This window comes from Cavia porcellus, unplaced genomic scaffold (genome assembly GCF_034190915.1).
Source record: "Cavia porcellus strain 051 isolate PalLab524CR breed Dunkin Hartley unplaced genomic scaffold, mCavPor4.1 scaffold_1, whole genome shotgun sequence".
NCBI classification, from domain to species: Eukaryota; Metazoa; Chordata; class Mammalia; order Rodentia; family Caviidae; genus Cavia; species Cavia porcellus.
In genome coordinates, this window is record NW_026947484.1 from 240,826,325 (window position 1) to 240,970,503 (window position 144,179).

General features: G+C 47.0%; 1 protein-coding gene and 1 long non-coding RNA gene across 2 annotated transcripts; both read left to right on the forward strand.

Annotated features, from left to right (window-relative positions):
- The first annotated feature begins 15,149 nt into the window (after window positions 1–15,149).
- Osr1 (odd-skipped related transcription factor 1) lies at window positions 15,150–92,142 on the forward strand. Its single transcript, XM_063232204.1, is given in 5 exon segments — window positions 15,150–15,179; window positions 89,836–90,531; window positions 91,240–91,351; window positions 91,353–91,423; window positions 91,425–92,142. Coding segments are annotated over 4 exon segments (1,056 nt in total). The 5' UTR covers window positions 15,150–15,179; window positions 89,836–89,866; the 3' UTR covers window positions 91,633–92,142.
- A 2,530-nt stretch (window positions 92,143–94,672) lies between these two features.
- On the forward strand, window positions 94,673–108,918 carry LOC134471905 (uncharacterized). Its single transcript, XR_010041618.1, has 2 exons — window positions 94,673–94,772; window positions 101,110–108,918. It is a non-coding gene; the product is annotated as an uncharacterized LOC134471905 (long non-coding RNA).
- The last annotated feature ends 35,261 nt before the right edge of the window (window positions 108,919–144,179 follow it).

The following is a 144,179-nucleotide window of genomic DNA, read 5'->3' on the forward strand; positions in this document are numbered from 1 at the left end:
CCTGATGTTTTCTGCCCCAAACCTACTATATGATGTCCCCACAATTTGTCTGTTTCTTATTCCTCCAACGAGTTTCTACTCTGGATAACAGAAAGGGACAGAGAAGCTGGTGTAAAAGGACAAAAAGAAGACGTGGTGAGGAGACCGTGCTTAAGAGGAGCATAACTTTCCATCTCTTTAAACAGGCAGCCCATGGAGGCAAAGATCCGATTAGAAGGCAGGCGAAGTGGTCAGCTACTGCACGATAAACAGCAGCCGCAGGTCATTACTGTGCTTGTTTCTAGTGCAGGCATTTTTAGAGACCTGAATACATGAACACAGGTCCAACGCCATGCACACTCAGTAGAGATTTATTTTTCTCTTTCTTTTGAAAAAGAAGATGAACGGGACTCATGGAGTAGCTGGAAAGAAGTTTACAATGGCAATGAGGTCTTATTATTATTTTTTTTAGCATAAAAAGTAACCTATTCACCCTGGCAAAGAAAGGGAGCCTTTTTGTTTTTATTTGTTTTTTAAGGAACTATGTTCTCCACTGTCCTGCAAATTCTCTGTCATAGTCAGGACAAAGCACTAGGTAGAGTGTTCCAATAATGCTTCCTCTGTACAAGTGGTGCTCAAGCACCGTCAGCGTCTCCTGGGACCCTCTTAAACGTGGAGATTCTTGGCCCCCTGCGAAGCCCACCGCATCTCTTTCAGGAGCCTTCTGCGTGCTCAGTGAGGCTGACATCGGCCGTGCGCCATCTTTGCTGATGAGGTCTCCCTGGCCTGAGCAGCCCTGTCTCCCGTCTCTACACTCAAGCTCTCCAGTGGACTTCTTGCTCTGCTTCTCTAGGATGTTGGCCTCAACCTCTCTAGGAAGTCTGTACTGTCTTGTTAAAGAGCTGACACGCCCAAGTTAGTTCATATACAATGTTAACCACTAAACCATTTTATGTGCAAGGACAATATGCTTGAGTATTCCAGAAGCTGTTAGCCTCCCTTTACCGCTTTAGTAACTACATGACAGATATATTTGCAGTACTGAATTAAAGTCACATAAAACTCCTTTGTGTGTGCAGAAAAGTGGGGATCCCTTTTCAGGTTGGGGTGGCGGCACCCAAAGACTTGCTTTCTTGTGTTCGTGCCTGGAGGGGGGCTACGTCAGCCCTAACTGAATACATTTTGGAAGCCTCTTCCCCATCGATTAAAAACTCTCTCCATCACTGGCAGGCTTACCAGGGAAACCTGATTTTTTCCTCCCTTTAAAACACTGGTGTGTTCGTGTTTCAGGGGTGCTGCTGGATTTTTGAGAGAACCTCGGAGGGAAGGAGATAAAGTTTAAAAGTCAACAATTTCCTTGCTTCCTTTAACTCCATAAGAAACTCTGCGGTACATTGAATGTTTCCCTTTGATTGTTAATTTTGGTTTTATGATAAGGCTAATTAATTAAGGCAACACCTGTTTGGAGGGATAGAGTTGGTGCTGGATCAACATTTCCATCAGTTTATATTCCAGCTGTGAAAACTCAATTTGAGCTCAAACCTGGGTGTATAGTATCCAAACCCAGGAGGATTCAAAAGAAACACTGGTCAACCAGTGTGCATATTAGGGGGCAAAATAAATAGAAGCAAAGTGGTTTCAGGTGCTGTTTAGTTTGCAGTATGCAAACTCTCTTTATGATCGTGGTTTGTAGGGTTCAGCTCTGCATATAGGTGAGGCAGACTGGAGCACATAAAGAGAATGAAAATAGGCCAATTAGTCTATTACACGAGCTGCTGTACACATGTGGTCAACAGGCTTTTCTTATCAGTGACATCTTAAGACGGAAATGAGCAGTTAAGTTGCATGTTTTTGTAGATAAAAGATGCCCAGAGACAGCCTGATGTAACAAATAACAGTGTGTCTTCAAGACAGGTGCTCATGCTCCTGTCACACTTCTCCTCCTGGGGACCGTGATGCAGGGAGTTATTAGTGCATCATGAAAAGAAACTGGAACCCGAGTTTGGGCTGCAAATATTAGGACAGAGTAGAACCTGTCTTGTAGTGGTTCCCAAACACTTTTTAATGCCTTCGGGGGAGGGTGGCAAAGCTTCTTAGACTGAGTTAGGGCAAGATGCTAGAATCCCCAGGGCTCAGCTCAAAGATCCCCAGCAGCCTCTGAGAGCCTGGCTCTAACCTTCAGGGGGACGTGCTCCTTCAGAGAAGCAGTGTGATTAGAGATGCGGAAGGTGAAATTACCTGCTCAGCACGCTTTGTCTGAAGATACCTTCAGGAAACTCTGAAGTTCCAAAGAAGAAGCTATCGGGAGAGGAGTCAGGCTAGCAGCTCCAGCGGACCTCATACGTGCATGTGGAGGACCTTTACCACCTCGGAGCTCCAGACTCCTTCCGTGGGAAAGTTCTGCCGAGTGTATAGCGTTTCTGTCTTGTTCTGTCTCATCTTGTTTTCTCCCCTCCTGTCCCATCCTCTTTGCCTTTCCTTGCCTTGCCTTTTTTTTCTGGGGAAATCAAATAAAAGTGTGTTTCAAAGTGTGTTGTAGACTGTGGCCCGGGAGAATTAAAGCTATTGAGAGGGTCCAAGGCAAAGCAGTATAAAGCCCAGTGGGGAAGGAGGCGTTTTCCTGGCACCGACAGAGCTTGCGTGGGTGCATGTGGACATCTTATTAGCACTACAGCCACCTTTATGTCCTCGCTTGTCTTTTCCTCCTCCTCTTTCTAACACCCCACACCTTTACGGGACTCTTGTCTCTCCTAGCTTTCTTATCATCATGGAAAAATACCTGCTTGATCTGTGGTTGTCACAGACGCTTCAGGCTGGAAAAGATGTTAGAGGTGTCATCTGTTTTCTGTCAATTCCAATTTTAAACTCAGACCCCGCATTCCCACACCGGGCTCTTCGGACCAGTTGTCCCCACCACAGTAGGCTGAGATGCAGCCACCGTGACACTGACCTCACCCTTCCGTGGGTCTCTTGCTTTCTCTCTGGAATCATGAGGAGCAAGAGGAACCGGCACTCTGAGACTCTACATCTTGCCAGTTCTCAGAGACAGCGAGCAAGGGCACATCCTACCCTCTGGGGATCATCCACCTGGGGTCCAGCGCTCTGCCTAAAAACGTTAGTGACTGAAAAGAACTTTGAGTGTAGACACGCTTGGGGTTTTGTTTAATTATGGATAAAAGTTGATGTCAAAGTTATGAATTTTGGGTGGTTTCATTTCAGGTACCAGCACTTATAACATGGGATGTCAGAGATACTTCTCACAGTTCTCCATCAGAGATGCCGCCCCACAGTCCTCTACGGGAGAAACCTTCCGACATTCCTCTAAACCACTAATCCCTCGAGTCGCATTGGGCTGGCTGCCTCCTCTGCCTAAAATTTGGCCAGGTTTCCTTCCTTCCTTCCTTCCTTCCTTCCTTCCTTCCTTCCTTCCTTCCTTCCTTCCTTCCTTCCTTCCTTCCTTCCTTCCTTCCCTTCCTTCCTTCCTTCCTTCCTTCCTTTTTTCCACCTTAATGTACTTTAGTGCTCTGCAGTAGTACTTCCCTAACCATTAGAGGAAAAGGGAGAGGGAGCTGTCTCAAGAGTCCTGTGCCCAAACTTTCTCAGACAGGCTTATTTCTTTTTTTATTTTAAAAAAAGATTAAGATAAAAGAGGACATAACAACACAGGTCAGAACAGAACAATTTAAGCAACAGTGTTTCACCACAAGACAATCCGACATAACAGTAGCTACCGTAGTGTCTCTTTCCTTGAAATATTTGAGTATACCTTGATATACTATAGTATCAAACATAAAAAGACAGTGTAAAACTATTCAAGAGAATGAAAGTATTACAGGGTATTCAGAACCAACTAACAGAAAACAAACAATGTTTGCTATATTATTTCTTTGTCTATAAAAATTTTTGTTTATACTATCACATATAATAAAACCCAATAAGATACAACATGCTTTCAATTCTGTTTGGTTTCTCCTCAATAAAATGTTAGAAATCATTGAAGTCATATAGAGACAATTACACATTAGTACCAAAACCAGATTTCCTATACTATCTATGCAGTCATAAATACTAAAAAAAGTCTTTATAAGATCGCATGTACTGATGGTTAAGTTTCAGAAAAATGAGGTTTGCTATTCAAGCAGGGAGTGGGAGACACACAGATGGTCACAGCTTACCAGTGTCTTGGAGGTTATGAGGAAGGAGCAAACTCAGGAGAGAAAGTGCGCACATGTGTGTGTGTGTGTGTGTGTGTGTGTGTACCGGGCAACGAATAGGTTTTGCTTGCAGTTTGACAACTTGGTGATGGCTGGAGAACCCTCTGGAGGACCATGGAGCCATCTATCACGCAAACTCAATGGCAAGCTAACCTCACCCGAGGGGATGGACTGGAGGCAACTGAGGGCTGCCAAGGCTCCTGCCCCCCTGGAGGAAGCCCCTTCTTTCCACTGGGATTCCCCACATTTGTGTCACACAACTCACCAAGCTGGAATTCGATCTGTGTAACCCTAAATCTTTTTCCATGTGCCTCTCCTGAGATGCAGCTTTCTTACAGTATTCTCACAGCCGACCACTCTGCTCTATGACTCTAACAGAAGAGACTCAGAATTAAATCAAATCAAATAGTTACAAGTTACCGGAGCAGCTGGTGTGCTGAGCTGCTTTAAGATCAGTCCAACCCTCTCATTTTTCCAGTACTGAACTTGAGCAGAGAATTGGGAATGGCTAGTGCTGGTTCCCAGAGTAAGTTAGCAGCAGAGGTGGGAGAGAAGGCTCTGCTTCTGCGCGGCCTCTCCTGAGATGGGCCCTCCCACCCAGCCTGCAAGCGCAGGCATGGAGAACAGAAAGGATTCTTGTTCAAAGTCGGGTTCATATCCAGAGACTCTGCTGTGAAAAATGCCAGGAAAACAGACCATGTAGCCAGGAAGAGGTGTCCTGAAGAGCAGCGGAGGAGGTCAGGTTCTGGGCCACACTGCATGTCCAGCCTGCGGTTCTGCTCAACAGTCTGACCTCGGGAACAGACACTGTAGGGAAGTCTCCATGCACACGCTCTCCTTCTGTCTGTGCAAATCAGGGCTCAAGGGTCAGGAGGGGTTTGACCTGGAGGAAAAGGTCAAAGGCTTACTGTTCATCTCCTGTGGCTGAATTTAAACAATAACTAGACAAGAAGGAATGAGACAGTAGAGTCCCGAACTGTACACTGAGCTGTTTTGTCTAGAGCTTGAATAACACACATAACAAGTACAGTCTCCTGCGAGAGGCACCCACTGTGTACTAGAGAAATTGAACGTACTTTTAAACTAACTAATGGGATTCCAGGCTGACTCCGGAAATATTTTTCACCTTAAAAATGAAACAAGAAGGGTCAAAAAAAAGCAGTGAAGTGCTGAGTGTCACGTCCTCCAGGACAGAGTGCTCAGAGTCTGGAAAGCAACAGCCCAGAGAGAAGCCAACGGGCGCACAGGGCACATGGGAACTACGAGGGAACTTACAGGTGAAAGTCATAGGCTTCATTGCTGCAGAAGAAACAGTTTACCAGGGCAGATCTGGGACTGTTGTGTCTGGAGAGCGGAGCAGCTGACCTGGAGGGCGGGGAGTCAGCAGAAACAGCTCTGCTCCTCCCTGGGAGACCCAGAACTGAGCTGGACTGGAGCAGCCTCGTGCAGGTGAAGGCAGCCGAGACACCGTTTCCCCCCACGGCTCCCAGGTCGGCGGTTGGTGAGTGGACAGAGCGGCGCCTGGCACACAGCGGAGCGGAGGAGCAGCAGTGAGTGGTGGGATCACTTATTTCAGAGGGCTCGGGGTTGGACTTCAGCTGCGGAGCAGCCCCAGGGGCACTTCACCGCCAGCCTCCCAGGGTGGAATAAGGGAAGGGCCTCCAGTCACTGTAGACAGCTGCAGGGTGCAGCAGACTGGGGACTCTGCTGAGGAGTAGGAGCTGGGGCCACCCAGACTCCGTTCTGGTGGCCACCAAAAGCCAGGCTTGGCCTTAGCTGCAAAGGACTGGAAGCAGCTCCAGACTACAACTAGCAGCACAAGTAGGCAAATGACGTTGGCCCGCGATGGACAAGGACGCTCCCCTACCCTGTGACCAGTGTGTGAAGGAGTCAATGTTCTGGCCAAGATCAGCCCACCCCGAGCAATAATCCCACTGCATATTTGGTGGGGCTGTTCTGTGCAGAGCCCAGCTCCGACTGGGGCTGACAGAACTGGGGCCCCAGAGAAACTTTTGCTTTGCTTTTTTTGGGGGAGGTGTTTAGGTTTTGACGTTCGTTGTTTGGTTCATTTTCTCTGGCCTGTCTCTCTTTCTCAAGGGTCTTCCTTGATTTTCTGAAATTTTCCTGTGGATGGACTTTGTGTGTAGTCTTCCTGGTTTGCCTCGATATTCTCTTGCTTTCTCCTGATTCTTTCTCTCCTGTCCTCTTCTCCAGGTTCCCCAAGTTTAGTTCATCATCTTTGTCCTTCAGCCTTGCTAATACTATATTTATTCTCAGCTATTACTCTGTTATGTTCTCTATCCCTCTCAAATTCCCATTCTCCACTGCATAAATCACTTTACCAAGGGAAAACTTGCTCTATATAAGTCCCTGGTTTATGTTGGATGTTGTTATATAACTCTAGATCTCCTCCTATGGTTAGAGATGCCAAATTGGCATTTACCACAGGTTCCTAGTTTCTAGGCTGTTTGATGATCTTGTTATTGCTAATTATACTACTTTTAGCCAGGATGCCATACTGTTATCACCACTTGCTTATCCTTGTATGACTCTCTGTGATAATCTGGGATCATAACCATCCCCACAGTCCAATACCAAGGGGCTGGGTGCTGAATGAAACAAATAGCAACTCTCCTTGCCCCTAATAAAGTGTAAAGACAGGATTTGGGGACAGACACAAAGACTAACAGCCAGCTACACCTAGAAGATATCTCAGAGGAATACATAATTCATAGGGAAGCCTTGATACCAGTGAAAAAGTTAGTTAACATAAGAAAAACACGAACAATACAGAAAATAAACTAAAACTTTAAAATAGAAAATGACAAGAAGCAGAAGTAAAACTACAACCTTATAGCCCACCCAGGACAGACTTACAGCCCACCCAGGACAAATACAGGGGACAAGGTAGAAGAAGTCAGAAGGCATCCACCTGCATTTTCTTGAACAATAGCAACAGAAATTAAAAAAAAACATATACATGAGACTATAGAAAAAATGAGAACATAAATAATCTCTCAGGTAAAAAACAGATTTGACTTGCTTAGCAAATCTAGAGTAGACATAGATTTAAAAAATAGAGGAGCATAGGAAAATGATGGAATCCATAAATTTCCAACATAAGAAATAGACTCCATAAAAATATACAAACATATATCCAAGAAGTTAAAAATTCCATTGAAAGTTTATAAAATTGAATTAAAAAAGTGAAGACAGAATACAAACCTAGAAGACAGGATCATGTTATCGGTCACAAAAGGAAAGATCTCTTAAAATAGCGAAGGATTATGAAAAGACAGAACAGCAAGACGGTGCAAAGGCGTCTGAATAGAGGCAATAGAAAAGTGAGAGTCTGCAAAAATGACATTAAAAAAAACCCACCTGTTTATAGACATAACAGCAGAAAACTTCCCAAGCATGCAAAAAGAATGTGACATACAAATAAGTGAGGCATATAGGACTCCAATTAGTGATGAATAAAATAAATCTACAGAAAGGTATATAGTAAAGATTCCAGAAATTCAACACAAGAATGGAATATTAAGAGCTGTTAGAGAAAATAAACAAAGGAAAGCCCAGATGAATCACCGCTGATTTCTCAGCACACAGCGTTAAGTCAAGGACAGCTTGGAGCAAAGTATTTCGTGTCCTGAAAGAAAATTACTTTCATCCCTGATTGATGTATCCTGAAAAGTTATCTATTGGAATTAATGGAGAAATGAGCTACTTCCAAGGCAAAGGACAACTGAAGAAATCCAAACCAAATCAGCTCTGCAAAGTGTTCTCAAAAATATTCTAAAAAGAGATAACAAACACTGTAATTCCAAAGCTACCAATAGTAAGAAGTCGCCAGGCAGGGGAATCAATTAAGCAGAGGGAGAAGACAGGACCATCAGCAGGAAAAAATATGACAAGGACAAGTCAGTCCAAGTAGTTATAACCACAAAAACAAGACACTATAAATGATAATGTAAGTGGTCTCAGTGCATCAGTCGGAAGAAATGGCCTGGCAGAATGGATCAAAAAACAAGATCCAAAAAATACTGCCTTCAAGAAACACATCTAACTAGATAAGAAATTCATAGACTGAAAGGCAAAGGATGGAAAACAATCCTCCATGTGACAGGAGCTACCCCCCAAAATCAGGGGTAGGTGTTCTGTTTTCAGACAATGTGAACTTCAAGCTAAGACTGATCAAAAGAGATAAAGAAGACCACTTCAGACTTCAGACTTCTAGATTCAATAACCAGATTAGGTCACAGAGCTGGATACAAAGTCAGCACTCAAAAATCAGTAGCATTCCTGCACACAAATAAACTCACAGAGAAATTGGGGAAACCTGTTATACTAAGATGCTTAAAAATTAAAATAATTGATTAAAAGATAATTAGCAAAAATAGTTACTTAAAAGGATAGTTATTAGCAATATTGTCATTCTGTACTGAGCTTATTACCCTAGTAACCAAGCACCAACCACATAGTTATAAATTAACTGACCACGTTGTTCTGCTGTTCTGTAATGCATCATCTCCCCCACCTTAGTGACCTGTGTGCTAAGTCAACCTTTGTTCCCCTTGTAAGAGACAAATGATGCTGTGTCAACCATCGTTCCCTTTATGAGAGACAATGTTCCTGGAATTGGCAGACCGAGGGCTATGAATTGGCTAACCACCCACTGTGAAATGCCTCTGACCTCAAGCAAAGGGGAACAATGGGCTACCTTGTTTCTGTTTCTCATCACTATGTACTTAATGGCCAATGAGCTAATCATAAATGAACTATAAAAATCAGTCAAAACTCTAACTCAGTTGCAAGCTTTGCAAATTCCATCTGCACTGTGTCGCTGGGCCAGCTAAAATAAAGGCGCTTCTTCCTAAAAACGATGTTGTTCTGCCCCATCTTTTCCATCTCAGGGGTTTTGTCCCATTTTTCATCTTAGGGGCTTTTTGGGGGAAGTACAAAAAACCATGTCTTTCATAATCACACGTAAAAAAATGAAATGATTGGGAATCAATCTAACATAAGAAGATCCTCTGCTTTTGGGGTAGGAAGAACCATTACAATAAAAATGGCCATATTTTCAAAATTTTTATGCATATTTAATGCAATCCCAGTCAAAATGCCATTAGCATCTCTCACAGAACTGGAGACAACATTCCTAAAATTCATTTGGAACCAGAAGAGATGTTGAATAATAAAAACAGTTCTAAATAATAAAGGCAAGTCAGAGAACATCACAGTCCCTGGCTTAAAGTTATGCTATAGACTTACCATGATGAAAACAGCATGGTAATGGCAAAAAAACAAAACAAAACAAAACAAAAACAAAAAAACCCACCTAAAACAAAACAAAATGAAACAAAACAACCTCAAACCTGAGAATCAGTGGAACAGATTAGAAGATGCAGAAACAACTCCAAACACACTCAGCCACCTTGTCTTTGACAAAGGGGTCAAACACATACACTGGAAGAAGGATAGCCTCTTTACTAAATGGTGCTGGAAAAACTGGATTTCCACATCTTTAAGACTAAAACCAGATCTGTGTCTATCACCATGCACTAAACTAAAATCAAAATGGATCAAATACCTAAATATTAAAACAGAAATGCCAAATCTGATGGAAGAGAGAACAGGTAGAACTCTTGAAGACATAGATATAGGCAAAGACTTCATGAATAAAATCCTATGACGTGGGAAATACTAAAAAGAATCAATAACTTGGATCTCAACTTATTAAAAAGTTTTTGCACAGCAAATGAAATCATCAACACAGTGAACAGACAACCTAAAGATTGAGAAAAAATATTAGCCAGTTGTTTATCAGACTAATGCCTAATAACTAGAACATATAAAGAATTGAAAACAATCAAACTCTCAAAATTTAAAGACTCAATCCAAAAATGAGCATCTAAAATGAATATGCACTTTTCAGATGAAGAAATACAAATGGTAAACAAATATACAAAAAAATGTTCAATATCACTGATCATTTGAGAGATACAAATTAAACCACACTGAGATTCCATCTCACTCCAGAGGGGGCTGGGGATTTAGCTCAGTGGCATAAGCGCCTGCCTTGCAAGCAGGCAGTCGTGAGTTCAATCCCCGGTACCAATAAAAAGGAGAAAGACAAAAAAAAAAAAAAAAAAAAAAAAAAGAATCCATCTCACTCCAGAAAGGGTTGCTATTATCAAGTGGCAATCACCCAGTGGCAAATGCTAGAGGGCCTGTGGGGAAGAATGACCCTTCTCCTCTGTTGGTGGGAGCGCAGACTGGTACAACCACTGTGGAAATCAGTGTGGACATTCCTCAAAAAGCTAAAACTACAGGTTCCATTTGACCCAGCGATTCCACTTCTAGGCATATTCCCAGAAGAACTGACAACATCATACCACAGTGATATATGTGCACCCATGTTTACAGCAGCACAATTTGTAACAGCTAAATTTTGGAAACAACCCAAATGCCCATCAACTGATAAGTGGATAAAAAAGATGTAGTTTTTAATATAATGGACTACTAGTTGGTCATAAAGAAGGATAAACTTAAGACATTTCTAGCTAAATGGTTGAACCTAAATCATAAATACACATGTAAATATTGCATTGTCTCTCTGGTGTGAGAATCTGAAAGTGTAAATAAGAACCAAAAGGTACAACAGATATTGTGTAACAGGAAACAAATTGTTTAAAAGGAAAGAGGAAGTGGGTGGGGGCCCAAGGGAAAAGAAAAAGAATGAAAAAAAGATACAACGGAAACAAGCCTCGTAAATAAGGAAGGGAAGAGACTCTGAAGGAAGGGGAGGGGAACAGGGAAAAGAGAAGAATGGACGTACACCACCTACAGTGCAAACTCCGTATGATGAATGTGATATTTGCGTATATCTAAACTGTATCAATAAATTTAATTTTAAAAATCTAAAACATAAAACAAGAGGTGACACTTAATTCTCAGCTGCAGCCCCAGATGCGGTGAGTCACTCTCTACGGTGAATCTGATCGAAGGACCATTCTCTCCCTAGAGCTCCTCCTGCCTTGCTTAAGGATTACGGGCTCTTCCCTCCTGCTTCCTACGCACACGCAGCACAGGTGCCCTTGCTCTGTCCCCCGTGGTCTGAGTTTCCACCCCGTATACATCGATGGCATTAAAACCATCGTTCAGATCTTTTTCTTGAAAACTCCTGTGTCTGGTGCAAACTCTCTTGACTGTCCCCCAATAGTCACTCAAAATATTCCCGGACTAAATCCATCTTCCTCCTTCTCTTTGCCTAGTAAACTCCTTTGCCCCCCGCATGGTGAGTTGATTGTCTGTCATGCTGCTGTCCAAGCTGCAAGAGAACTGGGACGTCTAGAGGAGCCACCTGTTCCCCTGTCCCCGTGACCAGTGGTGAACTCACCATCCGCTTCTCCTGATCTTCTCTACTGCCTTGTTCTGGCTGTCACTCACTGTCGCCTGCCCATTGCTACAGCTCCCTTTATTTCTGCGGCCTTCAGTTCACCCTTCGCATTTCTGATAAGGATGTTTCTATTTAATTAGTGCATATTACTTGTGCAACATAACGGGTTTCACGTTGGCATATTTGTCCATGCACATGTCATACTTGGGTCATTTCCACTAAAATAAAAAGAAACTCATGACTTCCTTTTTTGTACCTTCAGTGACTTCCGGTTCCTTTAAAAGGACACGTTTGGACTTATCTACAAGTACTGGCAGGCTCCCATCACCTGACTCCGGGAACCTCTTCAGCTTCATCCCCACTGCCTTGGCCCCCTTCTTTGGCTGCAGCAGGCCCCTTGTAACTCTCCAGTGCTCACACACGCACTGCTCCTCCTCCCTTCTGTAGATTCACGCACATCTCGAGGTCCCTACATCACTGTGGCCTGGCACCATTCACGATGTCTCTCGAGCCTCCTCACACCTCAGCAGAGAGATCGGCAGTGCGTGCTCGCTTTAACTGATTGACCATTGCCGTTTGTCATTGAGAACTTGGAGTTGGTAAGAGCTTGTGTAAAACCTATCAACAGTTTATGAGAACTGATCTTATGACACACGATGAAATGAACAAATACTTTGAAGGGGAAAAAGACACTACAGTACCCAGTGCTGATCCCGGAGTGTCATGATGTGAAATCCAGCAATACTATTATTCTTTGTTCAGAGTGATTTTAGTCTGCTTGGGTTTGTTTAATCTCAACATAAATGAATATATGGATAACTGCATGTATATTTAAGAGTATAGGATTGATAACCATATTACTAAATTTTTTTAGATAGTTGAACAGAACTATTTGCAGTCTTGCTGTTTGAATTCCCATTTATATGTTCCATTTTTGTATCTTGAACAACTATTTGTAAGAGGACAATATGTAAACATCAACTAGTGATTTATTACTGTTTTTTTTTCTTTGAAAGTATGTATTGTTTCTATCCGTTTTCTGCTTTGTTTTGTCTTTCTTTAAATAAAATTTAACAAAAGAGCTTTGTGTTTTTGGTTTCTTTATTTGGCAGTGACTTCTCCGAGAGCCAAAATGGGGGGGGCACCCATGGTTCGTTGTTATTATAAAACTATATGAAGGAAGAAGGGGAGACTAAGAAAGTGCGGTGGTGCCTCACTTCACAAACTTGATTTGCTCCATGAAAAGATGACCACACTTATGTGTGTGCAGGAAAGTGGCCCGGGCCATTGTGTCACTGGTGCAGAGTTTGTAAGCCGAAACAAAATTTTGCCGAATGCTTTGATTTCAGGACGAAATTGTTTACAAACAAAAGCATTTGTGAACCAAAGTAGCACCACATAGGTAGACTCCTTATGAGCTTGACACAGGGAACGTTAAGAGAAGAAAATACAAAATATGCGCCTAAACAGTGGGCTAATCCCCGGCATTAATGCAGAGTGGTTATCCCCAAAGAAAAGCATCCACTTTGGCAAGTGATTCCCGGTTGGGAATGGCTGATGGATGGTGAGGAGCACCGCGGAGATGAGGGATGCAGCTGTCTGCCGGGAAGAGGAGCAGCGGAGAGTGAGTTATGGAGTCTAATTCCGCCTGGGAGTGCCAGTAAATAACGCGGTGCCAGAGAGAGGCTCCAGATGGTTTGTATCCTGAGTGTGACCAGAACGCCACTGAGGAATTGGAGCCCGGTAATGCAAACCGGGCCTGTCTTTTTATGTTGTAGCCATTCTCGAACCTGCTGGCCTGTGTCTGCTGGATGTGTTTGGTGGCCCTTTCATAGAAGCAGATTTCCTAGGAAACAACCAAAATAGTTGTTGTCTTGGCTAAAACTCATTGCATGCTAGAAGATGACTCCTGATAATTTTAGGAAACCTTCACCGAGGCTGCTCTGTGTGCACGGTTCTATCTATCTATCTATCTATCTATCTATCTATCTATCTATCTATCATCTATTGTAAAGTGAAGGGTCCAGGCCACAGGATGCAAAATGAGGATAAGAAAGCAAGGTGGTGATCCTTCTCACATCTCCCGTCTGATTTCGTGCTTGCACTCTGGAGCTATTTGGATTGCACAATATTGAGGATGAGTTTTCACAGTCAGCGTGACAGGTGTAGAAGCATCCAGATCCTGTGCTATCTGGGGCCAGTGGAGCCATGCAGCTGGAAACGCAAGTGAGCCTTGCCTTGGCCGACATCTCTAAAGCCAGCACCTCCCGGTCTTGGGGACCAGCACTTGGAGATGCAAACAGGATGGGACCCACTCACCTTCCAGGGTCCCGAGGCAGGGTAGGTAACTGGACGGGAAGCACCAATGCCCTGGGCCAAAGGGAGACTCACGGCAGGAGAGTGCTCTAGTGCCCTCAGAGCACAGTGGGCTATAGTGACCAAGTCCCACTTTGCCATCATTGGCTGTCAGGTGTGTGTGTGAGGACAAAGCACAGATGCTCTACTCTGCAGGAAGTGAGCTTTTGATTTCTTCCCTCTGACCAAGCCACTCTTCACAACTAACTGTGTCACATCTGCTGTTAAGGACAGAGGCTCGGTGCATGTTTCCTGAGTGCTTCTGCTCACAAGGTGCCGGTGCAAGGACGCCAAGAGGAAGGTTGTCTTCAGCCAAGAGCTGATGATCTAGTCCGAGATGCAGGTTCTAAAGCGCGTGTTGTGATATCTTAAGAATTCAGCAAATCTGTTGCGGAGGGACATTTGACAGCCAGCATGAGGTGGAGGCAGAGGCAGCACCATCTCGGGCCACCGCATGGGACTTCATGCCACGGCTTCAAGGGTCCATGAAGGATGCACGTTCCTATATCAGTTTTATATGATTTGTCGGGGAGGTGGAGGAATGGTAAAGAGGTAAGGCCAGAAAGTCAGGGGAATACAGAGAACGAGGAGACTGCGTATGGAGGCTCTCTTCTGTTCCAGGTACCCAGTCACCAGCACTCACACAGGAATCACAGCAAATCACATTAACTTCTAACACGTGGCTTAGAAGTGCCACGGCTCTTTCATCAGCAAACTTCCCAGGCTGCCTTCTGCAGGATTGGAGGCCCATCTGCTTCCCTCAGCTCCGAGGGAAGAGAGCAGCCCAGGAAGAGGAGCCTTCTCCACTGTCCTACAGGGAAGATGTGGGCGGAGCTTAGATGGTAGGACAGGGAGCTGGCCAGGTCACTGAGGCCTCTCCGCACTGGGCAGGCGGGCAGGCACTGGCTGCTCCTGTGCTGGCACAGGCTCTTATTTTTCTCAGGCGATTTGCTGGAGAAGTAGTTGAAATGGGAAGGGAAATGCCACATTGCCCGCCCACTGAAGTCTGGGCTCCAGGGAAGGGGATGATTGCCAGAGCAATCGCTGTTCCCAGTCCACTCCTGCACCTTCAGCTGTCTTTCTGGGGGTTGCCAAACAGCTTGGTGGAGACCGGCCTTTGCAGGGCGTGGGCAGGGTGGGGGCGGGAAGGGAGAGCGGTTGGCGCCTGGTCTCCATCCCTGGAGCAGAAGCAGCTCCCTGCCTGCAAGACTGCAGTCCTGTGCGGTGCCGGGGTGAGTCTCTGGCTTGCGTGTGAACCTGCTCTGTGCTCTGCCATCTGACTGTGGCTGTGTCCGTGAGGGGACAGTTGGTCAGGCTCGGAGTTGTGCTCTTGGTTGGGAATTTCTTGGTGCTCTTGGTTGGGAATTTCTTGATAATCCAGTTGCGATGCCTTAAAAAGGATTCTCTTGCTGTGAAACAATGAGAGAATCTGTCTGTGGACTTCTGAGTGGGGTTTTCATGTCGAAGCGTCTGTGACCAGGAGGTGACAACAGAGACATCTGAGGTGACAGAATACAGCAGGCAGGGCAGGGTGCGGGGCTCAGGGGAATGGGTTCAGGTTCAAGCTCTCTTCAGGGTGTTCCTGGCTTCCTCTGTCCTGCCTCCCAGGGTGGGGGATGAGGGAACTGATCCTGGCGCTGACTTGGATCTGAAGAGCTGGACATCTTTTCAGAGCAAGCAGAACTTGGGGCTGCAAGGAACCTGGGTTTGTCCCGGTGGCAGTGACAGCACCTGGTAGCACCAGTGTGCTTTGCTGGGTGGCAGTCATGTGGGCGCTGAGGTGAGACCAGCAGACAGCCACTGGGAACAGCAGCCCCCGCCTGTCTGCTGTGTGGTGACACCAGGGAACCCTGGTCTACACAAGGAGGAGGAGGGGCAGGAGGGACCTTTTTGCCTTTTATAACCTAGTGGAGAGCTGCTTCCTGTGGAGTCCGCATGCTCCTGTAATCCACTGCTGACAGGCCAGCCTGGTCTGGACCTCGGCAGGACAGCAAGCTTTCTAAGCGGACTGACCGACCCAGGGCTGTGTGTGATCTGCTGCCCGCTGACACTCATGCCTGGAGACAGGCTTGGGGAGCTAGGATGGGTGCTGTGGTGTCCTGTCCATGTGCGGCCACGGGGCAGACAGCCAGCTCCTCGGGAACTGGCAGCACTGGACGAGGGGCAGAGCCTGGCATTCTCTCTGTGGGTCCGGGTTCACAGACTGCTTCTGTAGCGGGGAATGAACAGGATGGGCACAGTCAGGGCAAAACTGAAGCGAGAAGACGAAATACTGACTGCTGCTTTATATACAGGAGACAGGGCATCTTCAGGAGTGAATTTCAAAACGTGACGCGCTCACCCCGGGAGCTTTATCTGTTCTAAATTTTTAAGTAACGTATTATGTAGTTTCACAATAACAATAGAAACACACAGCTACTAAAGACCAACCACCGCCCTTCCAAGTGCTTGTGTTTATTAACTGATTCAAACCACACAACGATCCATGTGCAGTGTTATTATTCCAGTCCGGGAGGGAAGTCACGGCATGGAGAGATCACACACCGTCCCCAGCTCATACGGCCACAGGTACTGGAGCTGAAACCCAGATCAGCCAGCTTGGCTCTGGGCCGGGATGTAAGCACACTGTCCTACTGTCTGAAATGCAAAGTCAAAAGACACCGTAAGTCTCTTACTAGCTCGGGGGTAGAATTTCGCCTAGCGTGCAGCGGCTCTGGACTTGAGCAACATGAGACCCGCCACTCCTGTCCACCTGGTCTTTATTCTCCAGAAAAGCTCTCTGCACTTCTTCCTGTGGTTTTCTGGGACACTGATTTCCATTCTGCTAAATGACATGCTCATGGTGGCTTTTCCCTATGTTTAGTTTTGGGCATTGTTTGTGACTTGGTCCCGGGGAAGAAGGAAGATCTCTCTCTGCGGAAGGTACAGCTCTCCCATGTCACCCTTCCTGCCTGCCTTAAACCCATGAATACCCCTCCTCTCCCTGTTCTGCTTTAGGGTTACAGGACCATTGGTAACGAAATCCGTATTCAGCACTTGGAGTTATGTAATCACGTAAACATTATTTAATGAGACACACTGTCCTACTGCCTTTCTGTACAAGCTGGAGTCAGTAGTACCTTCTTTGTTTTATGCCCTTATCCTCTTAGGTACCTCTAATTCTTCCCCAGCTTCTTTCACTGGCTATAAAACACTTTTCAATATGAACAGACACCTCAGATGATCTTGGGGCTCTCCTTTCTATAGGACTTGCTCCCCTCGGAGCCCCTGGCTTGTCTTCCTGTCCAGTCCAGATTGTTTATGCTCCAAGGCAGATGCCTAGTGCACATCCTAGGATTTGTCCTCACCGTCATCTGGAGATTTCCTTCATCTGTCTCCTAACTTAGCCCCTGGTCTGCTGGGTATTGTATATCCCTCTCTTTGGTTTAGAGTTCTTCTAGTAGCTTCTTAAGAAAATATACAAGGAAGAGCAGCCCTCTTCCCACTTGTTATTTTGAGACGGGGTCTTTCTGTGTTGCCCAGGTTGGACGTGAATTTGCAGTCCTCTTGCCTCAGCCTCCCAGAGTGCTGGGATCACAGCTGCGAGCAGCAGGCCTGTCTCTGAAGAGGCCATTTTCAAATACCGAACAAAAGTAATGAGCATGTTTGTGAAGATGTTTAACGGTAAGGACTTCATTTCTTAAAAATGAAGCAAATTAGTTTTTACTATAGAATTTATAGAAATTACCTAATGTACACAGCCTTCTTAGCTGGGGTTTGTGTACTGTCTGTTGGTCTTCCAAGGCCTTACTTGACACGTTCTGATCCCGAGTGGGTCAGAGCTGAGGGCTCTGGGATCAGAGCTCATTTTCCCATGGGGCTGCCCTGAGGGTGGCTGCAGGTCATCCAGGATTGACGTGGGAGCATGAACGCTGATGTCCGCACTGCAAAGGGGAAGGAAGAGGGGCCAGAGCAGGTATGTGGCCAGTGTCTGAAGAGGGCGGAAGCGAACGGTGCAATCCCTTTGGTTAAAGAGACCCGTCCTCGCTGAGCAGGAAGCCATTGCTTGTTACATCTTTGCAGACGAGCTTCCCTGTCGGATTCTTTTTCTGATCATACTGTGTTAGTTTCCTATGAATGTGGTAACAGAGGAACACACACTTGGTTGCTTACAACACGACATCTTCATTCTTGCTTTCTGGAAGTCAGAAGTCCAAAATCAGCCTCGCTGGCTAAGGTCAGGTCTCAACAGAGCTTTCTTCTGGAGGGTCTCAGGAAAATCTGCTGCCTATATTTTTCTAGCTTCCAGAAGTCATCTGCATCCCTCAGCTTGAGGCCTCCTCAATAGGAGAGGCTGCCTTAGATAAGCGTCCAGGGAAAACTTGGTACTGAGAAGGAGCTCGTCCTGCACACAAGGCTGCCCTTTTGGAGTTCAGGGGACCCAAGCCTATGAGTCGGAGTCTTCTGATGCAGAGAAGGTAGAGGAAGCCAGTCCCAGGGGTCCAGGTGCTGTCCTGCTGATTTGCTGTGGGACGCAGACACACACCTCACAGGGCATCCACCCCGCATCCATCACCAGCCCCTGCACATCAAACGTCCCCGAGTCCCCAGGCCACAAGTTCTACTACCTTTCTTGCTTTCCAGTAGAAGAAAGTTGGACTCGGGGAGGGGACATGGCCTACCCCAGGTGACAGTCACCCTGCCAACAGCTAGCAGTGCGGGCTGCCAGCCTACGCGGTGATGTTCTCCGGGCTCAGCGTGGGTGGTGGGTGAAGGCAGCAATTTGAAGGATGCTGCACCTTGGAGGGGTGAAGTTATTGTTTATACTGATGGGCAAAGAAGAGTGAATGAGCCGTTTTTACTGGGTAAAAGAAAGCTAAACAAAAAGCCACCTGCATGTAGCACAGTCACTCTGCGGCCCTGGGACTGTGCCCCCATATCATCCCCGGAAGGCACGTGGGGGGAGGAACTCTGGGAGCAGCCAGGTGCCTCGCATGGTGTGCAGGATGGCTTGCAGGGCACCTACGCTTCCCTCTCCTCTCCTGCAGCAGGTGTCAGCACGGGGTTTGTATAATCAGCCTCGGGGCTACGAATGTTCTAATGCTTCTACAAGCTGCCTTTTCTCTACCAAGCAACTTTAAGAAAAAAAAAATGATTGACAACAGCAAGAAAGTAGCCACTTCACTTACAAAGTTCTATTTGTACAGTAGAATTGTAAGAGAGTTCAGGGTTTGCTAACATATGCAGGGTAAGATTTTAGTGGGAAAATTCCTCACAGTGCTTACCATAGGAACTTGCAACAAAACAAATGCTTTGTGAGCCTGTAATTGGCTAAGCAAAGCTGGTACCAGTTTTGTTAGTGTAAACGGTGGTCAGTCACCTTCTAATTGAAGTGCGTTCCTGGCTTTGGCCAGATTTAGAGACCTCGAAACCTCGCTGCCTATAAACTAGGCCTCTGCAGGACTTCACAATCCTTTCAGACTCCACGATTTTATTCATTTTGTTTTCTCTGCCCCAAAATGTTCTTCCTGCCTTGTTGACGAAAATACTGCAAAACCAAGTTGAAATCCAGTGCCTGCTGTGATGCCAGCTCCAGCCGTCTCTGACAGGGTGGCTGCGGCTGCAGGGCACAGGGGCGGAGTGCGTGTGGCAGTCCCTCACCGTCTGCCTGCCTGCACATCAGACCTGTGTGTCTGGGCCACAGCCCACCACTCCGCGCCCATTCTGTTGCCCCAGGCTTGTGTGTAAAGTGCTCAAGAAATATGGACTCCGTTCAGCCGGGCTGGAATTCAGGAGAACAGAGGACAGACAGGAGCAAGCGAGAAGGGTCCCTTGGACTCCCTCTGGGCGAGGGACAGGTGGCGGGGAGAGCGCTCTAAGGCACACATTATCCCTCACTCTCAGGCCTCTGAGATGCATCACTGCACCTGGAAAAGCTCTGAGTTTGCCGTGGCTTTGAAGTGAACTTTAACTTCTAAAGAAGTCTACGATGACACGAAAGGCAGGTAAGATATACAGCGGAGTGATCCGGCCTCCATGTGGAAGCCGTTTGTGGTGCTCTGCCAGGGACCTGTGAAAGGCAGCTTTGAAAGCGCTAGCAGCAGATGCTCCTGCTCAGACACATGCGGCTGGCAGCCCTTGCTTCTCACACTGGACTCTTAAACTCGACTCTGTGCTGCAGGGCTTTCCTTCGTTCGCCTGCGTGACCGGTGAGTTGTGTACTGGTGTGGGTGCTGACCCCACGCTGAGCACTGGCTCCCGGCTCAGCACTGTGATGCCTCGCAGTCTCCCGGAGGCTGGCCCAGTTACATCACTGTCCCCCGTGGCCAGAGCCTCCGGTCAGTGCTTTGGGAGGACCTCGGATCTTCTCTCCTACATCTCCGAGGGGCACCGATGCTGCTGGCAGGGACCGTGGTTTCAGATCCACTGTTTAGGTGCAAGAGCAAAGCAGAGAAGAAAAGGAAGTTTGAAAAGGAAAAGGTGGTGTGTTTGGGAAGGCCGGGGCCAGAGGAGTGGCATGGCTTTCAGCGGGTGAAGGACTCTCGGGACCAGCCTGTGCCCTCTTCGGCAACAGGGGAGGGGTCACAGTGCACGGGCACAGTCACTCAGAGCTAAGTGTGCCCAACTCTGCTGGCCAGAACTCTCCCCAGTACCCAGCACACAGCCTTCTCCCGAGGCTCTGGAGAGGGGAAGGAAGGGCTGGACAGCGAGACGCAGAATAAGGATGAGAAGCAAAAATTAAAGCAAGAGAAGGAGCCATTACTCAGATTTACAGCTTACGTTTTTATGTCCTGCCCGTATCGAGTGATATCTCTCTTCTGGCCAGGAAAGGCTGCAAGGTTAACAGCTTGTGCTTTCCCAGAAGCCAGCAGAGCTCAGGAGGTCCTGGCATGGGCCCTGGACAGAGGGTAGATCTACCAGCTGGCCCCACACCCCGGCAGTGAAGACGTGGCTGCCGGACCATGATGCGCACCCTAGGAAGAGCAAGCACAGGAAAACAGCAGCGGTGGGGAATCAGATAAAACCAGCAGACTCTGCAGAGGAGCCGGTGAAGCTGACGACAGCCAGAAGACAGGACAAATCTTAGAATCCCGGTAACAGAACAGTGTTAGGCTTTTCAGAGGTAGAGCCATGGCTTTTTAGGTCCTCAGCTTTTCCCTTGTAAGCTCATCCCACAGTCACTGGGCTCCCTTTCCCTGTCCAGGGACAGAGAATATTCTCGAGGAGAGGGCTGTGCGCTTTACCAGCAGGCAGCTGTGGGCCTTGTGAGAACGGTGTCCAAGCCCCAAAAAAAGATGTCTCTGCTGGGAGAAACAAGGGCGGTGCCTGTCGGGAGCCTGGGAGATGCAGGCTCACTCGGAGGAGCTGCCGTCACCACTGCGCCACCTGCACTGTGACCTCCTGGGCCTCTCCCTGCAGGTGGGGAAACTGCCCAGGCCCCTATTTAGGCAAACTGCAGATCTGCTGGCTTCTTAACCTGGCACATGGTGGAAGGTCTTTAAATTGTGTTTTGCATTTTTCAAACAAAACTAGCATTTATTCTTCTGTAGACTTGGGGGAGGTATTTAGATACGCTTTCCATTGGCACCTTACAATCCAAATTCTTGCCTGTTAAATGCAAAAAAAAGAAAAACAAAACAGAATAAAACAAAAAACCTCAAAAATGATTTCTTTTTTAAAAAAGACCCAACTTAAATACATCTGTGGAAACTAAGCACAATTTATTTTAAAATTAGGTTAAAAATATTTGCAGTGTATGCCCAAACTTTTCCAGATGTTAAAATAAGTAAACATCATTAGATCAAATTTAATTTGGGCTGGTGTTTTAATCAACTTTTTACCTTGATTTGCTTTTTTGCTTATAACAAGATTTGCTCGTGTGTTGGAGGTGGTCTTAAAAGTGTTAATTTTAGCTTTACTTTATAACACAAACACATACAGCGAGGCATTTTCTTATTATAAACTGAGTTAGATAAACTTTCAGGGTAGCTCTGCTTCATTAAACCAGGAAGTTTATACACATTAACAAAAAAAATATGTATTTCCATTTCATGTTGGCGTCAATGGTGGTATTGGGTATAATATCGTTAGTACTGGTAGCTGGAATTCTCCATGGGAGACTGATGAAAGACAGATGACAATAAAAAGGGCATCAGAAGCCAAAAATGAAATGCAGGATGTGGACTGAGGAGCAAGGGCACTCTTTATGAAGGCAGAATTTGTTTCTTAGAAGGTGGCCTTTGGAGCTCCAAGAAGATGATGATTCTGTGCAAGACGGCAGGTAGCTATGCGTGAAGGGAAACGGGAGAGGGAGGGAGGGAGGGAGAGAAAGAGGAGGAAAGAGAGAGAGAACGAGAGAGACAGAGGCAGAGACCTGCGTGGAGAAGGGATGTGCATACAGTCTCTGTACGGTACTTTCCAGAAGTAGCTTTCTGAATCATTTTGGAATGCCAAGGAAGTGTGCTTTCAACTCTTGTTTTGGGGACTGGATGGCGTGGGTTATAGTTTAACCAACTTAGATCAAAGGATTAGGCCAAGATGGGAGTGACAATTGACCCTTATACAAGATTCTCTTGAGTGTTCATGTTAACAAGTGCGGGTGAATGTATGTATGAATGTGTGTCGATGTAGAATTAAAAAGTGAGAACAAGGTGTTGTTAGTGGCTTCCACCTTCCATCTGACGCCAAGGGTAAATTTTGGTTTTGCACAGATGTGGATAATGGGTAAGAAGGAGAACTCAAGTCACCCAGCTGGTTTGACTGATTTACACTGGAAAAGACAGGAGCTACCCTAGAGGGGGGCAGGTGTGGGGAGCCGGGCGATGTGGGCAAAGCAGACACAGGCCAGCTCAGGGCCGTCTCCAGCGAGCTCTGGGGCAGAGGGGACAGGCTGGAAGATGTCGTGGTGGGCTCAGGACGACTTCGGGTTTAGACCATAAAGAATAATCCGTGGCGTGCAGTGAACACACTGTGAAAGGGCTCACTCAGTGTTCCTGAAAATCCCAACAGCGAGGCACTGCTTTCATTGTCTTTCGTATGAAACTCTTTTTTTTTTTCTTTTTGGTACTGGGGATCGAACTCACGACCTTGCACTTGCCAGACAATTGTATGAAACTCTTACCTTTGCTTGTTTCTTTGTGGCTTAGACGCCAACCCTCGCTTTTGAAACCCCTTTTTTTGGATGTCCAGAGACTCTCCTGCATTGCCACGTTTATGAAAATCTGCAAGTGTCTCCTCCTACTGTTAGTTAGGACTGCATCTGGCTGGAGGCAGCGCCAATCATCTCAGTGTGTTTAGTTTCCTACCAAGAAGAACTTGAGCTGAGCAGTTCAGGGTCAGTGCAGGTGCTCATGGAAATAGCTTTGTTTTTAGAGCATTTTCCTCAAGGTGGCTGTTTTAACCTCCAGACATCAGTGCTGTGTTGCAGGTGGAAGACTGAAATATATATTTATGGGCATAGGCTCCGGGAGACTGCCTGGCCCAGCCTGAGCTAACTGAGGATGAGACACGACGTATTTTATGGATACACACTGAGCCCCACTGCAAGCAGAATTGAGACTCTAAATGAGGAAGAAGAAGAGTAAAAGTGAGGAGCCACTAGCAGCGCCTGCCCAAGGCAGCTTGCTGCAGAAGCCTGGACGCGGGAGGCTGCGAGACCTCAGACTATGCTCGTTCCTCACCTCTTGCATCCGTAAACTTCTGGTTTATGATCCTCAGTTTTAGATTTTTCATATCTTGCAAATTATCCTAGATGATATTGCTAATTGTAGGATATATACTAGGTCGATTAGATCAAGTTTGAGAGATCTGCTTTCCATGACAGTTGGAAGCCTCTGGGTCCATAAAGGAAAGAAGTGGTTGTTTTTATCAAAATCCTCCCCGATGTACTCGACAATCCCCACGTTTATAGTCTATATCCCAAAGCATCGACCTTCTGGGTAAGACCGAGGGATGCAGTAGAGGGAAAGGTTGGTCTGGTAAGAGGCAGGAATGAAAGATCAGGGTTAGATCGGGAAGGATCTCACCTCCCTGAGAACCTGCTCACACCGAGTACCACCCATCCTTCCGTGGTGCTTCTGGATAGGCTGACATCTTCTAAACCTACTTGCTCATCAATATGAAAAGTTTCACATTTTTCTCACCAAAAGTCAATTTCTAGTCTTTGTGTGTATTTGATTACCTACACTGACTTTCTGTGGTCTCTATAAACACATCCAGTTGGTTTTTGTTGTTTTAAATCCTTAATTTAATGATTTAAAGTTGAGATAATTTTCTCTGTGTATGAGATACAAAGTGGCATTTCAGTGCTCGTGTCTAAAGTATGTATAATGAGTACACAAAAGAAACTGTTGGATCTTTCACCTCAGACGTTTATTTCCTTGTGCTGGGAACATCCAAAATTGTTATCGCCAGAACAGTCTTAATGAGCTATGAAACATTTGAAGTTATTCTTCAAACCATGCTGTTTTTTCAGTAATTGTGTTCTGTTTCCCTTTTTTAGTTCAGTGGTTTGCGCTTTGGTCTGAAGTTCGTTTTACCTTGTCTTTTTTATTTTCAAAATTAAATGGAGTGGTAGACCCATTCTCATTTTCTAATTTCCGAAGATCAGCTAGGGCAAAGACAAACTAGCAAAGCCTTTGGAGGTTTGTGGGGCTAAAATGAATGGAACTGGTGTCCTCAGGGGCTCGTACACACGGACATTTCTTCCCTAGTGTACTGGATGAATTCAACACATGTGGAAGCATTTCTTTAAGTCTTAAGATTCTGGATCTTAGGAGGCAACCGTGTTTCCCAGGGTTGATGCTCAGAGGTGTTAGCTACAAAGCAGCTAGCAAGGGTGGTGAATTAGCTGCTTCCCGCCTGCTCTTCATGGCATTTATAGACATAGCACGGGGCTTGGAGTCCAGGCTTGGTCCACAGCGGAAGGCTGCTCTGTGGAGTAGAAACGAAGCGCATTTTCTGACGATCACCTCTATCTGCAGCGTGGAAACTGGATGACTGGATCCAACAGCCCGGGTTGCTCACCCCTCGGTATGTCTGTAAACCTCTGATATATGTGGTTGGTGAAGGGCACTGAAGGGTTCAGGTGAGAAACTCTGAAAAGCAACACTGATTAACCCTCAGTCTTTCAGCCTAGAGGACATCAACTTTTAGATTAAAAGTCCTAAAGCTTTTGGCCCAGAAACAAACCAGTTACACGTCCCTACCACACACACGCACAAACTCCTTTAACATACTGTAAATTAAACATCTGGAAAAGCAAGAACGTGTTAATGAGCACTGTAGGAGGCTGAGGCAGGAAGATGGCAAATTCCAGCCCCGCCTGGGCATCTGAGTGAATTCGCAAGACCTTGGTCCAAAATCAAGACCACAAAAGCTACCGAGTTGTAGCTCAGTGAAAAAGCTCCTGTTTCAGGCTCCAGACACGGAACAAACAAAAGACAGGCTACTGGCATTAGAAAACAGTGATTAAAATGGCTATAATTAATATGTTAAAGGAAAAAAAAAAAAGAAAACGATTCACAAGATGGAGGAAAACATGAAGAATTTCAATAGAATAATTAAACAATAAAGATATTCTACAATGGAAACAATACAATATCTGATGATAAGAATATAGCAGATGAGCCTCAAAACTTAGGACAGGCTCCCGAGATCTGGCCATGGTGGAACCTGGGCAATTCGCCCTCCTTCTTGGTAAGCACCCCAGTGTGAGCCAGGAGGACCAGTCAGCGGCTCCCATGCGCCTACCTGCGTGCAGGCTGAGAATCAAACATCCCAACCCCCCACTTAGCAACTGGGGCAGAGGCCTGAGCATCTCTTGGGAGGATGACTGTATGCAGAATAGCAAATATGGGGGACTCCTTCTATCTTCTGTTTGAAGGTAAATGTTGTTTTCATTGTTTTGTTTTGTTATGATTAATTGTTTTGCTCTATTCAATATTCTCTCTCAATTGATTTTATAATGTCCTGTTTTTGGTTTGATTTCGCTATACCTGATTGACTGGACAACTGTTGTAAAGATAACGAGATATACTATGGCTCCTATCACTGTTATTCTGGTAACCTGCTGTGAAGTTCTGTACCAATTTCACTGTAGTGTCATGACTGGCTTTTTTCTGTCTTGTTCTTTAAAAAAACCAAACAAACAAACTTTGGACAAAGCAGAAGAGTTCTGTATTAAAGACAGATCAACAGAAAATACCGAGGTTGAAATACAAATATAGAAGCAGCCAAACAAACAAAAAGAAGTAGACAGATAGGGTTTAAGAGACATTTGAGACGTGCTCAAAATTTCTAATATGTGATTAATTCCCAAAACAATCAAGAAGGGACGTATGATAACCCGAGAGGCAGGAAGAACATTCCAGAGGTACTGAAATGCTCCAGGCCACAGACCCACCAGCCACAGTGAACTGAACCCAAACAAACACAGACACAGATGGAGGCACATCGTGGCCAAACTTCAGACAGACAGAAGACAAAGATGAAATCTTTAAAACAGCCAGAGAAAATGACTTCAACCTGACACTGTAGACTCAGTGAAATTTCTTTTCAAAAAGTCAAGGAGAAATGAAGTTTTTTTCTCTAGGTACCCAAAAAGTGAGAGAAATTACCCTAAACAAGTCTGTATCAAAAGAAATATAAAAACAGTGCTCTGAAAATGACAGAACATTATCTCAGAAAGAAACGTGGAACTGAGATTTGAAATGAAGAGCGCTGGAAATGCTAAGCATGTGGGCAAATGGAGCGCAGCAGTGACGGCATCGACTATCACAGACACATGCCGCACAGAGATTTTGAAGCCAGTACTGTAACTGTGAGTTCGTGGCCGGCCTGGGCTACATAGCGAGTTCAAGGCCAGCCGGGCTGCACAGCAAGACCCTGTCTCAAAAAAAAAAAAAAAAAAAAAAAAAAAAATCTACTGTGTGTGAAGAACAGAGACGTTTCATACAGTGTGACCGATGAACACTGAAGTGTTTTAATGCTGCAAATTGTACAAGAAATAATAAAAATAATAATTTTACTAGATTAAAATAGTTTTAAAATACAGGCTATAATTACCTGAGTAAAAGAATAGGAAAAGGATATGTAATTAGTAATAGCAGAGATATGAAATATGATTCAACTCATCTAAGAGCAAGAAAGAACACAGAAAATAAAACATGAGTGAATTATAAATCAGTATTAATGCACACTCACAGGTATAAACCAACTTTAATCAGACAATGTAGAGTAAATCTGTAAACACCCAGCCCTGTAACTTCAAGTATGTGAACCACAAACATTAATAAAACTTAAGCAAGAGATGAACTAAACAAATCACAGTTCTGAGGGGCCTGGAGGTGCCGAGAGCTCCACGTGGTCAGAGGCAGTGGCCTGGGCGGCTCAGAGGGACCTGCCCTTGGCCCGCAGCCCTCGGAGCTGGGTCTGGTGGCAGAGGGGCTGGGGCTGTGGCCTGGGAAGGTTGCACCTCCCGTCCCAGCTCCTGACTTGACTTTCTGCTCCCTGGACATCGTGAGCCAGCAGCTCTTCCTCCTCCAGGCTGTTCTGCCTTGGCGCTGGGCCACCATGGGCTGGAACCTCTACAAACCAGGAGCTGAAATAAGCCGATGCTGAGTTACATCGTGGGTGTCAAGGGCTGGGTCTCGGTGAGAAAGAAAGTGACTAAGATGTCAAATCTACAGCCCTGATAAAAGCTTTCAACATACCTCTCATGATAGCTGCTCACTCACAGAACACGCTTAATTAAGTAAATGCAAAGGGAGTAAAATTATTCCACGCATGCTCTCAGGTCACAGCGCAGTGAAAATGGAAATCCATGGAAAAAGAAACCACGAGAACTTCATAAACACATGGAAATAAATAGGACCATCTAAATAACCAGTGGGCCACAGATGAAATTAAAGAAGAAATTAGACACCTCTTACAGATAAATAATAATGACAATATGACATACTGTAACCTATGGAACACAGAGAAAGCCATTCTGAAAGGGAAATTTATAGCAGTAAATACTCATCTCAGGAACACAGAGCAAGCATATATAAACAACTTAATGGCAAGCCTCAGACTTCTAAAGAGAGAAGAGCAGGCTAAGCCAAAAGCTTGTACGAGGCAGGAAATTATAAATATCAGAGCAGAAATTAATGCACTGGAGACTAAAAACAATACAAAGAACCAACAATTCGAAGAGTTGGTTATTTGAAAGATGAAATAAAATGGACAAACCTTTATTCAACCTTATCAATCTTTGACAACTGAACAAATTATAATGGGCTCTCAGATAAGGATGCACAAAGTATAAAGAACCAGATAAACTTGTCCTAACGGGAACAGGCAGGACGAAGACCCACTGATGCCACACTGCCGGTCCTCTCACTTCACAGGAGCCCAAGGAAAGCCTCAGCACAATGCAAGTGTTGGCACCACCCAGAGCTGAGTCTCTGACATTAATGTTAAATGAGAAATCAATGAGCCGAAGATCAATGAAGAAACTTGACATTGTGTGGAATTTAATAATAGACTTCTAAGTGATCGACAGATCAAAGAAAAAATGAAAATTAAAGTTAGAAAATATTTTGAACCAACTGATACAACGCATGATAATTTTGTTGAAGTTAAAGCAATCTAGAGAAACAGAGCAAGATTGTTAGCATCAAACCACGCTTCGGAAAGCAAGACTGAGGGCTGGGGATTTGGCTCAGTGGTACAAGCACCTGCCTGACAAGCATGAGGTCCTGAGTTTGATCCCTGGTACAAAAAAGAAAAAAAAAAGTAAGACTGAGCTGGAGAAGATTCAAGCTCTACTTTGGAAAAGAGATAAAGAAGCGATTAATATATAGCAAGACTAATCACAGAAAAAGACAAATAGCAGTATTTGGAAGTAAAGTGGAGGTGTCCCTATCACTACAGCTCCTACACACACACACACACACACACACACACACACACACACACACGCAATCACTTTATGCAAATACAGTTGCCAACTTGGCTGAAAAGGACAAATTCTTCGAAAAGTGTAACTGATGGCTGAGAGATGAAGAAATAGAAAACCTGAATAGTCCAATAGCTGTTCAAAAAATTAAATAGATTTTTAAAACACAAAAAAGACAAGATGGTTTCCAAATACATAAAAAATGTAGAGCAGAAATCTTGTATGACTCTTTCAGAAAATAGAAAATGAAGATTTATTTAATGATTCTGTTTATACAACTTGCACACTGAAACCTGACTAGCACAGCAAGGAAAATTATAACCCTGTTCTTCTTGCGAGTGTTAGGTAAATGGCTGTGAGCCCTGTGAAAGAACAAAGCCATCCTAAATTTTGGGTTCTGAGAGAGAGTCCCTGGAAGAACTCACGTTTATTAGCTGGGATTTCACTGACAGGCTTCCGGGGTGAGGTGAGGAGAACCAGGGCTCAGAGAAGCAGGGTTAGCTGGGTGGCAATGACTGTGTGCCTGTAGAACTGTGCGTGTTCTGTCCGGCCAGGTGCACTGCGGTTCCGCAGGGCATGGGTGTGTGGATACACTGTGACCGGTACAAGCAAACTCCTGGGCTCAGCCAGCCAGGGCACCCTGGATGGCTGGGGGACTGATGGGGTCAGACCTGTCATGACTACAAAAGCAAAAATCTTAAACAAATTAGTAGTAAACAAACTAACAATTTACTAAAAAGCTCATGTATCTTGATTGCTACGTTGGCTTAATTCAAGAATGCAAAAAAAAAAAAAAAAACCCAAGAAACATTAATAAAGAGAAAATGGTGTCATTTCAAAGGCATAAAAAATGATTCATAAAATTGAACATTTTTTCCTGATCTAAAGTACAGTCAACTAAAGAATAATCTGATGACAGAAACAGAATTATCTGTTTCTAAAAACCTGGCCAGGTGTGTCAATGCATGCTTCTAATCCCAGCTTTTGGGAAGCTGAGGCAGGAGGACCCAAGTCTGAGTCTAGCCTGGGATACACAGTGACTGAGCAAGACCTTGTTTCAAAATTTAAAAGATTGGCTGGGGCTGTAGCTCGGTGTGCAGGTGCTGGGTTCAGTAACATAAACGAGCCTACAGCAAACACTGTACTACACGCTGAGGTATTTAAGGCGCTCCCCTTGCATTGGCGGAAAGGGAAGAATTCGCCTCATTACCACTGAGCAAACATCTGTTAGTGCTTGGACCCGGGGTGTCCCCTGGAAGCCTCCTGTTTGAGAGGAGTTTGGATCACGGAGGTGCCATAGTGTCCGTGGACTAATCCACGGATGAGTCCCTCACCAAAGGAGCTGTTAGTGCAGGGCATGGGGCCTTGGGGAGCACACGGGTCCCGGTAATGCTGGAAGGGAGGGCTCCTCCACTGCTTCCCTACTATCCTGCCTGCTGGGGCCGCCCTGTGACCGGCTTTCCTGCAGCAGGTCACCCACTGTGCTGCCCACCGTGCTGCTCCTGCCCTGCCCAGCCGCGCACTGGGCCTTCTGGGCCCCGCCAGGGTCCCCTCTATCCCCTTTGAGCTGTGGCTGCAGTGTTCAGCCTCACTGACTGACAGTGACAGACTCATGCTGGGGGACCTAACAAGTCCAGTAAACCCGGGCAAGTAAAGAAGAATCCTAAGGATTGGAAGGGAAAGGTGACACCTGTCATGCGAAGATGACATATTGGTCTACGTTAGTAGTCAGAGCGTTCTCCTGGCAAAGTAATATATTTAGTAAATGAGCCTGAGGGAGCTGCTGGGTGAAAAAGTCTCTGCAGGTACATCCGCTGCACTTCTCATTACGGCCACAAACACAGAGAACAAAATTTTAAGCACGCGCGCCACCCACGACGGTGTCAAAACACTTGAAGGTGAACAAATGAGATTCAAGAATGCTGCAGTGAAAACTAGGCGCCTGCCGAGGGGGGAAGTGATCTAAAAATCTAAATCAGTAGCCAGCTGCCTTACCGTGACTTGCCAGTTCCTCCTGTTAAATTCCTGTTGTTTTCATCCCTTTATTTGCCATTAAGACTAATATAATTTTGCACTAGCAAAAGCATAGGCAAACTCACCAACATAGCAAAATAGAGTCCAGAAACAGGCTGGCATTGGTGGTCACCTCACTTAGGACCATTTATGCTGCTCTGTCCAAGATTCTGAATGTATTTGTTCAATTAAATTTGAAAATCATGTTATTCCTGAAATCTATATACTGTTCCATAAAATAGTTTCTGAAAAAAGTACAGTAAAATTACCTGTTTTGGTAACCATTTCGGTAAGTTTTTTTCTCTATAATGAAATCATACTGAATTTGTGCGTCTGTAGGTGCTGGGTTAGAATTCAGTGGATTTGCACGGAATTCGTGGTGGTTCGCCCTTTATCCCTCTGCGTTCCACACCTGCTGGCTTTGCTCAGCTCTTCCATTCTTCATTCTGTTCATCCTTCAGTGTATCCGATTCATTCGTTTGCTCATTATTTGAGTCCTCATTTTCTAATAGTTTTTACTGTCTACGTCTACTCTTTCATAACATCTAATTCTTCCACAACTCTGGCTCCTCCTCTAGCTATTCTAGAATGCTGAACATCCAGTGTTTATTTTGAATACTCTCGCAAACACCTCAATCATCGCTATACTGTCAGGGGTAAACAGTCCCATCTGCTGGCTCTTCGGGCGCCCTTTCTTGGCCCTGAAATCTTTGTACGCTTTGCTTTATTTCTTTCTCTCTTCTTATTTACCAGTGGAACATTCTTTTTTTTTTTTTTTTTTTTTGTATTCCACTTCATCTCCTGCTCCCCTGGCTTGGAAGTTTTATTTTACATTTTCATGTTTGAAATGCTTATACTCAAATGCTGATTGTAGATGGTTAATTTTAAGATGTCGAGCGGTGCCATCTCCACATTTGGAGCACACTTGCATCCCTTCAGGGCTCCACCGGCACATTTCAGCCCTCGGCCGTGTTGGAACTTTCCCTCACACCATAAACAGCCAGGGACTTTGGGAAGCGAAGGAAATAACTGACTTTTGGATCTTGGGCTACGCACATCTTTGTTCCCCAATGGAAAGAAGAGGAATGAGTCACAGCTACGAGCATCTCGCTGTCTCCCTGGATGAGGGGTCTCCTCCAGAATAAAGAGCTGGCAGGAAGTGTTTTCAGTCCCAGAGCATGAGGAAGGGGGCTGTGCAGAACACAGTGATCTTGCTGAATTGAGAGGTTTGATCTCTGAGAGCTGACGATGCTGGGATTTGATAAGCAACTGCTACAGAGACAGAAACCACGGAGGGAAAGAGTGGCGGACACCTGCCACCCCAGCTCATTTTGGTGCTGTGGCACAGCCATAACCTGACTCCTTCTAAGCAGCGGAAGTTTATTTCTTGCAGCTCTGGAGGCTGGAAAATCGATGATGCAGGAAACAGCAGCTTCGGTGTTTGGCAAGAGCCTGCTCTCTGCTGTCCAGTGGCATTGTCTCGTCGGTCCCAGTACGGCAGAAAGATACCCTGTTCTTCCCTCCCGAGGCGTCATCTCTGCAGACAGCAGTCCTACCCATGAGGCCACAGCTTCATCACCTAAATAACTGACAGCCTGCCTCCTAGTGCAATCACCTGGAGCCAAACTCCCAACAGATGAATGGGGGAGGGAGACAGACACATTCAGACCCAGTCCTGGGAAAGCGGAGCCCTCAGTTTTCCTGAACACCCAGGAAGGGCAGTCAAAGAATGCTACCGAGGAGTTGTGTCTTGGACGACTCCCCAAGCTCACAGAGGAGGGCAGAATTTTGAGTCCTGACTAAGCAGAACAGAGACTTTGTTGAAAACCTAATTGCTCAGTCTTTTTGTTTCATGAATGACTCTTAGTGTAGCCTACACTTAGTTGTAAGAACGCTGCCAACCTCTTCTTTGTTCTTCCGTACTATCAGTGAAATGATAACAGATGAACGGGGAACCTGGGACACATCCTCTCCTGTGACTGGCTCCTGTCTGCACACAGTCCCCCGGCCTTTTACTCCTGCCCACCAGGGGACTCACTGGTGTGCACACGGAACCATCTCATGAGTGCAACCCACTAAACAATGCAAAAATGAGCTAATGTACAGCGCTGCCCTGTAGAATTTATTAATGGTTTCACAGATTTAGGCTTTGTCCCAAAAGTTTTTTGAAGTCAAGCATCTCAGTTTGAGTTCTGGTTATTTCACTTCCTGCAACCTCTTGCACAAATCTTGTTAAATCTCTTTCTACTTATACGCTAAGGATGTCCACTTCTTAGATTTGTTTGAGGACCGAGATTTAAATGAGCTAGTGTGTGTTCAGCAGTCTGAGACCTGAAAGGCTTACAAAACCGTGCAATACCATTGCATGTCTGCAGTCCTCCAGTGTGTCCTCTGTGTCCTCAGAGCCCCGGGCACACAGAGGTGCTCCACCAATGTCTGGACATTGATGAACTGGGGATTGACTCCATGATGAAGTTGGAGGAGCACTAAATCAACAATAAGAGAACGTCCCTCAAAGAAAAGTACGGGGAGAAGTACAGTGTGGTCGGTTAGCCCATGAGATATATATCCAGAGGTAACGACGTTGCTTTGGCTCGGATATGCCTGCATCCCCACACGGTATTCACAATAGCCGAGACAGAATCCATCATCAACTGACGAATGGATGAAGCAAAAGTGAGCTAGAGCTTCGTCCTCCCCAGAGTGTGTAATGAGACACTATTCAGCCATAATGAAGAAGGAAATCCTGCATCTGCGGCTGGAGACCCGTAAGAAGCTCAGCACCCAGAAAGACAGATTCCACTTGTTCTTACTCATTTGGGGACGCTAAACATTGTTGACCTCTCCTGAGTAAAGGTAAGGGACAGCGGTCACTAGAGGCTTTCCCAAGGAGGATTGAGTTCCAGTGTCTTGCTGAGCAGTCGGTGATAAATGTGGCTTGAAGCAGTGTACTGTATATTTTATAAGGAACTGTAAGAGAGTTGAGAGGCTCCCAGTGCATGAAAACTGATAAATGTTTAAGGAGAGGGAAGTGCTGATTACCTTGATGGTACACTGTATGTATTCATGGAATCATCGTACTTGCCCGTAAGTATATTCTGTCATCAATTACAAGCAATAAAAAGGATGCTAAACTCTTAGTACCCGATGTAAACCTAAGAGCATCTCCTTACCTTTGTATATTTATCATTTAACTCAGTTGGAAATAAAATTACACAAGCTAATGACTCCTACTGACTTCTAGGAAGAAAAGAACATAAACACGAGGGCCTGGTGTATTTGATTTATAGGCCCATTTCCTGGGTGACGTGGCCCGGGTTCTCACTCTCACCGCACTCTCCTCTTTGCTTAGGGAAAACCTGAGCGCGCTTCCTACCACGGGAGGCAGTTCTCGCTTTGCAGAATTCAAATGGCAGCCCAGTGACCTCCTCCCCAGCCTCCCTCCACTGCCAGGCAACTCTCTGGCCTTCCGAGTCTCTCAGCCCTGTGAGGTGAGGATCTGGCCTGCACAGTGGACTCTCCACTGGAATCTCCATCACAAAGGGAAAACAAGTGTGGCATTCCTTGTAATCCCGCAGAACCCCTGGCAAGGCTAGTCCTGGCTTTCGGCTCCCTCACGGACCCACCGCTGAGGACGCACAGCCAGTTGGCTTCCTTGTATGCCGGCCACAAGTTTCTGCCTTAGCCAAGTTGCTTTCCTTTTCCTTCTGTCCACAGGGAAGGATGGGGCGCTTCTCTCCCAGGCCTGGGGTGCTGCCCTGTCACCTTTACACACTAAGCCCCAGGCTCGTCTTTGGCTCCATCTAATCTTGGCCGTGTCCACCCACATGGCCGGTCACCAACTTTCTGTATGACTTCTATTTGTACTTACGATGGAAATGAGGGTCTGGTGAGTAAGGCCTCTTCCACGTCTGGGGCTCTTTCCAAAAATAAAGTTGCCTCAGTACCCAAAACACCAGGCAAGGGACAGAGCAGCCACAGTTGTTCTCTGGCCTTTCACCTCCCGGTGGCCATCCGCCAGTGGACTGCGGGCCCTGGAGCCTGGGTGATGAAACATGGTCCCTGCGTCCTCCTGCCAACATTTTTAGACTCCTCATAAAATAAACTGCCCCAGGATGCCACCTTCCCCAGCCCTTCCCAGGACTTCCAGAGGGCACTGGTGGCATGCAGATGGCCCTTGAACTTTCCTCTCCCAGCTGCCGTTTCCTAGCAGCTTATCTTTGGAAATCTTCCCATGGCCTTCAGAAGTATCCTTTCCTTTGCTCTGTTTTTTAAATTTAAAAGCTATGAAAATTTGCAAAACATTTTTGATTTGAGACAAAAAAGTAATTTCCTACCCCGAACTCACTCATCCCCATCTCTATGGTCTCTTCCCCTCTCCTCTCCTCCCCTTCCCTCCCCTCCCCTCCCTTCCCCTCCACTCCCATCCCCTCCCCTCCCCTCTCCTCTCTTCTCCCCCCCTCCCCTCTCCTCTCTTCTCCCCTCCCCTCTTTTTCTCCCCTCCCCTCCCCTCTCCTGTCTTCTCCTCTCCTTCCTCTCCTCCCCCCTCCCCTCCCCTCCCCTCCCCTCCCCTCTCTTCTCCTCTTCTCTCCTCCTCTCCCCTCCCCTCCCCTCCCCTCCCCTCTCTTCTCCTCTTCTCTCCTCCTCTCCCCTCCCCTCCCCTCTCTTCCCCTCCCTTCTCCTCTCCTCTCTCCTCTTCTCTTCTGTCTCTGACTCTCTGTGTCTCTAACCTGTCTTTTACTCCCAAACATTATCTGCAGTCAGGGTGTGGAAAAAATGAAGAGAAAGCTAGAATAAAGTCGATAGGTCATCAGGGAGCCCTGCGTTAACGTCCTGGGTCCCAGATGACAGCCTCCCAGGAGGCCTAAACTCTTAGTGGCTGAGCTGTACGGACCTTGACCTATGTGTGTCTGCACCCAGACCCAGCGGCCAGCAGCAGTGTAAATCCTTCAGCTGATTCATCTACTCCTTCTGAGTAAGAAGAATTCTCTTGGAATCTGGACACAGGTACTTGGGACGAAGCCATTTCCTCTCCTCCTCCTCCTCCTTTTCTTCCTCCTCCTCCTCCTCCTCCCCTTCCTCCTCCTTTTTGCCAGGCAGGCTCTGAGCCTCTGAGCTATATTCCCCCCCACCATAAATTTCTGATACCAGTGTAGGCTGGAGATGCTGTGGGGATAGCAAGGGCGTCACAGTTGTGTAAGACATGACACCTGAAACAGTGGAGTGCACCTGGATGAGCCTTCCGTAGTCGGTAGTATTGAAATCAACATGAAACATTGATTTAATGAACTACACCACCCAAAGGAGAGTGGTCGCAGCCCAGAGGCTTACCCAGTGAATGCTAGAAAATTTAAGAATAGGTTATTTTAGTCTTACTCAGCTATTTGACAGGATACAAAAGCAGTTCATGCTTCCTAATACTTTTTTTTTTTTTTTTTTTAGAATCAGAACATTTTGGAAGCCAGGAAAGCTAATATGGATTTAAAACCAGAAAAGCTCACATATTGCCTGGGGCTCTCTAGAGAAACAGACTAGATGATAGATAGATAGATAGACAGACAGACAGAGAGTTAGGGCTTGTACTGTTAGGACGGGAGTCCAGGGTTCAGAGGTCCTCAGACTGACCCTACCCAGGCTTGTCTCTCTCTGCAGCTTAGAAAGAGGAAGAGGATTCAGGAGACCAGAGCAAAGCAGAAGTGACCTTACAGGAAGCCTGGCAGGGAGAGCAGTCTAAGCCCCTCCAGGGGAGTGCGGTGCCCATGCTGCGCGGACTAACAATCCTGTTCTGTTTTTTAAAAAGATTGATTTTTGTGTTGTTCGTGTGTTTGCGGTTCGGGCAGCTTCAGATCGGCTTGGGAAGTGGTGCCATGTGCGGGCCAGCGTTGGTTGAGCTTCTAACATCCCCTTGCCCTTCCCTCCTCTCCCCTCCCTCCTCCTCCAGTTCCTCAGCCCCATTTTTAATTCGCGTTGACATGATTAACCTCAGCTCACGCCAGGCTCAGTGTTCACAGGACTGAGGCTGTCAGGGTCCTGTACATAGCAGGCCTTTATTCTGCCTGTTCCCCTCCCCTCCTCCCCACCACTCAGGCTCGTCCCTTACTCGGCTCCCCTATCGCAAGAGACCCATCGCTTTGCCCCTGCCATCCAGCCTTCACTGTTCTCTTTGTCCCTCGCCTGACTCAGAGACACCGTGAGGTATTTAAGCCGGTGCATCTGGTTTGTTTCACCAAACTCTGTAGGTTCCCTGTGTACCCACCTTCCCCAGATGTCTCAAATCTCTCATTCTTTGTAGCTGAGTAGTATTCCACCCCATACAGAGACTACATTTTCTTGCTTCAGTTTGTTGATGAGTAGATAGGCTGTTCCCACGACTTAGCTGTTACAAGTTGTGGCTATTGCTGTAGTGTGACGGCTTAAACTGTTTTGGGAACATACGGAGCAGGAGGATTGCTTAGGCTTTGGAATTTGTCATTTCCTCGAGGGATCTCGGTACTGATTTCCAGAATGGTTGTACTAGTTGACATCCCTACCAACAGTGCAGGAGGTTTCTTTTTCAACACCGTCTCATGAGCATTTGCTGTTGTTCGATCTCTTAAGGGCTCCCATGCTTTCTGGAGTGAGATGAAATCACAGCACTGTTTTAATGTACATTTCTCTGATGACCAGAGATGTTCAGCATTTATTTCTATATTTGCTGACCATTTGAATTTCTTCCTCTGTGAAGCGTTGGTTCATTTCTTTTGCTAATTTCTTGGCTGCGTCTCTAATTTGAGGGGGCTTAACATTTTGAGTTCTTTGTGTATTCTGGACACTAGTATTCTGTCTGAGAAGAGTGGGCAAACTTTCTTCCCATTCTGTAGGTTGTCCCTCACTCTACCGACTGATTGCTTTGCTGTACTATTTATTTTTAGTCTGATATAATCCCATTTGTTGATTCTTGCTGCTATTTCTTGTGGGCTTGGGGTTCTGCTTAGAAATCCTCTCCTTAGTGTTTCTGTTTTAATCTCTGTATAATCAATCCATTTTGTTTCCATTTAGTATGTGCTGAGAGACAGGGTTCTGTTCCAATGTTCTGCACACAGATAACCGGCTTTCCCAGGAACCCTTGCTGTGCAGGCTACCTTTCCTCCAGCAGATGCTTTTGGTCCCTTTGTTGCGGGTAAATAGCTGAACGTGTCTGGAAAGGTTTCTGCATCCTCAAGTCTGTTCCACAGTGCTTTGCACATCTGCTTTGTCCTGCACCAGGTTGTTTCTATCATGATTGCTTTGTAATATAGCTTGCAGTCAGGTATTTCCATGGCTCCTGTTAATGCTCTTGTTCCCTGGCATTCAGGCCTGTTTCATTTAATGGTTGTCACCAATGATTTATATCTGTTTTCCACACCAGATGTAAACTCTATCAGGAGGGGACTAATTCTTTTGATCTTTGTATCCTCAACACGTCTACATTTCCTTGTAAAATTTGAGTAATAATAACACATACGGGCCTGTGAGCACTAAATATGGTAAACTCTGTAAGGCTTTAAACATATTACATGATAATGCATGCAGTTTTCAGAACTGCTAGGGGTTGCACATGGACATATCACTGTTTATGTACATGCAGCCGGCAGCTCAATGGAATATCATCTCTCCTCAAAATTGCTGTTCAGCTGTGCTGTGCATGCCAGTGTTCCTGGACAGGACTCACTGTCACATCACGTTTATGTAGCCAGTGTTTCGGAAGGGACAGGAGAAATATGTGTTGGAAAATAACAAAGAGACTGTGGAGTAGAAGACGGCTTGCTGTCATCGGCTTCATTAATTGAATTGTTTATCTGATTGCCAGGAGATTGCTTGTACTCACTGTTTACTGTGAAATGCACTTGACTTATCTTTTGAAGAAAAACAATTTAGTTCCAACTTAGTTTCCCACTGTGTCAAAACCTTTTCCAAATGTGGGTGCACAGGGACAACATTTGAAGAGATGCATGCTTGCTGGCTCCTGGACATCCTCTCCCTGGAGAGAAGAATTGTTGGTCACTGGATCTGTCATTTGGCATCAGGATCCAGAATCCCGAGCACTTGGAACAGTTAGACTCCAACTCTGATCAGCAGTTGGGGTTGCCTCAACTGCGTTTGTAATTGAAATCTTTCAGCTAGCGTGCTGGAGGTATTTCTACTCTGAGATGGCAAGTCCCAAGCTGGAGAGAGTGCCACCTTGGCAATCAGCACCCCTTTCCCTCCTAATGGGGAACACATGGTGGCTGACGAGCTTACAGTGTTACAGAAATGTCATTACAGAATTTCTGGGTGTTAATATGTATCGTCTGTCATATAACTGTTTTGCAGTCCATACCTACAGTGGGCTGAGTGGGGACTATTTATATCAGTTAACGAGTGCCTTTAATTAGCATTTCACGCAACTAGAACGTGTTAAGGAAATTGACACAAACCTGGCTGTACTGGGAGGTCCCATGTGAGTTTCCTCACAGAATTGCAAAGAAATTACAGTTGCACAGGTACCCAGATCTCAGAGTGAACCCCAGTAAATGCTGTGTGCATTCAACGTGTGTGAAGATGACAAGCTGTCACAGCTGGCCTCACTCAGCCTGGTATCGTTCACCTTGTCCACGTGGTCTCCCAAGCCCCACGTGCTTTGGGGCAGCTCACCTGGAAGCCCGCATGGCATGTGCGTAAGCTGGGTGAGCTTTGGGAAGGACACCCAAAGAAAGGAACAGCGGGCCAGGTTTGCGGTGCAAGTGCTTGATGCCCACTGAGGTGCTGGCAGTCAGATAAAGCCTTTCTGTTACCTGGGCAGATGGTTTCATTTTCCGCTCTTTGTTTTAGACATCCTTGAAGATTTGAGGACACTTCATCAGCATCCCAGATGAACTGATGCAAGCTGGCTTTAGGAGCTAACAGAGACGCAGACGTGTGTCTAGACGGGTTAGGAAAGCATCTCCAGTTAGCTGCCCTGAAGAAGACAGCTGTGTTGCCTCCTTTCCCGAGGAACCCTCAATATGACTGCAGTAGAAGCGGGTCATGCACACCGAATGGACTCTGAGGGGCTCCGTGCGCTGCCCGCTCTGCTCCCTGTAGCAAAGTGCAAGGTCCACATAATGTGCGCAAGCTGTCATCTTGGTTTACATCCTCGGACGGTGTGTTCACATGCTCAACTTCAGAAAGATTCTAATTGCTTTGTCAAACTAAAATGCATGTTTAAACAGTGAAGTTTTATAACTTTTTGATGATTTATCACTTGGTCAAAAAATTTCATTTTTTGGAAATGTAGATTTTTTTTATTTTTTACAGTGACAGTATTAGTCACACAGGCTTGACAATGTTCTTTGTGAAATCTTTAAAGAGCTCTCTTGGTGACAGTTTATGTACATTTTCAGGAGAATGCATCTTGCAGTCAGAAGCTGCCTAGGCCCAAAATGCTTTTGCTTGGTAAATATACCCAGACCTTTAAACATCTCCTGACTTTCAAGGAAACCCTGGATCTGATCCCCTGGATAATGGCTAGCTGGGCCTATGCCAGCCCAAATGTGTAGAGTGCACCAGGGTTGCTAGTGACCATGTCACCAGCCTGAAGGTGTCTTCTAGAGGTGTTATTCTCTGTCACTGAGTGTGTATATCCTACAGTCTTGGCCATAAATGACTCTGAAACTAGTTTGCTGTGGGCTTTATCTATTCCCCACAAAGACACAGGCTTCTGTCCTCCTAGGGAGCTCTTTCTCTTGGGGTAACCATATCAACTTTTTCTCCAGTCACCTAAATTTAGCTGAAGAGCTAAATAATCCTTTGTGCCCAAAGGAAAATGTAACAAATATGTCTTAGCTACTTTCCTCACTGCTGAGACAAAATACCCAAAAATCAATGTTAAAAGAGAAAAGATGTATATAACTCACACTTTGTGGAGGTTTCAGTCCATAACTGGCTGGCTCCCAGCAAGGTGAATGCAGACAGGCATCAGAGAGGCAGACAGGTCATGGAGGGCAAAGCAAGCCAGGGGAACAAGACGAGCTCTTTCTGGCCCTGATGCTGCACCCAGGCTACCAGGATTAGGGTGCCATCTAACCAATCCGTGCACTGATTTAGTGATCATCCCTTAGCCCTAGTATTGCACCACGAATGAATACACACTCCAGCCACCCTGAAGAATCCCCATCTATGGCTGCAGCAGGCTCTGGGGGACATTTAGACACAAGTCACCACAAAATGCAATTTTAAAATGTCAGTGATAGCAATGTTAATAGGCCAGTGCCGTACAGCTTAGTTTTTCTTTCTTTCTTCTTTTTTTTGGTGTTAAAACTGGTGAAATAGTTCAATAGAGTAAGTTCTCCAGATTTTTGAAGTGATGAAGAGGGAGACCTCAGAACTCTTCACCAGAATCTCCCCGGCTTGATCATACAGGATTAAGGATGTGCTTTGTGGGTACAGTTAGTCAGTAACACCACCCTGACGTATCTTTCTTCCTGCTCCAAATCCCATTGAGTAATTGGGTCCCTTGGCTGACTAAGAACCACGATGTGAGGAGCATGGGCGTCATCCAGGGTCATGTTCTTCAAGTGACTGACCAATCGATCAACTCGAGGGGCTGCAGCAGCCTTCAAGCCCTCGAAGACCCACCAGACATTACAGGCATTGCACTTGCAGTGCGCTGGTGAAGAATCACTGAGAACTCCACCTTGTCTCCTGCGTGCAGCTCCTGGCCGTAGCTCAGTGCCATAGCTTGGTTTTTCATAGGATGACTTAAAATAGTGACCAAGTGTGCTGACCACAGGGTCAGCTCACTTGGTCAGGTTCTACTGGAAGAACAGTCCAGTATAATTAGAAACCACAATGAAAATTTTTTGCATACTTATGAGCTCCAACCATTTTTACCGAGAGTGATGACATATTGGTTCAGAACCTTTGCATCTGACCACTAACTAGACAAATTAAAAAGCACCAAGCTGCCTGAGCTGACATTAGGAGGAGCTGCAGGAAGCCCAGGCTGGCTGCTGGGCTGGATCCAGCACGAGGCCGGCCGGACACTGGGATGTGAGAGGGGCCTGGGTGCCGTGTCGACAGAGGCTTCCTGCAGGGCACACCCTTGCTCGGCTGCAAAGGTCAGGGACCTGCTTGGACTCCCGAAAGACTGTTTTACTCATACAAAGTCAAAACGCACCCAAATAAGATGGGATATTAATGCAACATCATGAAAACGTAACCATGTTTAGAGTGGAATTGTCAGAAGACCACAGTGAAGAGTTTTGGATCCGCACTATGTGCCAGGCTTTGAGAAATGTCACATTTTCTCTACTCCTTTATTTCTTTCAGCAACCTCAAGAATTAGATATTATTGCTGCCTGCTCAGTTTTATAAGCAAATAAGACTTTAAAATGGAGTTACTTCCATGAGAAGCCCTGCTGTAAGTCACGGTAGCTCCAGAGCATGGACCCCGGCCCCTCAGACTCTGAGTTCCTTCCCACCCTCTGCTGATCATGAGTGGGCACCTGCACCTTCTTAACCGGGAGACTCCAGCACCAGGATGTTGAGGAAAAAAGGAAAATCATAGTAGACAGAATAATGGCTTTCCAAAGATGCCCACGTTCTAATCCTGTAGCAATAAATATGCTGCTGTACATGGCGTAGGGCCCTGGCAGATGTGATGAGTGTAGGGCAGTGGTACGGACAGGAGCTGTGCTGGGTTATCTGGGTGCAGCCAACATCATCACGAGAGTCTTAGTCTCAGGGAAGCAGGAACAGCAGTACCAGGCAAAGGGCAGTGGAGACGGAACGAAAGGGTGCAGGGGTGTCCTGGAGGGCGGAGCCCGGGAGGTCAGCCCCTGCAGAGCCTGGAGAAGGCAAGCAAGCAGGATGCCCTGGAACTTCCGAGGCTGGAAGCCCTGCTTCCCTCAGGCTCAGTCCGGTGAGACCTGGGTTGGACTTCTAACCTCCACAATAGAAGAATAAATTTGTGTGGCTTTCAACCTCTATTTTGTATTATACCAGGAATAGTAAATTTCACTGAAGTTAAAATATAAAAGTTTTTCATGGGAAAAAAAAGCCCAGTCCAGACTACACAAAGCAACACTACTGGCACTTCAGTGGTAGGCATTGAGAAGTACCCTCTTGGGCTCCATATTATTGGAGAAGTAGGTCGCACAGTACACGGTCAGAGAAGTTCTGACTTACCATCACCACAAGTGGTGAGGTGTTAGGGACTCATCCAACCAGAACCAACAAGAGAACAAACAACCAGGCAAATGACAAACCCTGCGCCCATGCCTGCAGCCCTGGCTAGCCAGCTCTTCCCCTCCATGTGGTTCAGAGGCAATGCTCACACGCCCACATTGCAATGGGCAGTTGAATAGGGCAGATGCCAGCACACCACATCCCAAGACAGTTCCCATTTCAGTTGCCATCCTCTTGGAGACTTCAGGTGTGTGAGGTCCATTTTCTCCAGGAGAATGTCAAGACAAAGGAACAAAAGACAATCTCAGACCTCCAGCCCACACAGAACAAGTCTAGGAGACACAGTCATGGAAGGAAACGGAAGCCACACACTTGAAATCTCTGAGAGGATAGCAACTGAGGTAAAGAAACAACTTTATGAGATTGTAAAATCAGACAAATCAGTAGTAATGTCTCAGGCAAAAGAAGAAATCACAAACATACTGAAAGAATTGCTGAGCATATCTGAAGAAGACATAGATTTTAAAAGAAAGAGAAGCATAGAAAAATGATGAAAAATTTAAATGAAAAATATAGAAAGGAATTACAATGCACGAAACAGACTCAAAGAGAGATCCAGGAAGTTAAAAGTCAATTGAAATCTGGAAAACTCACTTAAAAGAGACTGAAGATAGATTTTTAGACCTTGAAGGCAGGATCACACCTAGCAATCATAAAAGGAAATATCTCTTAAAAATAAGGAACCAGAAAATAGCAATTCAACAGCTGCAAGACTACACAAAGAAAAATAATTTAAGAGTGAGAGAGATCAGTGAAGAAGGTATCAACACAAATGAAATTAGAAGACTATTTAATTTCAACACAAATGAAATTAAAAGACTATTTACAGAAGTAATAGGAGAAAACTTCCCAAATGTGGGAAAGGATCTGGCATCCAGATAAGTGAGGCATATAGAACTTCAACTAGCCATAACCAAAGTAAATCCACACTCAAACATATCATAATAAGATCGCAGAAATTCAACACTGAAACAGAACATTAAGAGCTGTTAAAGAAAAGAAGCAGATCACCTATAAAGGAAAACCTATCAGAATCATGGCAGACTTGTCAACACAAACCATCAAGTCAGGAAGAATTTGGAGTAAAGTGTTTCAAATCCTAAAAGAAAAAAAACTTCCAATCCAGACTGATGTGCCCTACAAAACTGTCTTTCAAAATTGATGGAAAAATAAGATAATTCTATGATAAAGAACAACTGAAGGCATTCATGACCACCAAATCAACCCTACAGAGTGCTGAAGGATATTGTAGAGAGAGATAAAGATGATCATGTTTCCAGGAACAACGACAGAGGAAGATCACCAAACAGGACAGGCAATTGAATGAAGGGGGAAAGTGGAGGACCAACACCAGGAGGCTAGCAGGGAGGAGACGAACCAATGTATGCTGTGTGTAACCATTAATATAGATGGTCTCAGGTCAGCAATAAAAAGAAACCCAGGAAGAGTGGACCAAGGAACAAGATCCACTGATGTATTATACACAAGAAAACATTAAGTCAAAAGGAAATTCATAGACTAAAAATCAAAGGGGAAAAAAACAACTGTTCCATATGACAGGAGACCAGAAAAAAGCGAAGGTAATTTCCCATCAACTGTAGAATGGATAGGAAAGATGTGGTATCTTCATACAGTGGAAAGCTACCCAGCTATGGAGTAGGATGATCTCAAGCTCTGTAGCTGGATGGCGGCAACTAGAGATCATGTTCACTGGCGAAATGGTTTGAACTCATAGTGGTGAACCTTAGCATAAAAAACTAAAGTAGTTAGTGGGGCCCAAAAGCACAGTAGATACTATAACAATGATAGGGAAAGAAAGACCTAGGAGAGGAAGGTGGGAACCACTGTTGATTTCTTACTGTCTTGTCTTGAACTCTTATATCATTTTCACAATCTTGTTAGATTTGGTTTGGTTCTGTCTTGTTTTGTTAGATTTTACTGGGTCTGATGGTATGGGCAGCTATTTTATAGATAACAGGATGTATTATGGTAACCATTGTTGGTTTTCTATTGTCTTGTTTTGAAGTCCTATAATGCTTTCATTCTTGTGTTTTGATTGGTTTTATTCCGTTGTGTTTTATCTGATTTTACTATGTGTGATGATATGTATGGCTATTTTGAAGAAAGCAAGATATTATAGTAACCATTGCTCATTTTCTGTTATTTTGTTTTAAAGTCCTATAATGCTTTCATTCTTTTGGTTGATTTTTGCCTGTTTTCTATTATTGGATTCCATGTGTGTGAAGGTATAGATAGCCAATTTGAAGAAAACTAGAGACATTATGGTAGCCACTGTTGATTTCCTATTGTCTTGTTTTGAAGTCCCGTAATGCTTTCATTCTTTTGTTTTGATTGATTTTATACTATTTTGTTTTGTTTGATTTTATTGTATGTGAAGGTATGAACAGCTGTTTTGAAGACAGTAAGGCATTATGGCAGCCACCGTAGATTTCCTGTTGTCTTGTTTTGAAGTCCTGTGTTGCTTGCATTGTTCTGTTCTGATTTACTTTGCTCTGTTTTATTTTGTTTTAGTCTCCTTAAAATAAAAAAATGCATGCAACAATACTATAGATAAGTTATTTTTATTTTTAGGGTTAACTTCAAATGCTACAGCAGACACACGAGCTACTGCCATGAGTTGTTTACATCCACATGGGAATGTGTGTAATGCTGAGACAGTTCATATCTGTGAAAGCTCACAATCTGAATGCTCATCCATTGCGGACTTCTCATACTTGAATGTAGTTTTATGATGTGATCCATAAAAACATTTACTAGATTAATTTATTCCATTTACATGTACTAGTGTAGTGTATATTAACGTATAGAAATGAATGATATACTAGAATATGACATAGATGCATTTTATATCTTATTTTTTACATTGTATTTTAATTTTCATGCTTCCTTGAACTCCATTACCTTAGATGGCTATGGAATGGTGTAATTATTCTGCTTTCTTCATCTACATGTTTAGAACAATGAATTGATGCCCTGTGCAGAGTTGTACAGTTATTCTGTATCTAGGTCTTTTATTTTGCACATGGTGTGACGTTTGATTAAAGGTCTCAATATGAAATATTTAACGTCTCAGGAATCATCTTCTACTAGCATTTTCCACGCAGTTGATGTTCCACCTACTGAATTCTCTTTTCAGAAATTCTAATCATCTTTAGGTTAGCCTTCGAATAGCTGTAATGCCTTGATTACTTAGTCTTCCGTATTCCCTGAGGTTTTCCAGCCTTTTCTAGGTGACAGTAGTTAAGTCTTAAGCTCTGTTAACACTGTTTTGCATTCTGGTTCTGATTCACTGTATTAGCCATGACGTGTTGTTTTGTCCTTAATTTGTTTCCTTACCTCTCAGAGCTTCAAGTTTTGCTCTGCCCTTTGAACAGTTCACCTGTGTGTCAGGCTGACTTCATCTGGAAGGTTTCCCCGTGCGTGTCAGCCGTACAGAATGACGGGTTTCGCCTCGGCACAGGGCCCAGGCATGTGACGCGCCGGTCACCTCCCTCCCGTTGCTCCTCTTCTGTTTCTCTCTCCTTTTCTCTGCCCCTTCCTCATCTCTAATTGCCTTCCTCCTACTTCCCTGTCATCTTACATTTTCAAAGTTGTTCCCTAATTGTTTTTAGATTTCACAGATGGAGAAAATGTGATCTTTGGCTTTCCAAGCCTGGCTGGTTTTGTGAACATAAGCTCCAGTTCCACGCATTTTCTTGCAAACAAATAATTTTGTCCTTTGGCGTGGCTAATACTTCATCCTCTGTATGTGCCCTTCATCTGTGGCTGGACATTTAGGCTTTTCCCCCAATTTAGCTATCGTGACTTGTGTGACAATAAATATGAGTATGCAGTGTCACTGTGGCATGCTGTCTTTCATCCCTTCAGGAGTGTGCTAAGGGGCAGTGCAGCTAAGTGAAGCGGGTCCGTGTTTCTAGTGTTCTGAGCAATTGCACTATTAGTTTCCATTATAGTTGTACTAATTTGCATTCCCGCCAACAAGGCATGGGATTTCTTTTCCCTGCATCCTCACCAGCAATATTTTGCTTTCTTTTTTATTAGTAAATATTAATAAGAGGATGGTGAGGTTTGTCCTGATGTGGTAGTATCTCCACGGAACTTACATTAACCATTCTCAATGCCCTTTCCCCTTACCTCTCCCTTTAATCCTTTTCCCCATGTCTGAAGTGTAAGTTCTAGCTCCCTATCAGTTGCTCTCTATTTTATTTATTTATCTCTTAGATTTCTCACATAACAGAAAACGTGATAATTACCTTTCTGAGTCTAGTTTATTTCACTTATCATGATAGCCTTTAGTTCCATCCATTTTCCTGTATGGGGTGATTTAGTTTGTCTTTATGGCTGACTAATATTCCATGTGTATAACACCATGTTTTCTTTATCCATTCATCTGGATACATGGTCCTAGGCTGACTCGGTGTCCCAGTTATAGTGAATTACACCAAACAAGGGCATGTATGTATCTGTCTCCTGGTTACTTTTCTCTCATTGCTGAGATGAGGTATCCAATGCTCAAATTAAGGAGGAAAGATTTATTTAGCTCACAGTTTGTGGAAGTTTTAGTCCTTAATCAGCTGTTCCAAGGCAGGGTGGATCCTGGCCGAGCAACAACAATTCCTGGCAGCAGAAGACAGTAAAAGCAGAAAGAGTAAAGGGGAGGAGCGCGAGAGAAGTCTCTTTCCCTCCCTGGGGTGCATGTAACACTCACACTCCTGATCCCAGCCCTGGACCATGAATCAATCACAAACCCTAGAAGCGAGCCCTCCTGACTACGCGAGGCTTTAAGGGGGATTTAGAGGGACATCTGGACACAAACTATAACAATCAATATCGTATGCTGACTAATTCTTTCAGTAATATAGCTAGGACTGGCACTTCTGGGTCAAATGATATTCCCACGTTCAGTTTGTTGAAAAGTCTCCACAGTGGTACTAGGTTTCGTTTCTGCCAATGGTGCGGGAGGGTTCCTTGCTGCCAAACCCTGCACCCTTGCCCTGTTAGTTGGCTTTATTTTTTTATTCTGTGTTTTTGCATTCTTGATGACAGCCATCCTGATGGATGAGAGGGACTCTCAAGGTTGTCTTGGTTTTCATTTCCCTAATGCAGCCAGATGTTGGACATTTTTCATGTGCTTCTTGGCCATTTGTATTTATTCTGAGAAGAGCTTTTTCAGCTCATTTACCCACTTATTGATTGGGTTAGTTGTTCTCTGCTTTTCAGAGCGCAGACATTCTCCTATTCTGTAGGCTTTTTATTCTGTTGTTTCCTTTACAGTGCAGAAAATTTTAAATTTGATGTAATCCCATTTATCTACTCTTGTTCTTATTTCCTGTGCTATTGGGAAGACTTTACTTCTGGATGAAATTTTTCTTGTTGTGAAAAAAAAATAACAGGTAGGATGGGAAATATTATTCAGGTCACCTTAGGAAACCACAAACTAGTACAGCATATTTAATTGTCAACCTTTTAGTAGTACAACACAATGTCTTTTTAGCTGAATATACATTAATTATCTGACTCCTTTGTTATTTCTTTTACAAAAATTATGCATGAGATAATGTTTCAAATCCCTTTAAAGCAAGATGAGAACCTAACGGTGCTTTGGAAGTAATCTGAATTTAGAATCCATTTGAGTATTCCCATTTTTCCTAATTTTTTTTGTCTTACACCAAAATTTTTAGCAGCTTTTTTTAGCAGCTGAACTTGACTGAGTCATTAGGAACGATTATTTTTTGATCTGCTCTGTCACTAATTTATGTTATAATTAAATAACAGAAAGACGATAACAATTACAACTTATGTAGTGTGAACAAACAATAGAATTTTGGCAAGCTTGCAGCCTGTTTGGCAGAAATAAAAATGGAGAGGGAGGCCATGTGGGACTCCCTGATGTGCAAAACAGAGCGGGGAGCAGGGGGATTCTCTGAGGAAAGGCTAAAACTGATGCCCTGGTCAGAGGGTGACCCAGTGGAGGAGGAACCCAGTGGTGTCCTCCTTCCCTAACACTGGGAAGGCCCAGATGATGTGGGTCCCACCCACCACTCTGTGAGCCCGGGAGAGCGCCTAGGACCCATGGCTGGGTCTGAAACAGGCAGGAAGATGGAGATTGACACCAAGCTGGGCGTCTGATGGTCTGTACACAACAGCAGGCAAGGAAAGGCTGTAGAGGAAAGACACGAGGTGACCCAGGTGTTTGCCAAGTATTTGAAGCAAGTTTGAGGTCCCTGGCAGAAGCCACGGAGAACTAGAGAGCAGGGAGACAGGCATACTGTCCTGCACTTGGCTCCCCCCAGAGGATCCAAATGAAACTATGACTATGTTAACAGATTCCAACAACCTCACACCGGCTGTCAACCTCTAAGTACACGTCCACCATGTCTGCACACATCCTCCCACCTACACAGACACTCGCTCAAACCTTCTCAACTGTAGCCCTTTACCTCATGGAAAAAGTAATTCCAGATCTTTTTTTCACCTATTAACACCTCTCTTCCCACTGACATAACCCTTCCTTCCCCACTTCATCTGTCCTTCTCCCTGCATTCCACACACTAAATGAACTTCAAATAGCCATACAGGGTAGTCTGTGAAGAGGATTTACAAATGGTGAAATTGTCAAGCACGTGGTAATGTTTATGATTAATGCACAGTTAGAGCTGTTGACACTGCTACGACCATCAGAAAATCTCTCCTTCAACAGTGTCTTGGACAAACTCAAATAAACAATATCTCCTAAAAAATTAATCCAAGAATGCATTATTGGAAAATGGAACCTAAATAAAGAGATCTTTGTACCAAGCACAAGTTCCCTTACTACATTTGACCTCAAACTCAGCATAAAAATCAAACAACAAAACAAAAATGAAGACAACAAAATACCTCCAAATCCCCCAAAACTTCCAAAGCAGACCCAAGGGACACCGTACCAGTGGAGAGGAAATCAGACACCAGCCAGCTAAGCTGCACAAGAAGATTAAAGCAGAAGCAAGAAGCTCGGCAAGCTTAAAAATGACTGCACAGAAGATGGTGGACGTAACAAGCAAACTGATCAGCGTGGTTATGTAAGAAATAAACGAAGGGCTGGGGATTTAGCTCAGTGGCATAAGCGCCTGCCTTGCAAGCAGGCAGTCCTGAGTTTGATCCCCGGTACCAATAAAAACAAACAAACAAAAAACAAAAAGAAATAAATGGAAAGTTAGGAAACCTGACCAGAACTATTCAAAACATGAATGGCAAATTCACTAAACCCAAATTCACTTGGGCTCTGTGACAAGATATCAAGCAAAAATCCTAGAAATAAAGAATTCTATGAAAATAGGAACAGCAGTAATGCCCTGTGTGAAGTCTCAGGACCGAAGGACAGCATAGAATCACGTGATGACACACTTAGAGAAGTCTTTAAAAATTAAGACAGCAAGGAAAATTCATCCAACAGCTACTAGATAATCATCAGCAGACTAACTAATGCAAGACAAAAATTAAAGGAAAATACACATGGAATACAAATGTGTTTATAGAAATTACAGCAAAAACTTTCCACATATGGGGAAAACTCAACATACAGCTAAGCAAAGCTTAGAGAATAACAGAAATAAATACAATGAACAAAGAAATCCTCCAAGATACACCACAGTCAAAATCCTGAAAGTTCAATGTAAGATTGAATCTTAAAAGATATCAACAAAGATAAAAATTTACTTAGGAAGGGAAACTCATTAAGATCACAACAGACTTTTCAACAGAAACTTTTCAGCAGTATGGGTAACTTTCTTCGAAATCTATCAAATTCTAGTCCATGAAGTGTGTTTAAATAAATTCAAAAGAGCTAAAAAAAATCATCTCATGTATACTATCAGATCATAATGCACTAGATGCTAATCACAGAAGAAACCACAGAAATTTTATGAACACCTGGAATAACATCCCACTGAACAATCAATGGGTCAGAGAAAAAGAATAAGGAGAAATAAGAAATACCTTGAACCAAATGGCAATGCCAGTACAATACACAGGAATCTGTGGTACACCGTGAAAGCAGGCTTAAGAGAGAAGTTTCTTGCCCTGAATGCTCATATTAACAAAACAGAATGAGTTCGAGTAAATAACCTAATGCTCCTCCTCAGGATACGAGAAAAATGAGACAATCTACACCCAAACCCAGCACAGTGCAGGAAATAATAGAGGTCAAGTGTAAATCAATGGAACTGTGGGCATAAAATCTAAAGATTCGATGAGCCTGTTGTTCGAAAGAATAAATACAATAAACAAACCATTAGCCAAACTTATCAAGTAGGAAAAAAGAGACCTCTATCAGTATTAGAAATGAAAAAGATGAAATCACTACAGGCACAGCTGAAATGTAGCAGATCATTAAAAATTACTATGAAAGAGTGTACTCCCACAAATGCACAGGAAATGAACAGATTCCTAGACACACGTGAATTATCAAAACTGAACTGAGGACATACAGAAACTCTGAGCCGCCCTATGCACACAATGAAACTGAAACAGCAACAAAAATCTACAAACTAAGAGAAGCCCAATACCTGATTGCTTTGCCACTGAATCCTACCAGGACTTTAGGTAGGAAGTAATACCATACTCCTCAAATTGTTTAATAAGATGGAAAAAGAAGGAGTAAGCCCAAAGCCACTTCTGGAAGTTAGTGTTATCCTGAGTCCAAAACCAAAAACATGACACAACTAAAACAGAAAACAACAGGCCATCCTCTTGCATGAACATGGACACAAAAATCCTCTACAGAATATTGGCAAACAGAAGACATCAAATCACCAAAAAGCTCATACAACATGACCAAATAGGCTTCAACACAAGTGTCTCGGTTGCTTTTCTCTCAGTGCTGAGACAAAATACCTAACACCCAAAATGAAGAGGGAAAGGTTTATTTAGCTCACAGTGTGTGGAAGTTTGAGTCCATAATCAGCTGGCTCCACGGCAGGTGGCAAAGGGTACAGGGCAACACTTCCAGGGGCAGCAGGTGGAGAAGCAGGCAGAACAAGAAGCGGGGAGCAAGCCTCTTACCTCCCTTATACTGTGAGCAGGCTCCCGCCCAGGGCAGGATGACACCCACACCATCTCCCTGCCCTCCTCTTACCCGGGATGAGGGTATTTACAAGGAGAGGACCCCGGGGCCCTTGCTGAGCCACTTAGTCAAACTTCTAAACTTCTTACGTTGAGACAATGTATCAGTCATAACACCAGGGATGTAAGAATGGTTCAACATGTGAAAATCAGTCAATGTAATATGTCAAAAGACAGAATCAAGGGCAAAAATCACATGATAATTTCACCAAATGCAGAAGAAAATGTGTGACAAAATCCAGTATCTACTTATGATAAACTCCTGAAGAAAATACATATAGAAGGTCTTTATCACAATCTGATACAAGTAATTTAAGGCAAAGCTACTGCCAATATCATATTAAGTGAAAGAAAAGCTGAAGGCTTTCCCTCTAAAGTCAGGAGCAAGACAACGATGCCCACTGTGACCACTCCTGATCCACGCGGTGCTTGAAACATTAGCCAGAGCCATTAGGCAAGAGAGAGAAATAGAAGGGAGGTGCACACACAAGGAAGAACTCAGAGGATCATTATCCGCAAATGACGGGTCCTTACTGCGTCCTTCTTATAACCAAAAAATTCCCAAAAAGATGCCCAGAATTAACATCAAATTCAGCAATGTTGGCGGGCACCAAAATCAGTCGTGTTCTTATGCATCACCAGTAAACTCACCAAGAAAGATACTAAGTAACAATACCATTTGCAATAGTATCAAAATGGTTTAATTTTTATTAAATATTCGGGGATTAAGAACCAAAAGCTTAAGATTAGAGGGCAAGGACATGTGAGACCTCTACAGTGAACGCTGCAGTATTCTGCACAAGGAGCTCAGAGGACATCAGAACATGGAAGACATCGCTTGTTCCCAGATGGGCAGAAAAAATATTGTCAGAATGTCCGTATCACCAAAACGGACATACAGTTTTAGTGTAATCCTAATCAACATACCGTTCCTCACAGAGCTAAAGAAAATAACCTTAGAATGCGTATGGAACCAGAAAAGAACAGAATAGCAATAGCAGTACGGGTAACAGGAGCAGAGCAGGAGGCACCACAACCTCAGATTTCAAGTCATATTGTAAAAGCTACAGCGACAAAAACAGCCTGTTACTGGCACAGAAATATGCATGCGGATCAGTGAGACAGAGCTGAGGATGCAGACATAACGCCAGATTCACTCAGCCATTTGCTCTTTGACAGAGGGGCTGAAAACATGCACTAGAGGAAAAATAGTCCTAACTAATAGTGCTGGGGAAACCTCCGGTAAATATGCAGAAGGTGGAGGTGAGATCCACATCTCCCACCATGCACTAAACTAAAATCAAAGTGGACCAAAGACCTACATATTAAAACAGAAACACTTGTCCTACTGGAGCATAAAATAGGTGAAAATCTTGGAGTCCTAAGTGTAGACAATGACTGATCAGAACCCTCACGGCTCAAGAACTAACGTCAAGAATCAACAGACAGGATTGCACAAAGTTAAAAGGCTTCTGAACATCAAAGGAAACAGCCAATAAAGCCAAGAGATGACTGGCACAAGGGGAAAAATTTTGCTAGCTACTTCTCCGAAAGTGTCTGAATATATAAAGAATTTAAAAAACCACTCCTCCAAAATAAAAGACCCATTAAACCAACGTGCAAGTGAAATGAATAGACACTTCTCAGAAGTATCTACCAATAAAAACAGGAGAAAGCACTCAACGTCTCTTGTCACCAGAGAAATAAAAGTTAAAATAGCATTGAGCTTGCATCTTACTCCAGAAAGAATGGCCATCAACAAGAAATCAAATAGTAACAAATGCTGGAGAGGCTTCCAGGTAAAAGAAACCTTCTCCACTGTTGGTAGGAACATCAACTAGTACAACCATTATGGAAATCAGTATGGAGATTCCCAGATATTCCCCTTCTAGTAACTTTCTAAAAGGGTTGGAGATATTATATTATCGTACTAAGATTGATGCATCCATACACCTGTTATAGCAGAGAGTGGCTAATATGTTCCTCAGTAGATTCGTGCATGACAATGGTACAGTATTTACACACAGTGGAGGACCACTCTGCTATGAAGAATTTAGGTCTTTTGTAGGACAGTGGATACATCTTGAGACCATAATGTTAAGAGAAATAAATCAGATGTATAAGCTTAATGTCACATAGTTTATCTTATATTAGAAACCCAAGGTATAAACAAATTAAGGAGCAAAAAATAAGATGGACTATAGGAAACAGGGAGATAGATCTTTTACAAATGGAAGAGGACCATGAGATGGAGAAGGGAAGGAGGGGAGGTGGAAAGCTCATAAAAAATTTAAGGTGTGTATTCACATGTGCCAACTCTTTGTAATTAATGTAATTATACATACTGCAACACATACCAATAAAAATTTTAAAAATCCTTAAAAATAAATTCTAAACAAAAAGAACCAAATGCATTAGATTAGGATGCAAAAGTCAAGGAGTGGCTCTTTCACACGTGTGCGGCTGTGCCTTTCCAGTGCTATGTAGCCCATACCTGCTGCCCATTAGCTCCTGGCTTACTTTGGGGGTGGGGGCCCGGAGCACCTCTGGCTCCCTGTGAATCCCCTCCCGTGTCCTCCGGTCCTAGGTCAGGCTCCGGACGTCTGCATGGAGAGGCGTGCCAGCATCCCCCACGTCACCCGCAGCACCGAGCCATGCAGAGCCAGGAGGGGCTACTGCTTACCACCTGCTTTTCCGTTTCACCTGTTCATTGACTGCACTGATTTTCAGGGGGTTCTAGACATGGAAGGAAGGGTTATACGTACCTGGGATACCAGCTCCCAGGGACGCACGAGGACTCATTTCTGCAGAGAATCCCTGCTGATGTAATCACTCAGAGTTGCTCTGCTTCTCTGAGTAAGCCCTGGTTGACTGATAGTTAGATTTTTACATCATCAGAGACTTACAATTTTTGTTTTACTTGTCAGAACTTAGTTGTATTCTCTTTTTTATTTTAAAGAGAATAAAACAAAACAAAACAACAAATCAGATTGGAACAAAACAATACAATCAACACAGGATTTCAAAACAAGGCAACAGGAAATCAACTGGGGCCCACACAATGTCTCTGGTTTTCTTTGTATCTTATCTCCACACACTGTGAATTCAGGCAAAACAAAATAGTATAAAACCGATCATTGTTGATTTTCTTCTTGTCTGGTTTTGAAGGCTTATAATGCTTTCATCCATTTGTTTTAATTGGGTTAGACTATACATTTTCAGGGAGACTCTAAGTGAGGGAGGTGCTCAGGGAGGGGCAGAGATACACTGATAATTCTGCAATGTTCCTGCTTTTCACATGCATATGATAGCGTCTCACCATTTCATTTCTCAGTACACAGTGCCAAACACTGACTTTCTTATTTGTTTCCAGGGGTAGTCAGGAATCAGAGTGATATTTATAGGGGGCCCAGGAAGCCCATCTTGTAATGCTGGAAGAGGACAAGGATTGTCATGGGCACAAATCATTTCAAAGGAAACTTTCTTCCTGCCTCTGGGTGGCAGATGGGTTAATTCAGCCCTGAAGAAACCCTTCTCCACTGTAGAAACAAAATGCCATTGACTTAATTTCATAGATGGGACCTCTAGGGAGGTACCTGCTGACAGATTGACCTGGGGAGCCCATGATGATCGACCTCAAAACTCCCTTCCCTGTGTGAAGTGCAGAGGTAATTTCTAAAGGTAAGACTTGTCCGCCACACTTGCTTTTTATTTTCTAACTCAGAACAGTTCGAATTGATGTTCACCTGAGAACACAGCGGAGAATTCACTGAAACAGGAAACATGTGAGCACACACTCATATGCAGACCTCTGAGATGCTGAACACATCACAGCGCTGGGGCACTGTTTCCTCCTCTATAAACTCGGGGTTTGGTTAGGGTGGTGTTGAGGGCTCCTTCCACCTGTAACAGCTGCAAATTCCATGAAGCTATGTCTCTGCACGCTCGGCCTTGGGTGCACAGTTGGTGAGCGGACACAAGAGGAACTGAAGTCCCACTGCGCACACGTTGGGTGAAGGGTTGTCCGTGCCTAGGTCTTATTTACTGCTCTGAGCAGCTCTAACAGTCCTTCGCAAGCTAGAAGCTGCTGGAATCTTGAGACCAGCTAGCTCGTGTGTGTGTGTGTGTGTGTGTGTGTGTGTGTGTGTGTGGACTGTGTGAGTGTTGCTGTTATATATCTTAGTTACCATGAAAACTTGGCTCACTGGGGCCTGAAACAAACCCCAAACACCTCTTTACATACTTGCTTTATGACATTTCATTTGAATGCCAATATAACAAGTTTATAGTAAATGGAGGATATGGCAGAAGACTAAAATAACACCACAGTCTTTGAACATTCTAATCTGAGTTTAATCATTTTAAGATTTTTAGATGTTTGTAACCCAACCTACGGACATAATCTAGTACTAATGGTACTTGGGTAAAGATGTTATGCTGCGTGCAGCTCAAAAAGATTGTACTGGATCAAATGACACAGCGGTTCCAAAGGAAACTAAATCTTTTTAAAACCCTCAAACATCAGTTTAAACTGTTAACTTTAATTTTATTTTAAATTCATGCTAAAGTAATTGCATCAAGCTGGGATTAGAAACTGTCCCTAATGCTCCTTCTACAGAGTTAACCATTTCACATGTCGGAAATATAGTTACTTAAAAAGGCAAAGAGAAAACTAAGCCACCATTTCTGCCTCGCGTGGCTTTACCTAAGCGATCGTCCGGTGCTCCTCCCCGAGCTTGAACCTTCCTCCCCAACTCCCCATCTGCCGAAGGACAGAGCGTTATTTGAGCAAACGACCCAGGAAAGACCCACAAACAGTATGCACGTCTTTGGACAGAGGGATATTTCGGCTGGCATTTCACTCATTCATAATGAGCGCTGGAGTTGATGATATTCTTGAGCCAAGAACTATTAGAAGATTCAGGCTGAGGAAATAGAGCACAGTGAGAGTCACCTGGACTGGGATCCCAGTACCTGCTCGGACCGCGGCATCCTAACCCTAGGAAGTTTATCTGTTCTGGTCTTGGTATTCTAATCCATACAATTAAGAGTTAGTGAAATCTCTGGGCTCCCACCAAAGTCTGATCTTCTGGAATCGTTCATTTCACGAATCTCTCTGGAAGTGAGTACAGAGCATGTTAGAGCAGTTCTCTCTGTAACTCACTTTGTTTTTCCTGTGACCCCAGGTGTGGCCCCAGGTGTGGTCAGGAAGTGTCTGAGTACATTGACTTGGGCAGTCTCGAGCTGTGGTGGGTCATTATCTGTGTCATTTGTAAGAAAAATAAGAAAATAAGGGAGGTATGTAATCTTGCCTTTTCTTGACAAAGTAATACTCCAGATCGCCACCTACAAAGGAGACACTGCACCATCAGGAAGGACAAGGACCTTTTTGCAGAAGAGCTACTGTAGGTCAGCTTCAGGAGGAGTCAGTAAGGTCAGCTGATGGGAAGATAGAAAACAGCAATACATAGGTTAAGAGTCCTGAAGGAAGTCAGGGCTGAATGGTTAAGGAATAGCCCAAGTCCGAGTAGAGGGAGATCATGATTTTGGCCGTAAGATCAGACTCACGTCAGTTCTCACCGAGGGCCGAATAGCGTTGTTCACTGTGCAGCTCACTCTGCTGGTCCAGGTGGCATAGCGCTGGGGATGGAGCTGCACCCTGGAAAAGGGGTCAGAACACCAGGATCCGCACTCCACACCGAAAGGGAGCATCGACCCACACTGGAAGAAGCCTGCCCCGTGGGAACCAAGTTCTGCCACCCACTCAGAAGAACACCCACGTGGTTTCCTGTTGTGCCTTAAAATGTAAGTGCCCGATGCCATGTGAGGGTGAGCTTCTCTGAGACTCAAACTTCATGAAGAACATCAAAGGTTTGGTTTTATTTTTCCAGCCCAAACTTAGGGATTTGAGTTGATAACATTTTCAGACTGTGGATTTATTTTCCCATGTAACTTTTCTTGTGCTAAATATGAGAAAATCACCCCTCATCTCCTCACCATCTCTGTGCCCTCCTGTCCCCATGGTCAGGTCTGTGAATGATACAGATTTCATTTGTCTGTGTAGTTAGCTAAAACATTACCTGAGCAAGGAAAACATAAAATTATTAAAACGAGTTTATTTAGATTTGTGTAATGAAGTACAGTAATTCGTTCCGTTAAACTCTTCTTTCTTTGCTGAGATCGTCCGTGCTTGTTCCTCAGGGACGTTCCCGACTTTTCCATGGGTTTACCTGCATTGCTGCTCCTCAGGGAAGGTCTGGGGTTGGAGAACGCATGCCTGTACGAGTCCTCACCACTGGGACTTCACTTAAACAGCACCAACTTTAAGTGATGGGTTCATAGTGTTGTCTAATTTTATTTCTTTTTGTAGTGATTACATGTCTGAAGGGCGTTAAGTATTTTATATTCCTCCTGGGAAAATTCTAGAACGGTGAAGATCCTCCCTGAAAAGGTGAATCTGGAGATGTAGGGAAGTGGCAGAGGGCTTGTCTAGCATGCATGAAACCTTGGATTTAGTCCTAAGCACCGCACCCACCCCCACACACAACTCATGAAGGGTAATGCTGCTATTTGTGTTTCTCCAAGATTCTCGCTGGAACTTCACGCCCTGTGCAGTGGTATGAGGACATGGAGTCATTAGAAGGCCCCCAGGCTTGGAGGGCTCCGCTCAGAAGGAAGTGGAAGAAAGTTTTGCCTTCTGTTTCTTCCACTTTAATCTCCTAAAGGATGCGACAGCACGGCGTTATCTTGCAAGCAGAAGAAACCCTTGGGACGAGCTGATTTTCTTGCACCTTGATATTGCATTTAGTAGAACTCTGAGCAATACACTTACACTGTTTATGAAGTTCCCAACCCGTGACCTTTTGTTAGGACAAATGGACCCAAGCAGGCGGCAGCGCAGAGGTGGACACTCCCAGTTCCTCCAGTTGTCAAACTGGCAGCCCATTGGGCCTTTGGTAGCTTCACCAGCAAACCCCTTCCCTGTAGACAGAGTCTGTCCTGGTGAAAAACCAAGGTTTTTCAGCCTTCAGGATCTCCTCCAGGTTCTGGTCCACTGTGGGTACAGCCTCTTGGAGAGACTCGGGTGTCAGCAGCTGGACTTCCACCAGAAATGTGCAGCCACTGATGGAGAAGTCATGATGTGCAAGAGATACTGCTGTCGGCTGTGCAAGAATTCATTTGGTCCACTGGAGCAGGTGTACATTTAGAAGAGCCTGAAGATTCTATGATTCGGGAGGCTTTTCTTGAAAAAGAACTCAAAGTTTTAAAAAAACGATGCGTGAGAGTGAATGTAAGCATGAGTTTTACAAATTCATATATTTTTAAAATCACACATTTTTAAAAGTCCAAACACCATAATACCATAAAATATTGGAAGTCACTATATTTTTAAGAATTAAATGCCTAATACATTACTGTAGTGGATTTTCCCTGTATTTTTGGGTACATATTCTGATGATTTTTCATACAAGAAAACATAACTTTTACAAACAGAAGGATGATTTAGTCTTTCTGCCAAAAATGTACTTTGCCACTGATAACTTAAGAAATTTATTTCATTTTTACATTTGCTATAAGTAGTACTTGTCATGGTTTATGTCTAGATGTTCTCCTACAGCTGCATGTGATCATGGGTGGTGCTTTTGGAAGGTGACTGGATTATAGATTTGTAGCCCATATACTGTGGGATCTAATTGGAAGAGACAGGTAATGGAACCGAAATAGTTTATCTCTTTTTCCAGCTGTGTCCTTCATCTCTGCTTGCTGTCTGTTTGTGGTGAGCAGCTCTCCTCTGGCGTGTCCTTCTGTCATACGGTCCCAGCTCAGATCCAGACAGCTATGGACTGAAACACCAGTGAAAACAAGCTCTCGTCCTTTAAGTTACAAGCGTTGGGTATTTTGTGCTAATGATGAAGACAAAACCTGGTACTGAGAGAGGGTTGTTTTTACGGTGACACTACCTGACTGTGATAAGTGGTTCATAAGAGGAGTTTGGAAACGTTTGGAGATATAAAAGAAGTATTCCTAGGATGATGTAAGTGAGCTTAATGAGAGATTATGATCTGCACGCACAAGACCTTCTAGAATACTGACAGTTATACAGCTGGTAAAGACCAGGCTCAAGGGTGGTTTTTGTTGGGTGGACCATGTATTTTACACTCTGGTGGGGAATATGTCTATAGTTTTCTCATATCCTGGGACTTAGGTTTGCAGGGGACCGAGATCCAGAATGGTGGATTAATTAACCTGGTGGAGGAAATTACCAAGCAGTCCAGTGCTCAGGCTGTAGCATGGGTACTGTTGTCTATTTTTAGCCAGATTTATAATAAAAGTCAAGAGAAGTAGGAACAGCTGAAACAAAAGTTTGGTCAGAAAGGCAGCTCCAGTAAAATTGAGGCCTACAAAGCTGAAGCAGGGATTAGTATTTAAAAAGGCCCATCACTGGTGTGTGCCTCCCAGCACTCAGGAGGCTGAGGCAGGAGAACTTACAGGAGCTTGAAGCCAGTCTAGGGTACACAAGGGGTTCAAGGCCAACTTGACTTACATGATGAGACCCTGTCTCCAAATTAATTAATTAATTAATTAGCTAATTAATTTAAAAAGGAAGCCAGATACTTTGGATCAGGACAATAGGAAATGTGGCTTGAAGAATCACAGGAAATAGCAAGACCTCACCCTCTGCAGGCTCAAAATTGCAAAAGTAAAAGGCTTTGATGTGAGAAGACAATCCCAGGGTGTGTGTTTAAGGCAAAGTCTCTTGTTGCTGAGACAAAATACCTGATGCTCAAAATTAAGGAAGGAAAGGTTTATTTATTTCATGTATATGGAGGTTTCAGTCCATCATCAGCTGGCTCCAAAGCAGGGTGGCAGGGCAGAGGGGCAGCAGGAGACAGCAAAAGTGACCAGAGCACTGAGAGGGGGCGGAGGCTCTTCTCCTTCCTTATACTGAAGCACGCTCCCCACTCTCAGCCGGGTGTAGCACTCACACTATCTCTGTGCCCTCCTCTCCCACAGGCTCAGGGTGTTTACAAAGTGAGGACCGAGACCCCTGCTGAGTCACTTAGTTAAATTTCTAATCTTCTCAAACTGACACAGTGAACCACCTCCAGGAGTGGTAAAGACCGTCCTCTACATGAGGCTTCTCAGACCCACACGATGTGTCACTTGCAGCTTGCCTCTTAGAAGGGCCCCTTAGGGGACTGACTCTCTGGAATTCATGCACCGTGTTCCGCCATCCAGGCACTCAGAAATCTCTGCAGTCTTGGCCAAAGGGGCTCAGCTACTCCTCAAGCTGGCAGCAGACCTTGGCATCTAGCACGGTGGAAGAGCTGTGAAGCAGAGGGACTTGTACTCAGACTTCTGAAGAAGGCCTGGCACATCAAGTACATGGCCTGGAAAGGCAGTGGGAGAAGCTGTGAGAGGAAAGCTAGAAGTGCCCTGGGGACCCTCGGAAATCAGAGAAGCCAGAAGGGGGACCATCTGAGGAAAGACCAGGAGTCCGCAAAGCCAGTCCAAGGGAAAGCCAGGAGACCTACAAGCACCCGCGGTGCCACAGAGCCAGGGACACCCCCGCCCTTCGGAGCTCACCTCTTACCGAGCCTGGCCCGGGCGCTGCTCAGGGGACTACGGGGTTGGATGTTTGTCCCGCTGGATTTCAGTCTTGCTCTGCTCCCTCTGATTTCTATCCTTCTGGCATTTTAAGTGGGAATATTTAACTTTCTTTTGATTTTTACAAAATTATTATTAACTCCCAGGTAGGAATTTGTTTTGAGTCTCAGAGGACACTTAGGACTTGAACTTTTAAGTAATGCTGAAACTTTTAGGAGTTTGTCAACTTTTCAAGATGAACTAAATATGTTTTGCATAAGGGGATACATGAACCTTTTGGGAGCCAGGAGCAAAATTTTACAATTTAGATCTAGATGTCCCCGGAGAGCTTCATGTGCTCGCAGGTGGGCCTTTTAAAGGTGATTGGATTATGAGGGCTTACATATGACTTGCTATTAATAGGTGTGGGGGTCTGGTTACAAAAGACAGGTCACTGAGGATGTAGCCTGGAGGGGTTTAATGCCCCTCCTGCTCCTCATTTGACTTTTTGTTTTAGTACTGGGGATTGAACTCACAACATCGCACTAGCCAGGTAGGCACTTATGCTGCTGAGCTAAGACCCCGGCCCTCCTCTCCTGATCTTTCCATGTGTCCTGGTCCCATCATGGGCAACATTCCTCCACCCTGCACTCTGCCATGCTGTTCTGACCAGAGCCAGTCAAATACAGATTGAATTTGAGCTAATGTAAACTTTCCTCCTTTAGATTGTGAGTACCAGGTATTGTCTTGTTAATTCTCATGTGCTGGGACAAAATACCTGATACCCACCAGAGCAGAGCTATTTTTGCAGAGGTCTCAGTCTGTATCCAGCTGGCTCCAAGGAAAGTTAGCCTGGCAAAGGGGCATTGCAGAGGAGAAACAGTCCACAGCAGGGGCGGCAGGAAGCAGCAGGAAGGGAACTTTCTTCATCATTTTACCCCATCCAGGGTAAAAGCTCACTGCTTGTGCCACCCATATCCAGTGTAGACCTGCCCGTTATCCACACTAGAACTCTGATAAACCAATCAGTGGGCTAGTTAGTTGTCATACACTCTTAATCCATGTTCACAAACTCGAGATCCAACCACCTCTGAACAGCACCCCCCCCCCCCAGGGCCAGGGATAAAGTTGAATGGCACAGCCCCTGCCTGGCAGGCACGAGGTCATGAGTTAGATGTTGACGAAGCAGTGGGGGAAAATCTAGATGTAAGTGAGTCAGACATATTGTACATTTTCAAGATTTAGAAAATCCTCCATCAGGTGTGTTTCATACGAGAGCTACGAGATTTGGAAGAATTTTCCATAGACCACTTTTCTATTCCATACGTGTCATTTTTCCTCCCATTACTCACTTCTGGTGGTACTTCAGATATATTTGTATCCCAATAACATCTCTGGTCTTTGCCTTCACTTACTGTGTCTGTCTGCTGTGCAGAGTAGACATAGGAATCTTCCCAGAAGTCTTCCCTTCAAGAAGGAATGTGTAACCCAGACAAAGTCATCAAAAAGGAGGCAGAGTTTTAACCAGTCTCAGACACATAACTCCTTCAAACTGTGCTCCGTGTAAGACAGCATGGCACATGGCTGGGGCTCCTGTCAGGGTCTTGAAGAAAACCTGCACGAGTGAGGGACTGAAACTCAAGGCATCTAAGTTTTGTTGTAAATCTCTGGTTAGACTGGGGAGACCACTAATCCCTGCATTTAGGCTTATTATTTGCTCCTTATTTGGAATCTGGAATCCTGAGCTTGATATTACCTTGTCCCAGAAGACCCTTCGTGGGCCCACCCTACTGAGTTAGGTGCTTGCCCTCTGTCCACCAACACCACCTGGGCTTTCACAATCTGTGCCACACTGCACTGCTATGCCTGTCTGCTACCCCAGTCCCCAGGGCCAGGCACTGTGCCTCCTTCACCTCTGTCCATCCTGGGCTGCAGGCAGGGTCTCAGCCAGAGCAGGAAGCCAGACTGTTTTGGAGAATGGAAACCTGAGATCAGTGACCTGGCAAGGTATCTATGGGGGTAAGGCCTTCTTCCTAACCAGCACACATGGCCTAGCCTTGGTGTGTGTGTGTGTGTGTGTGTGTGTAAAGAGAAAGAGATAAGGAGAGAGACAGAGAAAGGACTCTGGCATCTCTTTTTCTAAGGACCCGAATCCCACTGTTTGGGCGCCCACTCACGAACTGATCTAAACCTAATTATCCCCGGCTCTGGTTTAGACCAGTTTTGTCCCTGCTGAAATTCATGTTTCCTGCATCGTGACTGCCCCTGTGATGGGGATAATGTAGGTTGCACTGAGTGGGTGAGGTCTCTCAGGGGTAGGCTCCTTCCCATGAGAATGGCTTGTTAGACATAAGTGAACGAGCCGTGAAGCCTGGCCTCTCCCTCTCTCTTGCTCCTCTTGCTGAGTAACCAATCTCCTTTGCAAATCTCACGTCTACTTCTGCTTCTTCATCATGTGGGGTGCGCCCAGTGGCCCTCCCCCAGATTCCAGCGCTATGCTGTTTGGATTTTCTAGCCACTGGAAGCCTGTCACAGGAGCTTCTTTCCTTTATGTTATTACATGGGATTGGATATTCTGTTACAGCTACACAAAGCGCACTAAGACATTTCCAAAGACCTCATCTCCAAACATCAGAATACTGCACTCACAGCACCACAGGAGTTTTGTTAGAAGACATCGTTTCGTCCGTGGCACACGTTATCTGGTGCCCACTGACCCTTGCTAAGTAGACACCGAGCTAGTGAAAGGAGCAGTTCCTCAGGTTGTTTGCTTGGCCACCATGCTGGTGTTTGGGTTTCAGGCCCTCTTGATGAAGGCTTTGGCAGTGACTGCTCATTCAAGTTAAATTTGAACTCTAGCTCTGGAATCCACTCTTTCCAAGCCTGTTTGGATTTTTGCAGTTGTACCCTGCTCATCCCAGGGCCTGTGAGGTGAGAACGTCCACCACCTCCTTCTGATCACTGCCCTGTGCTCCTGCACACATTATAGTGTGCACAGATTCTCACATACATCTCATTTGATCTTCCCAGTAAAGCTGGGGATGCAGCATAGCAAGGATTACATCATTTCCTGACAGGAAGAAACAGGAGGTGGAGAAGGAGAAGGTGACAAGAGAAGAGAGAAAAACTCACCGAGCTGCTGCATCACCCAGGGACCTGTTAGCAGGATGTGAACCTTGTAAGTTCCAGCCCAAGATTCTTCTCCCTGTACAGCAAGACAATGAACCCTCAGCCCGGGATACCACTCATGTTCAGAGCATCATGAAGAAGGCTGGGAAAGCAGAGGGGTTCATGAACCTTTGCAGAAGAGGTGGGACTTCCTTGTCTTATGCTTTAGAGAGGGTTTGCATGGGGCACACTCCTCCAGTCACGAGGTCAGACAGCACTTGGACAATGTGGGAGTACCCACTGGGTCCCTGCCTCCTGCACCCAGCACCTTGCCTTCTGAGGAGAGGACCTCACAAGCCTATCAGTTCAGTGAACCAGCCAGAGTGCAAACAGATGCTTCAGCTGCCTACAACTTCCCTCTGCCCAAGGCGTAAATCCGCATGGAGTACCCTCCACTCATGTCCTGGGGCTGCCCTGCGTGTGCAGTGTGCATGTTCCTCGGTGGTCAACAGCAGCACCTACCATGCATCTGCAAGGAAGACGGAGAAACACAACCTGCAGTGACAGTCAAGGGTCCCCCAGGAGCACAAACTTGCCTCCAAGGGCACGAGCATGCCGCATTCCCTTGGGCAGTTCCCCTGCAGCTTCAACTTGCTGGTTTCCTGGTAGAAGATCTAATAAATCTGCGTATTCTGCCAGGCCTCATAATGGAATGATTACATGTGTTTTGTGTGTCAGAGACTTGACAGAAAGATTATACAGCCCAGCGAGGCAATCTTTGGGGTTTTGGCAGGGGACGAGGAAGATAAATATGTGTCCAGGGGAGAAAAAATGGCAGCTCATGGAATGGCTGCTTGGCTGTCACTCAGTCATTCAGCAAAAAAGTATTAAGTTTAGGTCAACAAACATTTATCAAGTGCCTGTGAGGCAGGCATTGTGTTACACACCGTGATTATCTAGGCACACAAGACACATCATTTATCCTTTGTGTTTATGGAGAAGTCCACTGGAAGAGACAGGATATAAGACAAGGCTTATGCCTAGGGGGCAATGTTCGGGCTGAGACTGCGGGCGATGCTGGTACACAGAGCACTTGGCTCCGCCGGGAGCATCAGAGAAGCTTCTGAGGGAGGAGGCGAAGGCTTAAGGGTGGAAGGGGAGGAGAGCTCCGGGCTGAGAAAGCAACGTAAACGGAAAATAGAAAAGCACAACATGCTGGTAGATGTGAACTTGGGAAGGTGGAAGGGAGAAAAATGGGCACGGGCAGAAGGAATTAGGTAGAAGATGCTTCGGTTCCCCTGCAGTGACGGCAAAAATTGGTAAGTGCTGGAGAGGGAGTCAGAGAAAAATCACAGGCTGTTTCCAGTGTAAGGTGCCTTTAGCGTACAGTGAAGTAGGACTCCCTTAGGAAAAATGCCAGCCAGCAAGCGGCCAGTGCCGTGGCGCGGTGAGGAATTCCAGCGGCACAGGTTGGCAAGAGCCAGAAGATGTGAGCTGGGGAAAGGTTCAAGGAGGCAGAGCTTTCCAGAGCAGAAGAGAGGACATGTGTGAACAGGCAGAGAAGAAGCAGTTTTGTCCCCAAAGAAGGGAGTATCTCGATCCATGCTTTGGAGTTGTAGTTAAATTCAGGTCCTGCCATTTGGCATAGGTACCGAGACCCACTGTGAACCCAGTTTAACACCCAAGGGAGGCGCTCTCTGCACACCAAAGAAAGTGAGAGGAACCTCCACCCCCAGGACTCTGCCTGGGCAGAGAACATGAAGATGGCACTCAGGGGCAGGATTGCCAGGGAGACAGGATGGGCAGCGCTTGTGTGGCTCCCCCGCTAAACTGCATTCAAGAAGCTCCCTCTTTCTAAACAATCAAGGGTCCCTGTCCCGAAGCGAGGGATATCATTACAGTGTTGAGAAACTACAGAACTCTACAGCAAGCAGCCTAATAGAGGGAGGTGTTTAGAGGCCTTTCCCCAGGGCCTGTGAAAGAGGACAACTAGGCATAACCTGACAATTCACCAAGGAAAGTTTATCTGAGTCAAACAAGGAAAGTTTATCTGTTTGACTCAAATAAAGGCCACATAGACATGAAATGAAGCCGGAAAAATCAGGGCAAAAATCAGGGCAAATCAGGGCGAAGACTGGGGATGGTGGAACTATGTGCCGTGGACGGATTTCCAGGCCTTTCAGGAGGGTTCACTTGCTTACTCGCTCTGGAAGCTGCTGTGCTCAGAACTGAAGTTGGTGGTGTGGAGGCTCAGCTGTCCAGGCCGGGCCTCGCCCAGCAGCACCTTCCCAGCTGTGTTGAACCAACACAGAGGATGCTGGGAGGAGCTGGGGACCAGAGCCTCTGGGAGTGCTGGGCAACCTGACAGACACAGGAGCAGAGGGCGCCTTCTCTCCCCAAGTCTTCTCTGTCACAGAGTCTACTGGACAGCTAAGTGAGACAGGAGAACTGGAGCTCCCAGGGCAGCAGCCCCAGCATCACAGAGAACGCTGTGAAGCCGGCCCTGGTGCAGTTCTAAGCACAGCCCCTGACTCTGCCCTGAAAACAGTCCTGAATGTGATCTGCTGAAGGAGTTTCCCCCAAAGACTGCTCAGCCCAAGAAACATAGAAGCTGTACTAATAAAAACAAAACTTTTAAAACCATAGGAGTACATGTTCGTCCCTGTAAAGGGCAGGGCGTTTATCGTTATTCGATACACCACATATTAATTCTCCTTGCCACTTAGAAACATCATTTCCTCACAGTGATCCAGGGGAACAAGCAAGTGTTTGTCCCATTTCACAGACAAGGAAATGGATGTTTCAAGGGGTGAAACATGACCAAGCAGCTGATAGAAGCAAGGCCAGGGCTGGACGCAGACCTGTGGGACCCGAAGGCCAGCCTTCCCAGCACACCCGGCTCTTTGGAGCGAGGAAGAGGCAGCTTCCTCATAGCAGAGGCTCACAGCTCTGTGCAGGGACAGTGGCCGGACCACTCCTGAAGACTCCCGAAGACCCCCACTCCAAGCGACCTCTGCTGACTTCAGGCCTCCTGAAAGCTCAGCCTTAGCCGAGCATCTCTCTGGCGAGCAGACTCACACCAGCAAATTTCCTCCGCAGGCAGCCTCAGTCCTGGGAAAGAGCCTGGACTCAGTCTGAGTGAGCTCGCCACCTCTTGGAGGAAGCCTCGAGCTGCAGCTGCCCAGACTGACCCGGTGCTGTATGTGTCTGTGTGCCTGGGGTGCCGTTGTGTTGTGTGTCTAATGAATTCAGACTCACTCAACAGGATGACGCTTTTGCATGCAAGGCCACACAGCCAGAACAGCCCAAATCACCAAGCCATGACTTTCTTCCTCGGCCAAATCAAGTCTGCGCTCCCAGCTGAAGGTGGAACCAAACGGTCCTTGTGCTTTGTGGAAATGGGGAGGCTGAGATGCGACTGTACTGGGGAATTTGCCAAGGCCCAAGGGAACTGAGGAGATAAATGCTACCAGGTGACTGCAACTTGAGCAAAATTCAGAAACAATAGAATGTCAACGTGAGATCATAGGAAGCGGTGGCCAGGGTGACAGAGAGCAGGGGCAGCCACTCGGTCCCCAGACATGTGAGCGTGTCGGTAATGGGTGATGGCACTACAAACACAGCTTTAAAAAAAGGCTCAGGGGAAGGAGGCAGAGCTGCCTCTCCTGCCCTGGGTCTCCAGCTCGTCACAGGGAAGAGAGAAATGCAGCCCGTGGTTTGGCAACCTGCCCTCCCCCAGTGCCCCTGTGCCAGCCTCCACAGGGTTTCCTGGTCAGCTCTGGGGGGCAGGCACGGCTTCCTCCTGTCACATCCATGTGCCTACAGAGGCGACTTCTGGGCCCTTTGGGGAAGTGACTAGGCTGGAACCGTGCTTCTGCCAATGTGGCAGCTGTTACCACTTACACCGGGAACATCTGGGCTGAAGATTGCAGTAAAAGTGACACTTGTCTGCAGAAGAAAATGTTAAAGTGTACATTTTGGATGTGAAGAAATAAGTCATGACATTTAATGCTTTCCCAACACTGCTCTACTGAACAGCAACCAGCCGGACTCTGGTCCAGGTCTGGGTGCGTCTGCACCGGCCAGTGTGCTTGCAGGCCTGGGCAGGGCCTCGGGTCCAGACACCACCGAGGCGGGCTTTGTCCTCAAGGGCACCCAAATGCCAAATTGGGGAGCGTGGAGCAGAACACAGAAGGACAGTGAGCTCCGCGTCCCCGTCCCGTTACCAGGTAAGTTGTATTTCCAGGTCAGATTCCTCGCTGGTGAAGTGGAAGTGTGGAGGATGAAAAGCTTAAGGTCCTTCCAATATTTTCTATTAGTTTGAGTCTTAAAATAGAAGCAATCCCGCCATTGCTCTGCCAATCCTGCAGGTTAAATATGATTCTTTCCAGACTCTGAAAACTCACATCCTTCTCCACGTGGTGACACCTCCTCCCCTTCCAGCTCTGAATCAGTGCTGGTCAGCCAGCACAGCCCGGAAGTGCGAGGCTCTGGGGAGGAGACCTGCAGAGGAAGGGGATGCAGTGTCCACCTCGTGTGCTGCCCTTGTGCCCGCACCAGTGTGGAGTGCATTTGCTGTAACTGGTTTACATCTTTGTTGGTAGAGTGTCACCTGCTGATGATAGAATGATCCAAATGGGTTTGGCGTAGATTCGGGTAATCGTAGAAGGGTGCATATTTACAGACTTCACGATTCAAGACCTCAGTCTTCAGCACAGTCGTATTTTTTCTAGGAAAGGATTTTCTTTATTCAGGTAGGTAACTGTAAATAGGAAAGCAGAGGGGGAAGCCCAGGCTAGGACAATCAATGGCCACCCCTGCTGGACCGAACAGGGGGCGCTGGTGACCACTGCACCCCTCTGCTGCTGGAGAGGCAATGACCCACGACAGTCAGAGGCGCACTGCTGGCCAGCCTGGGCTGCCCATCAGGCCAAGGGCAGAGGGCAGCAGATCCAGGGCACGTGGATGCACAGGCCCCTGGGCTTCAGTGTGTAGCTTCCTAAGCTCTAATCCCTCAGCACCAGGTTTGATTTTATGGCTTTTTCTTTCTCTTCTGGAGGCTGAGAATGAAGCAAAGATTTTTGAACACAGCTATTGTTTGGGCCCAGGGATCAGAAGGCTGTGCACTGCAAACATCTGTGTGCCTGGACCGGGTCAGGGGTCTTATCCAAATGCAGATTCTAAGGCAGAAGCTGGAGCCAGGGCCTGGCTTCTTTTCTGCCAAGTTCCCAGGAGATACTGCTCTGACTAGGAGACCAGGCTAACCGCTGAGGTGCTGCCGCTGGAAACTTGGGGCTTTGGAATCAAATATAAGGCGCAATCAAAAACACTGTGAACGTTTGACATTACTTTTAGAAATAGCTTTGACAGTGAGATGCATTGCCGCTAAACGTCCCTCAGATGCTCCCTCTCACCTCAAACCCACTAAGGCGGGTGGCTTGCTGCCTTCTAGAGAAGCAGTTTCCGCGAGTGTGTTTAACCCCTGTCCTGGCTGCCTCGGTGTTCCGAGTTGATTCAAAGTGCCTACCCTCATGGTCATTCTGACGTTGGGGAACAGCCAGATCCAGTGAGTGGGTGGACCAGGGAACGGCACAATGTTCTTACCAGCTGCTTTTTTATGGGGTGGTTCTTGGCCGAAGTTCACTGTGTTATTTTAAGACACACTTCATAACGACACAAAACAGCCTTCCAGAGCTGCTTCAGAAAGACACACAGATGATGGGATCAGTATGCTTAAAGTGAGGGCCGAGTTCCGAGGGAGAGTAACGTTAATGTGTCTTTCATTATAATCACTTTTAAATTTACATTATACTTTAATTATTCATTATACACATGAGTCTAAACCCTGGCTCCAGACTTACCTGGCAACAAGACTTTGGTAGAAGTTGTAAACAACATTTCAAAGCCACAACTCCTTCATCAAATGATAGGATACCATCATTCTGCACTCTTGAGCTTGCTGAGAGAATTTACGTAGCTCCTTGCAGGGCCACAGAGCCGGCCCCACTTTGGAGAGCAGCAGGCTCACTGAAGCTCGTGCCTGGCTTCTGATCCGTGATGCTTGCTCCTTTTCTGGGCTGCATGCAGGAGCCTGGGCCCAGCTAGAGGAGGCCCAGGCCTCACTCCTCTGATAACCCGTCAAGGGTAACAGAATAATACCTCCTGCCGCAGGCACTGCACCAAAGCATCTCAGATGGACCCTTCCGCTGACCCAGGGACCCAGTGGGAACCTGGGGGAATCCTGATTGGGTGCATCATAAATGAGTGCTCACTATTGCTGTACTCGTACTGTGATGGGCGTCTAAATTGGGCGTCTAGAGTGTTCCTATGGAACAATTCGTATTACTTTTAAAATTAATAGATATGCAAGTGAGATGTTGCTAAAACAAAATTGAAAAGTATTGTCAAAAATCAAAGAAAGGGAAGAACATCAAGATAGCAGAACAGAAAGCAGCAGAAAAGGAGCCTTTCTGGGAGTCGCTGTCCAGAGGCTGGAAGGTAAGATAAGAAGATAAGGAAGGAAATGGGTCCCGTGGACCCAGGAGGAATCTAAAGTGTGAACTGAAGCTCACAGAGAGGGTGAAGACAGAAACTTCAACTAAGAAGGAGACATGTGGTGGTGCCTTCTCCCTGAGGCAGGTATCACTGCGCGAGAGGAGCTGTTCACATCTGTGGACACAGCATGATGCCTGTAGGTCCCAGAGGCTCCTTAGAGGCAGCCGTGGAGGGGAGCAGTGGATGTGAAGGATTGCATGACTGGTGGTGAGTGCTGAGGGCTCAGTCCTCCCACAGGAGAGCAATTGGCCAGGAGGCATCTAGCAGAGGGGTCTGCTGAGATCAGAACTCAGCAGCTCTTAGCTGGGCTCAGGCCCGTGGAAAGTGTGCAGACCACTGCAGGCCAAATGAGTCTGATCTCAGCCAGAAGGTGCAGGCTCACTAAAATTATCCACTACCCCACCGCAGAGTACTGCTGGCCTGCTGGGACAGATCAGCATGGATTGGGACGCTGTCTCCTCAGGTTGTGCACCAGTGACAGCAGAGACAAACCTGAAGTGGACATATTTTCCCTCTCATTTGTTTTCTGGTGGTGTTGTGGTTCTGTTTCTGTGTTTTGCTTTTTGTTTTTTTCTGCTGTGCTGTTTGATCTGATTTTCAGGTGAGTGAGGACATGGTGTGTAGCCTCTTTGTGGTTGAGGATCTGCTCTGCACATCTTTTTATCTCTCCCCCCTCTTGCCCTCCAGTCTTCTGCACCAGTTTCCCACACTTGGTGCAGTCCCCCTTCATCCTGCAGCCTTTCTTCCAATCCCTTCCTCCACTTCTCTATTTTCTCCTTAACCTGCTTTAAATTTTAACCCAGAGGGTAGTAACATTGACATGTGAAGGACTTGTATATTGTGTATAGTTTTCTGGTTTGCTTTAGATTTTTTTATATAACACAAATTTAGTTCATATGGTTAAAAGTGGCAAATTTTAGCTCAGTTTGTCTTTTTTAAGGCTGTGTTTGATGCCTTTGGTATCACTGTAGCCAAAAGTCACATAATAGTTCTGAACAGCTGTGGTATTCCAGAACTGGGAAAGACTAAGGGCCACATAAAACACTGTGGCACAGTGCCAGAGAACCATGGGCTGGGTCAAACAAGCAACAACTCATCTCTAACAAATTACAGAGGTAGGTTCTTCCAACAGACTCAAAATCCAAAAACTAGCTACACCTGAAAGATACCTTGGAGTACCTAAAGGTTCTAAATACTAGCAATAAAACAACTCATTATAGGTATTTTACAAGCATTGTCCTAGAAATTCAACTGAAAAGAGAAAAGGAAATGAGAAGACACTCAAACAAGATGCAATCCAGACTCCAGTTCATCAAAGGCAAAGCCAGGGAGTAACCCAGGGGCAATCTGAAAGCCCCCATCTGGCCTCTCTGAAGTGGTAACACCACAGCATTTTAATGAGGCTCTGGAAAAAATCAAATCAGAAATAATTTCTCAGAAAGCTGTAGGGATGGCATCAAAATGAAGACCATGCTTAGTGATTCTAGAGCAGTTACCGATAAAAAAGAGGAGTTTAAGAAAATTATGGAAACCATGAATGCTTAACATATGGAAGAAATGGAATCCATAAGACAGAATCAAGCAGATATCCAGGAGATTAAAAATACATTGAAAGTATTCCTAGCAGATTAAGCCAATGTGAGGACAGGACCTCAGATATAGAAGACAGACTTGCAGTTAGTAACAATGACAAGAAAGATTTCTTAAAAATAGCAAGGGGCCAGGAGAAATCAACCCCGCAGCTGCTAGATGAGACAAAGAAGCATAATTTAAGGTTGATTGGAGTGAATGAAAAATTGGGAGGTAGCAAAAATGACATAAAAATCTATTCACAGATATCATGCTAGAAAATTTTTTTGGTAGATAAAAAGAATTTGACATACAAATATGTGAGTCATATACAACTCAAATTGGCCATGATCAAAAAAGATCTACAGCCAGGCATATCACAGTCAAGATTCCAGAAGTTCAATACAAGAATAGAATCTTAAAAACTGTTAGGGAAAAGAAACAAATCACTTGTAGAGGCAAGCCCATCAGAATCACAGCTGACGCCTCAGCACAGACTCTCAAGTCAAGGAGAGCTTAGAGTGAAGTATTTCAAGTTCTGAAGGAAAACAATCTTCAACCCAGATTGATGTACCCCACAAAACTATCTTTCAAAACTGATCGAGAAATAAAATACTTCCATAACAAAGAGCATCTGAGGAAACCTATGGCCACCAACCCAGAATGCCAAAATATTTTGAAGGGCATTCCAAAAAGACATAACAAGGTCTACAACTCCATGAACTCCAACAGAATTAATCTACCAGGCCAGGCAAACAATTAAAAAGAGGGAGATTTGAAAAAAAAAAAAGAAGGGGAACCAACAACAGGAAAATCACATGACAAGGATAAGTCAATACATATGAGTTATAGCCATCAATGTTAATGGTCTCAATTCACCAACTGAAAGACCCAGATTTGCAAAATGGGTCAAGAAACAAGATCCAACAATGTGCTGCATACAAGAAACATATTTAATTCAAAAAGATATTCATACACTGACAATCAAGGATGGAAAACAATATCCATGTGACGAGAACCCAGCAAAGATCAGAGGTAGCTATTCTGTTTGCAGACAGAGTGAACTTCAAGAGAAGACTAATTAAGAGAGATAAAGCAGGTCACCAAATCTGTGTAAAGGGAACAGTCCAAGAGGAAATGACAACTATCGTAAACATATATGCAACAAATACCAGTGCAGTGCCATGTTCGAACTTACAGCGCTGGGCAACAAAGCAACCAGCTCACCCCTTGGTGGGCAGCCATGAGCCTACCTGTCCATGGGATGGGAATCTAACATCCTATTCCCTCCCCCCCTTAGCAAATGGAAGCCAGAGCCTGAGCATATCTTGGAAGGATGACCATATGCAATATAGCAAGTAGGGGGGATTTCCTTCTACCATCTCTTTGAGGGCAAATACTGTTATCACTGTGTTGCTTTGTTCTGATTAATCGCATTGCTCTACTCAATATTCTGTTTTGATAGGTTTTGTGATGTTCTGTATTTGGTTTGATTTTGCTATGCCTGATTGAAAGGACAGCTATTGTGAAGATGAGATGTACTATGGTACCCATTACTGTTATCCCCGTAACCTGCTGTGACATTCTGTACCAAATTCATTGCACTGTCTCGACTGGACTTACTGTCTTGTTCTGTTGTATTTTACTGCCTTCAAAATAAAAAAAACCCAGTGCATCCAACTATATAAAACAAATATTAATGGGCATGAAAAATCATATAAGCACTAATAAAGTTGTATTGGAGGATTTCAATACCTCACTGTCACAAAAAGACAGATCATCTGGACAAAATATCAACAACGAATTATTAGAGTTGGAACAAACTTCTAAACAAATAAACCTAGTAGAGTCTACAGAATGTTCTACCCCACAACATCAGAATATACCTTCTTCCCAGCTGCACATAGGACGTTCTCCAAAATAGACCACATACTGGTCCACAGAACATGCTTAAGTAATCATAAATAATCGAAATTATCCTATTTATATTATCAGACCACAGTGAAATGAAATTGGATATCAAGGGCAAAAGAAATTACAAGAATTTTGTAGGCATATGAACAACCAATGGGTCTCAGATTAAATTGAAGAAGAAATAACATATTTTTTACAATTGAATGACAGCGACAATATGGCATAGCAGAACTTGTGGGACACCATGAAAGCAGTAAATACCCATAGTGGGGAACAGAGCAAGCATGAATAAATGACTTAGTGTTTAACCCCAAACTTCTAGAAAAAGAAGAGAAGGTTAAACCAAAAGCTCATTCAAGGCCGGAAATTATAAAGATCAGAGCAGAAATCAGCACATTTGTGACTAAAAAACAGACAATCAATGAATAGAAGCATTGGTTCTTTGAAAGATAAGTAAAATCAACAAACCCTTATCCAACCTTATCAAAAAACCTCAAATGCACTCAACTAGGAGTGATAATGTTGGAATCACATTGGGCACTGCAGAAACTCAGTTCACCTATACCTAGCTTGAAAACATGTATTTTAATAAGATGGAATATGCAGAAGAAATGGACAAATTCCTAGATACATACAAATCACCAAAGCTGAATTAATAAGGTACAAAAATCCTAAAAAACAAACCCCAATATCAATCATTGAAATTGAAGAAAGACCTAACTAAAAAGAGAACTACAGGCCAATCTCCCCAGTGAACAGAGATACAAAAATCTTCAATAAGATACTGGCACACAGAAAGCAGCAAATCATCAAGAAGATTATTTACCAGGACCAAGTGGTATTCATCCCAGGGATGCAACGATGGTCCAACATGTGTAAATCAATAAATGTAACACAAAGCCAAATACTAAAATCATATGGTCATTTCAATACATGCAGAAAAAGCTTTCGACAAAGTGTAGCACCTATTCATAATAAAAGCCGTACAGAAAATTGGAACAGATGGTCTTTATTTCAATCTGATAAAAGCCATATATAACAAACCAACAGCCAACATCATACTAAATGCACAAAAACTGAAAGTTTTCTCTTCAAAATCAGGAACAAGACAAGGATGCCCACTGTCTGCACTCCTATGCAACACAGTCCTGGAAACTTTACTCAGAGCAATTAGACAAGAGAAAAAATAAAAGCAATAATGATAAGAAAGGAAACAGTCAAATTGTCATTATCTGTGGATGACATGATACTCTACCCAGAAGGCCCCAAAAGACTCCACCAAAAACTTATAAACTTAATAATCAAATTCAGTAGCACAGCTGGATACAAAGTCAACACTCAAAACTCAATAACTTTCCTGGACACGAATAACAAATTCAAAGAAAGAGAAATTAGGGAAGCAACATCCTTCACAATAGCATCCAAAAAAAAGAAATACGTAGGAATCAACCTAACAAAGGAAGAAAAAGAACTCTACATTGAAAACTACAGTACTCAGAAAAAGGAGATTGAAGAAGATACCGGAAAATAGAAAGGCATCCTTGCTCTTAGGTAGAAAGAACCAATATAGTGAAAATGGCCATATTTCCAAAACTGTTACATAGGTTTAATGCAATCCCATTCAAAATTCCAATACCATATCTTACAGAATTAGAAAAAGTTATTATAAAATTCATTTAGAACGAGAAGAGACGTAGAATATTGAAGGAAAATGTAGGCATCAAAGGCAAGGCAGGGGGCATTGCAATCCCTGACTTGAAATTATACATAAAGCTACTGTAATAAACAGTCAGGGGCTGGCAAAGCAAACAAGTAAACTAAAAACAAAACCAAAAGCAAAACACACACACACACACACACACACACACACACACACACACAAATAACCCAAAGGTCATGGAACAGCTTAGAAGATGCAGAAACAATTCCAGACACACACACTTATCTTTGACAAAGGTGCCACCGACATTCACTGAATGAAAGATAGTAGTTGTAATAAATGGTGCTGGCCAAACTGACTCTGCAAATGCGGAAGAATAAAATTGGACCTGTATCTTTCACCATGCAATGAACTAAATTTGAAATGCATCAAAGATCTGAATATTAAAACAGAAACTTTAAATCTGCTGGAAGTTAGGATAGGTAAAACTCTTGAAGACCCTGATGGAGGCCAAGATTTTATGAACAAAACCCCAACTGTACAGAATCAACAGCTGGGATCTCATCTTACTAAAAAGCTTTTTGCAGCAAGAGAAACCAACAACTGGTGAGGAGACAACTCACAACGTGGGAGAAATTGTTTGGCAGCTGCTCCTCAAGCAAAAAATTACTATTGAAAACATATAAAGAACTAAAAAAAAAAAATCAGTTCTCCCAGAATTAAAGACCCAATCCAAAAATGGACATCTGAGATGAACACACACTTCTCAGATGAAGAACAGCAAATAAATATATGAAAAAGTGTTCAACACCATTGGTCATTTGAGAGATGCCAATTAAAACAATACTGAGATTCCTTCTCACTGCAGAAAGAACAGCTATTAGCAAGATGTCAACTAGTAACAAGTGCTGGAGGGGCTGTGGGGAAAAAGGACCCCTTCTCCACTTCACTGTTGGTGGGAGTGCAGACTGTTGCAGCCACTGTGGAAATCAATGTGGAGATTCCTCAAAAAAAAATATGATTGCTGGTTCCATTTGACTCAGCCATTGTCCTGCCAGTGTCTTTCCAGAAGAATTAAAAACATCGTACTTCAGCGATATATGTGCACCCGTGTGTATAGCAGCACAATTTGTAACAGCTGAATCTTGGAAACAACCCAAATGCCCATCAACCAAGGAATGAATAAAAAAATGTGCTTTCTTGTTCAACAGAGTACTACTTATCCATAAAGCAGGGTAAACTGGAGATTTTTATAGGTAAATGGATTCAACTTGAGACATACTCATAAGTGAAATAAGCCACACACATGGGTGAACCTCGTATTGCCTCCTAACTGTGAGACATTGGAAGAGTGAATAAAATACAAAATGTACAACAGATTGTGTAAAATCTACGAAGTTTCAAAAGGAAAGAGAAACTGGAAATCAAGAAAAGGAGGAAGGAGAAAGCAAATATATATTTAAATATATATAAGCAAATATATATATATATATATTTGCTTTTTCCTTTTCTATCTTAACTATTATATATATATAAAATATATATAATTGTACTACTAATTTCTCTTAGTTCATTGAAAAGAAAGGTTTGTGCTAATATTGTTTGGACTATTAAATGCTGATATCATGTGCTCTGAGTAACTAATTTAAAGGTAACAACACACAACACATTAATAATTGTTAGCCTTTTATTATCTTGTTTTGAAATATTTTTTCCTCTTTAAAATAACAAAAAAATCAAAAAAGTCACTTTAAAACAAATCTGTCAGCTGATACCTGGCGCCCTGACCCAGGTAACAAGGCGAGTGGCCAGACAGCTGTCCTGGAGACTCCTTTGGCTGCCCACGCTGCGTCTGTGTGGACAGCCCTGCCCTCCCCTCCCGGGACAGAGCTGGGGGAGCAGGTGACTGAGGCTCTGCGTTTGCCTGCAGCACCCTCCTCCCACCTGTCACCCTCATAGAAGTTGGAGATGAAGGAAGGGAAAGACCTTAGGAGGTTTCGCAGGTCCCCACTGCCCCACAGGTGTGACCTGTACGGAGCTAGCTCCTGCTGCCAGTTTGAAGCTCTTTCCCGTTCTCTGTCAGGGCTCTGTACTCCGGAATACAGAGGGAGTGCCTGCGGAAGTGGACTTCTCTTTGGACCGAGATGGTATTTTCCTCACACCTGGGGACCTCAGGATCCAGGATCCTCACAGTGGCACCAGGGAGCCTCTTCCAGGAGGCCACGGAGACACATCAGGCCCTGGGCCCTTGAGCAGGTCCTCTCCTCAGGAGCAGGCAGCGCAGGGGGGAAGCTGGGGTTTTTGACAAACATCAGGTGAGGTTCCCTTCTCCTACAGAAGCAGGAAAGGGGTTGCAGGAAGCGCCAGCAACTCACGTGCATGCGAATCTTTAGAAGAGCCCTGTCTTTGAATCTAGAAAACCTTTTCATCCTCAGGCCCCTCCTCAGGATGGCCCAGACCCTGCTTGGAACTGTTCTTCACCAGTGATTCTCTGTACTTTGGTGTTATTATTAGAGACCTTATATCAGATCTATCGGGCTTTCCAGAAGGCAGACTCCAGGGTCACCTGCAGCCCTCCAGAACCCGAAGTGCCTGCGCTGGGGGCTGAGGATGAATGTCCTTACAAACTCAGTGGTTTCTGAGGCACAAGATTGTGACAAAGACCTTCCTAAACCTGTTACCCCTTAACTGCCAGCTAAAGCTCCTCCAGAAGCTCTCTGACAGGGCTGTTCTGGAGCTGAATGGGAGAATTAACCCAGCTTCTCCCTCCTTGGTGGGTGGGTGGCCTTCCTAAGTCCCAGTGTGTTGTGTCACATACCCCGTTTAGATCCCCCAAAGTCCTAGACCCCAGCCTCAGAGAACCAAGCTCTTCTGCTGTCCCCATGGGCCTGCTGGACTTAGGCTGCTCCCCATCTATCTTCTCATAAAGCAGGAATGAACACCCCCTACTCCAAGGGGGGCTTATTCTTCTTAAGCTCAATTTCCTGAAATGTTAGCAGACCACAAGTTATGATTCCAGAAACTCTTTATCTGGAATAGATAGTAACACTTTTAAGTTTTCTTCTCATTTCTTTGTTGTTGACATGTGACATGTCAACTTATACCTAAATATCCCCAAAGAACCCGACTGTTGGTAATTTTAAGTAAAAAATTACACACTGGTATATTAACAATCACCTGATGTATTTTATATTTTGTATTTGCTCAGTTTCAGCAAATGCTCTGCTCTTTAGTGGAAAGGTTCTCACGAAGGAACTGAATTCATCATTGACCAATTGATAGGCTGGAGTCACCCAGGAGACAGATACGTTGGAGTTGTCCTCCTAAGTGCCCTGTGCAGGTATTACAGGTATTTTGGGGTACCCAGGCCCATAATGTGACTCTTCTTCTAGAGCCCCCTTTCACAGGAAACAGAGAAATTTTGAGTTCTTCTGGCAGAGAGCATGCTCCCTCCAGGTCACCAGCCACTGTGGACTTGCCCCTTCTGCTCACCCTCAACTCCAAACCTTTGCCCCATTCACCTCCAGTGTTTCTGCAAAGCTGGTGCTGGGGCTACCTAACCTTGATGGAGCAGGGGCTTGTGTTCGTGCAGCACTCACGAGGATGCTGTCAGTGTTCTGGCCATAGCCGGCAGCATGAAGCCTAGCACATTTTCAACCTAACAGTCTAAACCTGAGAGGCCTCTCTGCCATAAGCACTAAGGAGGCAAAAGTACCCACAGCCACAGTGTAGCCCAGGCTGGCCATGGACTCCACAGTTCTCCTGCCTCAGCCTGCCCGCTGGGATTCCACCCTGCCTGGCCATCCTCCCTGCATCCAGTCCTAATGTTATTCAAGCATCAAGGTGCACCAGAGGGCTTTGCACCACTGGGGCGGGAGGAGGCGCATGTCCCAACCCTTTGAGTCCAGTCTCTTTCCTCTATCCCGCAAAACTGGGGTAAGGAAGTGGACACCCTGACCCCTTGCAGAGCAAAAAGACTGATGGGCGGAAGAGGGGACACAGCCTCCCTTTATCGGCCCGGGAGCATGGCAGAGAAAAATCTGCCCCTCCTCTCTGGCTTGTTTCCTCCAGGGGTGTTCTCAGGCTTTTGCGAGAAGTAAGAGCGGACTTCCTCTGCTTCGAAAAACCCGAAGACAAAAACCACGCTTCTTCCCAAGAATTTGGTCTACGCATCCTGGCTTGAAGTAAGCTCCCTCTGGGTCTGATGGGGTCTGAATCCCAGCATCATGCAGGAGGGGAAGGCGCGTAGCACGGCCTGCGGACCCGAGTGACAGCGCACGAGCCGGAGAACCGCGTGCGCGCCCTTCGGCAGGCAGGCGACCCACGGAAGAGCTCGTGGACAGGGCGGTTTTCAGGGGTGCTCTTCGCTTCCCTAGGGAGGGCTGGAGCTCTGATGTGGAGCTAAAGAAAGGCTCCGACTAAAGTGCTCCGTGTAGAAATTCCAGGGAGCGGGCTCGGCAGGTGTTCCAGGAGGGAAGGGATGGGAGCCCTTCCACCCGCCGAGGTCGGGAGCGTGCGTGGGCTGCAGGCCCGTGCGGACCCTGCAGGGACAGAAGCCTGGGCAGGGGACAGCTGCCCATGGGCTCAGCAACGCCTAGGCTGGCTATCTGGGAGCCTGGGGCGTGCGTGGTTCTCAACAAGTCAAGGCCTGCTCCGCACCGAGGACAGAAATGTTGCGCGATTGACTGCTGGAAGGCAGAAGGGACGCAGACAGGCGGGACGCGCGCGGAGACGTCCCCGCTCGCCAGCAGGGGGCACGTTTTCTTTAGGATCGCGGCGGGGATTTCTCCTTCCCCGCGCTGCCTGCAGGCTGGAGGCTTCCCGGAAATCGCGGGTGGTGAGACGGGGACGCGGGCGAGGATGACCTGTTCGGGCCGCAAGGCCTCGCCCCGCGCCACGACCCCGCTACCCCCGGGCGCCGCGCCCTCCGGGAGGTGCTGACTTCCCGGTGCGTTCGGAGACCCCAGAGCCCAGCGCCGGTACTACACGTCGAAAACAATTCTCAGCTCCGGTTTCCACCGGAAAGTACAGCTCCCCGTGCGTTTTGCGCACGTTTTACGCGGGACGCTCACGAGTCCTCCGCGCGCCCTTTGGCGATGAGTGCAGGGTCACCGTCCACGCACACGCGTGCTTGCCTTCGTGTTTCCCACGAACTCTTTTCACAAACAAAAGCTACTCCCACGCCTGTGTACGTTGTTCCGTTTACCACTGTGACAAGGAATTGCGAGATACTTTATGTGCAGGCGAAGAACTTACCAAACGGGAGCTGCTGAGAAAAGGGCAGTTCGCTTTCTCTTTCGGTTTTGATATTGTAACTTTTCTGACGCGGCCACCACAAACACGGGTGCTTGCATCCGTGGGCGTCTGCTCTCCTTGGACCCCGTGCGTGTCGTCTGTGGAGGTCTAACCCCAGCCCCACGAATGTATGTGGAAGTCGTGTTAGCAACCTCCGGGGTTCAGCCCACCTCCAAGCTGGGTTTGGAGCTGATTGACCGTGATGGTTCCCGGGGAGCTATTGCGCCCTTGCAATCCATCATCTACATGAATACAGAGGGACGCCTACATTCCCAGTTATTTGCAAATTATGTAAATTCATAAGGGGGGTGTTAATGAGTAGATCGCCAACCTCCACCCACAAAGTGACTACAGAAACGCTTGCTTTGGAAGCAGGAATTCACAAGTGCCAAGTAAACTACACTTAGAAGAATGAGGTCATTCTCTTGCATTTGGAGAGTGTGGAACTGTGGGATTCATTATTATTATTTTTAATCCAAAACAACTCAAACCAATATAGGACACCTTCGGGTTAATTTTCTGGAAGCCGCTCAGTTTGCACTGTGAACGCAGGCTGGGGTCCGGCTCCCTGTCCCTGTGAGTAGGAGATGGGTGGAAGACTGGCAGAGATCAGCACCACTCCCAGCTTCCCCAGCTTCCGGCTCTTGCCTTGGTCCATGCCAGGAAGCTGGGGCCAGCTTGAGCATTGCTCCCCTCGGGGACCCCAGCAAAACCGGCAGGGCTTCGGTGCACTGCAAGCTGACCTGCAGCCCGGGTGTCTGCTGTGCAGCTGCTTCCCAGGGATGTCTGTGCCAGCCAAGTCTGGGACCTGGCAAGCTGTGGGCGAGACAGCCAGCCGGAGCTGTGTTTGCAACAGTCGGATTCAGGGCTGCGGCTTGCAGGCTCTAAGTGAGTAGAGGCTGCAATTGCCTCTGCTCATTAAGACAGGGGTTTGTCACCTTTGCTGGCTCCCAGGAGGACAGGAAGTGGAGTCCAGGCTACCTACAGCTTTTACCAAACTTAAAGTGCAGGGTTTCCCAGAGTCTTAAAGCAATCTGACTTTGCTCACAAGAGTCCTCCTTGGCTTCGGGTGTCCTGGGTTCTGGGTTAGCTATTCCTCCAAGCCACAGCGGCACCACTGGGGTGTCTCTAAAGCAGGAGGAGAAGTACACACAGTGGCAGAGCTTCCTGGGCTTCTTCCTGTGGAACTCATCCAGCAGAAACCAGCCTGGGGTTGACCTTTATTGGAGACGGAGGCCAGAGCTTGAGGATTACTTACTCAGGGACTGAGGGTGGGATGGGGATATTTCAGCTCCTAGAAAGTCTTGGATTTTATTTTCCTGGCATTTTGGGCCAGTCCTTGTTGGCTCCATAGGAGGCAGCATCTTGGAAGCCAAAGGTACCTAAAGTGTGGGGGTTGAGGGGCGGCTGTGCAGAGGCCCAGTGACATCTGTCAGTTTCCACCTACTCACTTTGCACAATACTGTCCCGCTTTTTAGCCCACTGCAGGCAGACATGGCTGGGACTCTGCTGGGAGGCAGGCTGTGGCCTTGGAGTCACAAGATCCAGCCAGCACACATTTCCCACCCTGCTCCCAGCTGCGCAGCTCTGGGGCTGGCCCAGCTCTGCTCTCCAGCTACACTGGCAAAGGAACATGACCACCCTGACCAAGATTTCTTCATGAACCCGAACTGGAGCTTTTGGGAGTCCTGAGGTGGGGTGACCAAGGGTCCTGTTCTGGAAGAGAAGTTCGAGGAGAAAGGTGAAGGGAACACAGTGGAGACACCAGGAATTCAAAGCAGGAGGTTCGCTGCCACTGTGGGGTCATTCCTCCGAACCTCCCAGCAGCCAAGGAGGTCCCACTGTGCCCCTCTTCTGGGAAACTCTCACAGCTGGTCCGGTAGGAGAGCTGGCTACTCAGGGAAGGCGAGGCTACACACTAAACCCCTCACTCAGGTGGAGTTAAAGGGATCCAGGAACGCCTGGCCTGGCCTTCCTTTCCTCCACACTTTCCCCAGCCTTTAGAGCTGATTGCCCCAGAAACAGCCTCCTGGAAGGAGTGATCTCTGGTTCTTTCTGCCCCCCCCCGGGGGGGCTCCCACCAAGGTGTTACCTACACCACCACTGGCAGCTACTTAGGCCCCAGGCGCCCAGCAGACTCCTGGGCTTTCATTCCCACACTGGTCAGCGGGATGGGAGAGAGCACAACCTCTTGGGCAGACATGGCATGTTCTCTGCCTTCTCTTAGGTCAAGCAAAAGCCACCAGGTTCTGCTGTGAAGTCTAGGGGTTGCAAGGAGCAACTCTTCCAGGTAGTCCCCGGGGGAGGAAGAATCCAAGAACACTTCCCAGCTCAGGAATCAGGCTCCCTGCTCACATTAAGAAAATCCGATTGACTTTGCAAGCATGAGCTGGGGTAGGAAACTCCTTCCAGAGCCACAGCACCTGACGCCACAAAGGCAAGGAGCTTGGGTTGAGAACTTGCGCCCAGCCAAAGCTTTGGAAACTGGCACTTCCTGGGTGCCACCTAGACATGGTGCTCCGGAAAAGAGGTAGGGAGGGATGAGCTGGGATGAGAGGAAAGTCAGCTCCGAGGCAGAGAGGGGAGGACTGGTACTCCCCATAGACCTAGGGAGCTGGAGCGCTTGTCCAAGCCCCATTTGGAGAGTTCAGACGGTACCTGTGCCAGTGCCCCGACCCAGCGGCCCTGGAACTGACAACCTGGGGCTTGTGCTACCCTTCGGTGTCCCAGCCAGCCTTAGATAAAATCAAAGTGTCAAGAGTGCGCCTGTGCTTTAGGGTCAAACCCCTGAGTTGTGGGTCCCAGGAAACTAACTCTTGACCTACACCTCCCCCCACCACGCTCCACCTCTGGTCTTGGTACTGAGTTCCTGCCCGTGGCGGGGTCAGCCACAGGCGCACTGATGTGTGGGCTGCGCCGGGGCCACCCGGCCCTTCGGCTCCAGGAGCTGCTGCGCTGCCTGGTTCTGGTCCTCCCCGAACACGCCCGGGTGTCCAGGGGCCGCTTGCACAGCCCCGGGTCGCCGCCTGCGGAAGGGTCTGATGGTTCTGGGAGGAGAGGCGGCTCGGCCCGGCTTCCAAGTGCTGGGTGGGGAGAGCGAACCACGGTCCCGGGATCCTGGCGCACGGAGCCGCTGGCGACCCCGCCGCTGCCGTCCGCCGCAGGGCCGAGTCCCTAGAGCGCGAAATCGGGAGCCCCAGCGTGCAGTCTCCTCCCCGGGATGCTGCCTCCTCCGGCTCACCAAGCGTGTCCTTGTGGGCCCCTGAGCAGAGAGGGTCGCTTGGAGCCGGAGAGGAGGGGACCAGGTCGGGGAAGGCCGGGGCCCAGGGAGCGCAGCTGCCGAAGTCTGCTGCCCCGGTCAGCAAAACTTTGTCTCCGAGTGCGCAGGCGCAGGCAGGGCTGGGGGCAGGGAGGGAGGGGAGGAATCCGGGAGCCTGGGGCGGTGGAGGGAGGAGGCGGGTGCGGGATTAAAATAAGTAGGCGGCTCGGTGCGAAGGGATGAGTGAGACGCAGTTTGGCCTCTCCTTAGCGCGTTCTCAGCCGCTCCGGTGCAGACGGCGAGGAGCGGGAGCCGGGCTCTCCGTCCCGGGCAGGCGGGACTCGGGGCGCTCCCCGCGGCCCGCGGAGCGGGTCCGGATACCGGGCGCCAGGGGCGCCTGCGGGTCGCAGCGCCGGGGACTCCTCGGGTCCTGGGCGTGGAGCTCAGACGCACCATCAGCTCCAGAGCCGCCACGGAAAGAGGTAAACTCGGCCCCGGCGCGGGGCTCAGCCAGGGCGCGGCAGGCAGGACTCCGGGGTCCCCTTCACAGCGCGCGGGCGCCTCTGCTCCGGCGCTTCTTGGGGAGCTCGGCTTAGCTGGGAAGGCTGCGGGACCTGGAGGAAGCGGGAACCCTGCAGCCCAGAGCGGTTGGGGCGGTGGCCCGGAGCTTCGCGAGCAGGTTCTCGGCCCTGACCTCTGCGGGCCGCTGCTTCCAGCCGCGCGGAGCCCCGGCGAAGGTGCGCGGGGACCTCGGCAGGCGGTGTAGGTCTCCGTAAGAAACCCGAGCAACTTCAGACACAAACTCTGCAAAGCGCGCGCCTAACTCGCCATCACCTGCGAGAGCAGGGCTGGGGAATGCGCGGGCGGCGCGGATGCTGCTCTGGCCCCGGGACAGGTGCGCGTCCCCGCCGATTGCGCTGCCTTGCGCGTTTATCTTTTGGTGACTTGGGCTCAAGTAGGGGGTCAGCTGCTGCCTCGGGAGCTCGGGCCGCGTTTCAGACGCCTGCCTTGCACGTGGACTCGGGTGCTCTCACAGGACGACTGCTCCTGGACCTCAGGTCTGAGTTTACTCTTGACGGATTGTCCAGGTGCAGGGACGCAAGCAGGGGCGCGAGCTTTGCTTCCAAAGCCTAGACCCTCATGCCCAGAGGCAGCGGACGCGAGGTGCAGCGAGGGCCTCCGGGTTGGGGTGGGAAGAGGATTCTTTTGCTCCTGATGTCTCCTAACGCTGCCTTTAGGAAGCAAGGTGGAGCCTGAGGTGAAACGGAGGCGCGAGGTTGCCTCTGTGCTAATTTCTCCTCTGAAAAGTCTCTGCTAAGCGTGCAGAGTCACACCCAGTGGTTTTCAGCCCCTGGAGTAGTAGCGGGTGGGCTCCAGGAGTGAAAGGTAGCTGCTGCGAGAGTGTCTTTGTTGCACAAATTCTGTAAATTTCATCCGGGTGAGCGCTGCGCCTAGGTTTTCATGAACAGAACCTCTTGCAAGGCCAGACCTACTGCCTCACCCGCTCCTAGGGAGCAGAAGGGCTGGGAGGCGTAGGGGGAACTGCTCGGGAGCTGGTGCGTCCCGGATCCTGGACGTGACTGCAGTTTCCTTAACACTGAGGACCGGTCCGCGGTCACAGAGGACGCAGCAGCAGCAGGATGGCCGTTTAGAGTGGTTCGCTCTGGTTCACTGGGAAGACACAGGAAAGCAACGGGGTGCTGCTGGCTAGTGCTTTGGACGAGGGTGCGGGCGCCTGCCAGCCACCACTCCAGTGGGTGAGTCCACGTCAAGGGTGGTTGTTGGGGCTGCCGCGAGGCTCCCCCAGGCGCGAGCTCCTGCAGTTCGTTCAGTCCTCATTAATGAAAGCAGTTAAGTCACTCCCGCTCAATTAGAGCCGAATAAACCTCTTTAATAGACTCTGCACACTTCATTAATGCCCAGCACAGGGCTGGAGGCAGGCTGGGGATTGGCGCTCTGCCGCGCGGGGACCCGGGCTCTGCAGCTCGATTGGTGTTCTCTGCGCACAGTCGGGGTGCTTCCCATCAGCTCCCCAGGCCGAGGCTTAGAGCCGGATGGCTGCTGACGTGGGAGAGGCGATCCTGCTGGAGCTGAAAGGTCGAAAGCTTTCCTGCGGGGCTCTCACTCAGGTCGGGGGCCTGGGAGTCGGGAGCGGACTCGTTCTCTGTGGCTGGGGATGCAAGTGAGAGACCGCCTCAAACCGGATCGATCATTCTGCCCGTTCTGGCTACTAGTGCAAAGAGCCACGTTTCCAACGAATTTCGTCCACCAGAAAGTCGTTGGCGGAAACCTGGGGAGCCCGGGGCTCGGAATGCTGTGGAGGAACATGAGAAACTGGCTGAGAAACGGGCCGCGGAGGAAAATAGATGGTGTGTTAGGGGAAATGAGATCGGGCAGATGGCCCGGAAGGTTGCTCCCCGGCGCCCTGCGAGCTGCAAGCATCTCTGTCCGCCTCTGTAGACTAAGGCTCTGGGGTCTTTCTCCCTGCTTGAGGGGAGACCAGGGCAAGCCAGGCCAAGTTGGGGGGGCTCTCCTACTGGCGCTCAGAGCAAAGTTGGGCCCGCTTGCAGCCCGGAGTCCTGTCTCCGCGGCTGCTCCATGGCCTCCTCCAGGCCTAGCCGCTGGCGCTGCAAAGCAGAGGCCACCGAGTTGCCCAGTGGCCCAGGAGCCAGAGATCAGGATCTGATTTCCAGGGACTTCAGAGCGGAGAAGATGGCAAGTCAAAGAGTGCTCGCCTCCCCCCGGATCTGGGCAGACCTCTGAAGCTGGTAGTCTTCTGTCCTTCCTCCCCATCCCCAAGGGGTATCTGCTTCCTCTTTGGCCCAATTCGTACTTTGCTTCCACTTGTCCCAAACCTCTGGGACTGTCTGGGTTTGTCCCGTGAAGCACTGCAGAAGGCTGGTGCCCAGGCTCTGTCCTCGGGGCCCTGGCTCTCAGTGCAGAAACTGGACTGCACAGATCAGTGCTCCTCTGCCCCGGGGCTGAATGGTGACAGTGTCCCACTATTTCCATCTGTTGGGTGACTGAACCTGTGTGGACTCATCTCTGCCAACTACGGTGTTTTCTGCCTCCTGCCCCTCAGTGTCTCTTTCATCAGAGTCCCCACCTCAGAAGCCAGGACCCTCCTGCCAGCTCCCAGTGGCAGTGTTTTCCTGGGTTAAGATGGCCTTCACCCTCCCCTAGAACAGGGGTGGATCTCTGCACAAGGCCAGCTTATAGAGCCTCACTGTAGAGAAAGAGCAGCTGAGAGTGACTGCCTTGCTTGGGACCAGATGGTCCCTGGGGACCAGGAGAGGTCCTGGAGGCCTAGGAGGGCTGAGTGTATACTTCGAAGTAGGATTACATCCCAGGCAAGGTGATTACTCCAGCAGAGAAGTCGGAGGGGAAGGAGAGGCACAGGGCTCCAGAGAGAGAGATGTCAGTAGCAGGAGGCTGAGACTGAACAGGAGGGAGTCCTTGGACCCTGCTTGGATAATAACTTCCTGAGTACTGGGGCTTGGGATGAGGGGTTCAGTACTGGCTTTGCAAGGCCCCCAGCTGCTCTCAGCCTTCCTTCTTTCTGTAGACTTGAGTTAGGAGCATCTAAGAGGGGTAGGTAAGAACGGCTCTTTGCAAACTGTAGACCCTGACAAAAGAGACCTGGAGATGCCAGCCCCTGCTCTTCCTGCTGTGGCTGCAGCACATTGGCCTTGCATAGCAGTGAGGCCTGGAGGCAGTGTTCTCATCTCTACCCACACTGGTCCAGGGTTCCCTACATGCACAAAAATCCTGCTGCCCTTTCCTGTGGGGGGAAGGAAGGCACTTGAGGCCCCTTATATGTGACAGATATTTAAGGGACTAAATGAATGTGGGTGTGTGTGCCCTCCCTCCTTAAAATGAAGGTGATCCCCAAGGGCAAGGGTCAGGAATCAGTCTGCAAGCAGCTGGAGAGACAGCAGTGCCAACAGGATTCACTAGCTGTCAGGCAAGAGGGCAAGTGCAGTTCTGAAGGTGCCACAGCTTCTAGAACGAGCTCCAAGTTTAGCCGGGATACCTTAGTAAGCAGGACCCTGGAGTGTGTGTGTGTGTGTGTGTGTGTGCTCATCTGTGATGACCCTTGCATTTTGTAGCCACTGCTGTCCAGTGAGACACTAGCTGGCCCCATTTATCTTTGCACCTTGTAGTTGTTTTAGACAGTGTGAATATGTGTTTGTGTGTCTGTGTACTTCTCCGTTCATCTGCACACATAGGTGTGTGCTTCCAAATGCTGTTATCTTTACAGGAGGAGGCACATCTGTGTGGACCCAGGCTTGCCTCCATGTTGGTTCTCACCCACACCAGTTGCCTTGGGCTTGGCTTCTCTTCCTGGGCTACACGTAACAGGCCCTCATTTTAAGTTGGTTGCATTGCTTGGGATTTAACTTCATATTGGTTTCTCTGTTGTGTTTCTGCCAGAGGCTATTTGGGAGAAGCTCTTAAATCAAGGAGGGCTCCCAGAAGGAGATTTCCAGTATCCGTGTTCTTATGGGCTTTGTGAGAACATAGAGAGGGCAGTGCATGGGTCCTGGACTCCCAGCAGCTACCCTGGGGAAGGAGAGGGCGTGGCAGGGTGGAATTCTGAAGGAAGGCAACCTATGCTGACCCTCTCTTGTCCTCTCTCCCTTCTTCCCTTCTTTGCAGATCAAGGGTGAGAACCTTTGCAGCTACTGCAATGGGCAGCAAGACCTTGCCAGCACCGGTGCCCATCCACCCATCCCTGCAGCTCACCAACTACTCTTTCCTCCAGGCAGTGAACGGCCTGCCCACGATGCCCTCGGACCATCTGCCCAACTTGTATGGCTTCAGCGCATTGCATGCTGTGCACCTGCACCAGTGGACGCTGGGTTACCCGGCCATGCACTTGCCACGTTCCTCCTTCTCCAAAGTGCCCGGCGCTGTGTCCAGCCTGGTGGATGCACGCTTCCAGCTGCCCGCCTTTCCCTGGTTCCCTCAGGTCATCCAACCCAAGCCGGAGATTGCTGCTGGAGGCAGTGGCCCAGCACACAAGACCAAGCCGCGGTTTGATTTTGCCAACTTGGCTTTGGCTGCCACGCAGGAAGATCCTTCCAAGCTTGTCCGAGGCGAGGGCCCTGGATCCCCTGCAAGTGGTTTGGGTGCCCTCCTGGATGTGACCAAGCTGTCTCCAGAAAAGAAGCCCACAAGAGGACGGCTGCCTTCTAAGACCAAGAAAGAGTTCGTCTGCAAGTTCTGTGGCCGCCACTTCACCAAGTCCTATAACCTACTTATCCATGAGCGGACGCACACGGATGAGCGGCCCTATACCTGTGACATCTGCCACAAAGCCTTCCGGAGGCAGGACCACCTACGGGATCACAGGTGTGAACCGCAGGTGGTCCAAGAGAGCTGCCACCTCTGGCCTCAGCATCCTCCTCCTTAAATCGCCTCACGGGACAGGACCTCCTACTTTTCTGAGTCTCTGAGCTTCCTGGAATTGCCTAGAAGCACAAAGGAAGCCACCACCAGAAGCTCAGGGATAGGTTTTGGAGTCAGGGTGGCGGAATTTGGGGTGAATGGTATCCCGAGGCCGGGTCAGTTCTCCACAGGCTCCAGCAAGTGCATGCTGTCCTCAGCCCTTTCCCTCTGGGTCCACAGCTGTCCAGAAGGGAAGCTTCTGTGGTGGTGGAGGTGTGGCACCTCCCAGACTGAACTTGTCTTGTTTAGTTTTACCCAACCTTAATTTCAGTAGGCACAGGTGGTATCGGCTAGAGTCCTAGTCTTGGCCCGTGATTATCCAAGCCCAGCTCCTCTCACCCATCTCTAGCATTGCCCCAGACCTTATAAGAAGGTGGTGCCCGTGCCCTCCGCGAAGAGCAGGTGGCCTTTTGCCGGGACCTGCTGGTCAAACACCCCGCAGGTCTCCTTCATTGCCCTGCTCCAGTGCAGCTCTCTATCTGCTGCACGGCACACATTCAGTATCCCCAACCCTGTTTGTCTTGTGCCTCAGAGCAGTGGGAAGGGCCCCGGCACACTGTAGGTAACAACGCTTCGTTTTCCAGGGTGTAACTTGTCTGTTTCTGCCCCCAGATATATTCACTCCAAAGAGAAGCCTTTCAAATGTCAAGAGTGCGGAAAAGGATTCTGCCAGTCCAGGACTCTCGCTGTCCACAAGACGCTACACTCACAGGTGAAGGAGCTCAAAACCTCCAAGATCAAATGCTAAACAAAGCCTCTGGCGCACCAGAGCCCTGGGCCGCGCTGCCCCTTCTCCGAGAGACTCGGCGCTGAAGGCGACTCTGGCGGGCATCGGGAGGGGCGCCGGGGACCTTACTCCACCCAGCGGTGCCCCTGGGTGCCTCGAGCGCGGGCGCTCCGCAGCTTGCCGGCGCAGAGACCCCCGCGCAGGGCGGCTCCCCTGGGACGCGGCTGGCCTCTGGGCCAGAGAGCGGGACTCACGTGACGGAAGGGAAACAGCATTAAGAAACGAAGAGAGCTCCGCGGAGCCGCACCGGCGCCTCTCCCAGAAGTATTACTTTTCAGTTGTTATTTTATACGTTTTTTTCTTGCCTTTTTTTCCTGCCCCCGCCCCTCGACCATACAAGTTTGTAACTGACTGCGGAGAAGGGAGCCGAAAAGAAGCTTCCAACCCCTCCTGGCGTCTCCAGCCCACCCTACTCCACCCCGAGCCTGCAAAGTGTAATCCTTGTATCTGCTTCAGCCGCCGCCGCCCTTGGGCCTGCCCGAGCGCCCTCCCAGCTCCGCCGCGCAGCCCGCCCCACCGAGGGCTCCGGTCCGGGATGGGACGCGGGGACTGCTCGCCCCCGGGGCTGCGGTGCCCCGCTCGGCCTCCTGGCTCCCAGGAGCGTCTCCGCGAGCCGGCAGGCTGGGGCGGGAGTTGCATTGCGACTGGCACTTTACGCTGACCATCGGTAATGGACATTTATCACTGGAGTTTTTTTTAACTATTAAATAAACGATTATTTTACAGGCTTTGCAGGGTGGGTACTTTGCTTCCCGCGGTGCAACAGGGCACCGCTGCCCCTGGGGAGGAGAAGGGTCCTTTGTCCAGTGGGTCCCCGCCGCGCGGGGCTGGCTAGGTGGAGACGCTCTGCAGGCGTCGCTCCTCTGCGCGTCCTGGATTTACGTTCTTATTTTACTCTTCCGCTTCGGTGCCAAGGTTCCCCTTCCCTCACCTACCATGAACCCGATTCCGGGGTCAGCTCCCTGGCATTTCCCGATCCAGGCCGTTCCGGTCCCACTAAGGGACGGAGTGCCACCTCGCTGTCACACTCCCCCGCGGCCCTCCCGCCAGCACTGGCTCCCACTCTGGCCACACCACCTGGCCGCACAGCGCCTCGGAGCAGCCCTGTACCCGATTTCCCCATTCCCCGGTCTGCGCCTGCAAATGGCACAACTGCCACAGCCTCCCCGAAGTCCCGAGCCCGCACCGACGGCCCTTCCCTCGGGCGCTCCTCGGCGCGGCGCTCAGGTCCGGCTAGTCCGCTCGTCCACCCCCGCGGAGGTTCCCCGCGCTGCAGCCCAGAGCAGTTGAGAGGGGAGGGCGGGCGCGCCGGGAGGCCAGGAACACTTTGGAGCGAAACCCGAGACCGCCCTCTGCAAGCCGAACCTTCGCGGGGGCGTCTCGCTTTCCCACAATTACAGCGCGGCCTCTGGGGGCTGCCCGGTCGGGGGCGGGGCGGGGCTCCCCGGCTCGGACCGCCGATCGCGATCGCGCGGGCGGTGGCGCCCTCGGCCTTTGCGCGCTCGCAGTCCGTGCGCAGAGACCCCCGGGGCGCGTGCCCTGCAGCGAGGCCGGGCCCCGGGCGGACGGAGCGGCCCGCAGAGAGCTACAGAGCTCTGGCCGGCCCACTCCGCCCGCAGCGCTCCGCCGTAGGAAGCCCGATTCGGCCCGGCGGTCTCCACTGGGCGGCGCGAAGCCCGGCGCCCGCGATCCGGGCCGCGCCGCCCCCTGCCGGACGGGCCTGGAGAGTCGGCCCGCGGCCGGGCCCGCACCCAGTCCTGCGCCTCTGTGCGTCGGGAATCGCTTTACAGCCTCATGGTCTCAGGCCCACTGCGAACGACATAGGCGCGCTGCCAGGTCAGGGCCAGCCCGATAGTCAGTACTACTTCTGCAGGATGCCAGTCTCTGCCGCCCACAGGACACCACCCTCGGAGAGAGTGAAGAGCCTTGACCCAGGCTTTAGACTTCCGGGTGGGAAGAGGGACGGGCAGCAGGCCTGGGGCGTCCACAGCTGTGGCCAACTAGCACAGGCCTGGAGGAGGCCTGTGCTTGACCAGGATTTGTGCTGGGGTCAACCGCAGTGGCCACGTGTTTCCTTCGCGGCCGTGAGGCTGGGGCCGTGCTTGCACCGGACAGGGGGGGAGGCATGCACAGAGACACACGCAGTGGTCAGGGACCCGCTGGGCGCTTTGAGAACAGGAGGTCAGAGCCGTCCCTCACCGCCACTCCCCACCTCCGGCGCTTCCCCTGCTCCCCTCTTCCCACCAACACTCGGGTCACTGGAGCTCCTGCCCTTAGTCAGCACGCTGTGGAATGGAGAGGTTGCCTTGGATGCTTTTCCCTCAGGCCCATTCCTGCCTGGCACGTGAATACCGGCCCCACCCTGCCACTGACCAACTTTCAGTATCAAGCTTGTATCCTCCGAGTTTTTAAAGAGCATAGAGTGAGCAGAGTGCTGGCCTAGGCACAGTCCCCAGCTTGCTCTACCCGCAGCTGCTTTCACCCTGCTGACCTAGGGACCCGTGGGATTTAGGGTGGGGCAGAAGTGGCGACTGCGAGGACAAGGCCACCGCCGAAGGGCCCTTCCAGGGCGAGTACCCGGTGTGGTACAGGGCAGGGTGCGCCCAGCAGGCTTCCGCCTGCCCCACTCTGCAGCTGCCGGGCTCGCAGGAGGTCCGGCTCCCCTCGGCGGCCTGGCCTGCTCCCCCGCACAGCGGCTTCTCGGGTCCTCGCCGGCGGGAGCTCAGCTGAGCCCGTGCGGGCGCGGGAGGAGGGGGAGCTCCCAGGGGAGAACAGCCCAGTGGGGCCGGGGTCTCTGACGCTCCGTCAGCTTGATGAGGTGGGGCCATCCCTAAGGGGGGCTCGGTAGTCCCTCCTTCCCCAGCAGGAAGGCCGCCGCCCCCGCCCCCGTGGACCTCACATCGCCTCCTTGGAGCACAGGCTCGGGGATGAGCGCGCCCCGCGCCCCGCGCTCGCAGACCCCAGCTACTCTTGCCAGCCCTGTCCCTGGAATCATCTTTGGACGAGGAGGACAAGCCACAAATCCCCGCGAAGACCCGAAGAGTGGGCAGGTGCCCTCACTGGGGCGAGGTGGCCGGCAGCCTCTGCACCCCAGTCCTGCGCTTTGCAGCAGTTTACAGGCTGGCAGGGCAGAGGCTGCAGCCCTTCCCCGGCCCCGCCCCGACACAGGCCCCGCCCCTTACGAGGCCCGCCTCGGGCTGGCCCTCCCCCGTCGGTCTTCAGGTCCCTCCCACCGCAAGTGCTCTGCGCGCAGGCGCAGAAGGGATTTGTTGCTGTCAATTCGGCGCTGGAGCTGCGTCGGTGACACACAGTGGAGGCCGGGTTCTGAGTTCTGCGTGCAGGGCTTGCACATTCTGAGGTACATAGGCCCAGCCCCACATCCAGCCATTGGCCTATGCGGAGTCTAGAAAGATTAACAAAGAAGGGGTGGCCTGCGGTGGGGCAGGCTGGAGAGCCTGACCTAGGACGTCCAGGTGGTTCGGAGGCCCGGGTCCTTCGGGGTCCGCCGGGCAGCGCCTCCGTGCGAGCCCTGGGAACGCTGAGAAGCCCTGCACTGGCCCCACTCCTTCCAGCCAGCTCTCTTGCAGCCAGGCAGGCCCACTGTGCGCAGGTGTCCACGCACAGTTCCCTGCGGGCGGTAAGGTCCCAGGTCAGAGAGCAAGAGCTTGAAGGGGAGTTTTCCTTGGACAAGGGCTGGAGAGGATTCTCGCTGCTCTGATCGCGCAGCCTCAGGCAGGCCCTGCGCTTGTCTGCGCCTGGGTTTTCTTCGTGCCTCTTCCTCTCTGTGTGACATGGAGCGGGAAGTCCAGCACTTTTTTTGTTACCTGGACCCAAAGCTGGGACTCAGTGTGTTGTGGTATGGAAGAACGCTGATGCGTTTGAGGCACAACGTGAAGCCGTCCTCGCAGAACGCCTCTCTCCAGCCTGCCCTGGGGCCTGCCAAGCCACCTTGTTTCTGAGAGACTCCCCGCAGGTGCCTTCATCTGTCATCACCCAGGGACGCTGAAGGAGGCGGAGGGAGGGAGACGGCCACTTGGACTATTGGCCTGTCTTCTGGGAAATGTGAGGAAAAGCCTTTTTCAGTTCCAACGGATTAATGAATTTGCAAATTCTGTTGGTTGGGGAAGCGCTCAAGGCTCAGGGAGGAGTCTGCCTCTCTCCAGGAGACATTGTGGATATGCTTCCGGAGTAGGAGTAAGGTCACCCCGGCAAGACCCGGTGTGGACAAGGGGAGGGGTGTGTGTACATATGATGACTGCCACTGCTGACCACGTAGGTGTCCTCACACCGGCCTGCAGAGTGGAAGACACGCATTCTGTGCATTTGTGCTTTCCTTGGGACAGAAAATTCTTGAAAAGTAAAAGGAAGTCACACAACCGGCTCCATGGAATCTTCTGGAGAAACCGTCCTCTCCCCGGTCTCCTCAGTCCTCACTGTGTGCTAACATCCTCAAATGTTTATCCTGGACTTTGCCAGTTCTAGGTCCAGTGATGACAAGACAAGACTCACCCAGGAAAGCGACATGGATGGAACGGGCTGAGAGTTTGCTTCCCTTTTCCAAGCGCTAAACTGGCTGTCAGCAGCCTGGTTGTCTCTGGGGATGTATGAAGTGCTGTGAATGCATTTTAAATATTTGGTTTGGTTGAACTCTTTCACTAGTGAGATAAGATAAGGGTTTTGTCTTACCAGTAGGAATGGATTGGTTTCTGTCCTTTGCAGGAAGGTAAAAGGTTCTTGGAGCCTGCAGGTACATGGTGATATACGGATAGAAAGAAAACCAGTGGAGAGGGGCCAGCAATGGCTAGACGCTGGTCAAATGATCAAAAGGAGAAAAGGGCTTCCAGAGAATCTGGGGCCTACCGTGAGTGGGGTTTACTTGAGTTGTGGGTCTCTTTCTTAACTTTAGAGGAGAGCCAGGTAAGTTTGTGCAGTTGGAGCTCAGAATTGCTTTGTACCTTAAAGACCACATGGCACCTCCTACAGGCCTGCAGTAGCCCAAGAAACAGAGCAGGTGTGATGCCAGAATCACTAGGACAGTCTGTGTGGCCTTGTAATTGGAGGGAGTCGTCAACGCTGAATTTTTTAATTAAGTTTCTTGGTGCAATTTAGATATCTAATGATCATATTCATCATAGGGAATTCATACCTGTATATGATATATCTTGATTCGTCCTTTTTCCCCAAAAACCTCCCTTGCCTCCAACCTATCTTCCCTTTATTTACAAAGCTTTGCTTCCATTTTATCCTTCTTAAGGTTTTTCATACCAGAGAAACAGTGCAATATTTACACATATGTGACTGATGGTCTCATGGTGTATCCATTTATTAAGAAATGTCTCAAGTTTATTCTTCATTATGGCTGAATAGTAATTGTATGAAAAAATCCACGTCATTTCTATCCATTACTTGGTTGATGGGCATTTGGGTTTTTCCCCAAGATTTAGCTATAACATTCTGTTACTATAAATATGGTTGTAATATGGTATATTTTTAATTTGTCTAGGATATTACTCAGAAGGGAAATAGGTTAAATGGGACTTGTAATCCTAGTATTTTGAGGACTGTCCACACTGATTTCCACCGTGGTTGCACCAGTCTACACTCCCACCACCAATGGAGAAGGAGTCTTTTTCCCCCATGGCCCCTCCAACATTTGTTATTGGTTGGCTTCTTGATGATAGCCATTATTTCTGGAGTGATGAAATCTCAACCTTGTTTTGATTTACATCTTTTGAATGACCAATGATGTTGCACATTTTTACATATATTTATCTACCATTTGTATTTCTTCCTCTGAGAAGTCTGTATTTATCTTAAATGTGCATATTTGGATTGGGTCTTTGAATTTAGGGAGTCTGATGTTTTCAGTTCTTTATATGTTCTAAACACCCCTTGCTTGAGGGACAACTAGTTAAATTTTTTTCCTATTCTATAGTTTATCTTTTCACTCTATTGGTAATTTCTTCTGCTGTTCAAAAGCTTTTTAGTAGAATGAGATCCCAGTTGGTGATGGTAGTTTTTCTTGTGTGGTCTGAGTTTTGTTCATGAAATCTTTGCCTGTACCTATATCTTCAAGAGTTTTACTTCTGCACTCTTCTGGCAGATTTAATGTTTCTGTCTTAATGGTTAGATCTTTGATCAATTTTAATTTTAGTTTGGTGCATGGTGAGAGACATGGGTCTAGTCTTAGGCTTGGACATGTAACAAGCCAGTTTTTCCAACACCATTTGTTAAAGAGACTATCTTTCTTCCAGTGAGTACATTTGGTCTCCTTGTCAGAGATAAGGTGGCTAAGTGAACACTGAAATATTTGAGAGGGGCACTAACATGGTGTCAGAAACTAGAAGAGTTCTCATCAACTGTTAGAGAAATCTGTGAATTTGTAAGATCTATATTTTAATGATAAGATTTATATATTGTGACATTTTTGTTTCTTTATGAATTCATAACTTTGGTGCTTTAGTCTATACAAATGACAGTCTCAGGTCTGTAGTTAGAGTTTAGATTTAAAATATCTCCGACAATACTCATGTGTTTGAAGGCGGGGCTTTTGGAAGGTGATTAAATCATGGGGGAGATACACTCATCAGTGTATTAATCCATTGATAAGTTCTAGCTGAATATGCTGCTTAGTTACTCTTGCCTTGCTGAGACAAAATACCAAATTCAAAGCTGAAGAAGGAAAGCTTTATTTAGCTCACAGTTTGTAGAGGTTTCAGCTCCATAGTCAGCTGGTTCTAAGGCAGGGTGGTATGAGACAGAGGCATCAGAGAGAAACAGTCCATGGTAGAGCAGGGCAGACAGAAGGTTGTAGGCAGCAAAATAGCAATAAATAAGCAGCAGGGGATGACCCGCTTCCCGTCCCTTATATCTTGCTCATGCTACCCATCCTAGGGTGGGCATTACACTCAGGGTGGGCACCATGAATCCTGCCCAGATCTATGCCGGACCAATCAGTGGACTAATTTCATACACTCTTGATCCTATTCTCACACACACTTCTGAAAAGCTCCACCTACGAATGCCAGAGGTTTTTGGGTGACATCTAGACACAAACCGTAACATGCTGTTAAGAAGGGGTTTTGATCTGAAGAGGTGATCATGGGAGCAAAGCTAGAAAGCTTTCTTGCTCCTGGCTTCTCCTTTCCCCTTTTTGCCTCTCCTATTTTGCTTCCTGGCTGCCATGGGTTGAGCAGCTCTCTTCCTCCATGCTCTTCTGCTAGGTTCTCTTGACTTTGGGGACAACTCCTCCTGAATGGAATCCTCTAAAACCATGAGCCAAGATAAATCTCTCCTCATTTAAGCTTCAAGTATCAAGTCTTTTGCCTCAGTGATGGGCAAGTGTCTAATACAGAAAACTGGTTTCAAGAATCAGATCATTGCTGTGACTGTGGCTGATTATGATGATCAGAAACCTTTGGAACTGTTTTGTGGAAGAGGGCGGGAAAAGTTTGGAGATACTGTCTACAGAAGCCCTAAGATGTTGTAAGGGGTACTTTCTGGGCAATGCTGGTTCGAGCTCAGAAGACCAGAGTGCTAATACCAGTGAGTATTGTAGAGATCAGCTCATGTGGTTTTGCTTGTGAAGGAACAGTGTATTGGAAGCTGGACTAGAAGCCCCACGTATTTCAGTTTGGTAAATAGTTGTTGACATTTTGGCTGTGTTCTAAAACTTTGTATAAGGCTAAATGTAAAAGTCATAAACTAGTTAATTTGTCAGAGAGAATTTCAAAGCAACTCAACCTCCAGGCTATGGCATGAGTACTTCTGGCAGCTTTTAGTCAGATCTGAAGTGGGAATCGACAGCAAAAGAGCAGAATGAAAATTTCCCATCTTGATGAGAAAGGAAACATAGGTAGAATTGGGGTCAAGGACAGAATGGCTCCTAAAAAGATTAATACTATTAGAAAAAAGCTGTGTACTTTATACTCAAACAATGGAAAAGATGCCTTGAGGGTATCTCAGAAATTGGTGAGACTCTATCCTTAACAGCTTCTGGGGTATGAAAGGGTGAAGTACTCTAAGAACCTTTGCTTTGAGAAGAGAGCCCCAGGACACTCACTTAACTCAGAGCCACCTAAGAAAGAGTATTTCCAAGTTCATGCATCCAGGGACTTATTGACTGTAGTGACCCAGATCAGGAGAGGATGAAGAGAGAAGGCTGGGCTGCTGCTGGGGCTGGCAGCAAAATTTGCAGTCATTCATATAAGCATACAGAATGCTAGAGTTGTGGGGTCATGGAAGCTTCTACCCAGATTGAAAAGGCTAGCTAGGAGGGCAGGCAGTTTGTTTCTGATGGAGTAGCATGTAAGTCTGTGAGAATAAAACTGAAGGTGTGGTAGAGAACCCAAGCAGTTGGAGGTATCAGAAATGTGGAATGTCTTCTGAGGGTTAACTACTAGCAGTGAGCAGACTAGGCTAAGGAAGATGCCATGTAGGCTGCCATCAGCAAAGCTGAACGGGCAGGGCTGCTGTGATGGTTCACTGACTGTGTCACCTTGAGAGAAGGTTAATTAAAGTGATTCATCAATTCCACACTCTAAGGTGTGTAAGACCACAGGGCAGTTGGTCACCTGAATGGTATAAAGGGGAATGAAGAAGGATGGATCTGCTTCTGTTTCTTTAGAGGAGCTTCAGTCTTTGCCTTCATATTGAACATCATTTCTGGGCTCCCAGTACAGACTCTTCGGCTCCTGGGGTAGATCCTTCAGCCTTCTGCAGTAGACTCTTCAGCATTTCACTGCAGACCCACTGGCCTCCTGATATGGACTTGCATTTGTGTGGGACACTGCAGTGAGCTGCAGATCTTAAGTGACTCCTTCAGACCTGAGTGTGCAGGCAGAGCCTCCCCCGTCTTCTTACCTGACTCTGGATGTGGCCACCATAAACCAATCCTGTAAATTGTATATATTGTGTTATACTGTTTCTCTAGTAAATACTGACTAGTGCAAATGCCCAAGCCCTCTGGAGCACAATCTCATAACATGTTCCGGTCCTGGACATACAGTTATGGGATTTAATGTTTGTCTTGCTAGATTTCTGGTCTTATGCTTGTTCACTTCTTTCCTATACCCCCTACCCTCCCTCCTTTTGGAATAGACTTGTTTGCTCTGTGACACCGAATGTTGGAGATATTAACTGCCTTTTTTGTCTTTATGGTAGCTCACAGCTAAGCATTTGTCTTGAGTCTCAGAGGAGACCTTGAATTTTTTTTTTCTCTTTTTGGAAAGAGAGTGTCACTATGCTTTTCAGGCTGGCCTTGAACATGCAGTGATCCTCCTGTCTCATCCCCTCAAGTTCTGGGATTACAAGGGTGCACCAACACACCTGGTATGAACTTGAATTTTGAACAGTGCTGAAAATGTTGAGACTTTAGTGACTCACAGAGGTGAACTAAACACATTTCATGCAATGAGATAGACATGAGCCTTTTGTGGGGCAGCAGAGGAATGTTATGGTTTCAATCTACATTGTCCCTCAAAATTATTCTGATTCAGGAAAGGGTTTTTGAAGATGATTGGATCATGGGGCACTATACTCTTCTTTGTACTAATCAAATAATGAGTTTATAATTGAATGTGCTATTAGAAGGAAGGGCCCAGTTGGACGGAGGGAGCACTGAGACTGTGACTTGGAAGAGGATCTCCTTGCCCCTTACCCCTCTTTTCTCTCTTTCTGCTTTCTTGCTTTCATAGGTTGAGTGGTTTCCCTTGCAGTGCCCGCCTGCTAAACTGTTGCTTCCTTGGGATCACTGACTATGGACTGAAGCCTCTAAAACCGTGAGCCAAATAAGCTTCTCCTCTATTAAATTGTAGGTGCCAGGTATATTGTGCCAGCAAAGGGAAAGTGATTAAAATAATGCACATATACTTAATAACTAGTCATGCTACTTATATTTATTTAAATAATGTAAATATTTGCTCATTTTATTGTTTTATTTTTCTGAATTTTTGGCACCCCTTTCCTCACTTCTTCTGATTAAGATGATTAGCTAGCTCTAGCTCAGTTTCTTTAATGGTTACTCTTAAAAGTTAAGCATGTTTACTTAGCTTAAGATCTCTAGTTCACTGACAGTGTCTCTTAATTCCTTAATAATGCAGTGCATTATTGAATATAAGGCAAGATCTCAATTCATATGTCTCTCCAAACTCAGTTGGTGCTTCCTCACTGCTTGCTCAGGGCTGCTGGCCTACAGGGGACTGATCCTTACACTTGAGGTAGCTGCAAGGGAAACAGCCTGTCCGTGAAGCCTGCCTGACTGAGCTCAGCTGTATCTGTCAGCTGTGCTTTTGGGGGCTCCCGGGTCATGATAAGCATGGCAGTGGCTTGGGCTTTACCCCTGTGGGAATCATACGGTGCAGTGGTAGAGTTCTTTTAGCCAGGAAGCCAGGCAAACTTTTTCTCTTTGCAAAAATACATTTTTTAAATTTTAACTGTTTTAAAATGTATTTAACCATCCAGGAGACTGGATTGTGATACCTTCCTCCAGCATCCTCTGCCCCAATATTTTATTGTGAACATTTCCAAACATAGAAAGATTGAAAAAGTCTTGGTGACAGTCTCTAATCAATGTCCAAGTACCCATCACCTAGATTTCAGTCAACATTTTACTACATTTGCTTTATCACATATCTGTCCGTTGATCAATCCTTGCAATCTTTTGGAAATGAAAATTTATAAACATACAAAATGAAAAAACAATATGAGGAATACCTCCCTTATACAGTGAGTGACAATGATCTGTCAGTTTCTTTGTAACTCTCTCCCTCCGAACTGTTTGAATATTAGCTCCAGACTGCATACGCAGATTTCATGTTGACAATCCTTTTCTTTCGGTACTTGAAAAACGATCCCACCCCATCATTGCTGATGATAAATTCACTGTTCCTTGAGTCGCTGTTCCCTTCTATATGTAAGATGTAACTTTCTTTTCCTCGCTGCTTTCGTGATGTTTTCTTCACCTGTAATTTTCTGAAGTTTGTTTATGATGGTTCTTGTGATTTTCTTTGAGTTTTCTTCTTTGAGATTTTCTCAGATTCTTGACATTTGTAGACTTTTTCCATATTTGAACATTTTCAGCCCATATTTCCTCAGATAACAGCCGTGATCTATTGGCCTTAAACAAGGTACCTCCAATGTCTTTTTCCCGTGCTTTTAAGATGCCAATTATACAAACATTAGAACTTGGTTTTGGTTCCACTGGTTTCTCAGGTTCTGTTTATTGTTTTTCACTATTTTCCCTGTTGTTCATACTGGAAAATGCTTAGTATTCTGTTGTACATTTCTCTGATTTTTTCCCTCTTTTTATCCATTTTGTTGTTGAGTTCATCCTTTTGAGTTCTTGAACATGTAGTTATTGTAAGTTTTCTAAAGTGCTGAAATGTCCTTGTAGCTCTTCTCTATATATTATATTTCTTTGCTAATATTTTCTATTGTTCATTTGTTTCAAAAATTTGTAATTGCTTTCTGAAGCAGTTTTGTAATGCCTGCTTTAAAATTCTTGTCGCACGTTCTAGTCCTAGTGCCTGTATCGTCCTCACACAAACACTTGTTATCTTTATCGTTTTACACTGAGATTTTCGTGTGTGTGTGTGTGTGTGTGTGTGTGTATGTGTGATTTTTTATTGTATCATGGACATTTGTGGTATTATGTTAGAAGATTCTCAGTCTTATATCTTAAAGATGTCTGTTTTGCACGTTTCCTCTGACTCTGTGCTGGTAGGAGAGGACAGAGGTGTCCTTTGCTGCTACCCAAAAGGTGCTGAAGTCCAGCTCCCACTTAGAACCCTCCTGACAGTGCAGGGAAAGTGGGAAGCAGCCGCCGCCTTCCACGTGGCTTCTGCTGGGGGATGAGGAGGAGACGCGAGGTCTTGTGACTCCTGGCGATGCTGAGGGCTTGCCTTCCCGCTCTGTGGTCTGAGTCTTCTGGGCCTCCCTGGGCTGGGGAGTGAGGTGGAGCCTTGTTATAGCTGCCTAGATTCCCTACTCTGTCCTTCTAATTAATAATCTGTGGCCTTTGAGCCTTTTCTTGCATAAGTGAATGCATACTGCTTTTCAAAATTACGTGCTAAGCTGCAAATAGACTTGTCCACAATTCTCGCTTCTAAGGAATGCTTCCCTTCTTTCGCTGTAATGTGACCCTGGGTTACTATTTTACTGTATTATAGTGTTTAAAATTTCATAATTTACAATTGTCACTTTGTACTTTAACATCAAGTGCTCTGCAGTGGTCTCTTATTATAAAATCATGAAATTTGTATTTATTCACAAAGATAGATATTTAGGATTACTCTGTATTAAAAAGAACAAATGATATTTTTAGACTACCTATGACTCTTGAGGCATTTTTTTTTTTTTTTTTTTTTTTTTTTTTTGGTACCGGGCATCGAATTCGGGACTTCTTGCTTGCCAGGCAGTCTCGGCCCCACTGAGCTAAATCCCTGATCCCGACTCCTGCCTTTTTACTAAGTGAGACTGAGTCTTTTATTATTTTGTTTGTCAAAAGAAAAAATATAATACCTTGGTTAGCTGGGAAGGTGGTTTTCTTTTATACCCTACTCCTTTATCTCAGATGCAAATCATACTTTTTAATATAAACTTGTGCATAGAATATTAAGGCCTATTATATTTTGACAGTGGGACTTAAGGAATATATTCAAGTTTTCTTAAACTATTATGCTATTTTCCTTTAGCAGCAAAATACTTCTGAAAAGAATAGATTTTTTTTTTCTAAAATTGTGCTCTCTATTTTTCTTACTGTTGCTTTGTTCAGGGAAAGAAATAAGAATTGAAACAAAACCTCTGTAGTTATTATTACTCAGTGGTTTAAGACCTCTGACTCATAGAATTATACAGATTGATGGAAGCAATCCCTGCTTTTTAGATATAGTGTTGTTAACAAAAAAAGATGTTTATTTCAGTAAGTCTGGCAGACTGAAGTAAACGGTCTCTAAAAGGAACTAGGAAACTTTTGTCTCAGTACAAATTTTATTGTAGAACTTTCTAGGTCATCTTAGTTAAATCGCATACCTTCTTATCACAACAAAAGAATCCCTCTTTTCTAACTTTAACATTTTTTTTTGCCAGAAAAAATTAAATTTGTGCCATAAATGTAGATAATGTTGTGAAAACCATGTAGCTTTTATTTAGTCTTAAAAATATCTTCTAACAGTATAAGCGTTTTTGCTGTTTTGGTCTCAAAAATGTCTTAAAGTGAAAGCTAGAACTTCATTTCTCAAATGTGAGAAAGCTCAGACTTCATTTCCAGGATTGACTATTGCTGTTTTTGCTACGAGTGATAAACGGTTGGTTGGTTTTCTCTCCTTAGCACCCTGAATCTCAGCTGTCCTGGAGTTAGATACCAACCATGCGGATTCGGGCCTCAGTCAGCTTCGCATATGGCTGAGAGACGTGGATTAAAATAGCTGTGAGTAGTAAATCAGTATCATGCTTAAGAAATATGCGGAAGTGTGTGGATCTTCTGACGTGCTTCAGAAGCTCAATAAAACCAAGCCAGCTACTTTCAAAGTAAGAATTACGGCAAAAACAAAACAAAACAAAACAAAACAAAACAAAACAAAATAAAACAAAATAAAACAAAAACGTAGAAATAACAATGGTTTGAGGTGCAGATTTGTCTCTGGAGAAACAAAGGAAGTCAAAGTCATTTCAAATTTCAGAGGAATAAGACTTTACGGTACTTGGGCCACACAAACCCTGTGGCTGCATCATAATGGAATTTTTATGTAAGACTTTCCGTGGGCAGTAGAAGCCCGCCACCACCCGTGTCTGCCATCTCTGAGCTGGTTCTCAGCTGTAGCAAGCACCAGTACGAGTCCCTGCATATTTATCTTCAGCTCATACTCAGCGTTTGACATGAAGAATGAAGCCAAGAATTACATGGACCTCAGCTGTGCATCTTAAGCCGCTCACAACTGGTTGCTAAGCATATTTGGCAATTGGCAAAAACAATGTATAGCAATGTTTAGTTTTCTCTCCGTGTGTGATACTGAGTTACCTCCTTGCCGCAGAAGTCACTCTGAGCAGGATGACGGGTATGGGCTGGGGAGGAGCGGGGCATGGCTATCAGCCACGGTCTGTGGGCTACAAGAAGGTACCTCCCAGGCTGTCTGTGTAACAAGAAAGCCAGCTGAAAGGCATCTGCCCTTTCCAGGCTGTTGGCTTCACTGTTTTCCACAGGAGGCAATCCCAGTCCTGCAGCACACACACAGCAAGAGAGGCGTCCTGTGACTGGCTTTGTGCTTTGTTGGCTCCCGAAGCCCCCACCCTCCAGCCCCATCCCTGGACTTAGGAGCTGTGTGTGCCTCTAGGTGGTGAACAGCAGCTCTTACCTGAAAGCACTCCTGTTGGTAGCCATTTCAGGGATGTGATGAGAGCATCCCTCCCTTTGTATCCCACTAGCCAATCAGTCCACCCTCATGGCCTCTACTGGAGCTGGAACTCTCCCCTTCACCACGGGAACCCCTGCCTTTCTTGGTGAGAGGTGCTGTTTAGAGTGTAGACCCATGGGAAGGAAGTGTTCTACAGAGCTGAGATTTGCTGAGACTGTACCATATCTACAGTGTTGCAGTGTGAGATTTACAACCGCAGGTATTAATAGTCTCATCATTTTGATTAAGAAAAACCCCAAGACCCAGAAATGAATGCAAAAGGTGCCAAGTTGGTAAATTCCTCTCGGGGAAATCCCATTTTGCATTTTCAAACGATGCTTTTTCATATGTTGGCAGGAAAGCTGTACCTTTTATTTCCAGTTTACCTTGAAGTTGGAGTATTTTGAATGATAGCCCTGAAATCTTAGAAGTCCTGCTAATTTGATGAGGATGAGGTCATGACCGTGACTTTTGTGCAGTGCCAGCTACTCATCAGGGATGTCAGGAGGGAGGGAGAGATGGACCATAACTCACCCCCAGAAGCCCCAGATTCATCGTCTTGTTTTCTGTGGCAAGTGGAGCCTCCGGAGATGGGGAGGGCTCTGGAATAAGAGTAATCCTAGGCCATCAGCCCTGGGATTTCCTGGTGACCTGCTCTGATGCACGTAGAGGAGTGGCCTGGTGGTCCTGGTGGTGGGCATGGTTCCCTCTGCAGCTGCAGGTCCAGGGTCGGGGCTGCAGAGGAGGCCCTGTGCCCTCTGTGGCCCGTGGCCTCTAGACAGCACCGGTTAGAATGCCGTGGAGGAAGGATGCTCATCTTTGGGGTATCCTCTCAGCACTCCTCCTCCACTGCCACCTTGCATGAGTCCTTGCTCTGGAGGAGGGATGCGGTGAGCAGCCTGTGGAGGAGGCGTCTGCATTTCAGCAAGATGAGCGCTAACCTTAGAGAGGGTGCATGTGGTGGTTCCTGGAGCTCACCGCGCAGCAGGCCAGGCTGCTTGGCCACCTCTGAGCCCCTGCAGGTGCAGGCTCCAACGAATGTCACATCCAGTCAGAGCCACGCCGGTCTCAGGCCCCCTCATGCTTGTCTTGTGCTCATGTATTTTGCTTCCATGGCAGAGTTCAATTCATAGTGTTCTTACAAGGATGCTGGCCGAGGCTTCTTCCCCATCTTGTTGACAAAGGAGCCGATTCACCTTTAATACCCTTCAGGGCCAGGTGCTTTGTCCTTGGGAACTGTTTAAGAATTGTTGAGTTTATTTGTGCTTTTTAGGGCAATATGCCCTCATTTTGGAGATTGGATTAGGAAAGTATAAAGGAGAATTAGATGCTCAGCCCTTTTGTCAGCCGTTGTGTCAGGTCCCTTTCACGTGAGCTCCCCGAGGCCTTTCTTCTGTGTGCACATATTAAACAAAGCCACGATCATAGGATATATCTGGATGTGTTCCTTTTTTAAAAAAAATCATTTAATCATAAATAGTGGGTCCATTTTATTTCACTTTACTGAAAATTAGACATTTTGCATGACCGCATTCATGTTAGTATTCTATTGCTGTGTAAGAAATTACTACTTTCCATGTGGGTGCTTAAAACTCCACCGTCTACTAACTGAGAGTTCTGCAGCTAAGAGGCTTTCATGGTACACGTGGGGCCAGTCTCCAGCAGGACAGAGCCCCTGCCCTTGTGCTGAGCCTCCTCCTCCAGCCCTGTGCACCCCCAGTTCCTCCCTGCTCAGAATCCCAGTGTCTGGAAGCTCTGGGAAGAGCCTGCTTGGCGCAGTTCAGTTCCTGAGGCTGCAGGGCTGAGGGCTTCCCTTCCTCGCTGGCTGGCAGCCGGGGCTGCTCCTGAAGGCGCAAGGCCACCGGCCTCCCCTGTCTGCAAACTAGAGGTGGTGCCTGGGGTCACTGTGGTGCTTTCAACTCTGATTCCCCATTTTTGTGATCTGCTGGACAGAACTCTCCACTTTTAAGGGCTCAGATATTTAGGTCACACTCATGGGACAGTCTCCCTGTGTTATCATCCATCTGGGTCTGTAGCCCAATCAGGAGAGCAAAATCCATTGCATGGACACATTTCCGGGTGTTCCAGGACTTTTATATGAGGCCGAGGAATCTTCAAGGCCGTTTTATATTTCACCTACTAGAACATTATAATTTATTGCATTTTTTTGTGTTTACAAATTGTGCTTGCTTCCACCTTTTGTTAGTACTAGGAATAATGTTCTTGGATGGATATATAATAAATGTTAATTTAGATAGAAATGGTACTTTGTAATTTTCACTTTTATTTCTAGTGAAATTCAATATGAACTTTTCTGTTTATTGGTTATTTGTATTTTATCTTATATGAATGATTTCTTGCCATTTTTTCTCATACATATTTTTCTGATATACAGCGCTTACTAATAAAAACATTAACTGGATAATTCTGTTACAAATAATTTACCTTTTCTATGTACTTTTGATATATGTATGTAACATGTGTGTGTATATGTGTGTATGTATATATATATGTATATACAATATCTTCTTTCTACCTATGGTATCATATTTTAAAGGTCCTTTTATACCCTAGGATTTTAGATATGTTGATTTATATTTCCATTACTCTCATATATATACTGCCAGAAATACATACACACTTCAGGAAAAGAAAGATCCGCATAAATATTTTAGTTCTAAATTTATTGAGACTTCATGAGATTAATAACAAGTTATTTTTGTCCTCTGCAACTACAAGAGGTGCTCAAAATGGTAGCCTTTAGCTTCCAGACGTTTGCTGGGACGGGGAAGTGCTGCTTGGGTGAGCTTGGTCCCTGAGATTGCTGAACACGCCTTTCCAGTTGCTGCTCTGAGGGCCAGCTGTGTGGTGGGTTTTCTGTGCTGTGTGACATCATCTAGGGTCCCCACGTGAGAGGAACACCGTCTGTTGGGAAAGCATCACGCTGTTTTCCTTTCCCTGAAGAGTGTGTACATTTTTTGGCAGAGTCTGTATTTAAATTTTAATTTGCATGAGATTAATGCTGATATGTAGCGTTAGATATATTTATTTTTTCCTCCAAATGATTTCACTGTGATCCAAATATTCAATAAAGAACTCATCTTTGCCCTCTGATTTCAAGTGCCATTCTTGTGCTTCACTCTTTTGGGCGGTTTTATAGTTGTTCTTTGTAGGTTCTTGTCAGTATCTTGCTCTTACGATTCTTTGCAATAGTTTCATTTTTTAATTTTAATTTTTTATATTTTTAGCCCCAAGTTGCAATAATTTCAAGTATAAAAAAGTCAAATATGCTGTTAGGCAAATTATTTCTTGTAATTTGTAGTTTTCATGTTTCATTGGCTCTCTTACCCTTACGCTTTCAGGAAATGTACACTGCAGTCACTTTTTTGCTGGCTTTTCTTCCTCTTTCCTTCTCCCTCCCCTCCATTCCCCTCCCCTCCCCTTCCCCTCCCCTCCCCTTCCCTCCCCTTCTGTCCCCTCCCCTCCCCTTCCCTTCTCTCCCCTTCCCTTCCCTTCCCTTCCCTCCCCTCCCCTCCCCTCTCTCCCCTCCCATCTCCTCCATTCCCCTCCCCTCCCCTTCTGTCCCCTCCCCTTCCCTTCTCTCCCCTCCCCTTCCCTTCCTTCCCTTCCCCTCCCCTTCCCTCCCCTTCCATCCCCTCCCCTTCCCTTCTCTCCCCTCCCCTCCCCTCCATTCCCTTCCCCTCCCCTCCCTGTCCTCCATTCCTCTCCCCTTCCCTCCCCTCCCCTCCCCTTCTCTTCTCTCCCCTCCCCTCCCCTTCCCTCCCCTCCCTCCCCTCCCCATCCCTCCTCTTCCCTCCCCTCCCCATCCCTCCCCTCCCCTCCCCATCCCTTCCCTCCCCTCCCCATCCCTTTCCTTCCCTCCCCTTCTCTTCCCTCCCTCCCCTCCCTATCCCTTCTCTCCCCTCCCCTCCCCTTCCCTCCCCTTCCATCCTCTCCCCTTCCCTTCTCTCCCCTCCCCTCCCCTCCATTCCCCTCCCCTCCCCTCCCTGTCCTCCATTCCCCTCCCCATCCCTTCCCTCCCCTCCCCTCCCCTTCCCTTCCCTCCCCATCCCTTCTCTCCCTTCCCCTCCCCTCCCCTCCCCTTTCCTTCTCTTCCCCTGTTCCTTCTTTTTTCCCTTACTTCTGTGGAGGATTGACTCCAGTACCTTTCACGAGGCAGACGACCTTTCTAACTCTTGAGTTACATTGCCAGCCCTTTGGGTGGAATTTTATTTGATGCATATTGATTTTATAAAACTTATTCTGAAGAAATAACACTTTTTCAGTGTATAGTTTTTTCATTCTAGAAATATGGTACATTTCTCCACTTATTAAAATTTTCTAGTGTATTCCTCAGTAAATTTTATGTATTTTTTTATTTTAAGGAAACTTCAAGCCTGAAAGAAACTTTAGTGGAATATTACAAATATTTCTTCTGTAAACCACTTGGGGAGAAGTTGCCCGCATGACGTCCTGTCACCACTGGATACTTTCATGTGTAACTCCAACAGCGGGGCCCTTTGATCCAAGGGTCAGAGTGGAGGTCAGGCAGTGGACACGGTGCGTACCGGAGCTGCTGACTTTCCAGTCCCACTCGGGTCTCGTCACTTCCCCTGCCCTGAGCTCTGACAGGGAGGGGACCCAGGCTATTACCACGTGTTATCCTGTTGTCATGTGTCTTTAGTTGCTTTCAGTGTCGAGTAGCTCCTGAAGTCCTCCCTGACACTTTATAACCTGACACTTTTGCAGGCATCAGGCTATTTCAGTGGCAAAATGTCCATCATCTGGACATCGTAACTTGGTTTGGATTACGCGCTTTTGGCAGAAATAGCATGAACACAGCGTTGGGCTCCTTCAGGGAGGTGAGGTTCAGGGTCAGTGTGCACAGTTACAGGCTGGTGTTGTGTGTGCACAGAATGCGCATCTCCTCTGTGCACAGGCTCTAGCTTTTATAGGTCACTTTTAAAAGTGGGCATTTTTATTTTCATTTTTCAGATGAGGACTTTGAAGCTAAGAAGCTTCATTGAAGCTGTGCTGTCGAACCCGGATGTGGCTTTGGGGCATCCTGACTGCCGCCTTGGGCCTCCCGAGAGCAGGGGGTCTCTCTCCAAAAATACTCTTCACACCCGCACTTAACAGCAGTGTGGCCTTAGGACACTAGGTCCGTCTTCCTTGGTTTCATCTATTCATCTGTCTATCTATTGATCTATCTATCATCTCTTGCACTGGGGGTTAAACTTAGGGCTTCAGCACTGTCTTTAATTTTTGTTTTTTTAAATTTTGAGGAGCTGGGGTTTTAGCTCCTCAGTGGTGAATCGCCTGCCTTGCAAATGTGATGTCCTGAGTTTAATCCCTGTTCCCCACCTGCCAATGTTTTGGAGACAGAATCTCACTAAGTATGTTGCCCAGCAGGGCAAACTTTGGATTCTCCCACCTCAGTCTTCTCCAGTGGTGGGTTACAGCTGTGCCCCGTCACACTGACTACAATTGCTTTTTAAGTAACATATGTACCAAGCACTGCTCTAGGCCTTGGGGTTGTGGCGATATAAGGTAAAATCCTTGGGAATTCTGTGTCCTGGAAGTGCCTCAGTTTCCTCTTTGTCCGGCCTCAGCGGTAATGAAAGCCTGTGTGTGGCTGAGCTTTTGGGAAGAGAGTAGATCACTCACATAGTGAGTTTACCACGGCACAGCATGCACCAGGAGCTGTCCTGGCGTCGACTTTCTGGAGCTGTGGTGTCCAGCTGGGGGGCAGAGGCCTGCCGGCTTGCAGTCACACCTTTTCAGGTCATCCTTGCAGTCACACGCAGCAGGGATGTGGTGGCCTTGTGAGGCCCTGGAAGGACTTCACACTAGCACGGTCTGGGAGATGCACACCAATGCCCTCTGCTTGTGCTGCGCCAGCCTCTCTCCTCTGACTGCCTGGAGCTGCACAGAGCCAGAGTGATTTTCCGCCAGAAAACAAAAAACCAGTGAGGACCAGAAGGAAAGTAATCCCAGTCGTAGTGCTTGCAAGGCTTTGGTGTTTTAGATTTTGGTTTGACGAAATTGCTCATGCTTTGGCTGCCTGTCTGAAGTTCCCACACCTTAATGATGTGGTATTAATGCCAGCAGAAAGACGCAATCAGCCAGCAGACAGCTCAGTTTAAGAAATGTAATATCTTAAGTGCATCACTTTTTTAAAATGCTGTTTTTGCTGAGGAATGGGGTAATCACCACTGGACATTCTACTCTGCCTCAGGGATCCAGTCTGAGAGCTGCAGTTTTGACCATAATTTGACTAATCTGCTCACACTTAGCATTTGTGACTCCTTTAAGTGGCATTTGCTATTCAGACAGGAAATCTTTGCTGTTTTTCTTTCAGAAATAAATATTACAACTTTTCATACTGTGGCCTGTGTTCAGATTGGGCTCCCTTCTCTGATGAGCTGCAAAAGAAATGAGGACTGGGTGTGGGACAAAGGACACTCAAGCCCAGGGCCCCAGGGCCTGCAGTGCGCACCTCAGGGCTGCCAGAATGAGCTGGGATCTTCCTGCATCCCGGAGGTGCAGAGTGAGTTGTTTTTCAGGGAGAAGTCATGTTTGAAGGAGACAGTACGTGCCAAAATCTTGGACCCATGAGATGTTCAGTGAAGGAGTTTACTTTCTTTCTAGAAAACTCACCTGCTTTATAAATTTAGCTTTCTTGGATGTTTTGAAAGCAGTTACAACTTAAGCTGCATGGGTTTCTTCTCCATAGCTGGAGAAGAAGGTGGCCTGCAGAAGGTGATGGGTGGAGGCTTGTGGGTTGAATCAATGGTGGTGCTGTGGTTCCCTGGCTGCAGCAGAGGTGGGTGCAGAGGTCTGTGCTGTCCCCAGGCTCCGGAGCAGCTCACTGGACAGCTGAGATGTCCCTGCCAATGCTCATGGGAGGGTCATTCTCACTGCAGTATTTGGACCCTTCGGGGCAGATGCTCTGCCTTTAAACCCATCTTTCAGACATTTGGCTTCCAGGTATTTGGCTGCTTCATTATATGTGCCCGGAGTTTAGGAATTCAGAGAAGACTTAGACATAGTCCCATTAGGAAGTCAACAGGTAGCAAAGAAGGTGCCAGGAGTGCACACATATGTACACCTGTGCACACGCATGCATGTATAGGTGCCTCCGTATCTGTATGCATGTAAACATATGCATGTATATATACATCTGGGGGAGTGGTGTCCTGAGGTAAGGAGACACAAAATTATGAGTTTGTGAGTGTGATGTCCATGTTAGAAGTGGAATCTGTGGTTCCATAAGAACCCAGGCTTGACAAAGTCAAAGAAAATAATGTTTAAGGCTCAGGTTGTCCCAGAGTCGAGATAGCCTCCCTCAGCAGTGGTTCTGGTTCTCAGTTTAGGACCAGAATAGTGAGAGAGCAGCTCAGAGTGTGTCGTGGAGGTGTGAGGAAGACCAGACAGAGGCTGCACAAGAGGGAAGGGCACAGAGCTCACATCTGTGAACAGGGAGGGTGAGGGCACTGCTGGGTCTCGATGCAGACTGCACAAAGGTCTGGCCGCAGCCTCATCCAAACAGGGAGATCAAAGAGCTTTTGCTGGATTGAGGACGAGGCACACATCCTTGGGGAGCCAGGTGCTGCTGTGTCCAAGGACTTTGCAGATTGCCTGGCTGGCTTTCAGATGCCTGGTTCAGGACGGACATGTGGAAGTGATTAGAAAGCTATGGTGCTTGCAAGAAACACAGATATCAGTGACATGAAAGGAAAGCATTCAAGCATTTGTAAATGGATTTGCCTATCAGTGCGGCTGGTGTGTGTGGTGGACCTCCTGAGCAACCCGCGGACGCTGCCTCTGGGGAGGGACCCCTGTCTTCGGGCCTGCTTTCTTAGCCCTCATGCAGTGGGCGTTCCTCGACTGCACCTGAGAGCTGTCCTGGTTTCCTTTCTAAGGTGAGGGCTCCTGCCACTGACTGTGGGTTAGAGGTTCCCTAAGCTGAGGGCTCCACAAAACTTCCAGGAGGAAGGAGTGTGTGTGCGCGTGCAAATGTGTGTGTGTGTACCAGGGTGTGTGGTGAGGGCATCGAGAACCATCCTAGAGGGCTGATTAGTCTGTCAGTCCTGGCAAGTTATTAATCTCGCTGAATCTTAGATCGTTCATTCATAAATTGAAAGGTACGTGTCTGACCCAAGTATGTTTCCTATGGGGACCACCCACAGGAACAAACACATCCAGATCGCCACAGTGCTTGGTACATAGTAAGTGCCCATGATTCTTGTTATTTGGGGGCGCACACTAGCATAAGATGAGTACATTTAGGGAGCAGTTAGGGCAGACCTGAGGTCTTGGGGGGACACACAGACACACACTGCTGTCCACAGTGCTGAATCACCCCTGCTTCGGGCTTGGTTATCGCTCCTAAGAGCAGGCTACTTCGAACAGCTGTCCGTGCTTCCCAGGGAACCCGAAGTGACCAAGGTGGGAGTGAATCAAGCCGGCAGAAAAAGTGGGTGTAACTGAGAAGTTTCTAGGGAGAGAAAAAGAGATGCTTTGGTCTCTTTTAGGTATTTATATTATGGAAGAATAAAATCCAAACTTACGTAACTGGTAAAAATTCAGTGTGAGTTATGTGACCCTGGGCTGGTCAGGAATGGATCCGACCAGTTAGAAAAACCTAGAGACCTGGGCATTAAGTGAGGAACCTTCCCATGGGTTAAAAATGAACACAAATAAAATTCTTATCTGTTGATAAAATAAAACATTAAACTATCTTCAAGTCAAAACACTATTTTAGTACATATTTGAAAATTTGGTTCAATTAAATATTGGTAGCTTTTATCCCATCACAGAATAAATAAACCCATTCTTTGCAATCTGTGGCTGATTTCATGTTGTACTGAACATTCAAACACATTTCTGAATGTAGTGCTTTGTGTATGTGTGTGTGTGTGTGTGTTATGGCCACTCTGAAGCATGGACATCTTCCTTACATTCCCTTCCTTGGGTGTCTTGGTGATGATTAAGGCCAGATTGCTCCCTCTGGGTCTCTGCCCGCTTCGCCCTCTTCCTCCTCCTCTCATGTTCTCAGTCCATCTACCTACTCACCATCCACCCCCCCCACCCATCCCTCCAGTAATCCAGCATGCAGTGCATCATATTCAATGTGATGGTGCTCTGGGCTGTGCTTTGCACCCTGTGTGTACATGTGCAATCTACTGTCAGTCAGGGAGAGCTCTGTTCCCTGTCCCCGGCCACCCCGGGCTGCAGGGTCTACGCTCATCTCAATGCTTAGCCAGCACTTACTGCAGAGCAGAGGTGGGCCCAGGTAGAGGGATTACATCGCCCTCTAGTTCTGAGAACAGGCCAGCTCCCCGGCACCCAAGAGGCCCTCTGCAGTGTGTGGTCAATAAAGCCAGAGGTTCTTCTGGGTTTATCAGAACATGCCTGTGGTGCGCCATGAACACTGTGGGGAGCTGGGCCGTGCATGTGACAACCTGATGCTCTCCCCACCCCCCCTCCTTGTCTCACACCTCTTTCTGTTTCTCAGTCCTTTTCGAATTTGCCCAAGATTTCTCTATTATTTTGCTCTTTGGTTTATTTATAATTTGATGGTTTCATGTGAGAGAAACCATACAATTTTTAAGCTTGTGTGTCTGATTTATTTCACTGCACACTGGAAAGCACGCACGTCTTTTCTTTGCTCACAATCCTCTGAATAGCCTCCCATTCCATTTATTTGGGGAGTAGCAGGTGGAGGCAACTAGATGTTACACTCTTTCTCTGCATTTGAAGACAGGCCCATTGAAACTGCTGGTAGATTAGACGTAGAATGTAAAAGAAAAAGAGGAGACAACAACATCTTCAGGGTTTTCTCCTTAACAACCGAAAAGGCAAGCTGCCCATTGTTGAGTTGGAGGAGACTGAGGTTTACAGGTGAAAATTCCAAATCTGATGTTACACAGGGCCCATTCCCAGGGCCTGTGTAGCATTTCATGGAGGCACCGAGTGAGCAGTTGTGCACAGAAATCCAGCACAGTTTGGAAATCCACACTTCGGAATCACTGGTTTATAAAATGCACTTACAGCCACAAGTCAGCAGAAGATTGCCGATCCACAGAGAAAAGAGTTCATCGCCTGCTTCAGGGCACTCATTGCTTAGAAGCTGGGCAATGAGGAGAGATTTGTAAAGGTAGATGAGTGGGAGCAGGTGATTGATTTGGAGGAGAGCCACGTGATTTTGTCAAAGGAAAATGTATTTGAATTAGGAGGCGAGGACTGAGGCTAAAAACGAGCTCTGGAAATCATAAGAGGTCTTGGAAAAGCTGTTTTATGATAAGACTGAAGTAAACATCCTAAGTTATGTTCAGAAGAGAATTTAAAAGCTAGAAGTGAGACAGTAAGTAATAACAAGTCATGGACATATTGTGATTTGCAAAGGCCTGGCCGTCAGTACCTCCAGAGACTATTTTGTTACTGCTTCATTGTTCTAACACAAAAGTGTTTTGCAAATACCGCATTTGCTTAAAGAGAGCTTGACTTTGAGGTTTGGTATCTCTCAAAACCAGCTAGGAGCCGGGCGGTGGTACTTGCCTGTAACGCCAGCACTCTGGGAGGCCGAGGCAGAAGGCTAGCAAATGCAAGCCCAATCCGAATGCCTTAGTAAAACCATCTCTCAAAATAGATAACATTAATTATAATAAAGAGGACTGGAGATGTAGCTCAGTGCACAGGTCCTCAGTTAAATACCCAGTAGTGGAAAAACAAAAACAAATAAAGGGAAAACAAAATTTATAAAAAAGAACTAGAACGGCGTTGAATCAGCCAGCAGCTGCATTTTTCTTAGCTTCTAGAAGCAGCTCGGGCTTCCTAGAACGGTAATAGTGAGGACTCATCACAGTAAGTGAAGTTCTCATTTTGCATTTAATAATCACAACGCAAGGTTGCTACCTCTGCTGTTTCTATCTTACAACTTCAGTAGCTTATAGACCGAGCAGTCGTTCTTCAGAATATTTGGCGAGACCCTGACTCAGGCTGAGTGTCTCAAGTGGGCGTTAGGTCAGGGCCCTGCAGAAGTGCAGTGCTGTGGGTGCGTCCCTCGCAGTGAGTAGGGCTGGGACACGGCCCTGCATGGAGTGGGGCTGAGTCTTCGTTTCTCACATCTCTTGGGACTGCAGCTGTGGCTGCAAGGCCCTGGCCAAAGACCGGGTGTGCAAGCTTTCGGGGGGCTGCGAGAAGACCTGCCCTCTGCCTGGTCCATCTCCTCGGGGTCCCACAGAGGTGCAGGCTGCGGGACTCTGTCCTTCAGAAGGAAGCAAAGTGAAGGGCAAGGTCACTCTCGGTCCTGCTCAGTCTTGAGGCCTTAACTTTCAGAAACATTTCAGAAATGTTTCCTAAACATTTACAAGAAACGAGAGGAATTTTGATAGGCCTATAAAGCCCTCTGAGTTTTCACGAATGCGGAGTTACTGGTTTACTGTACCAGTAGGAATTCATGTTGTGCTATAAAGTCAGAGGCCAGAACAGTTCAGGAGAGCTGCCGCTCTGGTTAGCCTGCAGAGCATGGGAAGCAGCGCGGCTCCGTCCACGGCCCGTGGCCTGTCCGTTAGGAACAGCCGAGCTGCTCGCATTTCAGGTCTTGAAAAAGGAAGCCTGCATGGGAAAGTGGAGACGGCTGGGCTCGGTAACCACAGCTGCAGGCTTCGTCGGGTTGCGGAGGATGCCGGAGAGCAGTGATGGCGCCTCCCGAGCCAGAGCCAGGGCTGCTGGCAGCCTGCCTGGCGACCCTGGTCCTGCGCAGGAGCGTTAGCCCCTGGGTGGAAGGAAGCTCTCAAGTCCCCCTCATTCTTCCTGATACCTTCCCCAGCTTATCTGTGTGTACACGCATGTGCGCACTCACATACACTCACACTTCCGTGTTGCAATCCTGTTTTCTTTAGCAGGATTTCAACCATGTCTTAGTTTGTTTTCCCCATCTTTACTCTCCTCCTCCTCCTCCTCCTCCTCCTCCTCCTCCTCCTCCTCCTCCTCCTCCTCCTCCTCCTCCTCCTCCTCCTCCTCCCCCTCCTCCTCCTCCTCCTCCTCCTCCTCCTCCTCCTCCTCTTCCTCCTCCTCCTCCTCCTCCCCCTCCTCCTCCTTCTCCTCCTCCTCCTCCTCCTCCTCCTCCTCCTCCTCTTCCTCCTCCTCCTCCTCCTCCTCCTCCTCCTCCTTCTCCTCCTCCTCCTCCTCCTCCTCCTCCTCCTCCTCCTTCTCCTCCTCCTCCTCCTCCTCCTCCTCCTCCTCTTCCTCCTCCTCCTCTTCCTCCTCCTCCTCCTCCTCCTTCTCCTCCTCCTGCTCCCCACTCATGGAAACCTGTCTGTAAGCATCCTCCTCACAACTGTCTTGGACTCCAGGTTCCTCCTAACCCAGGGGAGAACCTGGGAAGTAACCTAGCTGGTTTGGGCAGCATCTACACTGACTTGTGCAATCAAAAGCATCAAGGCGAAAGAAGCACAACTTGATTCTGGTTTCCATTATGTGTTTTAAAGGGATTTTGAGCGGCTGTTAGATGCTTGCTATAAAAATGATGAAATAAAACTTTATTGCCATTAATTTCTTCTCGCCCTTTATTCTTCCTTATTTTTCTCCCTTAGTACTTGTTTATTTTTGGTACAGGTACCCTGTCCTTGTGGACTTATTTCCCCTACTCTTGACATTAAAGGTGTGTGTGGGGGGGATTTTCCCCAGACTTGCCAATTCTATTGAGCACAATTCTATTGAAAGTCTCAGTATTGGCCAGAGGGCTTCTCCAGTGGCCTTAGTGATTACTGGAAGCCCCTTCATACGGCGTTTCCCATGTTTTGTGTGTTTCTCCTCTCCTCAGTTCCTGCTGACGCGATGACGGGACCCAGACAGGACCGTGGGGAGAGAGTCAGGAACCTGGGTTTGGATTTACTCTCTGCCGCTTTTTAGGTGTCCACCTGGAGCATTAACTTCATCCTTCTGAGCATCTGCTTATTTTTCTGTGCAGTAAGGATAATAGTACCCAACTCATATATTTGTGTGATTAAGTAAGACACAGTCAAGAGACAAAATGTTTATTGTGGTTTGTAGCATTCCAGTTAACGTACAGGCTGCACCAACAGCAGGCCTAACAGTTTAGCTGAAAAACACCCCCTGGTTGCGAGCAGGCTTTTCCACGCAGCCCAGGCTCCTGTAAGTGGTTTAACAGTTAGGCCACATCTAACCTCCGGAACCTCTCCGGGGCTCTGTGTGGTGGGTCGGGCATCTTCCTGCAAGGCCGCTGCTGCCCTGGGCAGTGGCCAGCCTTGCTCCGGCTGCACTTGGTGCCGTTTGCCCTGGACTTCTGTTTGATTCCAGAGTGGCCTCAGGAAGAACTTGGGGAAAGAGCAGACTGCAGGCAGCAGCATAGGCTTGGTCCTCTGCGGGACGGTCAGGCAGGACTAAGGTGCCCCTGTGCTCTGGGCATTTTGGTGGAGGGCGAGCAGTCTCTGCTGGGCAGGATGGGCAGAACAGGGCAGAGGCCCCACTGGGTCTCTAGGTGCGTGCTCCTGCCTGGAGCTCCCCACGCTGGGCTCTAACGGTTGACAGCTGAATTCGCGACTGAACCTAGGACGGAGAGCCATCGTGTGCAGCTCCTCAGCCCCCGACCTGCCTGCTAGGGAACAGGACAGCTGCAGGCCTGCAGGCTGCTAACAGGGCTGGCTTTGAGTGGATGGCCCGGGGGGTGTTAGAGAAGACCTGAAGCCTTCCTCCCTGGGCGGATATCACCTTCTTCTTTGGATGCTGTAAAGAACTTGATCCTTCTTGCCTGGATGGAGCCAAGTAACCTGGAGTCTCGGCAGAGGCCGGCAGCTCGGCCGGCCGTAGAAGTCCCGCAGCGACGTCTGGTTTTGATGTACTGCTGACGGACAGGATCGCGCTCGTGGAAGGAGATCGCTTCTGCCAGCTCAGGAGAAGGTCATGTTTTTAATTTAACTTAATTTCCTACACCAAAGAGAATTTTCAATAGGATATTCGACTTTTGCACCTTTAATGAGACCAGATGCTCTGGGGCCTACAGCAATGAAGGGAAAACAGATTTTCTGGTTTACACTTCTCTGTGCTTTCTTCAATTGAACACGGGCACTTCCTGAAGAAGCCGATGGCTCATTTGGGGTTTCTTTCTCTCTCTCTCCCTCTCTTTTTTCTTCTCTCTTTTCTTCCCCTGTTTCTTCTTCGTCCCACTGGTGTTATCTTTGCGCACTTTCAGACTAAGAATGTACCTACAGATTCATAAGGGTATATTTGATTTCCACTTTATAGGTAATGATGTGAGATTTGTTGGGTTACATACAAAGTTTGGTACACATTGTGAGTATACTCTAGGCCAAAGAACATAGAAGTTACCAGCTCTGATTCTGACATTAGATCATGTGAGTTCAAGTCCTTGTACGGCCATTTACTGGAGGGGTACCCTGGAAAAATTAGTTAACTTCTTAATTACTATTCTGTGTTTGTTGCCTTAAGATTTTAGGTTTAATTTATTTTTAATGATGACAAGTATGTGTATAAAAGGGTATATGTACAGCTTGTAGACTAGTTAAAACCAGCTCTTAAGCATCTACCATGTCTGGGAGTTTGTATCCACCCTCAAATTCACAGACTGAAATCTTAACCCAAGGTGATAGCCTTGGAAGGTAGAGCTTTGGCGAGATGATGATGCCATAAAAGCAGACCCTTCCTCAGGAACCACTCGGTGTCTTCACAAAGGAGCCTCTTTTCTCAACTAAAGATTTCTCAACTGAAGTCACATGAGTCTCACGTGGTACCTTGTTTCTTTCCGGTGGTAGAGGGCCCACACCAGAAACTGACCATTTTGGCATTCTGACATTGGATTTTCCAGCCTTGAGAACTGAGAAAAATAAATTTCCATGAGTTGTAAGACACCCAGACAGTGCTACATGCTGATAGCAGCCCCAAAAGACTTTGGAAATCTTCCTCTGCAGAGATTTCTCCGAGATAGAGGCCTAGGAATGGAATGGCTGGAATCAGGTAGCTTCATCTTTATACCCAACTGCACTCAAAATGTATTGTAAATTATTTCTTTTCAGACTGGCAGACTAGATTGTTTCTACTTCTCCATTTCATCACCATCACTTGGTATTATCAAATTTCAAACTTTTGTCACTATAGAGGGAGTGTAAAATATATCTTGCTGTTTTAACTAGCAAACTTCATTTCCCATGAAACTGAGCAACTTTGCATACATGGGCAAATCGAATCATTTGCATTTTCTCTTAGATAAAGTGATTGTTTTTTATTGATTTTTTTTTTTTGCCTAACTCTCCTGAAAGGCACTTTCTGTGCTTATTAAATGAAAGATTTTGTTAGCAGCTGTCTAGTGACCCTTACGGCCTTATACACGGTGATTCAAAGCCTGATATGTTGATGCTACCAGCTCTGTGCTTGTGTATTCTTTTTTCAAAATGTGCTTCTATGCCTTAAGGGTTGATACTGGCTCAAGGCCCTGGCCCTCTGGCCAATGTACAAGGACAGTATAGGAAAGTCTTTCCCAGTGGAACCCAAGAGACTTCTCTGACTTTAGTTGATTATTTAAAAATCCCCTTTGACAATGAAGAATAAGATCTCATTTTTCCTCTTTAATACTCCTTCAAATATTTCTAGGTTGAGCACATATTTATGACAAGCCAGAATCCAGATTTCTCAACTAAAGTCACATGAGGGTGTCTCTTCTCTTCTCCTATTTCTCCCTAGAGGTAAAATCAAGAAACCCAGGGCCAAGCCCAGGAGATAAATCCTTGCTGTGTTTATAAGCTAATGCTTGCTCGCAGCTTCATTTTAGACCATTCCTTAGGCGCTTTGTTTTCACTCTGTTTCAAACTCATAATTTCCGCAAATCAATGGTTACACAAGCAACAACAAATCAAAGCAAAGCAAAAGTTCTCCAGACCAGTGAAGCAATCACCCCACAATTACAAGACCCTAACTTCTGTAAACACCAACAGATATGATCGTATCTGATACCATTCATCAGATTAGGGCTCGTGTAGGAGTAGCTAAAATGGCTTGCACAGCGTCCAGGGTCCGTTACACTTCAGGCCAGGAATCCCTGGACTGAGGAGGACAAGCATGGGACCACGGGAACCGAGGTGGTCCGAGAGTTTGGCCCCTAAGCGGGCTGCAGTGGGGCTCCAGTGCTGCACAGCTTGGCCTCACTGTTCAGGTGACTGTCAGGAGAAATTGCAGCAGCGACGGCATGGAATTTTGATTCTGAGTGGGGAAGATTACAAAAATCTCCGGGAGCATTTTGTTTCTGTGAAGGTTCCATCTTGCTGTGGACAGGACCATGAGATGGAAGTTCTTGCCTCTGCCTCTGGCTGCCTCAGCAGACCCCAAAAATAAAAAACAAAAGCAAACAACTGAGAGCCAGATCAAAATATCGGGCTCACGTCTCTGAGACCCAGTCATGGAGCTCTCTGTTAAAGGGGTCGTAGGGGTGTTCTGAAGGCAGCCCACCCGGCAGGCGGAGGCGGTGAGGCAGGATCAGCAGCAGCCTCTTTTGCTCCGCAGAGCTAACCATGGCACAGCTGCCACGGGCAGGGGGTGAGTCCAGAGGGTCGGAGACGGTGGACCAGGAAGTCTGAGGAGCACGCATGGCTTCTCCAGCTCCGCGGCACAAAATTCCTGGGGGGTCCTGCCGCACTCTCTCCAATCGGAAAATAGAAGAGTTTTGTGGCTCAGTATCTTCCTCAACCAGAGCAGACGCCTGTCACTCCGCTATGAATTTTGTCTCCAGGTAAAATGTCATTTTAACACAAGGTCCCAACATCTAGGAGAAGGGAAAAGAGAAAACCTTTGATTCCTAACACAGCAGGGTATTCGCCATGGTCGTGGGACATTTGTGTAAATGGTGATGAAGGCCTTGGTGGTCCTGTGCTGTGCACATTTGTCACCTGAGCATCCTAGCACAAGCCTAGTTTACCCTTTAATTGTCTTTACACGACAACAAATGTCATCAGGCACAGTGAGACTAAAAAGAACGTTCTCCTGCATAATCTCCAGGGCTTCCCCAGGTGCCCTTTTGCTGTCTTTTACTATGGCCTCATTTACGGGCTTCTAATCCACCTCCATCCTCAAATGCCTGTGACTCTCCACCGGGCAGCCGACCAGTCCATTCTCACGGCTTAGCTCTCCTGGGCCCCTGTGTGTCAGCCTCTTGGACCAATGCTTCTGCAGTTTCAGTGTGCAGCCCCTGCAGAGCTTCGTGGACGCTGTGGCCTGGGCCTTGCTCCTGTATGGAGAAACCAGGTGACACTAACACGCTTAGAACCAGGACCTTAATTCGGTTAGTGCTGTTGTAGAAGGAATTTTTAAAATGAATAAAAACTGTTTACATGTTTAGCATAATACATGGCTTTTAAACCTGTTGTCTTGCAGTTTCAAACAATAATACATTTTCTTATTCGAATCGTTTTAAACCACTGGTTATTTCCCACTCGTTTGGCTTTGTGTGTAGGTCTAGTCCGAGTTTATCTGCAGCAGCATCAGCTCACGGCACCCTGAGGAAGCAGAGGTGAACTGAACAGTGAGGAAGGGAAGAGCCAGTGGTTGGAGGAAGCTCACGGCACTTGGGGTTCGAGGATCAGCCTGCGCCCCACCCTCCATGCCATGGTCCATTCTGACCCTGGAAATGTGACATCTCTTGCTGCTTGCTGCGATGGATCCTGGGCAGGCTCCGGACCACCCTGCCTCAGGCTGAGGACTGGGAAGCCCTGAGAGCATCGCAGCACTGTAAATCCTCACAGCAGTGCATCGTGGAGCTGCCAGGCTCAGATGTTTTTGTAATTGAGATGCCCTGGGAACATTTTCCAGCCTCCAGGCACCGTGGCCTGTGCCCCCCTCTCACCTGGGTAGCTCACAGGTGGACGAGGCTCACCAGAGGGGAGCTGTAATGGTAACCAGGTGGCAGTGTGTGCTTGTCTTAAAGGAACTGAGCCATATTCATGTCCTAGGCCTGGCTCTTCCTGCCCTTCTGTCCTGGTTCATTCCTGAGGGGCTGGCCTTGGTGACGGGGCCCCTGCTCCATCGGAACAGAGATGCTTCTTAGCTCCTCCCCCAGAAGGGCAAAGGAGGCTTGTGTCTACTGCTGGGTGCAGCTGCACCTTCCAGCTGCTCTTTGCTAGGCTGGAGGAGGAGGCTTTGGTAGCATGAAAGATTATGACTTTTCCTGTGACTTCTGTGTGATCAGGGTCACTACCATCACTACGAAATTCACAGAAGGATTTCAAACTTCCAAATGGAATTTTCTTTTAGGGTACAACATTCCTGCCTTTGGTTGGAGGCAGCTCTCTTTGCAGCAGGGCTCTTCTTGTTTGTGGAATGCAAGGGCAGCTGTGGATATCATCGGGGAGCCGTCTGCTGATGTTTGAAATGCACACCGGGAACCTGACAGAAGTGCAGTGAACTTGGAACCATTGTCAGGGGTGTTCTCCGTTGGAGGACGGTGACCTGTGAGTGCTGGGGGCAGAGGCGTAAGGAGGACAGAGGATGAGGGGTGTGGGACCAGGAGGAAGGCACAGGGCAGTGGCTCGGGTCTAGTCCTGGGGACAGGACGAGCGACTCTTCTGTTTGCGATGTCTGTGCTGCGCACAGACCATCCTCTTCTTTTCCTCTTCCACTTCTTTTTCCCAGGACATTTGCTGGACACAGGCTGCAGAAAAACCGGTTTGCATAAAACCTAGCATAATTTTCACACCTCATGCGTGTTACCTACACATCATGGGTGCACTGTGAGACCCACAGGCATTCACAGATCTAAGCCGTCAGGAGGCGGGTTCCTCTCAGTTCAGACGTAGCTTCTCTATAGGGTACATGCTGTTAAAATAGAGTAGGAGCCTTCTTGGTTCCCATCATTTGCCATGTAATCATTTTTAAAATATTGAACTTTTTGTATCTATAATTTCCATACAGAAAAAATCCTCTGGTAATATATTTGCTGTAACTCTATTAATTTGTAAGGGAAAATCAAAAGAAATTTTCATAGAAAAGAATTCCAGATATGCTATTAGAAGTAATACATACGAAAGAGTTTTCTGGATCCCAGATCATATTATATTTAATGTTATTTTCATCAGCAATATCAACCATCAGCTAAAAGCTATAAGCAAAGGAGATAATATTTACGTTAATAAAACTATAAAATGTGTAAGTTGTCTTAACAATAAAAAGATTAATATGAAAATTACATTCTATGAGTGTATGTAAAAGATTATTTACTTAAATGAAGAGAGACATGTCTTGTTCTTGGATAGAATGCCAATATTTCAAGTCATTTTGTCAAAAATTACTTTTTCAATACCTTTTATCGGTTGAAAAGCATACTTAAATATTTAAAAATGCAACAAGTATAAAGTAAAAATAAAACAGATTAATTGGAAAAGTATGCACAGAGTTACAGTAGTCTGGCATTGACTCAATATGCTGAAACTGTATTAATTTGGCATTGTTCAGTTTGTGCTGCAAAGCAGACAAGGCTCGAGTGATCATATGGTGATAGAAAAGGCACTTCGCTAACAAGAACTAACACTTCTAAATCCTTATTTTATTAAGTAAAGCTCTGCATAAGGGAAAAACGTGAAACTGAAGAGCAAATCATAGATTCACAAATATTACTGAAAGTTTCAAACTATTTCCTCAGTAACTGACCGCTAAAGAATGCAGAAAAATCAGTAATGATACAGGAGCGGCATCTTGCCTCAACTGGAGCATCATACTGTCTGCAGAGCTGCAGAGTGCGCCGTCCTCCTGAGTCATGAGGAAAATTCGCCAAGTAGACCGTGCTCGTAGCAGCCATAACGGCGCATCCCCGGGGAAGTAGCAGACTGCTGGGTAAGCTCTCTCGTGGTCCTGGCGTGAAACTAAAGCCACCAGCAGACACAAACTGCGATTACAATAACATGTTGTCTTTTTGCTATTATTTATCTTTTATTTCATGTTTCATTGATATATTACGGGCTTCATGTAAGAGCAACCACGCAGTGTTAAGCTAGGGTGTCTGCTTTTCTTGACAGCATGGTCCATTTTCCCACAAATGACTCAGGTTTGTTGCTCTTTATGGCAGAGTAGTACTTCATGGCACATAAGTACCACATTTCCTGTATCTGTTCATCTGCAGATGGTGCTGATGATGTAGGCTGTTTCCGAGATTGAGCTATCATGAATTGTACTTCTGTAAAGATGAATATGCATACTTCATTGGTCGAACTTTTGGGAAGATTCTAGACGGGAAATAGCTAGATCTGCAAAAATTAATCTATAAATTCACTATGTCTCTGAAACAGGACACCCAGGGTCCAGCGATGAGTTCAGTTGTTATTGTGGAGTTTTGAGCTTGATGCTCTGAGATGCCCCTGCTTGGGTCTTGCTGACCTGTAGAATCAGGGAGGTTACTAGAAGACCAGTTCTGGGAACAAAAGGCTTCACCTTGCAGGGACCTCTGTACCATTCCTTCCCTGGGCTCTGTTTGCTCTCCACTTGCTGTCATAACTGTGTTTATGTACCACCCAACCCTTCCCATTAAAATTGACAGGGAAGATGGGGCCTCTCGCCAATGAATCACTCTCTAAGCATCTGTGTCACAATAATCAATTACAGTTTCATGTCACTAGGACAATGATCTCTATGAATCCCGGCCTTTACATAAGCTTGTTAAATGGCCCATTAGGAGTGGGCTGGACTCCCTCTCCTTTGATACACCATTCCAACAAGCAGCAGCTTGCCTTCTCATGCCGCACTTGAAGCTTTGAGCCACAAACTGGCCGTGAAGAGTGAAGAGGAACTTTGGTGCTGAATTAATGCTGCCTGGGAGGAGCTATCAGACAGAACCGAGGCAGCATGCTGCCAGATCTGGTGACCAATGTGCAGGAGGATGTATCATAGTGTTTGCTTGAGCCTGAGTTTCCGCTGACGGGCCCTGGGAGCAGCGATCCTGCATTCATTGCTTCTGTTTTTGTAGTCACAGCTTGAGAACCTCATGAAAGAGGATTTCCAGCACTGTTCCATAAAATGTCAAGAACGGCGGGATAGATGTTTCTGCAATGAGGAGGAGCGTTTTGAAGAGGATTTATTTCAAAATGTATTTTACTGTAATAATGATTCACTGTATATTTCTTTCTTTTTTTTTTTTTTTTTTTTTTGGTATTTTGTATTTTTACCGGTACCAGGAATCGAACTCACGATTGCCTGCTTGCAAGGCAGGCGCTTATGTCGCTGAGCTAAATCCCCAGCCCCTCACTGTATATTTCAATCACGCCTTGTCTATTGGTTAATTCTAACTCAGGGCAATTAGCGTATCTATCTATCATCAGCACCTTAGAAGTTCATTATTTCTTGTGGTGAATACATCTAAGGCACTCTCTTCAACTATTTTAAGATGTGCTGTATGTTCATATTAACTATGCTCACACTACTGCATCATAGAACATGAGAACTTGTTTCTCCAATATAGTGGGAACACCACCCCGTTTGATAACTTTGCCCTCCTCTCCCCCGGCCCTGCTTGCCTGGGGCCTTAGGAACCATATGCTCTCTACTCCTACACAGCCACTTTTGCTAGATTCCACAGGTAACACACATGAGTGAGGTCATGAGTTGTCTGTTTTCCTGGGCCTGGCATGCAGGGTCCCAGAGACAAGCCACTTCATCACAGTGGGGACCAGGTAGGCAGCAGAGCTACTCAGTCCACCAGTGGGTTAGCCCTGATGAGAACAAAGCCCCCCTGTTCCAGCCATCCTGCTCCTGCATGACAAGTCTGCATGTGTGCTGAGACCGGGCAGCGGTGTCCTCTGCCCAAATGTTTCCCAGGCCATTTGGATGTAAAGCTTTGCATCTCTTTAATAAGGCAATATTGGGGGAAATGGCAAGTTCCTGACTGCATCACCGCGGTAGCTGGTTCCTTGTACATTTTCTATTACTTTTTGGCTTCTGATTTGAACTAAATGGAATAAACAAAGCTAAGAAGCCATTAGAGAGCACTTACGAGATGAGGTCAGGGAAATTTCACTTTATAGGCAAAAATATAAAGTGTAGTATCTGCTTGGGGGCGGGGATTTATTTCCTTGGTGGATGATTCTCAGATTACATTTAAGAGCTCAGAAAGAGTCTGCATGTAGGGGAGAGAGGCGTCACGCCTAGAGCAGAGCCAGGGGGGTGATTTCTGCTAGTGTCCAGGGGACCTCCACCTTCAGGTGGGTCACAGCTGCCTGAAAGGAAGAGGCCTGCTGTATAAAGAGCACTTGAGACGCTGGGCAGCATGTGGCTGCACCTAGCACAGAGTGCCAGGAGCCTGGAGAATAAGTGACAACCACAGGCTGGGGGCTAGGAAGCACTCAAGAGTGGGTCTGGGCCTGGGCACGTGGGGTGGGTGCTGTCTTGTTTGTGTCTTGTGTCCGCTCGCCACGACTCGCGTGTGACCCTTGTCTCCACGGAGCTTTCTGTGCTTGTTGTGAGGACGGGTCCACCACTGATGCTCCAGGTGTTCTAAGCATTTACTGCAAGGAGCCGAGGAGCACGAGGATGAAGAGGGGCGCATGGTGTTTAACCAGGTGACCAATTTCTTTTGCTCTACATGAGAATAAATCATAAAGTTCTGTTCAAAAATTAAGCAGTCTACACATAGCGTTTCGCTCATGGGATGGTACACAACAGGTCCTCAGCACAAGCACTATTCCTTACTGGTAAGGTAGGCTTCTCCTAACCTATTTGCTGCTGGCTCCTATGGCTCGGATTCGGTATTTTCTTCAGTTTTTATATTTCTTCCTACTGCATAGCTCGTTGCCCTCTGCTTCATTTTCCTCTAATTCATAAACAAACTTCTTCAGAGAGAAGCTGACACAGCTCCTGATGTGAGGCAGGCCCGACCAGTGTGCTGGGTCATTCTACTAGGTTTCCTGTGCGTCTGCGCTCTCTTCTGGCCCGATGACCAGAGATCACAGGCAGCAGAAACTCGGATCTAGAAAGGGAGGCAGGCTCGGTGTGTCGGGAGGGTGGATCTTGCTGGTGTGTTGTATGCTTTGTCACCCAACTTCACCTGCACACTTGTCCAGTTGAGATCTATGTGAGATGCACGTGCTGGATGCCGGGAAGGCATGTGGATGAGAAACATATGGTCCCGTGAGGCCTCTCCATCAGGACCCTTTTGAAGATGAAGGAATGAATGTGCAGAAAACTGTAAAGTATACGAACTTCTGAAAGCAGAGGGAGGAAACAGGCCACAGCGGGGCCAGGGTGCCGTGGGAGCCTGCTAGAACAGGAAGGAGCTAATAGAAATGGGTGTCCTGCAGGCAGATGGCATCAAATGTGCCAGAGCCTGTCTCCTGAGCCCTGGTAAGACTCCTGCGAGGTGAGGGTCCTCAGTACCTGTAGGCTGGGGTGGATGTGCTGAGCAGTTGTGTGACCTGCTGATACTCGTGAGAAGGAAAGGGGTCTTCCACAGCACAAACAAGGGCACGATGGGAAGAAACCGCTGAGGCTCCTTGCACCCGGAAAGGCCCTGCAGTCTGTTCGGGTGGGGCCCAGCCTCTGCTGCAGTGTGAGGACATAGGACAGGGATGTGGAAAGGCAGGAGGCCCTTGAGCGCCGTCTGGGAGTTGGGAGTGGGAACAGAGGCTCAGCCACAGCCCCAGGCACAGGGCTGTGCATGGCCTGGGAATTCAGCGCATTCTTCTGGCATAAGAAGGGGCTGGGCTGTAGGGCACTGTCCTTGTTGGATGACTCTCCTGAGTGCTGTCTGGGACACCCAGCCATGCTTTCTCTTTAGCTCCTGCTTCCTGTGGACATCAGGTGGATCTCCTAAAATTCATGGTTTCCTTGGGTCACTCTGATGTCTCAAGTTCTCCAAAAGCTTTCTAGAGCTCTTGGAACAACGTGAAAACTTTATTTTATTCAGTTTATTTAACGACCTGCCACAGCATTAAACATCTGACCTAGGTCTGTCCATGGCCTTAGCCTCTCTTTACCCAGCCCTTTCCAACAGGTCCTTTCCAACAGGTGATGTTTCCTGGACTCCTGTGGCTCTGAGACTCCCAATCCTGCTCCACCTGGGCTGCCGGTCACCACCAGCTGTCATACTTGGGACCTAGTTTGTTAATCTCCGCAGCTCTGTCCAACAGACCAACATTTCCACTTTGGCTGAGCAAATGCAGGCTCACAGAAGACAAAATGCGCATCCGGGACCCCAGTGAGTAGACTCAGAGGCAGAGCTGCATCTGGAGAGCCCGAGACTCCCAGCCTGGACCCTCGCCACCATAGGATGTGATCCAACAAGTGGGCTTTTCTGTGCCACTCAGCTTTTCCAACGGCTTGCCCCTTCCCACCCCCAATCCACTCTGCTGGGTGAGTCCCTCCTGTGGGCTTTGTTAAAATCCCAAACTTCGTTAAATAAACTCCTATTAGATAGAGCTGACTTTAGGAGCCTTTCCATTGCTGATTGAATGTTTAAACTGTCCTATGTTGGAGCCCAGAGCCCAGACCGACTCTGTTGGGAGCTACAGTCTTTATGGGAAAAGTTGAAGTTAATGGGGCGCTAAAGGTCGGATCCTGATTGAAGCAGATCCATGTCACTATAAGAAGAGACCCCAGCGAGATTTTTCTCCTTATTTCCATGTGAGCACACAGCACAGTTGTAGCTTGCTGCAAGCCTGGATGAACCAACCCCACAGACCCTTGAACTGGGTCTTTCAGGCTTCAGAATTCTGAGAAGATAAACACCTGCTGTTTTAGCTACCTGGCCTGGGGTATGATGCAAGATCCTTCTTAGCTGAATCTGGCTTCCCTCTGGAATGTGAGCTTTTACTGCAGGCGTTCTCTCTCTCTCTCCCTGACCCTGCAATGAGCATGGCATGCACAGACCAAACGCCTGCAGGCAGAAGCTCTGGGAAGAGTGTGAGGAATAGTGCTGCCCTGTACCTTCGTGGTACAGGTTCCAGGGTCCCACAGCCACAAGTGAACCCAAAGCAGTGTCCTCCCCCAGGGCCATAGCTCACCTGCTGGACCCTGAGAGGGAGCCTCAGGAGGTAGAGCTGTGTCTCTTGCATATCGCTCCACTGACTGCTGATTTACTAGCCTCTGGCAGAGGGCTTGGCGGCCCACTGTCTCCTCTGGCCCTCGTAAAGTGGCCTCCTCCCAAAGCTCTGAGCCAGCGGTCGCCCTGCTGGCTGCCAAGGCAAAATTTATGACAAGGATTCATCAGATTAGGAGGGATGGGACATGGTCCTTCTTCCACAGAGTGCAGAATGCAGTCCAACAGCATCTCGGCCCCCTGTGGCTGCTGAGTAAATGCAATTGGTCATGCTTGGCATTTTCTGACTTGAGGAGTCACTTGGAAGTATTTTGCTTTGACAAAAAGAAATAGCTTGAGTGTTTTTTAGAGCTGAGTATAAGGTTAACTCTTTTAGGTCCCACTTGGTCTCAAGGCTAACTCTACTCAGGACCCTTAAGTGCCAAGCAGTGCCATTTCACAATGCTTGGCTTTTTATCAGAATGCAAAGCCCCCTTCCTCTTCTAAGGCAGAAATATCCTCACCCACCCCTGAAAATCATGCATCTGCTTCCTGCTTGCTGGGGGCCAGTGAGGTGGAAATGACAGGGGCTCTCCAGTCATCCCCTCTCTTCCCCAAATTTCATCGCTCCTCGGAAGCTCGTCACACTTGGACAGCTTTTACTTCCCCTTGTCTTTTGGAACCACTGGCTTTTCCTTTTGTCATCTTGGCCAAAACTCAAGCAAGAAAGTTTTCCACCATCTGTCACGGACCATCCTTTTACAGATTTGGAGACAGCAATGGGTTCCATTGATGAATGTCTTGTCAAAGGGCAGCACAGATGTAAGCATGAGCACAGGTCTCCTGGGTCCAGTTTGGCAGCTGGCGATGGCACAGCTTTCAGGAGCTCCATTTACAGAGACCAAGGCCTGTGTCATCAGCTGGCACTGTCCAGCTGATGGGCATGGCATAGCTCTCAGCCTTGGCACTTACAGAACACTGAGATGTTCTGAGCTTTCTTGCCCAGTTAGGACGACTTGGTACTTCTTATGACTGGGATCTAAAGTTTTTCTTGAAACACTCTTTGTGTTGAGTTCTTGGTTCCTGATGGGCTGTTGGGAAGTGGGGTCTGTACCTTCAGGGCATTAATGCACTAAGGAGATCATAATTCCTTGATATTATTTGGAGGTGATGGAAATAAGACCTACTGAGGGTTGTGGGTCATGGAGGCGTGACCGTGGGGAATACATTTGTTCCTCAGTTCTTTCTCTCTGCTGTCGCATGCTTTCCAATATAATTCCTGGCTGTGAGAGGTAAGCAGTTTTCCTCCACCAAGCCTTTTGATCGACACATTTCTGTCTTGGAGCAGCTGATCACGGACTGACACCTCTGAAACCGTAAACCAAAATAGATCTTTTACTTCTTAAACTGTGCATATCAGGGATGTTGTCACAGCAGGGGGAAATCTGATTAGGACCTCTCTGAACTCACCTGTTCACCCTGAAGCATGCCGTCTAGTGTAACTTGCCATCTGTTTTTCCTCCTCTGAGTATGTTCTCATATGTCAAACCCTTTGCCTGGGATGCAGGGTTTCCAGGGGTAGCCTGAGTTTAGAATGACTTGGGGTTAGTACCTGCAGTCTGGAATTTGAATTGCTGTTGGTGCAGCTCCCTTTCCTAAGATCTTGTTCTGGTGAGTGATTTTCTAGTGATCAGTAAGACTTGGAGATCACTGGAATGGCTCATTGGGAAAACATTATCTTTTAGCTTCATCCAACATGGTTTAAAGGAAAGAAATATCTTTGTGCTACATTTAGAGTAGCATGAATATTTTTGGATTAAGTTATCCATTCACAAGTTTGTTTTCCTTATGAGACTCAGCTTCAGGACAAGAGATACTGCATGTTATTTTTCATACTTTTTCAGAGACAGCAGAGCCTCTGTTGGTGAAAATGAATTGAGTGAAGTCTTGCATGTTCATGTTTATTTGATGTGCTCGGGTAGAGATATCCTAACAGAGGAAACATGGCACCTGCTCTCAGGAAGACTTTGATACAGTTTCCTACTGTGCTCAGTAACATGAATTTTGGAAAGGTGCTTTTGGGGGGAGGCAGTTCTCTTAAATAAGGGACACTTGCCATCTCCCAGGCTTTTCCATGCCTCAGACAAAGGGTCTGGCTTTACCAGCAAGATGAGATATAGTTAGAATAAGAGAATGTGTACCTGCTTCTGAAGACTAGATTTGCAGAAGTCATGGGAGACACCAAGAGCAAAATGCTTTGTTGCACCTAATTTTAGGGGAGACCCATTATTCCTGTGGCTCAGTTGTCAGTTTTTTGAGGGTGTGATCTGTGGGCAGTAAGATAAAAGTGTGATTGAACTTTCTCAAAGTCCAAAAAGCCTTCCTCTGGTCATCTGCTCATAAATATAAATATAGGTCCCTACTTGAAAAAAGCAGGCACAAGGAAAATATTTAAGTTACATAATGAGAAAAAAATCAAGGAGGATGGCACTTTCCAGAAAAAGGAGGGAAGGAGGGAGGGAGCATAAGCTCTTGGAGAAGGGAGGAATCAACTCTGCTCTCCGGTGCCCTCTGAGGGGAAGGCTGGGGAGGAGACCACGCACCCCAGAAGCACTTTCCTGGTTGTGCAGGATCTGCTCTGATCTGCAAACCACTGTGGCTCCTCAGTCCAGTTAATTCCTTCCTCTGATCCACAGAGCGGCAGAGCTCCTCTGTCCTGTACTTGGCCACAGAGACACGTGTGGCCTTTTTTGGTTGATTGCCTGGTGTGTACTCTGTACTTCTCATGTGGTTCTGGTCAGACACCCCTAACCACAGGGCAGAAGGCTGGTCACTGGGCTACATTTTAGTTTAACACAACAAAACAAAGCAACTTCAGTTTTTCTGCCCCCTTATCCTGTGTTTTTCCGATTCTTTCCAGAATACCTCTAACTCACTTTTGTGGTATCTTATAAATTTAGCTTGAGGCTGAATTCAGAAAAATATTTAGGAGATACCTTACTTTTATAATTAAAGATGAAATGACTCATCCAGCCCCTTTCTCTGTCTACAAATAATCTGGCAGTAAAACAAATCTCTGCTATTAAGTGGTATTTATTTAATTATGATTTGCTGTAGAGCTGTTTAAGAGCAGGTCATTAGGTTAAGACCATTGTGCGGGTGCTGGGAGCAGAGCGAGCTCCGTGCTGACTTAGGTTTGCCTGAGCTTTCCCTGATGCTGAGCACACGCGGCCGTGTTTACGTTACATGCGTCCTCAGTACTTTCTGTTCCTCTGGAAGGAAAAAGATGCAACACAGACCGATGGATCTCTCACGAGGTGGTCAGGTCAGGTAGGACAAATCGCCAAGACCCCCCTTGAATTAACTATCTCATTTCTGTCTCTTCCTCACCCGAAGTCAGGGGTGAGGAAGCAGCAGTGATTTCTGAAGACCCAAAGCCAACTTTTAGCCTGGAGAAAGGAGAACTTGGTGGACTCGTCACATCAGCATCGCCAGAGCCTTGGTGGTTTCCAAATGGTAGGAGCTGGAGAACACAGCAAAACCCTCTTGAAATGTTGGAACAGAGCAGAGTTTACATGCATTAAGCACAAATGTAAAGCATGGGGCAAGGCTCACCACAAAACTCCCTTTGGAGCCTTTGCTCAAATAATTTTCCCCAAATCCCTCATCTCCTTCTCATTTAGAATCCTCTTGGCCTTGTGTTCTCTGGGCACATGTGAGAAGCATTACCAGAGCGAGCAAGATGGATGCTCTCCGGCCCAGCAGGACACCTCGATGGCAGGCAGCCTTATCTCGAGCCAAATGGGGCTGCAAGTGCTGGCTGTTTATTTGTTCCCCTCCTGTTTGGAGACTTTCCCTGATTAATTGCTCTCTAGTCATCTAGGCTGCTAACTAATGTCCCATCTGATTAACCCGTAGTTTGGCCCTTGGTCCCGGAGGGTGGGCTGGCCATCCCGCCTGGGGACTGGGGGAGGTCACTGGCCAGGGGCCTCTGGGATGCCCGTTTGGGGCTGGTTTATTTGCTCTGAGTCTTGTTTGCTGTTCCTGCTTTGGCGACTGGAGACAGTTGGCCCCCATTTCCATCCACTCTAATAGGCCTGCTGAAACAGCAGTGCACACAAGATCTGAGAGCTGTTTTCTTTGAAAACTTCTGGTCTGACAGACACTTTGAGCTCATATTTCATCCTGTTGCTATTGCACAACCTTCCCTGGGACTTTCGGGAGAAGCATGGTTAAGTGAGTCTCACTGGCGGGCTGCTGCTTTGTGGTTTGGGGGTGGGAGTCGGGGTCCGAAGCACTGAGGCTCTGGGGGGAGGCTGCGCAGAGGCAGCCCTGCATCTTCAGGATCTAGAGACCATGCCAATGTTAACACATCCGAGGAGGGATTCGGTATCAAAGTCTCTAATATTTGGCTCCATAAACATGATACCGGTTGCAAAAACAAAGCTAAGGAGCTCATGCTGATTACTTCAATAAAAACTGTTTAATGATGAACATTTGGGAAATGAAGTTAGCACCAGGACCAGGAGTGCTCTGGCGTCCTAGCGTTCCTGCCCCCGGCATCCCGCTGGTCAGCTGGATTGTCCACTCAGCTGAAAAGTTTGACATTGAGCAGGGCACGCCCTCAGCCCGCGGGCGGCCAGTCCCTTGCCAATAACACTCCCTCCTCCTGCAGCTGCGGGCCTGGGGCACTGAGTCGTGATGCATTCACCAAACCCCATCTGGACAATGCACAGGTCGCCCCAGGGTTCTCTGGGGTGGTGACCAGAGCTCCCAGAAGCCTTGCACTTTGGAAACGCATGGCTGATTTTAGGTAGCTAACTGACCTTTCCACCCAGAAGCTGAGGCTCCAGAGCCGAGCACCACTGGACTGAATCTCCTCTGACTATAGTGGGAATGGTTTTGTCTCTTCTGTAGGGTTTTCTTAACAATTTTGGAGGAAACTTGATCTTATGAATGCTTCTGTACATTTTTCTCCTTTCTTGTGTTTTATAGCTAGTTATTTTATGTCAAATGGGATAAGTAGTACTGTTCATAATAAAAATTGTAACTAAAAAAATCAGAGTTAAAGCTGTACATGCAAGGCCAGAATGCACTGTTGGGGGGAAGCTTTTAATACTTAAGAAATAGATTGACTTTTTCCTCTAATAACCTAGGTTTATGTATTTTAATTATTTTTGGTTGAAATCTTTGAACTTACCCATATGCAGCAAAAGGTACTGAATACAAATTAACCATTTTTATCAGCATTGATGATTGTCTCCTGTAATACAATGAAATGCACAGAAATTACCAAAAGACCCCTAACTGTACTAGTGATGCACAGAAACATAATTACACCCACTTTGTTTCTTATTTTCAGAGCAGGGCAGTTATAATGGCTGCAGAGTGTCACAATCATGACAGATGATAATTGACATAATGCATAAGAAAATAAATTAGAAATGGTGATGCCAAATGCCACGTTTTTCATGTTTCCAGTGTTAGTTGCTTTTGTGATGATGCCTTTAGTGCTGCCCACGACCGCTTCACTGTGTTATGCTGGAAACTTAAGTGAACGCTCAAGCACACAGTCAGACTTTAGGAAGCAAAGGATTCGAGACACCTGCCTGTCACTGGAGATCTCGCACAAAGCAGAAAAGGACTGTGGAATTTGGGCCCAGAGTCCAGGCTGTGGGTCTCTGGACAATCTTACTTAACATTCTTGAGCTTAGCTTTCCTCTTCTGTGAAACAGACTGATAACATGCATGCTGAAGTTTCATAAAGTTTGAATTTTACAGATCAGGTACCAAGCAGGACGGCAGGTTCTCCTGGGCCTTGGTGCTGAGCCCTTCCTGTCTCAGAAGAATCTTCCTCTGGCGCGTTGTAGTTGTGCTCTGAATTTCGGGGTTACTGACATTCACAGTATTTTGGGGAAACATACCCTGTGACCATCTGCCATGGGTGTGTCTGCCACTGTGTTATGGAGCCCCACTGTGCTCTCGGAATGGTGAGTGTGCTCTTGGTGTTGAGTGCTTTGTTTTTTAGTGTAGGCTAAGAAACGTGACAGTAGGGTTTACTCTGAGAAGTCACTACATACATTTAACATACCGTCGCCAAGTTCAGTCCCATTTCCCCCTCCCTTCCCTACCCTCTCCTACAGGTCTCCTTCCCAACCTCCAGATGTCCCCTTTACGGCTTCCTTTCTAACGATGAAGCAACAATTCTTTTCCTTTAGAGACAAACACAAAGAGAGTGAGTCGGGAAGACGTCCCAAGCATTGCCTCAAGGTTCTGGCTTCTATGTTCATCCTGCCTGCCATGGTTTGGATCTTAAGTGTCCCCTGAAAGCCCCTGTGCTGAAGGCTTAGTCCTCAGAGTAGCACTTTGGGAGAAAGTGGAAATGTAAGAAATGAGGTGGAAACGTAACAGCCATGGAGGTCACTGGGGGAGAGCTTTTGGAGGGAAAAGTGGGACCCCAGCCCCTTCATCCTGTCCTCCTTTGCTCCCAAGCCATGAGAAGAGCAGTTTTGCTCCAACCTGTGCCCACCATGATGTGCAGCTTTGCCGTGAGCTTTTGCCATGGACTGGACCCTGCAAACTGAGAGCCAGAATAAGCCTTTTTAATAGGTTGATTGCCTCTTATTTGTCATAGTAACAGCAAGCTGACTGACATACTTTCTGTAGAACTACAGCTAACAGCAGCTGGAGACAGAAGAAGTAACGGGAGAGAATCAGTGATTTATGGAAGATGGAGAGAGAGCAGGAGAAAGAATAACTGTCTTGTCTTTTGGGGGCTCAGGGAGTTAAACTTCAAACCCTGAGTCATTTATCTGGAGAACACGTGTGAAGAACTCACTCAGCAATTCAAGTTTGTTTAACTTTATACGCATGGTATACAAAGTTAAAATAACACCTTAAATTCCTTCATGCATAGGTTTGTTTTCTCTACAATGGTCCGAGATTCTGAGAGAAGTTTACTCGGGAAGAAGGCTATCTGCGGCCTCCAAGACCCTGCGGGAAGAGCTCATTCAGTCAGGCCAGCTCCTGGTCCTGAGCACAGGGCCAGTGGAGGCACCTCGCTTAGGGGGCGAGGGTTCACTTCCCCTCATTTCCAGGAGCTGTCTGTGTCTTAACTGCAAACAGCAGAACTGATTTTGGGGTGGGGGACCATGAAGGGGGTCAGCCTTGGATCGCCTTGCTTCTTTTCAAGCTGTTCTACTATTTGTGTCATCTGGGGGGTACTAAATAATTTTTCGAGGTTTTTGTCTTATTTGTCTAGTAAAACTAACCATGCTAGCACCTTAGGGCAGCAGGCAGAGATATAAACTAATACGGATGTGAAAGAATTTGCAAACACTGCAAAATGACCCAAATTAAAGGGCTAAATAATTTTACCCAAGTCAGTCACATCTCAGTCTTTCCAGACTTCATGTCAGGTGTAATGAACTGGGCTGAGGGTGGTTTTGGAGGTCCACGTTAATCAGGTTCTTCTTACAGAGGACTGAGGAGGAGCAGAGGGTGAAGAGTGTGTCCACAGAGAGCACGGTGTGTAGCGTGAGGGCTGACCACGGCACAAGCTGGTCCAGCGCCCATTAGGTGGCTTCTCCTCCTTTTCAAATGACAGTGGACCTGACACAGGATGTGTGTAACCAAGAACGCTGGGCTCAGTGTCAGGCTCTGTCAGGGGAAGATGCCCAGCAGGAGCAGTTGGCGGTGTCCGCCTTTCTTGGTATTCCCGTCTCTTAGGGAGCACAGACCTCAAGGCTGTTCTCTCTACCTTCTGCCCTCGTAGGTGGTGGGGAGGATTTGGGGACCCTGACACATGGGAGCTGGAAACGTGGTCACTTACAGACAGATCATGCCTCACCGCCCCGTCTTGGAGAGGGTAATGTGATAATGTCATAAGAGTGACAGTGTGGCCTTTGGTGTGGTTCCTGTCCCACGAGGGTACCGTGTGCAAAGAGTCTTTCCACAGGTAGAAGGTTCTGAAAAGCAAACTGGGACACCGCCCAGCAGACCACTGCAGCTGTCATCTGGGTTCGGTTCTGTGGAATGGGCTAGGGCCTTGGCTTCTCTGACCTGAGAATCCCAGATTCAGCCACCCACTGGTTATGCTATTGAAGATACTTGAAAGTTTCTGGAAAGTGGAATTTTATCAGGTAGCCGGGAGCTACTGAGATTTTTTAAAATGCTACTATAAATAACAGCTTTAAAGGTTTCCATTTTCCCTTGTTTGCCCTACACAGACGTGCTGCTGATGTTTGCATATTGTCCTCACATTTGCAACTTACCCAGTTTGCTATTAGTCACAGTAAGATTTTCTTTCTTTCTGCTATGCAAGCTGCAGGCTGGCCTCAAACTTGAGGTGGTTCTCCTGCCTCAGCCTTCCAAGCGCTGAGATTACAGGTGTATACCACCATCCCCAGCTGTAAACTTTTCTATGGAAGTGTTATGTGCATGTATCAACTCCTGACAATGAATATAACCATAACATACTGCAAACATGTACTAATAAAAGTAAAAATTTAAACAGTTATTTACCAGTAAATAAATACATTTTTAATTCTTTCTTTCCTTGACTTTTAGCCCCGGCTACTACAATTTGAATAGAAGCTCTGAGCCCAGATATTCTTGCATTCTGGATCCTATTGTCATCAAGTGTCTTGTTAAGGTTTTCAGGATACTTGTATTGAAGGTGTTCTTTTCTTGCTCAAGACTGAGAACGTTTTCCTCACATGAATTAGTACTGAATTACATGAAATATTCTCTCTGATCTTCTGAGATGACTATGTGTGAACTCTTTCTCCATTCATTACCTCCAGAATATCTACAAATCAAAAGCTAATAAATCCAACCCTGTACTGCTGGATATATCATAGCGGTTCCTTATTATTTTCCCTATAGTTTGTGAGTGTTCGTCAATAATATTGTATTTAGGGTTGTCAGTGCAATTTCATGTGGAGCACTGATCTAAAATTTTCCTTTCTGGAGAAGAGCTTCTGTATGAAGTCTTTGGTCTGCAGTATTGCTGCCATCATAAAATCATCTGAGGTTTTTTTTTCCACCTTTATGCTCTAAACTGATTTATTCAAAATCAGTGCTATTTCATCCTTTGATCTTTGTTTGGACTTACCGGTGAGATGACCCACGTCATGTAATTGAGAATTAATTTCTTTAAATGATTAAAATAAAGGAAAGTGGGAGGCAAAGAAGGCCAGCATGATCCTCCCTCCAGTGGCAGGTTTCTCTCCCTGAAATGCATCACGTGGAAGAGAAATTTCGGGATGAAGTGCACTGCAAGTTTTAATACTCTTTGCTGTCTGTCTCCTTTGCACACACCTTTCTCCCTTACCAACGTCTGATTGCCTTCGGGTTGGTTGGGCAGTGACCACCAGTGACCGAGGGCAAGTTACTCATCAGCACAGGCCAGGGACACCTCATGGTGGCCTTTGGTATGAGCTGCTGGCGCCCGACAAAGGGAAAAATGTGCTCTTGCTGTTTGCAAAGGAGTTCAACAACTTTTTGGACACCAAAAACTCACAAAACCGAACCATATTAGTATCTGAGTTTAGTCTCCAGTAAGCCAGTGTCTGCTAAGTAAGTCTGGGAAATGAATCTGTGCACACAGCCTTTGGCTGGAGAGTGGGTGACGTCTGCGGTGAGTGGAATCCACCCTGAAGTCATCTTGCCCTTCTCTGTGTTTCTTTTCTGGAGAAAGACATGAGCGTTTAGCAGATTTACGTTATGTCACAGGCTGCTAAATAACAGATAACACCAGCAGCAGCAGCAACAGCAAAAGCAGCAGGAAAAAAGCAGAGCACCAAACCCAGGCTTTTAACTCCCCCATCCGAAAAGTTTAATTGAAGTTTCCAAGTATAACGAAAAGGTATGCAAGGCATTGTGTACATGTGCCTATCACAAATATCAACCCTCAGGAGGAGTAAATACCGGAGTGGGTCGTCTTGGTTTTTCTCCATGATAATTTCCAGATATAATAGCGTGTCTTTTGTCTTTGGAAATCTTGAAACCCCGGCCATGTGTGCACGTGTGTTCACGGATATCAAAAGAGTGAGACTGGTATGAAAGCCACTTCTACGCGGTGTTGGCGCACAGGGTTTGTTTTGTGGGCTCACTATGGTTGAGTCTTCCACTTCATCTCCCGTGTTCCAGGAATTTTAATTTCTGGGCCTATTCTGCTAATTAAACTCTGGCCCCTGCAGGTTCTCACACTGGAGTGGAATCTTTTCCACTGTTGTACGTAGAGTACAGAGCTTAAAAACCACTCACTGTTAAACACATTCATTCTTTATTTGGTACTAAACAATGAGATAATCCTTGTTTAAGTTTTGTGAAATTTCAATTGGAAATGCTTTTCCATCTAACATTCCTGTATGTGGAGATCTTAGTTTTATGAGGAGTGGGAATTTTTTTATGCAAATTTTCTTCATAAATTTGGAGTCACAGTTGAAGTGGCTGGTTGGGGAATGTAGTGGGTGGCAGGAGGATATACACAGCATCTCTGAAAGTTGCCAGAATCAACATGAACAAGATGTTCAGGATCGTAGTTTTCAAAATTTGGATCCATAAAAGCGCTGTGGTTATGTCTAGGACCAAGAGGCACTGATTTTTATTTCATTATAATGTGGGTTGAGCCATTGGCAATAGAATTTATCATACCATTTGTTTGGCAAGATAAAAACACAGTCTGGTTCTACTTGATTCAGCAGTGGTGTTGCCTACAGATTGGATCTGAGCTGCATTAACTCATTGGGGAGGGTCTGGAGGGGTGGTAAACCTTTTGGCACTTGCAATGCCAAGTAACTGTGGCATGTGTGCCAGGGTGTTGCCACCATTGGTTTAGGGTCAGCGTGTCTTAGTAAGAGCCCTGATTCCTAGTTAAACAACCTTCACCTGACTCCCCTTTGATGTTGGAGACTTAGATATGGGTCACCATAGCTAGTCCTTCCGGTCATCAGCAGATGTGAGAGAGAGGAATGTATACAGGCTTGGCTTTTCCAATTGTATCTCCCGGGGGGAAAATGCACTGCACCATATGCAATGACTTTACCTGGCTGGTTTCTGAAGCTTTTGGGAAGTGAACGCGGGAAGCATGGGAGAGTAATTTTTATCCAAATTTATATTCATTTGCAACCTTTTTCCCCACAGTGCTTGGGAGGACCTTTGGACTGAGCTACGTCTGCAATCGTTTTTATTTGTTGTTTTAAGACTTAGTCTTGCTAAGCAGGTAAGTTGCCCCAGCTGGGCTCAAACTTGTTCTCCTCCTGTCTCAGCCTTCCAGGGTGTGGGGATTGCAATGACAACTTTTTAAATGAAAACAACTTTACTGAGCTATCATTCAAGCATTATGTAACCCACTCATTTAAAGTGTACAATCCCGTGGAACCTGTGCTCACAGAGTTGTGCAATCAATATCACAATCATCTTGAGAACATTTTCCCCTTTCCCATCTGTCTCCCTGCCCACCTAGTGCCAGCCAAGTGCTCACCCAATTTCTGCTCAAGGTATTTGTGCACTGGCCGCTTGTATTGGAGCAGGTCCACTGCCGGGCCCATGGACAGCGCGGCCTTCACTCTTCTGTGCTCCTGCCGCCTGTACTGGCTCTGTCAGGGCTGCTGTCCAGCGTTGGCTCCTCCGCCTGCCCTCCACACCCTGTGGGGATCAAACCAAGGAGAGCGTGGAGGTCTGCCTCGGAAGTGGGCCCAGAAAGCCTGCTTTTCCCAGTGTTAGCCACGGCTCTGGACGTGCTCTCGTGCGTTTCAAGATTTCGTGGTTTCTGCAGTTGTCTTGGGTTAAGGAAATTATATTACTTAGCATAACCCTATCTTGCCAAATCTTTCACAGAATGCATAGTGCAGCAGCATTTTAAAGACAAAACATTTGACTTTTCACTATAAGGTCTGAATTTCCAGGGAGATAGGAAGCAAGGGGGGTCGGATAGCTGCACCCAGCTGAGCAGGTTGGGGAACGAACAGACACCGAGGTGAGACATTTGTGGGAGGATGACGGGTATTTCCTGGCAGTGCAGAGGGAATGAGAGGCTGCTGAGGGTCGGTGTGGTCCTATTCAGTGGTGTTCACGGTCCACAGCCGGAGGCCCGGGGGACAAGGAGGCTGCGGGGTGTCTCACGGCAGTAGATTCTCCAGAGGTGGAGCTGAGCGGGCGGGTGGGGGTCAGGGTGGGTGATGGGCTTTCTCAGCCACACTTGAGATCCATCTATCTACCTATCATCTATCTATAATATACATGTATACGTATATTTTACCCTCATTTTTCCAAATTAAATCATAGCCTCTACACTAAGGATTAAAGACCTCTTGGATCAGACATTTCCAGTGTGGGTCACCTGGTAGCTGTTCCTCTGTGAACGAATGTTGACTTTTGTCATCTGCCAAAAGCAACCTGCCTACACCCATCCTTTTGGTACCCACCCGTGTTTAACGGTATCTTCCAGACCACTGCCCAACCTGGGCCTGACCGAAAGGTTCGGGCCCCACCGAAAAGGCATTTCCTAAGAATGTCACTTCTCACACAGCAGCAGCCTCTCTGACAGCTGGTTCTATCACCTGGATTCCTGGCACAAGTGGTGGGAAAGACCTGCAGGCGGTGCCTCTGCATGTGGGGTGTGGCTCCCTGGAAGAAGCAGGAGCTAGTGGCGGTGTGGTAAGCGGTTCCCCTCTGCCTTAGCTGAAGCCACAGCTAGAGGAAAAGCCCAATGAGCAAGCAGAGGCGAGGCACGGGCTCCAGAAGGGTCCTGCTTGGTAGGCAGGACCAGTTTGTCTTTAGGGCGTCTGTATAGCTCAAGCATGGGTGTCATTGGTGGGCACTCCCGAGGCGTCCACCACCCGGTTCCCAGGGTGAAACTCTCAAGGTGTTTTGTCATCCTGAGGCAGTTCTTGCCTTGAGTAAGTAATGCCTATGAGCCTGTCTCACTAGTACAGGGTTCTCATGTGGGTGTCGTGGACACTTACCTGCTTGGATGATACCCACCAGGCCACTCTGGCTGGCCGAGAAATCCCTCAAAGCTTGGCAGGACCATGGCAGCACAACCGGGCAGTGCACTTTATCGGGACGGTGATGTTCTGTGCGGGTCCGGAGGCCTGGGGTACTTCACTCGGATAACACTGTCCTCTGTTAACCCTCCTGGGAGAGTGAGAAGGGACCAGCGGCCGCCGGCCCACGGCGCAGCTGTGTGAAGTGACACCTCTCACCCTGCTTTCCCAGCTTCCTCTGTTTTTCTGGGGCACATTGTCAAGGAATTCTCAGGAGGGCGAAAGGGAAAGTCCGTCTTGTCATGAGTGGTTTCTGGAAAGATGTTTCATGCATGTGTCACGGAGACGCTCCCACA